This window comes from Salmo trutta, chromosome 7 (assembly GCF_901001165.1).
Source record: "Salmo trutta chromosome 7, fSalTru1.1, whole genome shotgun sequence".
NCBI lineage: Eukaryota > Metazoa > Chordata > Actinopteri > Salmoniformes > Salmonidae > Salmo > Salmo trutta.
The window spans coordinates 50145423-50289601 of NC_042963.1; the positions used below are offsets into that span (position 1 = coordinate 50145423).

The window sequence follows — 144179 nt, forward strand, 5'->3', positions numbered from 1 at the left end:
TTGTAATGTAATCTCAACTGCCATCCAGGTCATTTGGTTGCGCTATCAGATGTAGCACAGTGGTAACACATTAAGTTGCTGTATAAATACAAAACATCTGATATTGTATTCCCAGTGGGAAAGTGCTAAGCAAACAAACAAAATAGCGTCTTAAAAGTGAAAAGAAGAAGACGAAGAAACATGTCAATGTGTTGAACCCATTGACATGACCCATAAAAAACAAAAATCTGTTTGGTGGTAGCAGACACAGAGTGGACATAGACAGTTCTGACTACAGATTTCTATGTTGGAGTAATATACCACATATTTGTATTTCCCCAGCACCCCAGTCTCCCCCACTCCCCTCTACTGGCTGGGGGCCATTGTGACCGGGGGCCTTCCGACCTGGCCAGGTTCTGGGATAGGGGGAGCATTGTGTGTCATCAGCCAGGGAGGGAGAGAGAGAGTGGAGGAGTAGCATGGAATGCTCCCAGGTCCCAGGTTGTCTACCAAAGCACGCACAGAGAGCTAGATATTACCAGGCTGAAAGCCCCGAAACTGGCTGAAGATTAACGGGGAATATGCTAATGTTGGAGGTTGGAGGAGCAGCACCTCTGACCATTTTTTATGGAGTTTGGATGGATTTTGGATGGGTGTAACGCTGTGTGTTTGACTGATAGAATCTGTGAAAGTGTCTGATAACATGGGGAACTGTAGAATCTAATGTGAAAAAATGTAATATATTTTCCTAGTATTAGGAAATAGATAGTGCGGTGCTGTCAAAGGCAAATTCTCCAACCACGCCTTTCCTGCACCACATACAGTTTCTAAACATTATTTCACCATCATTTGTTCATAATTTGACTATTTTGCTCTGGCAAAGACTCCGATTCAGCCCTCTGGGTGCTCTTAGTGAGGAGCAAAGATACACTACATGACCAAAAGTATGTGGACACCTGCTTGTCGAACATCTCATTCCAAAATCATGGGCATTAATATGGAGTTGGTTCCCTCTTTGCTGCTATAACAGCCTCCACTCTTCTGGGAAGGCTTTCCACTAGATGTTGGAACATTGCTGCGGGGACTTGCTTCCATTCAGCCACAGGAGGATTAGTGAGGTCAGGCCGTGATGTTGGGTGATTAGGCCTGGTTCGCAATTGGCGTTCCAATTAATCCCGTAGGTGTTCAATGGAGTTGAGGTTAGGGCTCTGTGCAGGCCAGTCAAGTTGTTCCACACCGATCTTTACAAACCCTTTCTGTATGGACCTCGCTTTGTGCACGGGGGCATTGTCATGCTGAAACAGGAAAGGGCCTTCCCCGAATTGTTGCCACAAAGTTGTAGGTACAGAATCGTCTAGAATATTATTGTATGCTATAGTGTTAAGATTTCCCTTCACTGGAACTAAGGGGCCTAGCCCGAACCATAAAAAACAGCCCCAGACCATTATTCTTCCTCCACCAAACTGTACAGTTGGTGCTATGCATTGGGGCAGGTAGCGTTCTCCTGGCATCCACCAAACCCAGATTAGTCAGTCGGACTGCCAGATGGTGATGCGTGACTCATCACTCCAGAGAACGCGTTTCCAGTGCTCCAGAGTCCAACGGCGGCAAGCTTCACACCACTCCAGCCGAAACTTGGCATTGCTCATGGTGATCTTAGGCTTGTGTGCGGCTGTTCGGCCATGGAAACCCATTTCATGAAGCTTCCAACAAACAGTTATTGTGCTGACATTGCTTCCAGGGGCAATTTGGAACTCGGTAGTGAGTGTTGCAACCGAGGACAGACAATTTTTATGCGCTACGCGCTTCAGCACTTAGCGGTCACATTCTGTGAGCTTATATGGCATACCATTTCGTAGCTGAGCACTTGTTGCTCCTAGACATTTCCACTTCACATTAACAGCACTTACAGTTGACCCATTGAAAAGTTGTGCTTTTAGATGGTTGAAAGCATAGCGATAACATATTGAGAATTCCACAAACTTCTGGCTGTCCTTTTGAGTAGCTTAATAAACGTTGAAATGTCATTGATCAATGTCTCTCCAAATTACCCACATTTCTATGTAGAAATGACTTGGTGTGCCCAGTGGGAAAGTGCTAAACAAAGAAACAAAATAGCGTATTAAAAGTAAGAAGAAGAAGAAGAAGAAGAAGAAACATGGAAATGTGTTGAACCCATTGACATAAAAACAAATTAGCTGCAGAAGACATAGACCGTTCTGACTACAGATTTCCCTGTTGGAGTAATATACCCAGCACCCCAGTCTCCCTCGCTCCCCTCTAGTGGCCGGGGGCCATTCCGACCAGGGAACTTCCGACCTGGCCTGGGTCTGGGATAGAATGGGACCGACGTTTCCACTTCACAACAAACAGCACTTACAGTTGGTCTAGCAGGGCAGAAATTTGACAAACTGACTTGTTGGAAAGGTGTCATCCTATGACAGTACCACGTTGAATGTCACTGAGCTCCTCAGTAAGACCAGTCTTCTGCCACTGTTTGTCTATGGAGATTGAATGGCTGTGTGCTCGATTTTATACACCTGACAGCAACGGGTGTTGCTGAAATAGGCAAATCCACTAATTTGAAGGAGTGTCCACATACTTTTGTATATGTACTGTATTTAGGGAGTAGCCCAAGCACTTCCTTGTACACACATATGTACCAGTGCTTATGTTGGATCGGAAGGACCAAGAAGAATCCCCAATTTGGCTGTTGTTATTGCAGTTCATCCAAAAACCCAAGAGTCTGTTACTCTGCTGTTTTCATGGGGTTTATTTTGGAAGAATTGAGTGAAAACCAATCAATCCTTTTCTCCCATTGTATCTCCTGACACAGCATTAGTCTGTTTGTTTTAGTAATGTGATCCCATTTGTCATTCTGTGTGACAAGCTCTCCAACCCAACAACAAACCCAGTCAGTCAACTGGCTAAAAGCTGAATGCCCTGCAGGCCTTTTGTGGCTTTGGCTCAGGGCAGTGGGTTCTAATTGGTCAGACCAGTGTTTGAAGTATGGAGAGAAGCCAGGTGACTGGTGGACTGGAGAGACTGAAGACATCCAGCTGTTTGGCCCAGGCTGCCCTGCCTCAGCCTCAGCTCTGGTCACTTGTTTGTTTGTCATCCTGTGTAAACTCATGAAGCAACAGGATCCTTCTCTTTGGAAAAAGAAGCCCCTCAATTATGTTCGGATGTAGAATTGTAGTACAGATTCTGCATCCGGTGAGCACTGTACCAGAACACTTCTCACTGTAATGTCTCGGGTGTAATTGCAGATCAGCCTTCCATTTAGAGAACGTAATGTCTCAAAAAGGTTAGCTACATTCTAATTATTTCGAAACATTTCGTTAGACAAACAATGACAGAAAGAATATTCTAAATTTGCCAGTGTTTGTATTGATGTCACAAATTGGCTTGCGAGAGGAAGCGAAACCATGCCAACACCATAAAATCAATGAAGCCGACTATGTCGACGAAATGAGTTGACACAAGCACCACGGATACAGAGACAGAGTCAACATATAGCCTCCAAATCAAAGAGAGCATATGGTGAGAAGCCAGTGGTTAAAGACCATACTAACAGCCCAGCAAATAACCTCACCTAGACCCAGCAACCAGTGGCACAACCGCAATCACATTTGTAAAGTTCTCATCTACTGTCAGATAGAAGAAGAAGAAGAATAAGAAGAATGTGGACGTTCCAAACAAACCTTAACCAAATGTAAAGTCTAGGTCAAAACAACCACAATCCAAGTGTGCAGTAACAGCTCGCTCATCTGTTTATTGCTAGGGTATGCACTATGCAATATACATGTATAATATAGTTTACATCATGTCTATAAAATATGTATGCAGAGGGGGGATTCTGTGTTGCTGAATTTTTCATACCCACCAGCATTATATTATACCAGGTTGTCTACCAAAGCACGCAAAGTACCCACCGCCTCTCCTTCCAGTTCTCTGCTGCCAATGACTGGAACGAACTGCAAAAATCTCTGAAGCTGGAGACTCTTACCTCCCTCACTAGCTTTAAGCACCAGCTGTCAGAGCAGCTCACAGATCACTGCACCTGTACATAGCTCATCTGTAAATAGGCCATCCAATCTACCTCATCCCCATACTGTATTTATTTATTTATTTATTTATCTTGCTCCTTTGCACCCAATTATCTCAACTTGCACATTCATCTTCTGCACATCCTACCATTCCAGTGTTTAATTGTTATATTGTAATTACTTCGCCACCATGGCCTATTTATTGCCTTACCTCTCTTATCCTACCTCATTTGCACATGCTGTATATAGATTTTTCTACTGTATAATTGATTGTATGTTTGTTTATTCCATGTGTAACTCTGTGTTGTTGTATGTGTCGAACTGCTTTGCTTAATCTTGGCCAGATTGCAGTTGCAAATGAGAACTTGTTCTCAACTTGTCTACCGGGTTAAATAAAGGTGAAATAAAAAATAAAAATAAAAAAAGATATGGGGCCAGAATGAATCCATTGTTGAAGGCTTGACTTTAGGGCATGCTGAAGCTCAGCTATTGTCATAGCTGGACTCACACCGGAAGATTTCTCTCAATTAATAATGGAAACAGAGAGAGAGAAAGTGTAATAGCTCTTCGCTTCAAGGGAAAGTATCAAAGTCACAAAGTGCTTATTGTGGGCTTGTGTCTGAGGCACGGAGCTCAAATAGGAATATATTCTTGGGGAAAACTGTATCTTCCTACTAATTAATAATAATCATATAATTAGACCAGTTTTGCTGGAGAGAGAGAGAGAGAGAGAGAGAGAGAGAGAGAGAGAGAGAGAGAGAGAGAGAGAGAGAGAGAGAGAGAGAGAGAGAGAGAGAGAGAGAGCGATCTCTGCAGGGGGCACCCTGAGCTCCCAATCTTGTTAAAAATATTAAAGATTTAGCACAACGAAAGCATTCCCTTCTGTTCTGTCACAAAACCTGAGAAACATAACATACAGCTGCATTGGAAGGGTTTTTTCCTCAGATCAAATGATGAATCTCCAAAGTGCTATCCGCTCACTGATCAAGTAAATGACTTAGCTTGTACTCTATATGAGTGATTATCCCTCTTTTGTCAAAGTGGCTGAATGAACAAATAATTTGGGCCGTTTTCTAAGAGCTTTTCCAAAGTAGTTGTTTAGTCCAGGACAGCCGGTCCTGAATGTAGCAGTGAAGAAACTTCATCTGAACACAGTGAAACATGCTGCGCTTGCTTGGTATGCAAGCCATCCTAATGGTTCTACAGCCCAGTGATGCTGCATTGTGAGAGCCTTTTTACAACACTGTCATAAATATCACATTAGATAAGCAATAGATTAAGATAAGTGATAAGTGATAGGGAAAGAGGTTTGCTTAATAAACATTCTGCTCTAACCCACGTAGAGCATTAGGGTAGCAGTAAATCATTTGGCCTGACAGACAGATATGCTATCTGATTCAGTGTCCTTTCTCGAGACAGCATGACCAACCAACACTGACCATTAAAGGGCTCTGTGTGGCTAATTTACAACACTCATTGGTTGAACTGAACCGTTTCTTAACATCAAGATACTGTGATGTAAAAATAGTTCTGCTGTTTGTTTTGTTTACTTCCCAGCACACTCAAATACTTTGAACATGGTTGTAACTCTTAGTATGTCTCGCTATTTTACAGGGGAACAGAAATGGGAAAAAGAAACACACAAAGAAAATATATTTCAATGAAGTGCAACGCCAAAGAGAAGTAGGCTTTACATCCATCTGGTCCAGATGAAACCTGTCAGAGCAGTGCACTCCGGCCGTTGAACTCTCTCTCTCTCTCTGTGTGTGTGTGTGTGTGTGTGTGTGTGTGTGTGTGTGTGTGTGTGTGTGTGTGTGTGTGTGTGTGTGTGTGTGTGTGTGTGTGTGTGTGTGGAGATTGATTGACAGGGTTTGGCAGAACCTGGTCCCACTTATAATGCTTTCAGCGGACCATGACCTGGGTCAACCAATGACCGATCTCCTTATTCTAATGTTAGGGGTCAAAGGTCATCCAATCAGAATGAGCCATTTGTCACATTTATATTACACATGTAGCTTAAAGCTTTGATGTCCCATTTTGTAAAAGTGATGTGGTCCCAAAGACATCAATACTGACCTCATCTTTGACCTTTAGGGGGTTATTTTGGAGCCTTGTCAGACTTGCTCCAGTTGTTTTGGTCCATGCTAAGTGATAACAATCAATCATAACATATTATACCTATGCTTTTCTCTAAATGCTTCAAAAACAGTCGACCTTTTGAAGCCCTATACTGTTCAAAGACAGATTGGTTAGCTTACTAACTCTAAAACTTCAATCAACCAGAGGCATTTGACTGATCCAATAACAGAGAGTTGAGCGATGGCCCTTTTTCAGAGTGTGCATGTACAGTGCCTTCAGAAAATATTCATACCGTCAATGTAATGAAAATAAAGTCCAGAAATATCTCATTTACATAAGTATTCACACCCCTGAGTCAATATTTTGTATAAACATCTTTGGCCGCGTTTATAGTTGTGAGTATTTCTGGGTAAGACTCAAAGAGGTTTCCACTCATGGTTTGTGAGTATTTCTGGGTAAGACTCAAAGAGGTTTCCACTCCTGGTTTGTGAGTATTTCTGGGTAAGACTCAAAGAGGTTTCCACTCCTGGTTTGTGAGTATTTCTGGGTAAGACTCAAAGAGGTTTCCACTCCTGGTTTGTGCAACATTTGCCCCTTTATTCTTTTCAAAATTCTTCAAGCTCTATAAAATTGGTTGTTGATCATTGCTAGACAACCGTTTCAGGTCTTGCCATAGATTTTCAAGTAGATTTAAGTCAAAACTGTAACTCGGACACTCAGGAACATTCACTGTCTTCTTAGTAAGCAAATCTAGTGTAGATTTGGCCTTGTGTTTTAGGTTATTGTCTTGCTGAAAGGTGAATTCATCTCCCAGTGTCTGGTGGAAAGCAGACCGTACAAGATTTTCCTCTAGGATTTTGCCTGTGCTTAGCTCCATTCCATGTATTTTTTATCCTGAAAAACTCCCGTCCAACAAGCATACCCATAACATGATGCAGCCACCACTATGCTTGAAAATATGGTGTGTAGAACGGTGACAAAAAAATAGAAATCTACTCAATCTAATCAATTCAGCTGTAACACAACAAAATGTGGAAGAATTCAAGGATGTGAATACTTTCTGAAAGCACTGTTGGTTTACCTTTCATTGACTGTAAATAGGGGTACTGTTACATCACCTGTGTGCAGAAAACATTTAAAAAAGAATGTGTAGCTTATTCTTCTTTGGTGGTAAAAGGAACCAAGAGGGCTGTGAAAGTGATTGGTTTCTATCACCTGCGATAAAGCTCTTATGGTGATGGAGGAGGGAGTGTGGGTGATGTGTGTCACTAGGATGGGACTGGGGAGAATACAGAGAGAGAGAGAGAGAGAGAGAGAGAGAGAGAGAGAGAGAGAGAGAGAGAGAGAGAGAGAGAGATATTGAGATATTATTAATTGCAGGCCAATCCATGATTTTCATGAGATTTCATAAATGTTCAAAATCCATTATGTGGCTGGGCTGAGGCAATTTAACTAAAACAAAACATTTACTTTGCATCCTCTGCACAAGCTTTCGATTTTATCCAGATGTGCAGGCTATAGCTCACTCAATGACTCACTTTGTTAACATCTATGATACAGTATTAAAGACTTTCTCTGGAGCAGTCCCAGTGGAAATGGAAGCAGGAGTGAAACTCGCGGCAAAAATCGTCAACGTTCTCGAGATTACTAAGAATGTCCACCTCTCTCTCTCCCTCTCTCTCTCTCTCTCTCTCTCTCTCTCTCTCTCGGTGGGGGTTGCTTGTTTAAGCCAATAGGCAAAGAGCAATGCTAATGCCATTTCGGTGTGGCTCGAGTTGAGCCCATTATTACGAACGGGGCGCTAGTGAATTTATAAGGAGATGCTGTGACAGTCATAGATTAACTTTTACAAAGTAGTCTCCCTAGTTCACTCGTTTTGCCTACAACATGCAGTCGCCGACATTTGGACGAATCTAACCGCGCAGTTCGGGACAAGTCTGCGGGACAGCGGTGCGCTTTCTGGACATTTCATCCTATGCCAATGCGACGTAACTTGAATCGTTTCTACACATCAAGGAATATTAGTTCTGGATTCTTTGTTTACCACGACTGAACTCTTTGGGGGTAAGGATACCATTTATGTTGCGTCCTTGTATCAGCGTATCAAATATCAAATGATAGCCTGTTGCGTAATGGAAACATGTTTATATTGCAATTTCGTTTAACTTTTATGAGGCTGAATTGAGCTGCCCAGTGAAGTGTGTTTTATTTGATGAAATTATTTATCATGAGCAAGCTATATTAATAGTGAATGAGTCACTTTATTAGGCTACCATTCACAATAAGCTTTGTGCTATTTGTTTATCTAGAGAAGTACATTTTCGATCAGAGTCTCTCTCATATTTAAATGCCCTGCTGTTGACTCAGAAAACGTGTCGGCCTTTTTTTTAGCAAAGGTCTGAGAGGGGCTTTCTATGATACATATCAAATAGGCCTCCGTTATGCATGGCCTGTAAGTTATTATGAATGCTTTTCAGAAATGAAATAGCCTTGCCTACATGGGAAATTAACAAAGTCTAGCTAGCCTGACCTTCCGATAAGATCACAAATAGGCTACTTTCCTTGTCAGTTGTGGTCTTGTGAAAAATACCTAACTTCAATACTTGAAGCAATATGGTCTAAAATATAGCGGGTGTATGTGTCGAACTTCGAAGTGTGGAGGATCCCTGGGTTGCAGATGTATGGACTCAGCTGTTGCCTGTCACTTTGGTGACAACTGGTCGGCGCAGAGAACTGTGACTGGCCGCTGCTGCTGCGCTGTCTGTCAGTCTCTCCCTGCGCGGTCACATCCCCAACTCCGGGAGAGCCGCCTTGCGCTCTGCTCGACGGGTGAAGGGAGAGCCGCCTTGCGCTCTGCTCGACGGGTGAAGGGAGAGCCGCCTTGCGCTCTGCTCGACGGGTGAAGGGAGAGCCGCCTTGCGCTCTGCTCGACGGGTGAAGGGAGAGCCGCCTTACGCTCTGCTCGACGGGTGAAGGGAGAGTCGCCTTGCGCTCTGCTCGACGGGTGAAGGGAGAGCCGCCTTGCGCTCTGCTCGACGGGTGAACGGAGAGCCGCCTTACGCTCTGCTCGACGGTTGAAGGGAGAGTCGCCTTGCGCTCTGATCGACGGGTGAAGGGAGAGCCGCCTTGCGCTCTGCTCGACGGGTGAAGGGAGAGCCGCCTTGCGCTCTGCTCGACGGGTGAAGGGAGAGCCGCCTTGCGCTCTGCTCGACGGGTGAAGGGAGAGCCGCCTTGCGCTCTGCTCGACGGGTGAACGGAGAGCCGCCTTACGCTCTGCTCGACGGGTGAAGGGAGAGCCGCCTTGCGCTCTGCTCAACGGGTGAAGGGAGAGCCGCCTTGTTTACTCTCTCTCCAAAGTGTCACCTTTCACTCCTTTTCTGTCGTCTCGTGTGTTTAAGATTATTGATGGATATATTGCTAACTGACGTCTCTCAGTGAAACTAAGCACCTGTGCTTACTGCTCATACAGTTCAAACCACTGCTTCATAATCACACATCTTTTTGAAGAGATTCACACACGCACACACTCATCTCAATATTTTAGGATAGCCAAAGGCACCAACACATAGCAGTGGATGTTATATTTATTAAAGTTATCCACAAATAATATTTGCTCCCAACATGGTACTGTAATGTCTCTCTACGAGAGATGGGTGTAGGAGTCAGGCGCAGGAGAGAAGTTAATTCCAGAAACCAGAGTTTAATAAAGTCCATCAAAAAAATCATACAGGCACCGGACAAGAAATACACAGTCCAACAATGACCAAAAGAACGAAATCCCAAGGAAATAACCTGAATTAAAAAATTATGACCAAAAACAATGTTTCCCAAACATAAACAGGGAAATGAAAATAAACCCGCACAACACAAAGTGGGTAGAAAGAATATAAATACTCACACTAATCAACCCAAACAAGGAACAGGTGCACAACAAAACAGACACGACTAAACGAAAAGGAAAAAAGGATCAGTGGCAGCTAGTAGCCCGGCGACGACGACCGCCGAGCACCACCCGAACAGGGAGAGGAGCCACCTTCGGTGGAAGTCGTGACAGTACCCCGCCTGACGCGCGGCTCCCGCAGCACGCCGACACCGGCCTCGAGGACGACCCGGAGGATGAGGCGCAGAGCGAACCGGACGGTGGTTGTGGAACTCCCTCAGCAATGATGGGTCCAAGATGTCCCCCCTTCTTACCCAGCACCTTTCCTCCGGGCCGTACCCCTCCCAAACCACTAGGTACTGCAGGCCCCCCACCCAGCGCCTAGAGTCCAGGATGGACCATACAGTGTACGCCGGTGCCCCCTCGATGTCCAGGGGGGGCGGAGGGACCTCCCGCACCTCAGCGTCTTGCAGTGGACCAGCTACCACCGGCCTGAGGAGAGACACATGAAACGAGGGGTTAATACGATAGTGAGGGGGAAGTCTTAACCTATAACACACCTCGTTTATCCTCCTCAGGACTTTAAATGGCCCTACAAACCGTGGCCCCAGCTTCCGGCAGGGCAGGCGGAGGGACAGGTTTCGGGTCGAGAGCCAGACCCGGTCCCCCGGCACGAATACTGGAGCCTTACTGCGGTGGCGGTCAGCGCTCACCTTCTGCCGTTCACCAGCCCGTTTAAGAGATTCCTGGACGGCTCTCCAGGTCTCCTTCGAGCGCTGTACCCAATCCTCCACCGCAGGAACCTCGGTCTGGCCCTGATGCCATGGTACCAGGACCGGCTGATAGCCCAACACGCACTGAAACGGTGACATGTTAGTGGACGAGTGGCGGAGTGAATTCTGGGCCATCTCAGCCCATGGGACGAACCTCGCCCACTCTCCTGGCCGGTCCTGGCAATATGACCGCAAAAACCTGCCCACATCCTGATTAACTCTTTCCACCGGCCCATTACTCTCGGGGTGAAAACCAGAGGTCAGGCTGATCGAGACCCCCAGACGCTCCATAAACGCCCTCCACACCCGGGACGTAAACTGGGGACCCCGATCAGAAACTATGTCCTCAGGCACCCCATAATGCCGGAAGACGTGTGTAAACAGGGCCTCTGCGGTCTGTAGGGCCGTAGGCAGGCCGGGCAAAGGGATGAGACGGTAGGACTTAGAAAACCTATCCACAACGACCAGGATCGTAGTGTTCTCCTGCGATGGAGGAAGATCGATGAGGAAATCCACCAACAGGTGAGACCAAGGCCGCTGTGGAACGGGAAGGGGCTGTAACTCCCCTCTAGGCAGGTGTCTAGGAGCCTTACACTGAGCGCACACCGAACAGGAGGAGATGTACATCCTCACGTCCTTAGCTAAAGTGGGCCACCAGTACCTCTCTCTAAGACCCCGCACCGTCCGATCAATACCTGGAGGACCAGAGGAGGGTAGCGTGTGAGCCCATCTGATCAATCTATCACGAACACCAAGCGGAACGTACTTCCGACCAGTTGGACAACCTGGTGGAGGGGGGGATCTGATCATGATGCCTGCTTGATGTCCGTGCCAACCTCCAACACCACAAGTGCCAACCGGCAAGAGGCCGGAGGTATGGGAGTGGGATCGATTGAACGCTCCTCAGTATCATAGAGACGGGACAGTGTGTCAGCCTAGTGTTTTGAGAACCAGGTATATATGAGATGGTGAAGCGGAATCTCGTGAAAAACATCACCCACCTAGCCTGACGGGGATTCAGTCTCCTCGCCACCCGGATGTACTCCAGATTATGGTGGTCAGTCAAGATGAGAAAAGAGTGTTTGTTTATGTCCCTCAAGCCAATGTCTCCACACCTTCAGGGCTCTGACCACAGCCAGCAACTCCCGGTCCCCCACATCATAGTTTCGCTCCACCTGACTGAGCTTCCTAGAAAAGAAAGTGCAGCGGCGAAGCTTAGGGGGTGTGCCCAAGCGCTGGGAGAGCACAGCTCCAACCCCAGCCTCAGACGCATCCACCTCTACCATGAATGGCAAAGAGGGGTCCGGATGTGCCAAGATGGGAGCATCAGTGAACAGAGCCTTCATACGACCAAAAGCTTTGTCCGCCTCTGCCGACCACCTCAAACGCACCAGACCCTCCTTCAGCAGTGAGGTAATGGGAGCAGCCACCTGTCCAAAACCCCGGATAAACCTCCGGTAGTAATTGGCAAACTCTAAAAACCGCTGCACTTCTTTTACTGTGGTCGGAGTCGGCCATTCACGCACAGCCGTAATGCGGTCACATTCCATCTTCACCCCAAATGTGGAAATGCAATTCCCCAGAAAGGAGACGGATGGTTTGGAAAAAACACATTTCTCGGCCTTGACGTATAAGTCATGCTCCAACAATCGTCCAAGTACCTTGCGCACCAGGGACACATGCTCGGCGCGTGTAGCGGAATAGATCAGAATGTCATCGATGTAGACCACCACACCCTGTCCGTGCAAGTCCCTGAGAATCTTGTCTACAAAGGATTGGAAAACTGCTGGAGCATTCTTCAACCCATACGGCATGACGAAGTACTCATAATGGCCAGATGTAGTACTAAACGCGGTTTTCCACTCATCTCCATCTCGGATACGCACCAAGTTATTCTCGCTCCTGAGATCCAATTTTGTGAAGAAGCGTGCTCCGTGAAATGACTCCACCGCCGTGGCTATGAGAGGTAGTGGGTAACTGAAACCCACTGTAATAGAATTTAGACCTCGATGATCAATACACGGACGCAGACCTCCATCCTTCTTCTTCACAAAAAAGAAACTCGAGGAGACGGGTGACATGGATGGCCGACTGTATCCCTGTCTCAGAGATTCAGTGATATATGTCTCCATAGCCACTGTCTCCTCCTGTGACAAGGGATACACGTGACTCTTAGGAAGTGCAGCGTTAACCTGGAGGTCTATCGCACAATCCCCTCGTCGATGTGGTGGTAATTGGGTCGCCCTCTTTTTACTGAAAGCGATAGCCAAATCGGAATATTCGGAGGGAATGCGCACGTGGAGACTTGGTCTGGACTTTCCACCGTCGTCGCACCGATGGAAACACCTAAACACCTACCTGAGCACTCCTCTGACCACCCCTCTAGAGCCCCCTGTCTCCAGGAAATTTTTGGATTGTGATCAGCCAATCAGGGAAACCCCAGCACCACTGGAAACGCAGGAGAATTAATGAGGAAGAGACTAATCCGCTCCTCATGGCCCCCTGCGTCGCCATGTCCAGTGGAACCGTGGCCTCCCTGACCAGCCCTGACCCTAATGGTCGACTATCTAAGGCGTGCACGGAGAAGGGTTGGTCCAACTGAACCAAGGGAATCCCTAACCTATTAGCGAACCCACGATCAATAAAACTCCCTGCTGTGCCTGAGTCTACTAGCGCCTTATGCTGGGAGTCAGGGGAAAATTCAGGGAAGGAAACATACACATACATATTACCAACAGGTGAGTTTGGTGCGAACTCACCTGGGGTGTTCGAGCAGCACTCTGCCTGCCCTCTCGACTCCCTGACGAGCTCCTCCAGCACCGGTTAGCAGTGTGTCCTCTGCGACCACAACTGGTGCAGGAGAAAGCTCCTCCTCCGGTCAACCTAGCAGCAGTAATTCCCAAATCCATGGGAATCGGAGCAGGTGGGCTGGGAGGTGGAACAAGCAGGACCCGATCAGGATGCCCACGGGCAGTCAGCAAATTGTCCAGTCGAATGGACATGTCGATGAGCTGGTCCAACGTAAGGGAGGTGTCCCGACAGGCTAGCTCCCCGCGGACGTCCTCTCGTAGGCTACACCTATAATGGTCTATCAGGTCCCTCTCATTCCACCCCGCGCCTGCAGCCAGGGTCCGGAACTCCAGTGCGAAGTCCTGTGCGCACCTCGTCTCCTGCCTCAGATGAAACAGACGTTCACCCGCCGCTCTACCCTCTGGTGGATGGTCAAACACAGCCCGGAAGCGGCGGGTGAACTCTGCTGTAATCCTGCCTCACTGAGTCTGGACCTTCCCAAACTGCGTTGGACCACTCCAGGGCTCTTCCAGAAAGGCAGGAGACGAGGGCGTTAACACTCTCCTTTCCCGAAGGAATTGGCCGAACGGTCGCCAGGTAAAGTTCAAATTGAAGCATGAACCCCTTGCACCCGGCAGCCGCTCCATCGTACTCCCTCGGGAGTGCGAGTCGAACCCCGCTGGAACTGGATACCGTTGGAGAGGGTGGTGGTGCAGGCTGAAGAGTGGCGGAGGATGGTGTAGCGATACCACTCCTCTCCCGTCTCTCCAGTTTCGACAGTACCTGGTCCATAGCCGTTCCATAGATGGGGAAGGCGCGTCTGCTCCTGCTGACTCCATAATTCAGGTGCGTGTTTCTGTAATGTCTCTCTACGAGAGATGGGTGTAGGAGTCAGGCGCAGGAGAGAAGTTAATTCCAGAAACCAGAGTTTAATAAAGTCCATCAAAAAACCATACAGGCACCGGACAAAAAATACACAGTCCAACAATGACCAAAAGAACGAAATCCCAAGGACATAACCTGAATGAAAAAAATATGAACAAAAACGTTTCCAAAACATAAACAGGGAAACGAAAATAAACCCGCACGACACAAAGTGGGTAGAAAGAATATAAATACTCACACTAATCAACCCAAACAAGGAACAGGTGCACAACAAAACAGACACGACTAAACGAAAAGGAAAAAAGGATCAGTGGCAGCTAGTAGACCGGCGACGACGACGGCCGAGCACCACCTGAACAGGGACAGGAGCCACCTTCGGTGGAAGTCGTGACAGGTACAGTCAACATCAGCATAAGCATGTCTCCCATGCTCTTTCTATGGATGCTTGTATTATAGTGTGCCTCTGTGGTATGCTCTAGGCTCAATATCAGTCAGATGGAGGAAGAGCAGGACAACCCTCGCTCTCTCACACACACACACACACACACACACACACACACACACACACACACACACACACACACACACACACACACACACACACACATGCACGCCACACACATACACTTACACAGACAGGCTGGCTTGTAATCTGTCACTGTGGCCACAGCTGGGGGGCTGTATGGGGGAAAGAAAAGCATATCTCTCTCTCTCTCTCTAACTCTCTCTCTCTCCTGATCCCAGCACAGCCCTGTTTAAAGCCTGTCTTCTCAGAGAGGGGAGAACAGACTTATCCGTTCTCAGACTTCAGAGTGGTCTCCTACAGTGTCATGCATGAGAGGTTTTAACTGTCACTTGGTCAGGCAGGGATTATGTACAATACATTTGGGGGTTGAGTTAGTGTGACCCCGTTCATGTGGAAGTTATTATTGAATCTGAGAACAGAAACATTTGTGTTTGAAACACTATGGAATGCTGTGTGTGTGTGTGTGTGTGTGTGTGTGTGTGTGTGTGTGTGTGTGTGTGTGTGTGTGTGTGTGTGTGTGTGTGTGTGTGTGTGTGTGTGTGTGTGTGTGTGTGTGTGTGTGTGTGTGTGTGTGTGTACGTGTCCAAGTGTGTGTTCATCTGTGTGTGTGTGTGTTTCTTGGGAAAATAGGGAAAGGGAAAGCACTCAGAGTAGAAATCAAGGTATGGGTGTCACCTAGTGGCTAGAACAGTCACTCACTGCTTTGGTTGGCAGCTTTTTGGTCAGCTCATTAATGACATTTCATTATGACATAACTATCTGAAGTGAAATCATATCTAGGTGATTTATTGCATCTCTTCATAAGATAATGATACTTGATGATACTCCAAAAGGGATAATGTTTGTGTGCTCAATATTTTATTTATTGATTTAATAAGGCAAGTCAGTTAAGAACAAATTCTTATTTTACAATGACGGCCAACACCGGACAACACTGGGCCAATTGTGTGCCCCAACCTATGGGACTCCGAATCACAGCTGGTTGTGATACAGCCTGGATTTGAACCAGGGTGTCTGTAGTGACATGTCAAGGGCTGAGATGCAATGACTTAGACCACTGTGCCACTCAGGAGCCCCACATTGGCATAGTAATTGCAGGATCATAATAGCTGTTCTGGACCACTGTGTGATCACGCTTACCGTAGCCGATGTGAGTAAGACCTTTAAATGCGTTAACATTCACAAGGCCGCAGGGCCAGATGGATTACCAGAATGCATGACCACCATAGACCACCAAGAACACCAACGTAACCTGTCTAAATGACTATCACCCCGTAGCGCTCAACGGAAGGCCCAAAAAATTCTCGAAGACTCCAGCCACCCAAGCCACAGACTATTATCTCTGCTACCGCACGTCAAGCGGTACTGATGCACCAAGTCTGGAACCAACAGGTCTCTGAACAGCTTCTACCCCCAAGCCATAAGACTGCTAAAACAGATTGCTAAATAGCGAAATAATAGCTTCCCGGACTACCTGCAGTGACCATTTTTTTGCACTAACTCTCTTGCACTGACTCTATAAATACACATTGGAGACTCTCACATACTTACACTGACACACACACACACACACACACACATGCATACTGACGCTACACCCTCACTCACACACACACACACACTGAGAAGGGAAATAAAAGCTTTGGTTTGTTATAAATTCTCTTTGACTTCATCTTGGAAACATTGCAGATGCACCATGGCCAACTCTTGAGTTCCAGCTCAATAAATGTTAAGTATGTAGAATCGATCGTTGTTTATTATATTTTTATATGCAGCAGTGTATTGTTAAATCCTCACAGAATCAGCACTGTGTAGTTGAGAACCCTGCCTGCTTATTCTCATACGAACTCTTCAAGTTACAGTAAATTAGGCTGGTCCCAGATCTGTTTTTACGATGTAGGCCTATGGCCAACTCCTATGGTCTTTACTATTAGCCTGGTCCCAGAGCTGTTTGCTCAGTATGACTTCTAATGTCTTTGTCAATGCAAATAGGAGTTGACTATACAGCACAAACAGATCTGGAACCAGGCTACACAACTCATCCAGTGAAAGAGACCGGTTCCATAAGGTGCTGTGGTGTGCCAGTGCGTTAGTATAGCCTCAGCTAGAGGACTGATCACAGACATTCATCTAATCTTAGACATATACAGTCAGACACGTCGGCGTCTGTGTGTATGTGTGTGTGTGTGTGCACACGTGTGTGGCAGATACCCAACAGTGTGTGTGTGCAAGTTGTGTGTGTGTTTGTTAGTGAGTGTGTGCTGCAGACCCTAGCCGAGTATGAATAAGCAGAAAAGACCCGTTGCCAGTGTGTGTGTGTGTGTATGTTTCTCCTGTGTTGATTTAATACCCGTAACAGTGAAATGTACACAGAGCTGTGTTTGTGCAGGGCTGAATAAATCACCCTCGCATCCGTGTAAATCGCTCTCAAGCCAAATACTCTGGCACTGTGCTGACAGGCTTTTATCCCCAGACAGACAGACATAGTATGTGTGTGTGTGTGTGTGTGTGTGTGTGTGTGTGTGTGTGTGTGTGTGTGTGTGTGTGTGTGTGTGTGTGTGTGTGTGTGTGTGTGTGTGTGTGTGTGTGTGTGCGTGCGAGCGTGCGTGCGTGCGTGCTTGCATGCATATGTATGAGTGTGTGTGTGGCCCAGCCCAGGTCGCTGCCTACCTGCCGTAAGGGCTAAAAGCAGTATCAGACAGATCCGTGTGACAAGCATGAGAGAGAGAGAGAGAGAGAGAGAGAGAGACAGAGAGAGAGAGAGAGAGAGACAGACAGAGAGAGAGAGAGAGAGAGAGAGAGAGAGAGAGAGAGAGAGAGAGAGAGAGAGTGAAAGAGAGAGAGAGGCTGGAATAACCCTGTTTTTCATGGCCAGACTAGGGAGAGTTGGTGGTGGCAGTCAAACCATGGCAGTGACGGCAGAGCCCGTCGGTGGCCTTGACCATAAATAGTTTGTGGTCGACCCTGGTGGTCCCTACACACACCGTCACTTGCAGACTCACTCCATGTCTATTGCTGTGCTTCTTTAGTCGTGCTATAGTGTCTGGGTAATGTACAGACATTATCTTCGACATGAGAGTTGAATTATAGCTTTATGTTTGCTTTGCTTTTCTTGCGTCAAAGTTTCAACTTTCAACTCCAACATGCTAATGCTGAGGCCTGCATGTGAGGCCTGTCTGGACTGCCTTTTGGGGATGCCTGTCTGGACTGCCTGTTTGGGATGCCTGTCTGTGCTCCCTGTCTGGGCTGCTTGTCTGGGTTGCCTGTCTGGTCTGCCTGTTTGGGCGGCCTGCACCCCACATTGAATCCACATGCTAAGCACTTAGCGCTTCCAGGCACAACTTTGTTTATTAGGAGTTGTAGGAAGATGTGGGGGGAAACAGAGTTGGCACAGACGCTGGAGTTTAATGCCTTACCAGATCATCTGTGTTGCTGTAACCACACACATAACGTAATGGTGGGTAAAACATTCAGACCACCAAGATGATGAAAGTCATTACGACGGCACACACACATTTAATTATTTCCCCCATGCATACTCAAGATGACCAGCTATGAAATAATACTGTATCACAGTCATGGAACATGTGCAAAACTCCCTGATCCTTTGTGATCAGAGTTTTGCAAAGAACATGTCATTCACACTTCTATCTACACCCATTGTGGTTCTGGAAAGTTAATCTCACCCAACCTGACCCAGAACCAGATCCAAACAAACCCCATCGGAGGGTCTGTTTTCCCCCTCTCAGACCCAGATCCAGACTAGCCCCAGACTGTTTTCCCCCTCTCAGACCCAGACCCAGACTAGCCCCAGACTGTTTTCCCCCTCTCAGATCCAGATCCAGACTAGCCCCAGACTGTTTTCCCCCTCTCAGACCCAGATCCAGACTAGCCCCAGACTGTTTTCCCCCTCTCAGAACCAGACCCAGACTAGCCCCAGACTGTTTTCCCCCTCTCAGATCCAGACTAGCCCCAGACTGTTTTCCCCCTCTCAGATCCAGATCCAGACTAGCCCCAGACTGTTTTCCCCCTCTCAGACCCAGATCCAGACTAGCCCCAGACTGTTTTCCCCCTCTCAGAACCAGACCCAGACCTAGACTGTTTTTCCCCTGTCAGACCCAGATCCAGACTAGCCCCAGACTGTTTTCCCCCTCTCAGAACCAGACCCAGACCCAGACCTAGACTGTTTTTCCCCTGTCAGACCCAGATCCAGACTAGCCCCAGACTGTTTTCCCCCTCTCAGATCCAGACTAGCCCCAGACTGTTTTCCCCTTCTCAGAACCAGACCCAGACTAGCCCCAGACTGTTTTCCCCCTCTCAGACCCAGATCCAGACTAGCCCCAGACTGTTTTCTCCCTCTCAGACCCAGATCCAGACTAGCCCCAGACTGCCCCCCCTCCTCTTCACTTACAGGGATCCTAACTCTAGTAAACAGACTGTTTTCCCCCTCTCAGAACTGGACCCAGACCCAGACTGTTTTTCCCCTGTCAGACCCAGATCCAGACTAGCCCCAGACTGTTTTCCCCCTCTCAGATCCAGACTAGCCCCAGACTGTTTTCCCCCTCTCAGACCCAGACCCAGACTAGCCGCAGACTGTTTTCCCCCTCTCAGACCCAGATCCAGACTAGCCCCAGACTGTTTTCCCCCTCTCAGAACCAGACCCAGACTAGCCCCAGACTGTTTTCCCCCTCTCAGACCCAGATCCAGACTAGCCCCAGACTGTTTTCTCCCTCTCAGACCCAGATCCAGACTAGCCCCAGACTGCCCCCCCTCCTCTTCACTTACAGGGATCCTAATTCTAGTAAACAGAGCAGCAGCGTCACATGGAGAAGAGAGGATAGTAATTTTTTCAGCAGACCCTGCCACTTGTTTTGATAGTCATTAAAGAACACTACGGGGGATTCATATAGAGCCTTCCGGGCTCCTGGTTCTCTGGCCCCCTCACTTTCTGGCCCCCTGGCTTTCTGGTCCCTAGCCCCCTGGGACCCTAGCCCCCTGGCTCCCTGGCCCTCTTGGTCCCCTGGCTCCCTGGCTCTCTGGTCCCTAGCCCCCTGGGTCCCAAGCCCCCTGGCTCTCTGGCTCCCTGGGCCCCTGGCTCCCTGGCTCTCTGCCCCCCTGGACCCCTAACTCCCTGGCCTCCTGGCTCCCTGCTGTCTGGCTGTCTAGCGTTCTGTGGCCCCCTGGGTCTCTGGCCACCTAGCTCCCTGGCCCCCTGGTTGGAAGTATGCAAAATGTCCCTTCCCTGGTCCTTCCTGTGTTTCTCATTCCAGACCTGCCGCCCTGTAGCCTAGCCCCTGGTCTGTTAACACTAGGGGTCAAACAGGGAGAATTGATGATGCGGAAAAGGTCAGATATTTAAAAATAGACTTTACAGGGCGTGGGGTTTATACATCCTGCAGCAAAGGTATTTCCTGGGATTTGTCCTAAAGGCCATGGTGGACTATAATAGATTTTATCTGTAATTTGGGTGTTGGGAATTTTACTTGGAATATTGTTCTACAGGAAGTGTTACTACTATGTAACTGATTAAGTTTCCTGAATGGCTGACATGGCAACTCGTGGTGATGATCTGGTTACATGTCACCATTTAGCCTAGATGCATTATTTATGATGAGGCCAGAAATCACAAATGGATTATGATGAAGCATAGAATGGAATTGAAATGATATCCAGTGATTCTGAATGGCTCTGAAAATAAGAAGATTACAGAGATGAGTAGACTGATATAGTCCCTCCCTCTCCTGTGGAGAGATGTAATAATTAGGCCACTGCTCATCCACTCCTCCTCCATTATCTAACTCTGTTTTTCATAATGTGAGATCATCTATCTTCTGGTCCAGAGATAATTCTCTTAAAGACATGCTACGGAACTTTGGCAACTACTAAACCTTTTTTAAACCTCCCGCTTTGGGCTGGATGTGTCCATGTGTAGTTCATACATGCATAATCTATGATCAGAATTACTGTCTTTCCTCAGTGAGCCGCGAAATCACTCGTTTGAAAACAACTGTGTTTCTGGAAGCCAAGCTGCGCCATTTTCCCTACATTTTCACCTCTGTGTCACAGCCCCCTAGCAATTCGAGTTCTAGCCAATGAGCTTCAGCCCCTCACCATTTGAGTGACAGCTAGAAAGAGTCACATTATGCACACACAGCAGAGCGGGCGAGAGAACAATGACATGGTGCACATATCTGCACATGTGTGACGTAGTACGCAATTTTAGGTGACCAGTCATGGCTCATGAGCACTACTTTCAGAACTACTGGTTAAAAAGTATACAAAAGTACTGGAAAATCTCTTTAACATGATCTTCCAGTGCAGGAAAGTGCACAATACTCACTTCTACACTACAGTGAGGAGTGAATTAGATTCCAGTCTGGAGGTGTTTTTCACTGATATGTGTTGCGTGGTTAGCAGCATAAACAAACATACTCAGTAATGACCAAGCAGAGGTTCTCAATTAGGCCCTGCACGAGAGAAGAGGAACGCTACAAAGACAGAAACTGTCCCTAACTCAAGTTTCAAGTTTTAATGTCACGTGCACAAGTACAATGAAATGCCTGTCTTCCAAGCTCTAAACCCAACAATGCAATAATCAATAACAATGTAATAGTAAAAACAACATACGGTAGAACAAGAACGCACAACAAATAAAAATAAGAAATAAGAAGAACACGATAAAGTAAGTAAGATATATACAGGGTCAGTTCCAGTACCATATTTACAATGTGCAGGGAGACTGGAGTGATAGAGGTAGATATGGATAGGAGTAAAATGACTAGGCATCAGGATATATGACAAACAGAGTTGCAGCAGTGGTATAAATTAGTCAGTATAAATGTGTGTGCATGTTATGTTAGTGTTAGCAAATTAAGGGTGTGAGCATGTGTGTGTGTGTGTGTGTGTGTGTGTGTGTGTGTGTGTGTGTGTGTGTGTGTGTGTGTGTGTGTGTGTGTGTGTGTGTGTGTGTGTTGGTGTGTTGGTGTGTTGGTGTGTCAGTGTGCGTGAGTGTGTAGAGTCCTGTTAGTGTGCATAGACAAAAAAAATCCACTGCAGCCACATCGATGAGGATGGGGGCGTACTCGCCCCCATATTTAACAACTGTCTTGGTGTGTTTGGACCATGATAGTTCGTTGGTGATGTGGACACCAAGGAACTTGAAACCCTCGACCCACTCCACTTCAGCTCAGTTGATGTCAGCCTGTTCGACCCTCCTTTTCCTATAGTCCACGATCAGCTCCTTTGTCTTGCTCACATTGAGGGAGAGGTTGTTGTCTCTGACCTCTTCCCTATAGGCTGTCTCATCGTTGTCGGCGACTGTTGTGTCGTCAGCAAACTTAATGATGGTGTTGCTTGCTTGGCCACGCAGTTGTGGGTGAACAGGGAGTACAGGAGGGAACTAAGCACGTAACCTTGAGGGGCCCCAGTGTTGAGGAACAGCGTGGTAGATGTATTGTTGCCAAGAGGTGTTTAGTCCCAGGGTCCTTAGCTTAGTGATGAGCTTTGTGGGCACTATGGTGTTGAACGCTGAGCTGTATTCAATGAACAGCATTCTCACATAGGTGTTCCTTTTGTCCAGGTGGGAAAGGGCAGTGTGGAGTGCGATAGAGATTGTGTCATCTATGGATCTGTTGGGGCAGTATGTGAATTGGTTAGTGGTGGTTTACCTACTCGTTTACGAATTCTTACATGGCACCCCGCCCTCCTCCCCCTTTTCTCCGTCTTTTCTTTACGCTACTGATGGGGATTTGGTCCTTGTTTTGACAAAGCAGTATATCATTCACGTCGAACTCATTAAATACATTTTTTTTGTTCAGTTTGAGGTGAGTAATTGCTGTTCTGATGTCCAGAAGTTATTTTCGGTCATAAGAGATGGTAGCAGCAACATTATGTACAAAATGAGTTACAAACAATGCAAAAAAACTAACAAAATAGCACAGTTGGTTAGGAGCCCGTAATACGGCAGCCATCCCCTCTGGCGCAATTATTATTCTTCCCTAGCACTTTAATGGCCATGCTCACACCTCCCAATCTTACATCATGGATGCATCCCAGGTAGCTAACAGATATTTTAGTAGTCAGCACCTCACCACCTAATTCCAGTCTGATTTCAGAGGACCTACACAATTTAGGTCTGGACCCAAAAAGAATTGTCTCAGTTTTTTCAGTTTTACCTAAGTGCAGAGATTATTATCTCCAAGCCATTTGCCAATGTTAGTAAGCTCTGTGCTAAGTATACTCTCTAACATAGTTTTACTTTTGTGAGACACTTAAAGTGTTTAAAAAAGACGGCAAGAACAAGCATCTTTCATATTGTTCATATACAGTAAAAAACAGAAGAGGAACAAGCTCGCTCCCCTGTGGAACGCTGCAACTCATTGGTGTTGCCTGAGACAGTGAACCATGAACCTCTACTACTTGCTCCCTACCTGACAAATAGGACAAAAAATACCCAGCCTAGAGGGATACTGCTTAACCCCACTGCCTCCAGTTTGGAAATTAGGAGACAGGTTAACTGTATCAAAGGCCTTCTGTAGGGCCAGCAGTACCATTCCACAGAGATTTCCCTCATCAATCTCTTTCCTGATGAAGTCAGTCAAGTAAAGTAGACATGGATGAATGTAGTATGTTTTTCTAAAACCTGACTGTTTGTTGACAAATTCATACATCTGCTCAAGTACAACTCTCTCCATGATCTTTGATGTTATACTGAGAATTGATACAGGTCTATAATTTCCAGGGTCAGACTTTGTCTCTTTCTTATGCAGAGGTATAACTTTAGCTTGTTTAAAGGCCTTATTCCTTGCTTGGATAGATTCCTGAATCTCATGATTAAACCAAGGGCTAGATGTCTGCTTTACTCTGACCCATCTAATGGGAACCATCACATTCACCACATCAAGGAATCTACATTTAAAGGCTTTCCCGGCACTGTCTACCCCTACACTATCCAGCACAGGTGACCAGTCAATTTTACCCACTTGCTCTCTAAACATTTCAACACAGTATTTTTTGAGTCCTCTGATTCCAAAACAGTTTTGTGACACTTAATATATATTTTTTAAAAACATCCTTGTGCAAAATGTATTTCCTTCACCAGGGAATCTGTACAGTTTGACAACACAAGTTCGAGATCTTCATAGAATGCATTCTGATTGGATCCTTCTTGGATCCCGGCCAGAAAGAGAGGGAAAAGTTGAACCGGGTAAACAGCAGGGCCCATCTCGCTTGCCTGAAGTTGAGGCGCTTGGCGCTGTGGAGATGCTCCAGGTTTTTGTGGTTAGTCCACACAATGAACGGATGTTCCGCCCCTTCCAGCCAGTGCCTCCTTTCGTCCAACGCCATCTTCACTGCGAGAAGCTCCCGATTCCCTACATCGTAGTTCCTCTCCGTGGCGTTGAGGCGGTGGGAGAAAAAGGCGCAGGGATGCAGCTTAAGGTCCAGGGAAGAACGTTGGAACAGGACAGCCTCCACTCTGACATCCGAAGAATTGGCCTCCACCACGAACTGAAAAGAAGGGTCAGGATGAACCAAGATAGGAGCAGTGGTGAAGCGGTGTTTGAGGTCTCGGAACGCCCGGTTAGCGGCAGAGAACCACGTGAACGGAACCTTGGTAGAGGTGAGTGCAGACAAGGGGGAAGCCAGGGTGCTGTAACCCCGGGTAAAGCGGTGATAAAAGTTGGCAAACCCCAGGAAACGTTGCAGCTGCACCCAGGATGTAGGCTGAGGCCATCCCACCACCGCTCTCACTTTCCCAGAATCCATCTGGACACTCCCAGCAGAGATGATGTAACCCATAAAGAGGATGGTGGAGCGATGGAACTCACACTTCTCCGCCTTCACAAACAGCTGATTCTCCAAAAGGCATTGAAGAACCTGCCGGATGTGGAGCATGTGTTCTTGGGGGGAGCAGGAGAAGACGAGGATGTCATCAATGCAGACGAAGATGAACTGGTTCAACATGTCACGGAGAACATCATTTACCAGAGCCTGGAACACATCAGGGGCATTGTTGAGGCCAAAAGGCATGACCAGATATTCGTAAAGGGGGTCTTCCACTCGTCCCCCTCTCGTATCCGCACCAGGTGGTAGGCGTTCCGTAGATCCAGCTTGGAAAACACAGTGGCCCCCTGGAGCGGCTCGAAGGCCGAGGAAATGAGTGGTAGCGGGTAACAGTTTCTTAACAGTAATGTCATTGAGTCCCGGGTAGTCAATGCACGGGTGCAGGCTTTTGTCCTGCGGGGATGGTACTCTGCGGGGATGGTGGGGAGGTCCGGGGCACCATCCGTGCCCCCAGGAAGACATCCCAGGGCAGGTTGCACTGACTTCAGACAATGGCGTGGCAGAACAGACTTCAGGCCATGATGGCACCAGACCCAGTTGATGAGAGAATTGTGTCACTCGAGCCAGGAGAATCTCAAAACCACGGGAATCTGAGGAGACTTGATGAGCAGAAATTGAATAGTCTCGCTGTGATTCCCTGACACCCGTAGGTTGATGGGAGTGGTATTATGAGTGACCCGGCCTATAGAGCGCCCGTCCAGTGCTCTAACATCTATGGGAATGGAGAGCGGCTAAGTTGGGATGTTCAGCTCGGAAGCCAGGGTAGCGTCCAAAATGCACTCATCGGCCCCAGAGTCAATGAGGAACCGGAGAGATTTAGACTGGTTTCCACACAGCAGAATGGCATGAAAAGGGGGTGCGAGCAAGGGAAGCAGAAAAGTTCTCCCTATGGCCCACCAGAGTACTCGCTCCTACCGGTGAGCCTTGTCTTTTAATTAACCTGTTTGGGATAGGGGGCAGTATTTTCACGGCCGGATAAAAAACGTACCCGATTTAATCTGGTTACTACTCCTGCCCAGAAACTAGAATATGCATATAATTAGTAGATTTGGATAGAAAACACTCTAAAGTTTCTAAAACTGTTTTAATGGTGTCTGTGAGTATAACAGAACTCATATGGCAGGCCAAAACCTGAGAAGATTCCATACAGGACGTGCCCTGTCTGACAATTTATTGTCCTTCTGTAGCCTCTCTATCGAAAATACAGCATCTGTGCTGTAACGTGACATTTTCTAAGGCTTCCATTGGCTCTCAGAAGGTGCCAGAAAGTGGAATGAGATGTCTGCAGTCTCTGGGCTAAGTACAGCAGCTCTGTTTGTTACTGGCCTGCCTGGGGACAGTGACACTGGGGACAGTGACACTGGAGATGCGCGTCCACGAGACTACTCCATTTTTTTCTTTCAGTCTTTGAATGAATACAATGTCGCCCGGTTGGAATATTATTGCTATTTTACGAGAAAAATAGCATAAAAATGTATTTTAAACAGCGTTTGACATGCTTCGAAGTACGGTAATGGAATATTTTGACATTTTTTTCACGAAATGCGCTCGCGCGTCACCCTTCGGATAGTGACCTCAACACACGAACAAAACAGAGCTATGTCAATATAACAATGGATTATTTCGAACCAAAACAACATTTGTTGTTGAAGTAGAAGTCCTGGGAGTGCATTCTGACGAAGAACAGCAAATGTAATCCAATTTTTCTTATAGTAATTCTGAGTTTAGTGAGCACCAAACTTGGTGGGTGTCAAATTAGCTAGCCTGTGATGGCCGAGCTATCTACTCAGAATATTGCTAAATGTGCTTTCGCCGAAAAACTATTTTAAAATCTGACACCCCGATTGCATAAAGGAGTTCTGTATCTATAATTCTTAAAATAATTGTTATGTTTTTTGTGAACGTTTATCGTGAGTAATTTAGTAAATTCACCGGAAGTTTGCGGTGGGTATGCTAGTTCTGAACATCACATGCTAATGTAAAAAGCGGGTTTTTGATATAAATATGAACTTGATTGAACAAAACATGCATGTATTGTATAACAACCTAGGAGTGTCATCTGATGAAGATCATCAAAGGTAAGTGCTGCATTTAGCTGTGGTTTTGGTTTTTGTGACATATATGCTTGCTTTGAAAATGGCTGTGATTATTTTTGGCAGGGTACTCTGCTGACATTATCTAATGTTTTGCTTTCGCTGTAAAGCCTTTTTGAAATTGGACAATGTGGTTAGATTAACGAGAGTCTTGTCTTTAAAATGGTGTAAATGTTTGAGAAATTGAAGTTATAGCATTTAAGGTATTTGTATTTCGCGCCACGCTCTACCATTGGATATTGGTGAGGCGTTCCGCTAGCGGAACGTCTGTCCCTAAAAGGTTTAAAGGACAAGAAAACACAAAATGACCAAGAGTCCCACAATGCAGACAACTCTTCGTGTTGATCCTGTATTGCCGTTCCGCTGGTGACAGCCCAGCTCTGCCTAGTTGCATAGGCTCGGGAAGCGGTGACTCGGCCTTCTTCGGCGACTCTTGGGGGAAGTCGGGAAGCCTCGGATTTTCTTGGCAACGGGACCGTCGGAGACATTAGGGATGACTCGGAGGCAAGGTGGAATCCCGGGACATGCAAGCGAAATCGAATTTCCTCAACCTCCGTCATTCCCGTAATCGCCCATCGATACGGATGGTCAACACAATGAGGGAATCGAGATCCGTAGGTAACTCCCGAGCTGCATTCTCGTCTTTGACTTCCTCCGAGACGCCGTGCAGGAACATATCGAACAGTACTTCCTGGTTCCAAGCACTCTCCGCTGCCAACGTGCGGAAATCCACCGCGTAGTCTGCCACACTGCGGGAGTCCTGCCGAAGCTGGATTCGCTTCCAGGCAGCTTCTCTCCCGGAGAACAGGGCATCAAAAACCATCTTCACCTGTCCCAGGAACTCCTCCAGACTAGCGCATATGGCCGGCTGGTGTTCCCACACAGCAGTAGCTCAGGTGAGAGCCCTCCAGGACATCAGCGTGATGAGGTAGGCTATCTTGGAGCGATCTGAGGGGAAAGAGGAGGGCTGAAGCTTGAAGATGAGGGCACACTGAGCTAGAAACGCCCGACAGCTGCTCGGCTCTCCATTGAAGCGTTCCGGGGGATGTAAGTGGGGCTCCAGAGAAGTTGGCGTGAACGATGAGACGGCACTGCTAACCATTGAGTTACTGAGGGGCTGTGGGGTTACCACCATGGTAGGCTGCCTCCCAGACAACCCATGGAATTGCTCCAGCAAAATGTCCAACGCCCGGTCATGGCGTTCAGCCAACGTTTGGACTCCCTCCATAAGACCACTAAGCAATTCCTCGTGCCTACCAATGGAGGCTCCTTGCGCAGCTGGCCCGGGTCTGCTGGGTCAGTCATGGCCAGTTTGTACTATCACGTTTTCAGGGAAGACCCAGATGCAGACAACATTGAAGTAACAACAGGTTATTCATCCAACAGGGGCAGGCAAAAGACAGGTCAAGGGCAGGCAGGATTCAGTTATCCAGACAGGTGGGGCAAAGGTACAGGATGGCAGGCAGGCTCAGGGTCTGGGTAGGCAGAGGTCAGTAATCCAGATAGGTGGGCAAAGGTACAGGACGGCAGGCAGGCTCAGGGTTAGGGCAGGTAGAATGGTCAACACCGGGAAAACTAGAAAACAGGAACAATCGAGAGACAGGAACAGAGGGAAAACCGCTGGTAGGCTTGACGAAACAAAACGAACTGGCAACAGACAAACAGAGAACACAGGTATAAATACACAGGGGATAATGGGCAAGATGGGTGACACCTGGAGGGGGGTGGAGACAATCACAAAGACAGGTGAAACAGATCAGGGTGTGACAGAAAGGTTGGAATATAACATTCCTTCCAAGTGCTGGATGCCATCAAAAGTGTTGGCATGACTGAGAAGTTGCTGAGAATTTACAGTTACTTCATCTAGATCTAGATTGCAGATGTAATTATTTCCAGTGATATTGAAAACAAACACATAAAGTAAAAGTGATGCAACCATGCCGAAGTTGCCGGTCGCCATTTTGTTGAGGGTGTCATCTGATCCGGGAGAGAGACGGTATAGTCTGTTCCCTCTCTGCCTTCCCACTCAAACTAGTTCGACAGACAGTGAGATGCCGGTGTAGGATCTCTCGCTCTGTGAATTCTCTGTGAATTCTTTAACATCTGGTGTGGAGCAAAAGTCTTGCCTTTCAGTTGATCATTTATGTAGGAAATTAATCATCTAATTGAAGATGTGCATCTTCTTTTGGGTGCTAGAGGTTGTGGTTATTCACATGTTGTAAATATATGTCCTATCCTATCCTGTTCTATCCTATTCTATCCTAGCCTATCCTGTTCTATTCTATCATATTCTATCCTATTCTATCCTATCCTATCCTATTCTATCCTATTCTATCATATACTATACTATTCTATCCTATTCTATTATATCCTATTCTATCCTATCCTATCCTATTCTATCCTATCCTATTCTATTCATCCTATCCTATTCTATTCTATCCTATCCTATCCTATCCTATCCTATTCTATCCTATCCTATTCTATTCTATCCTATCCTATCCTATCCTATTCTATTCATCCTATCCTATTCTATTCTATCCTATCCTATCCTATCCTATCCTATCCTATCCTATCCTATCCTATCCTATCCTATCCTATCCTATCCTATTCTATTCTATTCTATACTATCCTATCCTATTCTATTCATCCTATTCTATTCTATTCTATCCTATCCTATTCTATTCATCCTATTCTATCCTATCCTATCATATTCTATCCTTTTCTATGCTGTTCTATTATATCCTATTCTATACTATCCTATTCTATTGCACATCTCTTCTTTTGGGAGCTAGCTAGTGTTTATCCCCATGTTGTGAGTAGACCTATCTGTTGTCATCTGGTGGAAGTGACTATACGTCACAGTTGAAGTTGGCTTGAGGCTAACGTAGCTAACCTACAGTTGGGTCAATATTGATGCTAGGCTAACTGAAGAGGCCATACCTAGCAAACCTCAGGGCCACAATAGCCCCAGCGTGCCCAAGGCTGCCAGATGACATAGAGACGTTTGTTTGCCCTGCTACGAGCTCCATGGCAGCTCCTAAAGAGAAGAAGAGAGAGAGGAGTTCAATGAGCCGAGGTTTTGTTTGGTGTGCTTACACTGTCTTCCTGTTCTGACTGTTCTGTTAGGGCCTGGGCTTGAAAAGAAAACAGTGGAGTGGAGGGAGGGAGGGAAGGGCGAGAGGGAGCAAGGGAGGGAATGGAGGAAAGGAGGCAGGGAGGGAGAGAGGGAATGGAGGGAGAGAGTGGAGGGAGGCAGTGAGGGAATGGAGGGAGGGAGGCAGGGAGGGAGGGAGGCAGTGAGGGAGGGGGAGAGGGAGAGGGAATAAAGGGAAGCAGGGAGGGAGGGGGGGAGGCAGGGAGGGAGGGAGAGAGGGAATGGAGGGAGGCAGTGAGGGAGGGAGGGAGGGAGGCAGTGAGGGAGGGAGGGAGGCAGTGAGGGAGGGACAGAATGGAGGGAGGGACTAGCGTTAGCCCCAAATTTAGAGGTAGCATGTGTGTGTGTGTGTGTGTGTGTGTGTGTGTGTGTGTGTGTGTGTGTGTGTGTGTGTGTGTGTGTGTGTGTGTGTGTGTGTGTGTGTGTGTGTGTGTGTGTGTGTGTGTGTGTGTGTGTGTGTGTGTTTCTGCTCAACAGATGACTCTATGATGTTAACAACATGATAAAAAAAACTCCCAGATGGAGTCAAAAGAAAAACAATTTGCTTCTAAAAGAATTGCCATTAAAATGTTGCGAAATTCTTCTGCAAGTTTCCACATTCAAACATAGTAGGCCATGTCAGTCCATAAAGTTGATTGAAATCATTTAGATGTCATTAGTAACCTCAGTAGTAACATTTCCAATAATAACATAAGCTGAAAGAACAGGACAGACAGTTTACATCCCAAATGGCACCCTATTCCCTACATAGTGCACTACTTTGACCAAAGCCCTATGGACCCTGGTCAAAAGTAGGGTACTATATAGGGAATATGGTGCCATTTGTGATGTAGATATAGTACAGGCCTGTTGTAGGTCTTGTGTCTAACAATAAGCCGTGTGGCATGCCAGGGGGAAAGGCATCTGTAATCTGTGAGGTGATAAGCTCCCGAGTGATGTAGCGGTCTAAGGCACTGCATCTCAGTGCTCGATGTGTCACTACAGACCCTGGTTCAATCCTGGGCTGTATCACAACTTGCCGTGATCGGGAGTCCTATAGAGGCTGGTGTCCTGTTTTCCATATCTCACATAGCCTGGACACTGTTAAAGCTGTGCATTTAGCTCCCAGTCCCAGGACACTTAATGGTTATAGTACAATGTTCTGCGATCTCACAACCCACGACCAAATCTCGCTACTCAATTTGAGATTTACATTTACATTTAAGTCATTTAGCAGACGCTCTTATCCAGAGCGACTTACAAATTGGTGCATTCACCTTATGATATCCAGTGGATGCATTTATGTTGACATTTAAGTTATGTTAAAATTTAACCTAAAAGTCTTTTATGAGAGACTAGTCAGGTTGCTTTCAAACATTTACACTAAGCACTGTGAATGTCTCTCTCTCGCTCAGCTATGATGGCCTCTGACCTTTCCTGTTGTTCACAATACGACCCCAAGCTACAGACAGGCCTGGGCACTGGTCCCCCCCAGCCCACGTCCACGGTCAACCGGTGCAAACTGTCGGGTGAGGGTGGACATCTCATACTTCACCCCTGGCCCCTGGACAGAAGTCTAATAATGGGGTCTGGGACGTCTATGTCCCCTAACCCTTAACCTTAGCCCTCTCTATAGGCTAACTGTGAGTGCTAGCTAGCTAGCTAGCTGTAGCTCCACATGAAGGGGTGAAGAGGTCAACTTCAGAGTTAGGGAGGAGTCTTATGGGGCTATAAAATGAGGGGTATAATTCAGCCTCTTTTCTACCTCTCTTGTTCTTTCTGGTCTGTTTTTTACTACCACCTTAATGACTTAAATTGTGTCCAATTAAGCTAAGGGCTATGATTGAAGCATCTCTACTGACTGTAGTCTGTAGCATGTGTTTAATTAGCCAGTTATAAAAGACTGGAGCTAACGGAGTGTTCCTGCAGGAATGTTAATGATTGGTGGGATGATGAGATCCCTCACTGTGCTGAGAGAAGACGCGCTTGACTGTTTCATTCAGTATTGTTGAATGCAATGGTTTGCCGTTTGAATCCCTGTGGGTCGTCTGAAAAATGCTTCCATGTGTGAGAAGAAGGGAATTCTTTTTTCTTTTATGGCCTCCTTCTTACGACTACCCTCGGAGCGGTCACATCCGGGCGGCTTCGACAAATCGGTCCGGATCATGTGCCAGTTTAGCTTTGAGCAAGAAACAAACAGGAAATGGTTTCCCTCCTCGCTGTGTGTGTGTCCCTTGCCATGCGTGGGGATAAAGTGTTTAACTCTGAGGAGAGCTGGATGAGGAGCTGTAAGTTCCAGATGTGTTTAGTTGCAGTTGTTTTAGTCTTTTTGTGTGTCAAATGTGTCCTTCTGATGCTGAGGTCACATAGAAGTCTGTTGGTGTGTCAGAGGTCAGAGGTTACGGGCCATTCTCAGAGAGTAGGGGTCACCTCATGAACCTGGACATTGACTGGGTGCTGGTCCAACAGGGACACCACTTCAAGCACTAAAACATGTTCTGTAACTCGTAAAGACTGCAGGTATAATGCTGACATAAAGCATGAAAACTCAAAGCCATCTCTCAAATTGGTAAGAAATAACCAAAAGAAAGGCATTTGGATTGAACAAAGTTTCAAGGTTATTTGCTATATGTAATACATTGGGAATCTTACTCACCAGAGCTCTCAGTTTAACCTACATTTATTTGTCGAACTGTCATTTTAGTGAAGAGCAGGACCACATGACAGCCTTTGCTCCTTTGCTGAGGCAGCAGCTTTTGTCAGTGTAAGTGTGTAGAGTATGACCTTTCCCTTCAGCCTGTCTCCACTGTGAGTGGAATACGACCTTTCCATTCAGCCTGTCTCCACTGTGTGTAGAGTATGACCCTTCCATTCCGCCTGTCTCCACTGTGTGTATAATATGGCCTTCCCATTCCGCCTGTCTCCACTGTGTGTGGAATATGACCTTTCCATTCAGCCTGTCTCCACTGTGTGTAGAATAGGACCTTTCCATTCAGCCTGTCTCCACTGTGTGTAGAATATGACCTTTCCCTTCAGCCTGTCTCCACTGTGTGTAGAATATGACCTTCCCATTCAGCCTGTCTCCACTGTGTGTAGAATATGACCTTTCCATTCAGCCTGTCTCCACTGTGTGTAGAATATGACCTTTCCCTTCAGCCTGTCTCCACTGTGTGTGGAATATGACCTTTCCCTTCAGCCTGTCTCCACTGTGTGTGGAATATGACCTTTCCCTTCAGCCTGTCTCCACTGTGTGTGGAATACGACCTTCCCATTCCGCCTGTCTCCACTGTGTGCAGAATACAACCTTCCCATTCCGCCTGTCTCCACTGTGTGTAGAATAGGACCTTCCCATTCCGCCTGTCTCCACTGTGTGTAGACTGCCACAGTCCTTTATTGAGTTGTTTCCTCAATTAAAGGCTCCTCCCCCTTCAACATCCCTGAGGAGCTGTGTCTTTCTACTTCCCTTTGTAGCCAATGAGCTCCCCACTTTACAACTGGCTGAGAGGGTGTCAAATCGAGGGTGAACTACGATGACCAACCTATCCCTGACTATAGTAGGCTACGTCCCAAATTACACCCTATTCCCTATTTAGATAACTGCTTTTGACCAGGGCCCGAAGGGTTTTGGTCATAAGTAGTGCGCTATATGGGGAATAAGTTGCTATTTAGAACACAGCCCTAGATTGTCACTGTAGCAGTGTTGGCGATGCAGTTAGACAGGAGTGTTGCTGTTATAAAGTGTAGGACACATATGTCTGTACCGTCTCAGGGCGTTTTGACAGGCTACTCACAGATGTGTTATGTAGGTATTGGTCTTGCAATGCAATATACCATAAAATGAAAGCATAGAGGAGTTGGGATTGGAACACTAGTCTATTCTCTCTAGTTACATCTGAATAGAATAGCATTGTACGTTCCATTCCATTTCATGCTTTCACATTAAATTGTTAAATACTCCCCCACACTGTCTGACATCATATACTGGAAACCTTATTTTGCTTGTATAACTTAATACTGTTATGGTCCATAATAACAGTCTGGGTTAGGGGAGGGTTTGGCCGGGGTTAGGGGAGGGTTTGGCCGGGATTAGGGGAGGGTTTGACCAGGGTTAGGGAAGGGTTTGGCCGGGGTTAGGGGAGGGTTTGGCCGGGGTTAGGGGAGAGTTTGACCGGGGTTAGGGAAGGGTTTGACCAGGGTTAGGGGAGGGTTTGGCCGGGGTTAGGGGAGAGTTTGACCGGGGTTAGGGGAGGTTTTGGCCGGGGTTAGGGGAGAGTTTGACCAGGGTTAGGGAAGGGTTTGACCAGGGTTAGGGGAGGGTTTGGCCGGGGTTAGGGGAGGGTTTGACCGGGGTTAGGGAAGGGTTTGACCAGGGTTAGGGGAGGGTTTGGCCGGGATTAGGGGAGGGTTTGACCAGGGTTAGGGAAGGGTTTGGCCGGGGTTAGGGGAGGGTTTGGCCGGGGTTAGGGGAGAGTTTGACCGGGGTTAGGGAAGGGTTTGACCAGGGTTAGGGGAGGGTTTGGCCGGGGTTAGGGGAGAGTTTGACCGGGGTTAGGGGAGGTTTTGGCCGGGGTTAGGGGAGAGTTTGACCAGGGTTAGGGAAGGGTTTGACCAGGGTTAGGGGAGGGTTTGGCCGGGGTTAGGGGAGAGTTTGACCGGGGTTAGGGAAGGGTTTGACCAGGGTTAGGGGAGGGTTTGGCCGGGGTTAGGGGAGGTTTTGGCCGGGGTTAGGGGAGGGTTTGGCCGGGGTTAGAGGAGAGTTTGGCCGAGGTTAGGGGAGGGTTTGGCCGAGGTTAGGGGAGGGTTTGGCCGGGGTTAGGGGAGGGTTTGGCCGGGGTTAGGGGAGGGTTTGGCCGGGGTTAGGGGAGGGTTTGGCCGGGGTTTGGCAGGGGTTTGGGGAGGGTTTGGCCGGGGTTTGGCAAGGGTTTGGGGAGGGTTTGGCCAGGGTAGGCCGTCATTGTAAAATAAGAATTTGATCTTAACTGACTTGCCTAGTTAAATAAAGGTTAAATAAAAAATAAAATAATCCAATCTTTAAGTGTGGATAATTTGATGTTTGCACTCATGTTAACCTCTAATTATATGTAAAAGTAATGAGAAAAAAAAGCCACAATATTCTGTCATGTGATTTCTTTATCTTTTTTAATAAACAGATTTGCAGTCTGTTTAAACATGTAGATGCAGCTATATTACAAAATAAAAATAGAGAATTTCAATGTGATTGATGACGCTTGCTCGAGTTCTGAATCAAATTCATAACTATCATGTATTAAAAACCAAATACCCAATCAATATGTTGACATTAAAATGGCTGCTAACTGCTCTCACAGCTCTGTTTTCAACTGTCCTGGCCAGGCGCCTGCCTAGCTGTGTGAAAACTGCTAGAAAAGGGGTTATCTGAGGGTTATACGGCTAACAAGCCACCAAGGTCCGTCCCACTACAGTCTGACCTGGGTTTGTCAGTGCCAATATAGCTAAGTCACTATCAACGCTGCTCCGCCTCTGATTGTTAGCTCCACTACGACCACCAGTTCAGCTTTCTCTCCTCTCTTTCTTCCCTATTTTATCCCCCCTTTTTTTCATGGCGTAAAAGGATTGTTATTACAGTAGAGTGATAGGAGTTTATGAGGTCGTTATGACTCAGGGCTTTGTGTTAGGCTCTTCTCCTGGTGATAGTCCCCTGTATTGGCAGGTCACTGAAAGCCAGGAGAATGACACAGTCAGGCCTATAGCTTTTATGATATAAGGTAACTCACACATCATCACTGGGTGCTAATCTCAACAATGGGCTCTGAATGCTGTCATGTAAACTGCAAATGAACCCTTAACTGTTAAGGTGTACTATACCGGGCTGTGCACTGCTGGGGCGAGGAGTCCCATGGCCGAGACTGTCGTGACCTTCTCATTGCCCCTACATGGTTCTGCTATACAGCCTCTGTCATGGGGTAGAGTTAAGGAAATAGAATTAAGCAATAAGGCACGAGAGGGTGTGGTATATGGCCAATATACCACGGCTAAGGGCTGTTCTTAGGCATGACGCAAGCAGTGCACATTTTTAGTATGTGATCCCTGCCGGAATTGAACACACAACTTGACCAAATTGAGCCACACATGACCACTAGTGTGATGATTAGGTGAATTGCGATTTATAGGTCATGGACACATACTACTACAGTTTTTAATGAGCATCTTACAACCTTGTGGGATTCGGCATGTTCAAGAGTGAGACCAGTTTGACCACTGAAGAATGTGTTGTTTTATTATCGTGGGGTGTTGGTCATGCCTCTTGACTCTTGACGCTGGTCCTGTCCTGTCATTGAGGCATGCCTTAGTTAGACTCTAACTCTGGAGGGCAACCACTCAACGAGATGAGCCGGCAGGGTGGAGCCGGCGGGGTGGAGCGGGGTGGAGCCGGCGGGGTGGAGCCGGCGGGGTGGAGCCGGCGGAGTGGAGCGAGTGGTAGAAGGTGCTATGGACCAGAGACCAGGCGTGAGGTGCTGCATGGTCAGGTTTTCTGTTGTGTGTGTGTGTGTGTGTGTGTGTGTGTGTGTGTGTGTGTGCCTGTGTGTCTGTGTGTCTGTGTGTGTGTGTGTGTGTGTGTGTGTGTGTGTGTGTGTGTGTGTGTGTGTGTGTGTGTGTGTGTGTGTGTGTGTGTGTGTGTGTGTGTGTGTAGTGTCTCTGACAGGGGAATGGGGCTGTAAAGCCCCCTGGGGGTAGATATTTATGGGTGAGCCTTAAAGGTCACGTCAGAGGTTTGGAGCTCGTCTCGTGTGCACACACACACACACACACACACACACACACACACACGTATGCACGCACGTATGCATGCAGACACACACACACACACAAAGAGGTCAGGGATGTGGGGCTTGTCTTGCGGAGACATATCCGATGTTGAACCTTGAACTGTGAAATTGTTAGAGAGCCCTTTCTCTTTACAGTGTTGTGGTGCAGCCAGCGAGCATTGAAATGCAAGACTATGAGCAGAGCAGATGCAAGCCATCGCTTTTCTAATGTCTTTCTGATGTACTGTATGTGGTGTGGAGAAGGGTAAGAAACACTTCACATCGGTTTACATCGTTTTGCCATTGGCTTTAAAACTACACTGAACAAAAAGATAAACGCAACATGTAAAGTGTTGGTCCCATGTTTCATGAGCTGAAATAAAAGATACCAGAAATGTCTCTCAGATGTTGTGCACAAATTTGTTTACATCCCTGTTTGTGAGCATATCTCTTTTGCCAAGATAATCCTTCCACCTGACAGGTGCGGCATATCAAGAAGCTGATTAAACAGCATGATCACCAGAGCTGTTGCAAGATAATTGAATTTTAATTTCTCTACCATAAGCCGTCTCCAATGTAATTTTAGAGGATTTGACAGTACGTCCAACCAGCCTCACAAACGCAGACCACATGTATGGAGTCGTGTGGGCGAGTGGTTTGCTGATGAACAGAGTGCCCTATGGTGGCGTTATGGTATGGGCGGGCATTAGCTACGGACAATGTTGCGTTTATATTCTTGTTCAGTATGCGTGTTGATAGATTCAGTCATAAAACTTAAAAAGAGTTGTATAATTGATGAAAGCTTGGGGATGTATGGTGCAAGATTGAATTGAATGTATATGGACTCAGTCAAGTTTCAGTGCGGCATTGAAGTGACTTGCAATCCACAGGTGCCACTGCAATAGTCTTCCATGTGAATTGGCCCTTTGAACTTCTTCAACCATTTACATTTGAGTAATTTAGGCGAAGCTCTTATCCAGAGCGGCTTACAGTAGTGAGTGCATACATTTTCATACTTTTTCTTACTGGTCCCCCGTGGGAACAGAATCCACAACCCTGGCGTTGCAAGCACCGTGCTAAGCGCCATGCTCTACCACATGGGACCAGTTAGTGAACTTTCTTCCACTCAACTAACTTTCAAGATGAGAAGCAAGTCTGACAATTTCAACATAGCCACATAACCAACATGCAGTCAGATTTACATAGTTTGTAGATATTTCATCCCTTTAGTGACTTTCTGTTAAAATCATTTCATGACTTGTATCTTTTTTTTTACCAGTATTTTATAGAAGTTCTGTAACTGATGTGTTTCCAACTCAGTCTTGGCATGATTGGCCTGGGGGGAGGATGCAGAGTTCTCCCTGCCCTTTAAGACTTGCTAATGGGATGGAGCTGAAGTTCTTTGGGGGTTGGGCACAAAGGTCTGTGGCCTGTACTGGGACCTGCTGAGTGGTGTGTCAATGGGCCACCCTGGCTTCCCTGGCCCTGGCTGCAACAATGGCTTTGTCCACACACGCACGTGTTGCAACAAAGACCAGGGAGTGCGTGCGTGTATGGACAAAGCCATTGTGCAGTCAAGTTTCAGTTCAGCGCACACACACGCACGCACGCAGGCACTCATGCAGGCACACAAAAGCATGCACACATGCTTATTCACATAAAATCCACAAGCATCCATATTAGGGTAAAGCATGATGTTTCCTTAAAGCTGAGGTGACTAGGCCAGTGTTAGCCCCGCTAAATGATGTCCCCAGGGAAGTTAGGAACTCTATTTAGAGATGGACAGGGTTCCTTCCGGCAGACCTCCAGCCATCACAGAGGAAGCTCAGGGTGACGGTCTCCCACCACCTCAGCCGGATCCAAACTAAACTAACTTTGTTTTCTGAGGCAACAGGAAGAGTTTCTTCACCTTTTCACATTCCTTTCCTCAGGGGGGAAGGAGATGGAGGGGTCAACTGTCCTGCGGGGATGGGGTCAAATCCATTTCCAGCCAAGTCAGGGAGTTTGGAATTTCAGTTTATTTCCTGAATTGACTGAATTAAAATGGAATTTCCCTACTGTCCTGCTTGTGGGAAATTCCAGTCGTTCCATAGCCAAAGGCAACTGACCAAAGAGGCAAAACACAACATATACGACAGTTACTGTCCCAATAGTTACAACAGTTACAACAGTTCAACTGTCACAACAGTTACAACAGTTCAACTGTCACAATAGTTACAACAGTTCAACTGTCACAATAGTTATAACAGTTCAACTGTCACAATAGTTACAACAGTTCAACTGTCACAATAGTTACAACAGTTACGACAGTTCAACTGTCACAATAGTTACAACAGTTACAACAGTTACAAAAGTAACAACAGTTACAACAGTTAAAACATTTACAACGGTCACAATAGTTACAACAGTTACAACAGTTCAACTGTCACAATAGTTACAACAGTTACGACAGTTCAACTGTCACAATAGTTACACCAGTTACAACAGTTACAAAAGTAACAACAGTTACAACAGTTACAAAAGTAACAACAGTTACAACAGTTAAAACATTTACAACAGTTACAACAGTTCAACGGTCACAATAGTTACAACAGTTACAACTGTCACAATAGTTACAACAGTTATAATAGTTCAACTGTCACAATAGTTACAACAGTTCAACAGTTACAATAGTCACAACAGTTTGACTGTCACAATAGTTACAACAGTTCAACAGTTACAATAGTCATAAAAGTTAAACAGTTACAATAGTCACAACAGTTGCAATAGTTACAACAGTTCAACAGTCACAATAGTCATAACAGTTCAACAGTTACAATAGTCACAACAGTTACAATAGTTACAATAGTCACAACAGTTACAATAGTTACAACAGTTCAACAGTTACAACAGTCATAACAGTTCAACAGTTACAATAGTCACAACAGTTACAACAGTTACAATAGTCACAACAGTTACAATAGTTACAGTAGTCACAACAGTTACAATAGTTACAATAGTCACAACAGTTACAATAGTTTCAATAGTCACAACAGTTCAACAGTTACAACAGTATAACAGTTACAACAGTTACAATAGTTGCAATCAATCAAATTTCAATCAAATGTATTTATAAAGCCCTTCTTATATCAGCTGATGTCACAAAGTGCTGTACAGAAACCCAGCCTAAAACCCCAAACAGTAAGCAATGCAGATGTAGAAGCACAGTGGCTAGGAAAAACTCCCTAGAAAGGCCAGAACCTAGGAAGAAACCTAGAGAGGAACCAGGCTATGAGGGGTGGCCAGTCCTCTTCTGGCTGGTCAAGATGTTCAAATGTTCATAGATGACCAGCAGTTTTAAAATAATAATAATCACAGTGGTTGTCGAGGGTGCAACAGGTCAGCACCTCAGGAGTAAATGTCAGTTGTCTTTTCATAGCCGATCATTGAGTATCTCTACCGCTCCTGCTGTCTCTAGAGAGTTGAAAACAGCAGGTCTGGGACAGGTAGCACGTCCGGTGAACAGGTCAGGGTTCCATAGCTGCAGGCAGAACAGTTGAAACTGGAGCAGCAGCACGGCCAGGTGGACTGGGGACAGCAAGGAGTCATCATGCCAGGTAGTCCTGAGGCATGGTCCTAGGGCTCAGGTCCTCAGAGAGAGGGGAAGAAAGAAAGAAAAAAGAAAGAAAGAAAGTTAAAGAGAGCATACTTAAATTCACACAGGACACCGGATAAGACAGGAGAAATACTCCAGATATAACAGACTACCCTAGCCCCCCGACACATAAACTACTGCAGCATAAATACTGGAGACTGAAACAGGAGGGGGAGACACTGTGGCCCCGTGTGACGATACAACAGTTCAACAGTTACAATAGTTAGAACAGATCAACAGATCAACAGATCAACGGTTACAACAGATCAACAGATCAACAGTTACAACAGTTACAATAATTACAACAGTTACAACAGATCAACAGTTACAACAGTTACAACAAATCAACAGTTACAATAGTCACAATAGTTACAATAGTTCAACAGTTGAACAGTTACAATAGTCAAAATAGTTACAACAGTACAATAGTTACAACAGTTGAATAGTTACAATAGTTACAACAGTTGAATAGTTTCAACATTTACAATAGTTACAACAGTTCAACAAGTTACAATAGTTACAACAGTTCAACAGTTACAATAGTTACAACAGTTGAATAGTCACAATAGTCACAACAGTTGAATAGTTACAATAGTCACAACAGTTGAATAGTTACAACAATTCAACAATTACAACAGTTGAATAGTCACAATAGTCACAACAGTTGAATAGTTACAATAGTCACAACAGTTGAATAGTTACAATAGTCACAACAGTTGAATAGTTACAACAATTCAACAATTACAACAGTTGAATAGTCACAACAGTTGAATAGTTACAATAGTCACAACAGTTGAATAGTCACAATAGTCACAACAGTTGAATAGTTACAATAGTTACAATAGTTGAATAGTTACAATAGTCACAACAGTTCAACAGTTACAACAGTTCAACAAGTTACAATAGTTACATTAGTTACAGCAGTTCAACAGTTAACAGTTACTGCAGTTACAATAAATAGTTCAACAGTTTCAACATAACAACAGTTTCGACATAACAACAGTTACAGCAGTTTCAACAGAACAACAGTTCAGCAGTTACAAGAGTTCAACAGTTACAACAGTTCAACAGTTCAACAGAACAACAATTACAAATCAAATCAAATCAAATGTATTTATAAAGCACTTCTTACATCAGCTGATATATCAAAGTGCTGTACAGAAACCCAGCCTAATACCCCAAACAGCAAGCAATGCTGGTGTAGAAGCACGGTTCAACAGTTCAACAGTTACAACTGTTACAACAGTTCAACAGTTCAACAGTTCAACAGAACAACAATTACAACAGAAAAACAGAAAAACAATTCAACAGTTCAACAGAACAACAATTACAACAGTTCAACAGATCAACAGTTATAACAGAAAAACAGTTCAACAGTTCAACAGTTCAACAGTTACAACAGTTCAACAGTTACAACAGAAAAACAGTTCAACAGTTACAACAGAAAAACAGTTCAACAGTTCAACAGTTCAACAGTCCAACAGATCAACAGTTACAACAGAAAAACTGAAAAACAGTTACAACAGAAAAACAGTTCAACAGTTACAACAGAAAAACAGTTCAACAGTTCAACAGTTCAACAGTTACAACAGTTCAACAGATCAACAGTTACAACAGAAAAAAAGTTCAACAGTTCAACAGTTACAACAGAAAAACAGTTCAACAGTTACAACAGTTACAACAGTTCAACAGTTCAACAGTTACAACAGTTCAACAGATCAACAGTTACAACAGAAAAACAGTTACAACAGTTACAACAGAAAAACAGTTCAACAGTTACAACAGTTACAACAGAAAAACAGTTCAACAGTTCAACAGTTACAACAGAAAAACAGTTCAACAGTTACAACAGTTACAACAGTTCAACAGTTCAACAGTTCAACAGTTACAACAGTTCAACAGTTACAACAGTTACAACAGAAAAACAGTTCAACAGTTCAACAGTTACAACAGTTCAACAGTTCAACAGTTACAACAGAAAAACAGTTCAACAGTTCAACAGTTCAACAGTTACAACAGTTCAACAGATCAACAGTTACAACAGAAAAACAGTTCAACAGTTCAACAGTTACAACAGAAAAACAGTTCAACAGTTACAACAGTTCAACAGTTCAACAGTTCAACAGTTACAACAGTTCAACAGAAAAACAGTTACAACAGTTCAACAGTTCAACAGTTCAACAGTTACAACAGTTCAACAGATCAACAGTTACAACAGAAAAACTGAAAAACAGTTACAACAGAAAAACAGTTACAACAGTTACAACAGAAAAACAGTTCAACAGTTACAACAGAAAAACAGTTCAACAGTTCAACAGTTACAACAGTTCAACAGTTCAACAGTTACAACAGAAAAACAGTTCAACAGTTACAACAGTTACAACAGAAAAACAGTTCAACAGTTACAACAGAAAAACAGTTCAACAGTTCAACAGTTACAACAGAAAAACAGTTCAACAGTTACAACAGTTACAACAGAAAAACAGTTCAACAGTTCAACAGTTACAACAGAAAAACAGTTAAACAGTTAAAACAGTTACAACAGAAAAACAGTTCAACAGTTACAACAGAAAAACAGTTCAACAGTTCAATAGTTACAACAGAAAAACAGTTCAACAGTTACAACAGTTACAACAGAAAAACAGTTCAACAGTTCAACAGTTACAACAGTTCAACAGTTACAACAGTTACAACAGAAAAACAGTTCAACAGTTACAACAGTTCAACAGTTCAACAGTTACAACAGAAAAACAGTTCAACAGTTCAACAGTTACAACAGTTCAACAGATCAACAGTTACAACAGAAAAAAGTTCAACAGTTCAACAGTTACAACAGAAAAACAGTTCAACAGTTACAACAGTTACAACAGTTCAACAGTTCAACAGTTACAACAGTTCAACAGATCAACAGTTACAACAGAAAAACAGTTACAACAGTTACAACAGAAAAACAGTTCAACAGTTACAACAGTTACAACAGAAAAACAGTTCAACAGTTCAACAGTTACAACAGAAAAACAGTTCAACAGTTACAACAGTTACAACAGTTCAACAGTTACAACAGTTCAACAGTTACAACAGTTCAACAGTTACAACAGTTACAACAGAAAAACAGTTCAACAGTTCAACAGTTACAACAGTTCAACAGTTCAACAGTTACAACAGAAAAACAGTTCAACAGTTCAACAGTTCAACAGTTACAACAGTTCAACAGATCAACAGTTACAACAGAAAAACAGTTCAACAGTTACAACAGTTCAACAGTTCAACAGTTCAACAGTTACAACAGTTCAACAGATCAACAGTTACAACAGTTACAACAGAAAAACAGTTCAACAGTTACAACAGAAAAACAGTTCAACAGTTACAACAGTTACAACAGAAAAACAGTTCAACAGTTCAACAGTTACAACAGAAAAACAGTTAAACAGTTACAACAGTTACAACAGAAAAACAGTTCAACAGTTCAACAGTTACAACAGAAAAACAGTTCACCAGTTACAACAGAAAAACAGTTCAACAGTTCAACAGTTACAACAGTTCAACAGTTACAACAGTTACAACAGAAAAACAGTTCAACAGTTACAACAGTTCAACAGTTCAACAGTTCAACAGTTACAACAGAAAAACAGTTCAACAGTTACAACAGAAAAACAGTTCAACAGTTCAACAGTTCAACAGTTACAACAGAAAAACAGTTCAACAGTTACAACAGAAAAACAGTTCAACAGTTCAACAGTTACAACAGAAAAACAGTTCAACAGTTACAACAGTTCAACAGTTCAACAGTTACAACAGTTCAACAGATCAACAGTTACAACAGAAAAACTGAAAAACAGTTACAACAGAAAAACAGTTCAACAGTTCAACAGTTACAACAGAAAAACAGTTCAACAGTTACAACAGTTACAACAGAAAAACAGTTCAACAGTTACAACAGAAAAACAGTTCAACAGTTACAACAGTTACAACAGTTACAACAGAAAAACAGTTCAACAGTTACAACAGTTACAACAGTTACAACAGAAAAACAGTTCAACAGTTCAACAGTTACAACAGAAAAACAGTTCAACAGTTACAACAGAAAAACAGTTCAACAGTTCAACAGTTACAACAGTTCAACAGTTCAACAGTTCAACAGTTCAACAGTTACAACAGTTCAACAGTTACAACAGTTACAACAGAAAAACAGTTCAACAGTTACAACAGAAAAACAGTTCAACAGTTACAACAGAAAGACAGTTCAACTGTTCAACAGTTCAACAGATCAACAGTTACAACAGAAAAACAGTTCAACAGTTACAACAGTTCAACAGTTCAACAGTTACAACAGTTCAACAGATCAACAGTTCAACAGTTACAACAGAAAAACTGAAAAACAGTTACAACAGAAAAACAGTTACAACAGAAAAACAGTTCAACAGTTACAACAGAAAAACAGTTCAACAGTTCAACAGTTACAACAGTTCAACAGTTCAACAGTTACAACAGAAAAACAGTTCAACAGTTACAACAGAAAAACAGTTCAACAGTTCAACAGTTACAACAGTTCAACAGTTCAACAGTTACAACAGAAAAACAGTTCAACAGTTACAACAGTTACAACAGAAAAACAGTTCAACAGTTCAACAGTTACAACAGAAAAACAGTTCAACAGTTACAACAGTTACAACAGAAAAACAGTTCAACAGTTCAACAGTTACAACAGAAAAACAGTTCAACAGTTACAACAGTTACAACAGAAAAACAGTTCAACAGTTCAACAGTTACAACAGTTACAACAAATCAACAGTTACAATAGTCACAATAGTTACAATAGTTCAACAGTTGAACAGTTACAATAGTCAAAATAGTTACAACAGTACAATAGTTACAACAGTTGAATAGTTACAATAGTTACAACAGTTGAATAGTTTCAACAGTTACAATAGTTACAACAGTTCAACAACTTACAATAGTTACAACAGTTCAACAGTTACAATAGTTACAACAGTTGAATAGTCACAATAGTCACAACAGTTGAATAGTTACAATAGTCACAACAGTTGAATAGTTACAACAATTCAACAATTACAACAGTTGAATAGTCACAATAGTCACAACAGTTGAATAGTTACAATAGTCACAACAGTTGAATAGTTACAATAGTCACAACAGTTGAATAGTTACAACAATTCAACAATTACAACAGTTGAATAGTCACAACAGTTGAATAGTTACAATAGTCACAACAGTTGAATAGTCACAATAGTCACAACAGTTGAATAGTTACAATAGTTACAATAGTTGAATAGTTACAATAGTCACAACAGTTCAACAGTTACAACAGTTCAACAAGTTACAATAGTTACATTAGTTACAGCAGTTCAACAGTTAACAGTTACTGCAGTTACAATAAATAGTTCAACAGTTTCAACATAACAACAGTTTTGACATAACAACAGTTACAGCAGTTTCAACAGAACAACAGTTCAGCAGTTACAAGAGTTCAACAGTTACAACAGTTCAACAGTTCAACAGAACAACAATTACAAATCAAATCAAATCAAATGTATTTATAAAGCACTTCTTACATCAGCTGATATATCAAAGTGCTGTACAGAAACCCAGCCTAATACCCCAAACAGCAAGCAATGCTGGTGTAGAAGCACGGTTCAACAGTTCAACAGTTACAACTGTTACAACAGTTCAACAGTTCAACGGTTCAACAGAACAACAATTACAACAGAAAAACAGAAAAACAATTCAACAGTTCAACAGTTCAACAGAACAACAATTACAACAGTTCAACAGATCAACAGTTACAACAGAAAAACAGTTCAACAGTTCAACAGTTCAACAGTTACAACAGTTCAACAGTTACAACAGTTCAACAGTTCAACAGTTCAACAGTTACAACAGAAAAACAGTTCAACAGTTACAACAGTTCAACAGTTCAACAGTTCAACAGTTACAACAGTTCAACAGATCAACAGTTACAACAGTTCAACAGTTCAACAGATCAACAGTTACAACAGAAAAACAGTTCAACAGTTCAACAGTTCAACAGTTCAACAGTTACAACAGTTCAACAGATCAACAGTTACAACAGAAAAACAGTTCAACAGTTCAACAGTTACAACAGAAAAACAGTTCAACAGTTACAACAGTTCAACAGTTCAACAGTTACAACAGTTCAACAGATCAACAGTTACAACAGAAAAACTGAAAAACAGTTACAACAGAAAAACAGTTCAACAGTTACAACAGAAAAACAGTTCAACAGTTCAACAGTTACAACAGAAAAACAGTTCAACAGTTACAACAGTTACAACAGAAAAACAGTTCAACAGTTCAATAGTTACAACAGAAAAACAGTTCAACAGTTACAACAGTTACAACAGAAAAACAGTTCAACAGTTACAACAGAAAAACAGTTCAACAGTTCAACAGTTACAACAGTTACAACAGAAAAACAGTTCAACAGTTACAACAGTTCAACAGTTCAACAGTTACAACAGAAAAACAGTTCAACAGTTCAACAGTTACAACAGAAAAACAGTTCAACAGTTACAACAGTTACAACAGAAAAACAGTTCAACAGTTACAACAGTTCAACAGTTCAACAGTTCAACAGTTACAACAGTTCAACAGATCAACAGTTACAACAGAAAAACAGTTACAACAGTTACAACAGAAAAACAGTTCAACAGTTCAACAGTTACAACAGAAAAACAGTTCAACAGTTCAACAGTTACAACAGAAAAACAGTTCAACAGTTACAACAGTTACAACAGAAAAACAGTTCAACAGTTCAATAGTTACAACAGAAAAACAGTTCAACAGTTACAACAGTTACAACAGAAAATCAGTTCAACAGTTACAACAGAAAAACAGTTCAACAGTTCAACAGTTACAACAGTTCAACAGTTCAACAGTTACAACAGAAAAACAGTTCAACAGTTCAACAGTTCAACAGTTACAACAGAAAAACAGTTCAACAGTTCAATAGTTCAACAATTACAACAGTTCAACAGAACAATAGTTCAACAGTTCAATAGTTCAACAGTTCAATAGTTCAACAATTACAACAGTTCAACAGAACAACAGTTCAACAGTTCAACAGTTCAACAGAACAACAGTTACAAATCAAATCAAATGTATTTATGAAGCCCTTCGTACATCAGCTGATATATCAAAGTGCTGTACAGAAAGAAATAAGAAAATAGAAAAGTAACAAGTAATTAAAGAGCAGCAGTAAAATAACAGTAGAGAGGCTATATACAGGGGGTACCGGTACAGAGTCAATGTGCGGGGGCAACGATTAGTCGAGGTAATTGAGGTAATATGTACATGTAGGTAGAGGTAAAGTGACTATGCATAGATAATAACCAGAGAGGGGAGGGGTCAATGTAAATAGTCCGGGTAGACATTTGATTAGCTGTTCAGGAGTCTTATGGCTTGGGGGTAGAACCTGTAAAGAAGCCTTTTATGTAAAAAGGCCCCTGTGGATTGAAACCGGTGTTACATTATTCTGTCTGTGTGGTGGGGTCTTGCTGACTGGGACAATAAGGGAGATGCAGCGGGTAGTAATTCAGTATCTAGGGAAATGGGAAAGAGGAATACCTAGTCAGTTGTACAACTGTCTTCCGCATTTAACCCAGCCCCTCTGAATCAGAGGTACAGGGGGCTGCCACAATCAACATCCACGGCGCCCGGGGTACAGTGGGTTAACTGCCTTGCTCAGGGGCAGAACAACAGATTTTTACCTTGTCAGCTCGGGGATTCAATCCAGCAACCTTTCGTTTACTGGCCCAAAGCTCTAACCACTAGACTACTAGCTTAGGGGACAGGGAGAAGTGGTCAATGGGTATGTGATGGAAAACAGAGTCTGCATGTGACATATAAATTGTATATTTACAAAACTACTCTCAGTAACAATTAAGCATGAATCACATTATATCACGTCAGACACTACAAGACATTTGAGGTTAAGATGAAAGAAGATAAACAAAACCCGGAAAAAACACTGACCACTTTTCTCAGTTGCTGTGACGGTTTCATAGTGAAAGGAGAGATTGTCTTGTGAGAGCCATTGGACCTGTGGGCTTGGTTTGACCACCATCATTCTGGTGGTAACCCAAGCTGTGGCATCGGTCGCTGATGTGATGTGGTGTAATGTGCTCGTCAGGGAAAGAGTTCTTGTGGGGAAGGCTCACTGGTGGTTCTCATTTGATGTGTGTTTGAAGTGTGAGAGGACGCTCACCAAAGTGCGGAGACACCCTGAGCCTGCCCTTCCCCTGAGTGTCTGGGTTAGGGTTTGGCAGGGGATCGGGGTTGGGGTGAGGGGGGTTGGGGAGGTGGGAGAGCACACTGCCCACATAATGAGGTGGAAACTGAGCTGTACTTCCTAACCTCCTGCCAAATGTATAACCGTATTAGAGATACATATTTCCCTCAGATTACACAGACCCACAAAGAATTTGAAAAGAAACCCCATTTAGCTAAACTCTCATATCTATTGGGTGAAATACCACAGTGTGGCAGTCACAGCAGCAAGATGTCACCTGTTGCCACAACAAAAGGGCAACCAGTGAAGAACAACCACCATTGTAAATACAACCTATAAATACAACCTATTTATGTTTATTTATTTTTCCTTTTGTACTTTAACTATTTGCACTATCACTATCATTGCAAGACTGTATATAGACATAATATGATATTTGAAATGTCTTTATTCTTTTGGAAATTTTGTGAGTGTAATGTTTACTGTTCATTTTGTATTGCTTATTTCACTTTTGTTTATTATCTACTTCACTTGCTTTGGCAATGTTAGCGTATGTTTCCCATGCAAATAAAGCCCCTTGAATTGAATTGAATTGAGTGACTGAGTGAGTAGTAGTGGGAGTGCCATCTGGCTGAACTGCCAGCCTCCACACACATATTCACACACCCTTAAACAGTCGCTTCACACACACACACACACACACACACACACACACACACACACACACACACACACACACACACACACACACACACACACACACACACACACACACACACACACACAGAACACACACGTCTCTGGTTCTACTGTCTTTGCTTTGATGTGTGCTGTGGCTGTGCTGACCGCTCTCTGGGAGGGAAGGCTGTGCTGACCGCTCTCTGGGAGGGAAGGCTGTGCTGACCGCTCTCTGGGAGGGAAGGCTGTGCTGACCGCTCTCTGGGAGGGAAGGCTGTGTGCAGGGCAGAGGAGGGGGAGCCAGGCAGCTGTGAGCCTGTGACTGTCCTGGATTCAGTAGAGCTACAGAAAGAGAGAAGGAGGCTGAGCCCGCAGAGAGAGAAACTGAAAGAGGAGAGGTTGCTGTCCTGGATTTTTTTAGCTGCAATAGAAGGAGATTGAAAGAGGAGGGGCTGAGCCAAGAGCCATGTAGCCCAGAGCCAGTGAAGAATAACAGACAGGCTTGAGTCTTGATAAAAGCCTGCTTAAGAGAGCTTTCTGCACAGAGGTAAGACCACTGAGGCCTCTGCCAAAGGAATTTGATAGCAGTGGATAAGAAGAAATAGCTATCCTAGATGTACCTGTACGGCAGAAAAAATACATTTGACATTTGAAATGGGATATTTTGCCTTAAATGTCTCAGCCTTAGCAGTGATTTCTAAGTTTAAACTGGATTTAAAGAGTGATTTTAATACTGTTTTATTGGTAAGATGTTTAAACTGTATTTAAAGAGTGATTTTAACACTGTTTTATTGGTAAGATGTTTAAACTGTATTTAAAGAGTGATTTTAACACTGTTTTATTGGTAAGATGGTTGCATTTATTTATTTTTTACTCAGTCTTCCTTTTTACGATTTTTGTTTGTTTGAATATGCATAGATTCTACTGTAAGTGGGATACTAGTATGGGCATTGGTCATTGAAACGGTGTCTGAGCCATTGGGTCTAATGCTATCTGAACAGGATCAGTAGTGTGATTGATGTTCAGCGAGCTGTGTGACAGCAGCATGTGTGTTGGGGACCGGTGCAGGCCAGGCGGACATATGCAGGTGGTCCCTCTCACAGCGCAGGGTAGGCAGGGTTAGAAGTTCCCTCTCTCATACCCATTTGGTGTTGAAATAACACCCCCTGGGATGGCGGGAGACACAAGGGTTAGCTAGCACTACTTTGAGTTGACATGGGATAGACAGAGCTATGAGAAACTATTATTTTAAAGTTGATGTCAATGGTATTTGCGTGGTATTTTCAACATTACTAGTTCAGCTCATTGTTTCGGTACATTGAATAGTTGGATAATTTAGGTATTGGTTAACGATTTTCTATTTAACACAGTTGATTCAAATGATTTAAAATGTTAAATACTTCTCAGCTTTGAGAATGATTTGTGTGTAGGTCAGTGTTTCTTTAAGTGCCAGTGATGTTACAAGGGGCTGGTTTTATGAAGTGCCAGCAGGTGACTCAGTCCTCATCTGAGTATCTGTGTTCTTTGGATTGTTTCAAGTTCCAACTTTTATTTGTCGTACGGGATACGCATGGTGTACATTGTCCAACGAAATGCTTACTTGCTTGTTTATTGGATTTGAAATAATCTGTTCCGCCGATCTTGACTAGAGAAACATCTTGTTTGACGTGCAGAGAAAAAACAGACTTGTCTCAATATGAACTGGAGAACCTGAGTCTTTTGAACTGAAAATCTTGTTTTCTCTCCAAGTAGACCTAGTGTACAACCCAAATATAAAATGCACTACTTTTGACCAGAACCCTATGGGGCCCTGGTCAAAGTAGTGCACTAAATAGGGAATAAGGTGTAATTTGGGACGCTACCCTAGACCCTATCCAGAGTGAGTATGTGGGTGACACTGTGCCAAATCAAACATGTACAGTCCAGACATGCTGACAGAGAACCGTGTGTTGGGGCTGTGGGCTTGTCCATCATTCGTCTCCTTGAGGATGTGAGACAGTAATTCAGACCAGCCGCTGGTTACTTTCCCTATTCTTTTAACAAGGGTTGTTCATCTACTGTACTAGATGGATTTACTGTGTACATCTACACTATATTTGGAGGACATCTTTCAATCAATGAGTTGAGATGAGACATACACTATAAAATGTTTTATTGTACTGCGAAGTATGACTCCTGGTTTATTTAGTCTTGTGGGACTGTGTCATTATCCTTCAATAAATCTGCCGAGAACATGAAGCAGATGTCAGGACACTTGTGGTATCCCATCTATATGTTGGCTGTATGGAAGCACAGATCCTGTTGTTTCCCTCATTCCATGACTGAAGTGTCCTCTACATTGTAATTCATTACGCATTTAGCATTTCCATAGGAGTCAATAGTCATTGGTTACCCCAGCATGGTTTATCTCTATCCATACCCCCCCGGACTCCACCAACCCACTACCCTGTCCCCCTCACCCTGCTCTGTGGGGAGATACCCTACCACTCACTCCCCGCCCGGCTGGGGGTACAAGGTCTCTTGTGGAGAGATCAGATATACATCTGAGGCTCCCAAGGTAAAGCCATGTTAACAAGCACCTTTACAAAAGGCTGTTAAACATTTAAGACTGCAGGGGTCCGGGCCGCATCAGCCGGAGGGAGGGGAACACAGGAACTAGCTTACTGTGAGCTAACATTGTAAGAGCTAACTTTTCAACTCTTGAGCTTTGAGAGTTTGTCAGAGAGTTTGTGTGTGTGTACCGGGTAAGATGGTTTGGTATAGAGGTCGACCGATTAGGATTTTTCAGCGCCGATACCGATTATTGGAGGGCCGAACAAAGCCGATACCGATTAATCGGTCGATTTTTATTTTATTTATTTATTTGTAATAATGACAATTACAACAATACTGAATGAACACTTATTTTAACTTAATATAATACATCAATAAAATCAATTTAGCCTCAAATAAATAATGAAACATGTTCAATTTGGTTTAAATAATGCAAAAACAAAGTGCTGGAGAAGAAAGTAAAAGTGCAATATGTGCCATGTAAAAAAGCTAATGTTTAAGTTCCTTGCTCAGAACATATGAAAGCTGGTGGTTCCTTTTAACATGAGTCTTCAATATTCCCAGGTAAGATGTTTTAGGTTGTAGTTATTATAGGACTATTTCTCTCTATACGATTTGTATTTCATATACCTTTGACTATTGGATGTTATTATAGGCACTTTAGTATTGCCAGTGTAGCAATATAGCTTCCGTCCCTCTCCTCGCTCCTACCTGGGCTCGAACCAGGAACACATCGACAACAGCCACCCTCAAAGCAGCGTTACCCATGTAGAGGAAGGGAAAAAACTACTCCAAGTCTCAGAGCGAGTGACGTTTGAAACGCTATTAGCGCGCACCCCGCTAACTAGCTAGCCATTTCATATCGGTTACACCAGCCTAATCTTGGGAGTTGACAGGCTTGAAGTCATAAACAGCGCAATGCATTGCGAAGGGCTGCTGGCAAAATGCACGAAAGTGCTATTTTGAATGAACGCTTACGAGCCTGCTGGTGCCTACCATCGCTCAGTCAGACTGCTCTATCAAATCATAGACTTAATTATAACATAATAACACACAGAAAGACAAGCCTTAGGTCATTAATATGGTCAAATCCGGAAACTATCATCTCGAAAACAAAACGTTATTCCTGTTACATTGCACAACCTTCAGTGTTATGTCATAATTATGTAAAATTCTGGCAAATTAGTTCGCAACGAGCCAGGCGGCCCAAACTGTTGCATATACCCTGACTGCGTGCAATGAACGCAAAATGACACAATTTCACCTGGTCAATATTGCCTGCTAACCTGGATTTATTTTAGCTAAATATGCAGGTTTAAAAATATATACTTCTGTGTATTGATTTTAAGAAAGGCATTGATGTTTATGGTTAGGTACAGTCGTGCAACGATTGTGCTTTTTTCGCAAATGCGCTTTTGTTAAATCATCCCCCGTTTGGCGAAGTCGGCTGTCTTTGTTAGGAAGAAATAGTCTTCACAGTTCGCAACGAGCCAGGCGGCCCAAACTGCTGCATATACCCTGACTTTGTTTGCAAGAGAAGTGACACATTTTCCCTAGTTAAAAGAAATTCATGTTAGCAGGCAATATTAACTAAATATGCAGGTTTAAAAATATATACTTGTGTATTGATTTTAAGAAAGGCATTGATGTTTATGGTTGGAGCAACGTGTACCTAAGCGATTATATGCAACGCAGGACAGGCTAGATAAACTAGTAATATCATCAACCATGTGTAGTTAACTAGTGATTATGATTGATTGATTGTTTTTTATAAGATAAGTTTAATGCTAGCTAGCAACTTACCTTAGCTTTTTACTGCATTTGCGTAACCTCGTGGAGTGCAATGTAAAGCAGGTGGTTAGAGCGTTGGACTAGTTAACCGTAAGGTTGCAAGATTGAATCCCTGAGCTGACCAGGTAAAAATCTGTCGTTCTGCCCCTGAACAAGGCAGTTAACCCACCGTTCCTAGGCCATCATTGAAAATAAGAATGTGTTCTTAACTGACTTGCCTAGTTAAATAAAGGTCAAAATATATATATATATTTTTTAATTCGGCCAAATCAGCATCCAAAAATACCGATTTCCGATTGTTATGAAAGCTTGAAATCGGCCCTAATTAATCGGCCATTCCGATTAATCGGTCGACCTCTAGTTTGGTAGTCAGTCAGTAGGTTGAGGAAATTAAATCACTGACATCTGAGGTGAGAATTAGCATACTTGCAGATGATGTTCAGGGAAATGCATTGAGCTATTGTCTCTGATGGGTAATAAATGTGTTTTTATTTAACTAGGAGTTTAACTAAGTTAGTTAAAAACAATGTCTTATTTTACAATGACAGCCTACCCCGGTCAAACCCTCCCCTAATCCGGACGATGCTGTGCCAATTGTGCGCCGCCCAATGGGACTCCCAATCACGGCTCGTTGTGATACAGCCCGGGATTGAACCAGGGTCTGTAGTGACGCCTCTAGCACTGAGATGCAGTGCCTTAGACCGCTGCGCCACTCAGGAACTATGGTCTGTGATGGGTAGCCAGTGAAGTCTGATCTGGCTGTATCTCAGACTTCACATTCTTCTGAGGCAGGTTCTGAAGGGGAAGAAGAAGCTTCTTATCTGCTGTGAAAACAAACATCTTCTCTCTCTCCCCCCTCTCTCTCTATCTTCTATCTCTCTCCCCCTCTCTTTCTCCCTCTCTCCCTCTCTCTTTCTCCCTCTCTCTCCCCCCTCTCTCCCTCTCTCTCTCCCCCCTCTCTATCTTCTCTCTCCCTCTCCCTCTCTCTTTCTCGCTCTCTCTCTCCCCCCTCTCTTTATCTTCTCTCTCCCCCCTCTTTCTCTCTAATGAATGTCATATGTATCCCCCTCTGTGACATAGCATGGCCCATGCTGCTAAAGTCATGTTCTCTCTCTACTCTACTCTGGCTGAACTTTCTCTATAGCCTTCATCTCCCCTGAGGTATACAATTCAATTCAATTCAATTCAATTCGCTTTATTGGCATGACGTAACAATGTACATATTGCCAAAGCTTACTTTGGATATTTACAGTATAAAAATAAATAAAAATGAGAATCAAAAATTGTCAACGGGACAACAGTAACAACAATAACCAACGGTCAATATAACCATACATTCAACAATAACAATAATCATACAGTTGAGGACATGTGCAGGTTTATTGGTCTGTCAGACACTGTCCCTCATCTTATGGCAGGCAGCAATGTAGTAAGCTGCCAACCCACAGCTCTCTGCGTCCTCCCCCAACAGGATGGGTAGCCTATCCTCATCAGAGAGGTCTTTGAAACCTTGAATAAGGGTTTCAAATTTGGGGAAATGACACTCTCTAATTGTTTTATATTTTTGACATTTTGTCAGGAAATGCAGCTCCGTCTCAGGTTCTGCTGTTGTGCAGTGGTTGCACAGCCTTTCCTCTACAGGGAGCCAGGTTTTCCTGTGTCTACCCTTCTCAATGGCAAGGCTGTGCTCACTGAGCCTGTACTTTGTCAAGGTTTTTCTAAGGTTTTGATCAGTAACCATGGTCAAATATTTAGCCATAGTGTACTGTCGATTTAGGGCCAGATAGCACTGCATTTTGCTTTGTGTTTGTGCTTGTGTTTCCCAATAAGCAATGTAGTTTTGTTTTGACTGTGTTGTAATTTGGTTTATTCTGATTGATTGGATGTTCTGGTCCTGGGGCTTCAGTGTGTTAGTAGAACAGGTTTGTGAACTCAGCCCCAGGACCAGCTGGATGAGGGGACTCTTTTCTTTGCTCAGCTCTTGGCATTGCAGGGCTTGGTAATGATATGAGAGAGGGTCACTGTATTTTAGATGTTTCCAAAACTTAATTGCTCTTTTTTGAGTTTTTATTATTAGTGGATATTGGCCTAATTCTGCCCTGCATGCATTGTTTGTAGTTTTCCTCTGGACACGTAGGAGAATCTTACAGAACTCTGCATGTAGGGTTTCAATGGGGTGTTTGTCCCATTTGATGAAATCTTGTTTTGCAAGTGGACCCCACACCTCGCTGCCATAAAGTGCAATTGGTTCAATGACATATTCAATTAGTTTTAGCCAAATTTTAATAGGTATTTCAATTTGAATTTGCTTTTTAATGGCGTAGAATGCCCTGCGTGCTTTCTCTCTCAGTTCATTCACTGCCTCATTAAGGTGTCCAGTTGAGCTTATTTTTAAACCTAAGTAATTGTAGTGTGTACAGTACTCTATATATTTTGTACCAATTGAGAACTTTGGTCTAATTCCCTGAGATCTGGATCCTCTCTGGAAAATCATTATTTTAGTCTTTTTGGGGTTTACTGCCAGGGCCCAGGTCTGGCAGTACTGCTCTAGCAGGTCCAGGCTCTGCTGTAGGCCAGGTGCTGTGGGTGACAGCACGCATAGGTCATCTGCGAAGAGTAGGCATTTCACTTCTGAATTGTGGAGACTAACACCAGGGGCTGAGGATTTTTCTAGAATAGTGGCCAATTCGTTAATGTAAATATTGAAGAGTGCAGGGCTCAGATTGCAACCCTGACGAAGGCCCCGCCCCTGGTTAAAGAATTCTGTTCTTTTCTTACCAATTTTAATGCTGCACGTATTGCCAGTATACATTGATTTAATTATGTCATATGTTTTACCCCCTACACCACTTTCAATAGCTTTGTAGAACAGTCCTGTATGCCAAATAGAATCAAATGCTTTTTGGAAGTCGATAAAGCAAGTGTATATTTTGGTATTATTTTGGTGGACATGTTTATCTATCAGGGTGTGTAAGGTGTAAATATGATCAGTTGTGCGATGTTTTGGTATAAATCCAATTTGGCTTTTACTCAAGACATTGTGCTTATTAAGGAAGTTTAGAACGCTTACATTGATGATACTACAGAAAACCTTCCCCAGGTTACTGTTCACACAAATGCCTCTGTAATTGTTAGGGTCAAATTTGTCTCCATTCTTAATGATTGGGGTTATGAGTCCTTGATTCCAGATGTCAGGGAAATAACCTACACTCAGGATCAAATTAAACAGTTTTAATATAGCCAATTGAAATTTTGCACTAGTGAGTTTGAGCATCTCATTTAGGATGCCATCAGGTCCGCAGGCTTTTTTAAATTTGAGAGCCTGAAGTTTCTTATAGAGCTCCTGGTCAGTAATTGGGGAGTCCAATGGGTTTTGATTGTCCTTTATAGCTTTTTCTAATCCATTCAACTTCTCATGGATTTGGCGTTGTTCTGCGTTTGTGTCAATTTGAACGGTGTTGTAGAGTGTTTTGAAATGGGTTGTCCATATGTCACCATTTTGTATCGCTAATTCCTCTTGTTTAGATTTTTTTAGTTTTTTCCAATTTTGCCAAAAGTTGTTTGTGTTTATGGACTCCTCAATTAGTGTCAGCTGCTTGCTGTTGTACTGTGCTTTTTTGGTTCTGAGTGTACGTTTACAGAGTTTTAAAGTCTCACAGTAATGAAGGCGTAATTCACCATTATTTGGGTCTCTGTGCTTTTGGTTGGAAAGTGTTCTAAGTTTTTTCCTTATAATTTTACAATCTGCATCAAACCAGTTGTCATCTGTGATTTTTTTAGTTTTGTTTTTTATCAATTTCAATTGTGCTTCTTTTGCCGTTTGCCTGAATATATAGTTGATGTTTCGTACTGCTAGATTGATGCCTTCTTTACTGTGAGTGAATGTGGTATCCAGAAAGTTATCTAAGAGTGTTTGGATATTTTGGTTCCAGGTTGCTTTCTGGTATTCTTCTGTGCTGTTTTGGGCCCATCTGTATGAATTTCTGATGTTGTACAGCTTACTGGGCTGTGAATGTGTGGTTGTTTCCAGGTCTGTTCTTTTGAGGAACAACGTAATTTGGCTGTGATCAGACAGAGGTGTTAGTGGCTTGACAGTGAATGAGCTGAGAGAGAAAGGGTCCATGCCTGTGATCATATAGTCTACTGTACTGTGGCCAAGAGGGGAGCAATAGGTGAATCTCCCCAAAGAGTCCCCCGTAACCTACCATTGACAAAGTACAGACCCAGGCTTCTACAGAGCTGCAAAAAGATCCCTTCCGTTTTTGTTGACGGTGCTGTCACTGTTGTTTCTATGGGGGAGATTAAGATAGTTAGAAACAGTATGGCCTGTAATAAAGCTGTCCCCTCGTGTGCTCGTTAGATCAGGTAGTGTTCCAGTGCGCGCATTTGTGTCCCCACAGATGAGCACATTTCCCTGGGCCCACATTTCTCTGGGCCACTACGCTCTATATAGTTAGCCTTAATCTACCCTGAGATACATAACCCACTACTCTCTATATACAGTAGTTAACCTTAATCTACCCTGAGATATACAACCCACTACGCTCTCTCAAACAAGGCCACATTGTTTGGGGTTATTTCAATAGATGTAGATACAACAAGAAGTGTCTTATTTTGCACCCTTTTGATTGAGGACAGGTTCTCTTGGTTTGAGGGTGTCTAATCATCATGAATGCAGCAGATAGCAGCTCGTCTTCGGGAGAGAGAGAGGGGGGCAGAGAGAAAGACAGACATTGTGGGTCAGATTACACAGCCCCACAAATAATTCCAAAACAAATCCAATTTTGATAAACTTCCATATCTATTAGGTGAAATTATTACAGTGTGCCATCACAGCAGCAAGATTAGTGACCTGTGTCCACTGTAATGAATACTCAGGGAGAAAAATGTGTAGATTCACACGCAGAGCGCGGCAGGTGTTGATTTCGCCTTCACAGAAGGCAGGAATCGTGGTCACAGGCAGGCAATGGTCATACACAGTTAGGCAAACAGGCAGGTGAATCAAAACTAGGACTGAAGGCTATAACTGGTTCTCACAAACGAGCTAGGAAAAGGCTTAGTAGAGTCGAAACGAACAATACCTCACAAAGGCACAAACAGAATGAACAGAACTAAATAAGGAGCTGATGAGACCAGGTGAGTAACTACGTTCAAGAACACAAAGAAACAGAACACAAGGTTGACTAAGAAAATAAATACAGAAACTTACAGCCACAAGAAAAGGTCAACAAGTTATGAACAAACACCACTGTAAATACAACCTATATTTATGTTGATTTATTTACCTTTTTGTACTTATTACAACACTGTACATAGACATCATTTTTAACATTCTATTATTTTGTAACTTTTGTGAGTGTAATATTTACTGTTAGTTTCTGATTGTTTATTTCACTTTTATTCATTATCTATTTCACTTGCTTAGGTAATGTTAACATATGTTTCCCATGCCAATAAAGCCAGAAAGTCCCCACAATAATAGTTAACGAGCAACTGGGGACATTTTGTTAGTCCCCACAAGGAAAAGGGTTATTTCTTGGGGATTTAGGGTTAAGGTTAGAATTAGGGTTACGGTTTAAAAGTTAGGTTTAGGGTTAGGAGTTAGAGTTATGTTATGTTGATCAAATCAAATCAAAGTTTATTTGTCACGTGCGCCGAATACAACAGGTGTAGACCTTACAGTGAAATGCTTACTAACCAATAATGCAAAAAAGGTATTAGGTGAACAATAGGTAAGTAAAGAAATAAATACAACAGTAAAAAGACAGTGAAAAACAGTAGCGAGGCTATAAAAGTAGCGAGGCTACATACAGGCACCGGTTAGTCAGGCTGATTGAGGTAGTATGTACATGTAGATAGAGTTAAAGTGACTGTGCCTATATGATAAACAGAGAGTAGCAGCAGCGTAAAAGAGGGGTTTGGGGGGGGCACACAATGCAAATAGTCCGGGTAGCCATTTGATTACCTGTTCAGGAGTCTTATGGCTTGGGGGTAAAAACTGTTGAGAAGCCTTTTTGTCCTAGACTTGGCACTCTGGTACCGCTTACCTTGCGGTAGTAGAGACAACAGTCTATGACTGGGGTGGCTGGGGTCTTTGACAATTTTTAGGGCCTTCCTCTGACACCACCTGGTGTCGAGGTCCTGGATGGCAGGCAGCTTAGCCCCAGTGATGTACTGGGCCGTACGCACTACCCTCTGTAGTGCCTTGCGGTCGGAGGCCGAGCAATTGCCATACCAGGGAGTGATGCAACCAGTCAGGATGCTCTCGATGTTGCAGCTGTAGAACTTGTTGAGGATCTCAGGACCCATGCCAAATCTTTTTAGTTTCCTGAGGGGGAATAGGCTTTGTCGTGCCCTCTTCACGACTGTCTTGGTGTGTTTAGACCATTCTAGTTAGTTGGTGATGTGGACACCAAGGAACTTGAAGCTCTCAACCTGCTCCACTACAGCCCCGTCAATGAGAATGGGGGCGTACTCGGTCATCCTTTTCCTGTAGTCCACAATCATCTCCTTAGTCTTGGTTAAGTTGAGGGATAGGTTGTTATTCTGGCACCACCTGGCCAGGTCTCTGACCTCCTCCCTATAGGCTGTCTCGTCGTTGTCGGTGATCAGGCCTACCACTGTTGTGTCGTCTGCAAACTTAATGATGGTGTTTGGGTTATGCCTGGCCATGCAGTCGTGGGTGAACAGGGAGTACAGGAGGGGACTGAGCACGCACCCCTGGGGGGCTCCAGTGTTGAGGATCAGCGTGGCAGATGTGTTGCTACCTACCCTCACCACCTGGGGGCGGCCCGTCAGGAAGTCCAGAATCCAGTTGCAGAGGGAGGTGTTTAGTCCCAGGATCCTTAGTGTAGTGATGAGCTTTGAGGGTACTATGGTGTTGAACACTGAGCTGTAGTCAATGAATAGCATTCTCACATAAGTGTTCCTTTTGTCCAGGTGGGAAAGGGCAGTGTGGAGTGCAATAGAGATTGCATCATCTGTGGATCTGTTTGGGCGGTATGCAAATTGGAGTGGGTCTAGGGTTTCTGGGATAATGGTGTTGATGTGAGCCATTACCAGCCTTTCAAAGCACTTCATGGCTACAGATGTGAGTGCTACGGGTCTGTAGTCATTTAGGCAGGTTGCCTTTGTGTTTTTGGGCACAGGGACTATGGTGGTCTGCTTGAAACATGTTGGTATTACAGACTCAATCAGGGGCATGTTGAAAATGTCAGTGAAGACACCTGCCAGTTGGTCAGTACATGCCCGGAGCACACGTCCTGGTAATCCGTCTGGCCCCACAGCCTTGTGTATGTTGACCTGTTTAAAGGTCTTACTCATGTCGGCTACGGAGAGCATGATCACACAGTTGTCCAGAACAGCTGATGCTCTCATGCATGCCTCAGTGTTGCTTACCTCGAAGCGAGCATAGAAGTGATTTAGCTCGTCTGGTACGCTCGTGTCACTGGGCAGCTCGCGGCTTTGCTTCCCTTTGTAGTCTGTAATAGTTTGCAAGCCCTGCCACATAAGACGAGCGTCGGAGCCGGTGTAGTATGATTCAATGTTAGCCCTGTATTGACGCTTTGCCTGTTTGATGGTTCGTCGCAGGGCATAGCAGGATTTCTTGTAAGCTTTCGGGTTAGAGTCCCGCACCTTGAAAGCGGCAGCTCTACCCTTTAGCTTAGTGAGAATGTTGCCTGTAATCCATGTCTTCTGGTTGGGGTATGTACGAACAGTAACTGTGGGGACAACGTCCTCGATGCACTTATTGATGAAGCCAACGACAGATGTGGTGTACTCCTCAATGCCATCGGAAGAATCCCAGAACATATTCCAGTCTGTGATAGCAAAACAGTCCTGTCGTTTAGCATCTGCTTCATCTGACCACTGGTGCTTCCTGCTTTAATTTTTGCTTGTAAGCAGGAATCAGGAGGATAGATTTGTGGTCGGATTTACCAAATGGAGGGCGAGGGAGAGCTTTGGGTTAGGGTTAGAAGTTAGGGTTAGGTTTAGTACTAGGGTCAGGTTTAGGGTTAGGAGTTAGGGTTAGGTTTAGTACTAGGGTCAGGTTTAGGGTTAGGAGTTAGGGTTAGGTTTAGTACTAGGGTCAGGTTTAGGGTTAGACGTTAGGGTTAGGTTTAGTACTAGGGTCAGGTTTAGGGTTTGGAGTTAGGTTTAGTACTAGGGTCAGGTTTAGGGTTAGAGTTAGGTTTAGTACTAGGGTCGGGTTTAGGGTTAGGAGTTAGGGTTAGGTTTAGTACTAGGGTCAGGTTTAGGAGTTAGAGTTAGGTTTAGTACTAGGGTCGGGTTTAGGGTTAGGAGTTAGGGTTAGGTTTAAGGAAAATATAATTTTGAAAGGGAATCAATTGTGTCCCCCCACAAGGTTAGTTGAACAAATCGGTGTGTATGCACTGTATGTGTGTGTGTGTGTGTGTGTGTGTGTGTGTGTGTGTGTGTGTGTGTGTGTGTGTGTGTCATTATGTGTGTGTGTTTGTCTGTGTGTGTGTGTCTGTGTGTGTATGTGTGTGTTGTAGGCATGTGGATTGTGCTGCCCTACGGGTGTGTGTGTGTGTTGCTGTCGAGGTCGAGGCCAGGCATGCAGACCGTGCTTCTCCTGCTGCTATCTCACAGAGACTCGTTACTAAAGAGAACAGGATGCAGAGCATACAGCTGACTTAAACAGTTTGGCCTCTGTTAGTGCAGAGGTGTGTGCGTACCTGTCTGCTTGCATTTCTGTCTGTGTTCTGACCCTCTACTATCACAGTGTTCTGGTCCTCTACTATCACAGTGTTCTGACCCTCTACTATCACAGTGTTCTGACCCTCTACTATCACAGTGTTCTGGTCCTCTACTATCACAGTGTTCTGACCCTCTACTATCACAGTGTTCTGACACTCTACTATCACAGTGTTCTGGTCCACTACTATCACAGTGTTCTGGTCCACTACTATCACAGTGTTCTGACCCTCTACTATCACAGTGTTCTGGTCCACTACTATCACAGTGTTCTGGCCCTCTACTATCACAGTGTTCTGGTCCTCTACTATCACAGTGTTCTGACACTCTACTATCACAGTGTTCTGGTCCTCTACTATCACAGTGTTCTGACCCTCTACTATCACAGTGTTCTGACCCTCTACTATCACAGTGTTCTGGTCCTCTACTATCACAGTGTTCTGACCCTCTACTATCACAGTGTTCTGACACTCTACTATCACAGTGTTCTGGTCCACTACTATCACAGTGTTCTGGTCCACTACTATCACAGTGTTCTGACCCTCTACTATCACAGTGTTCTGGTCCATTACTATCACAGTGTTCTGACCCTCTACTATCACAGTGTTCTGACCCTCTACTATCACAGTGTTCTGGTCCACTACTATCACAGTGTTCTGACCCTCTACTATCACAGTGTTCTGGCCCTCTACTATCACAGTGTTCTGGCCCTCTACTATCACAGTGTTCTGACACTCTACTATCACAGTGTTCTGGTCCACTACTATCACAGTGTTCTGGCCCTCTACTATCACAGTGTTCTGGCCCTCTACTATCACAGTGTTCTGGTCCACTACTATCACAGTGTTCTGACACTCTACTATCACAGTGTTCTGGTCCTCTACTATCACAGTGTTCTGACCCTCTACTATCACAGTGTTCTGACCCTCTACTATCACAGTGTTCTGGTCCACTACTATCACAGTGTTCTGACCCTCTACTATCACAGTGTTCTGACCCTCTACTATCACAGTGTTCTGGCCCTCTACTATCACAGTGTTCTGACCCTCTACTATCACAGTGTTCTGACCCTCTACTATCACAGTGTTCTGGTCCACTACTATCACAGTGTTCTGACCCTCTACTATCACAGTGTTCTGACCCTCTACTATCACAGTGTTCTGACCCTCTACTATCACAGTGTTCTGACCCTCTACTATCACAGTGTTCTGGTCCACTACTATCACAGTGTTCTGGCCCTCTACTATCACAGTGTTCTGACCCTCTACTATCACAGTGTTCTTTCTGGTCTACTGTCACGCCTGACGTCTTCGAAGGCACCAGTCAAGTGTGGCGGCTTTTTTCAGCTGTGTTCCCACCAGCCCCCCTAGCCCCGGGTGCCCTGCCCAGCCACGGGGGGTGGAAGCTGGGGTACGAGGTGGGTGGAGGGGGGCACTGACCACCTACTGGGCTCCATTGAAGTCTCACAGTCAGAGCTGTAGAGCTGTGGCCTTTTCTTTTGAGAAATGACCACAACTGCCCATTATTTTCCCCCATGTCTTTTTGTCCTACATGGCCGTTCAGCGTGGCTAGTACAGCTCAGAGTAGCATTCAGATGGTACGTTACTTACTACTTACTACTAAGTAGTAATAGTGGTAGTAGGAAATCACATTTATCTGGCTTACAAAATAGTAGTAATACTGTGGTAGTACAGTAGTAGTACAGTAGTATCACAGTAGTAGTACAGTGGTAGTAGTACAGTAGTAGTACAGTAGTATTACAGTAGTAGTACAGTGGTAGTAGTACAGTAGTAGTAGCACGGTATTAGCACGGTAGTAGTACAGTAGCAGTAGTACAGTAGTAGTACAGTAGTAGTAGTACAGTGGTAGTAGTACAGGAGTACAGTAGTAGTAGCACCAGTAGTAGTAGCACCAGTAGTAGTATTACAGTAGTAGTAGTACAGTAGTAGTACAGTAGTAGTTGTAGTACAGTAGTAGCACAGTAGTAGTACTGTAGTAGTAGTACAGTAATAGTACAGTAGTAGTAGTACAGTAGTAGCACCAGTAGGAGTACAGTAGTAGTACAGTAGTAGTAGTACAGTAGTAGTAGTACAGTATTATCCCCAGTATTATCCCCAGTAGTATCCCCAGTGGTATCCCCAGTAGTAGCCCCAGTATTAGCCCCAGTAGTGGCCCCAATAGTAGTACAGTAGTATCCCCAGTAGTATCCCCAGTAGTATCCCCAGTAGTAGCCCCAGTTTTAGCCCCAGTAGTAGTACAGTAGTATCCCCAGTAGTATCCCCAGTAGTATCCCCAGTATTAGCCCCAGTAGTAGCCCCAGTAGTAGCCCCAGTATTAGCAACAGTAGTAGCCCCAGTATTAGCCCCAGTATTAGCAACAGTAGTAGCCCCAGTATTAGCCCCAGTATTAGCAACAGTATTAGCCCCAGTATTAGCCCCAGTAGTAGCCCCAGTATTAGCCCCAGTATTAGCAACAGTAGTATCCCCAGTAGTAGCCCCAGTAGTATCTTCAGTAGTTGCCCCAGTAGTAGCCCCAGAAGTATCCCCAGTATTAGCCCCAGAAGTAGTACAGTAGTATCCCCAGTAGAAGCCCCAGTAGAAGCCCCAGTATTAGCCCCAGTAGTAGCCCCAGTAGAAGCCCCAGTATTAGCCCCAGTAGTAGCCCCAGTAGTAGCCCCAGTAGTAGCCCCAGTATTAGCAACATTAGTATCCCCAGTAGTAGCCCCAGTATTAGCCCCAGTAGTAGCCCCAGTATTAGCCCCAGTAGTTGTAGTGGTAGAATATACTACTAGAAAGGTTTTTAAGCCCGTTTTAAAGAAGCCCAGAGTCTGTGGTGCCTTCAGGTGGTCTGGGAGGGAATTCCAGAGGCTGGTGGAGGTTGAGCTGAAAGCCCGATCCCCAAAAGAGCGGAGCTTGATCCTGGGGGCGTGGAGGAGCAGGTTATTGCTTGACCTAAGGGTGCGGGTCGGGTTTTGGAGGGAGAGCAGTTCTTTGAGATAATTGCCATGAATACACTAGAAAGTCAGCAGGATGCTCAATACCTTCCATCCTTAGAAAACAAATCTGTTCTGTATGTCAAAGCAGTTGTCATTCCTCTGCTGAAATGTAGACTATTCTCAGTTAGAGCAGGTCCACCGTGCCCATGGCCCAGTGAAACACCAGCGCCCTGTGGTGGTAATGGAAACAGGAATCTATCTCCCATCCCTCTCTCTCTCACCTGACAGACAGACAGCGCCCTGAACTCCTCTGATTCACCTCTGTCTCTTCCCTCTATCCATTCCAAAGATGAAAGGATTGTCAGAGAGACAGACAGACGTCCTCTTCCCTCCCTCTCTGTGGCAGGTTGAAAAACAAACAGCCCTGAGGAGAAGAAGAGGGGCGGAGAGATAAACGAGAGAGACGGGTAAAGAGCAGGGGCTTTGGACATTCCCCACATGGCACTGTGATCCACAGGGAGTTGTGTATCCTATGGCCAGGGTTACTGTTGTTATACAGACCTCCAGCTAGAGAGAGAGAGAGAGAGAGAGAGAGAGAGAGAGATGACAATGACTCACTCATCTTATCCCCCTACTATAATTATCTGTATTTCTCAGCAGAGGAACCAAAGTGTTGGAGAGATCCCCTCAGAGCCTTTCGGGGAAGATAACCCACATGAACGTAGTGCTGGTGGTGACTCAGTCAGTGCTAAGCTGTGCAACATGTCTGAGACTGACTGGGTGAATGATGCTTGGGTCACTTTCATTAGGAACCAAACTGAAGAAAAACTGACTGAATCAGGGAGGGACAAAGGAAAGGACTAAGAAATGCTCATTTTAAGTTGTGAAACGTTTTAAGGTTTTCCATTTCCCTAATGAACCCTGGACCATGTGTACTACTGTATGTGGATGATGTATCTATCACTCTGTCTTGAGTAAAATGCCTCTCTCTCTCTCTCTCCCCCTCCCTCCCTCCCTCCCTCCCTCGCCCTCTGCAGTAGAAGGCGTGGTGTGTGATGAACCTAGATAGTGCGTGTGGTTACCAGGTCGGGGCGCGGGGCCCGCGGGAAGTGATGGAGCAGAAAGTCCAAGGTCAGCTGAACTTTGACTTCCAAAGGAGTTCTACGTCAGACGACGACTCTGGCTGTGCCCTGGAGGAGTACGCCTGGGTACCGCCTGGCCTCAGACCCGAACTGGTGAGACACCCCCAAATATACAACACAACAGGGTCCCGTGTAGCTCAGTTGGTAGAGCATGGCGCTTGCAATGCCAGAGTTGTAGGTTCGATTTCCATGGGGGACCAGTACGGGGAAAAAGTACAAAAATGTATCTACTCAAGCCGCTCTGGATAAGAGCATCTGCTAAATGACAAGAAAGTACAAATGTAAAAACACCCTCTGTTCTAATATACTGTACAATATGCCCCTTAAATTCAAAACTATATGCCACTTAAACTGAACTAAAATATAAACGCAACATGTAAAGTGTTGGTCCCATGTTTACATGAGCTGAAATAAAAGATCCCAGAAATGTTACATAAGCACAAAAGCTTGTTTCTCTCAATTTTTTTGCACATATTTGTTAACATCCTTGTTAGTGAGCATTTCTCCTTTACCAAGATAATCCATATATCTGGCAGTTGGGGCATATCAAGAAGCTGATTAAACAGCATGATCATTACAGAGGTGCACCTTGTGCTGGGGACAATAAAAGGCCACTCTAAAATGTACGGTTTTGTCACACAACACAATGCCACAGATGTCTCAAGTTGAGGGAGTGTGCAATTGGCATGCTGACTGCAGGAATGTCCACCAGAGCTGTTGCCAAAGAATTTAATGTTATTTTCTCTACCATGAGCCACCTCCAACGTCGTTTTAGAGAATTTGGCAGTGCGCCCAACCGGCCTCACAACCGCAGACCATGCGTAACCACGCCAGCTTAGGACCTTCACATCCGGCTTTTTCACCTGCAGGATCGTCTGAGACCAGCCACCCGGACAGCTGATGAAACTGAAGAGTATTTCTGTCTGTAATAAAGCCCTTGTGTGGGGAAAAGCTCATTCTGACTGTCTGGGCCTGGCCCCCAAGTGGGTGGGCCCATGCCCACCCAGGCTGCACCCCTGCCAATTCATGTAAAATCCATAGATTAGGGCCTAATATATTTATTTTAAGTGACTGATTTCGTTATATGAACTGTAACTCAGAAATTTTTTTGAAATTGTTGCGTTTATATTTTTATTCAGTATATACAGCATATGTCACGTACATGTACTGTTGAAGTCAGAAGTTTACATACACTTAGGTTGGAGTCATTAAAACTCGTTTTTCAACAACTCCACAAATTTCTTGTTAATTAACAAACTATAGTTTTGGCAAGTTGGTTAGGACATCTTCTTTATGCATGACACAAGTCATTTTTAGACAGATTATTTCACTTATAATTCACTGTATCACAATTCCAGTGGGTCAGAAGTTTACATACACTAAGTTCACCTTGCCTTTAAACAGCTTGGAAAATTCCAGAAAATGATGTCATGGCTTTAGAAGCTTCTGACTAATTGACCTCATTTGAGTCAATTGGAGGTGTACCTGTAGATGTATTTCAAGGCCTACCTTCAAACTCAGCACCTCTTTGCTTGACATCATGGGAAAATCAAAAGAAATCAGCCAAGACCTCAGAAACAAATTGTAGACCTCCACAAGTCTGGTTCATCCTTGGGAGCAATTTCCAAATGCCTGAAGGTACCACGTTCATCTGTACAAACAATAGTATGCACGTATAGACACCATGGGACCACGCAGCCTTCATACAGCTCAGGAAGGAGGCACGTTCTGTCTCCTAGAGATGAATGTACTTTGGTGCGAAAAATCCAAATCAATCCCAGAACAACAGCAAAGGACCTTGTGAAGATACTGGAGGAAACAGGTACAAAAGTATCTATATCCACAGTAAAATGAGTCCTATATCGACATAACCTGAAAGGCCGCTCAGCAAGGAAGAAGCCACTGCTCCAAAACCGCCATAAAAAAGCTAGACTACAGTTTGCAACTGCACATGGGGACAATGATCGTAGTTTTTGGAGAAATGTCCTCTGGTCTGATGAAACAAAAATAGAACTGTTTGGCCATAATGACCATCGTCATGTTTGGAGGAAAAAGGGGGAGGCTTGCAAGCCGAATAACACCATCCCAACCGTGAAGCAGCATCATGTTGTGGGGGTACTTTGCTGCAGGAGGGACTGGTGCACCTCACAAAATAGATGGCATCATGAGGGAGGAAAATTATGTGGATATATTGGCGCAACATCTCAAGACATCAGTCAGGAAGTTAAAGCTTTGTCGCAAATGGGTCTTCCAAATGGACAATGACCCCAAGCATACTTCCAAAGTTGTGGCAAAATGGCTTAAGGACAACAAAGTCAAGGTATTGGAGTGGCCATCACAAAGCCCTGACCGCATTCCTATAGAAAATTTGTGGGCAAAACTGAAAAAGCATATGCGAGCAAAGAGGCCTACAAACCTGAATCAGTTACACCAGCTCTATCAGGAGGAATGGGCCAAAATTCACCCAACTTATTGTGGGAAGCTTGTGGAAGGCTACCTGAAACGTTTGACCGAAGTTAAACAATTTAAAGGCAATACTACCAAATACTCATTGAGTGTATGTAAATTCTGACCCACAGACATTTCACATTCTTAAAATAAAGTGGTGATCCTAACTGGCCTAAGACAGGAATTTTTTACTAGGATTAAATGTCAGGAATTATGAAAAACTGAGTTTAAATGTACTTGGCTAAGGTGTATGTAAACTTCTGTCTTCAACTGTATATGCAATATAACCCACGACCTTGCCGTGTCTAGTGTCATGCTCTTACCAACTGAGCCACATTAGCCCATATAGAAGGACACATAAACACATTTGGCTCGTTTAGATAGGAGCTGAGAAACAATACAGTAGCTTCTCTGTCATTATTTTCCTCATCATAACTCCATTAGGCATATTGCTAGGCCTCCTCAAGTTATTGGGGTGGTGAGCAGTGCAGAGGGAGGGTTTGTTGTATGCTTGTCACCCTGAAACAGGACAAAGCTGCTTGTCTCTAACTGTCGCCGTAGCACTTTGACCCTTAGGGCCACTGGCCTGGCTACTACATTGCCCCTTGGGGCAGTTGACCGCAACTGAAGGCTACATTAGGAGGGAGGGTCATGACTGCTACCAGATAAAAAGGTGGGATGTTCTTGTCTCCTGTTTAGAGGGGGCTTCCTGCTGCTCGGCCCATCTCTGGGAATTGCAATTGACCCCCACAATCCTCAGTGTTGGGCTGTTGTAAATAATGCACATTTCATGCTGCTATTAATCCTACATCCACCTCCCTCGGTCAGGGCTAAAGAGCAGTAAGCTGACTGACCTCCTACCTCCAGGGCTGTGTGTTTCTCCACTGTAATGTGCACAACAGGGCCGTTCAACAGAATAGTGGCTGTAAAGGCATTACAGTTGACCCAGGCATTTACACACAAAAGGGGGCTGTTTATTTGGATGCTTTAGAGCCTGGGTCTCTTGTTGCTTCAGCCCCCCCCACCACCGATCACCCTTCATTGCTTCCATGTGTGCTGTTTAAAGGGAGGTAGAGGGGGATAGAGAGTGAGGGGAGTAAGGGAAGAAAGGGAGAGAGACAGAGGGAGAGAAGGAAGGGAAGGTAAGAGAGGAGGGGCTCCCCGGTAGTTGGGAGAGTGCCACATAACACAAGTGGACCCTGTTTGTGAACGAGCCTGTAAAAGGCAGCTGTGGCGAGGTCCCCTCCAAGCCAAACCTAGTGTTGCCAGCAACCAGCGGGACGGGGGACTGATCCACATCTAAAGGCCTCCTCCTGCATCTGATCTGTCAGATCTCTACTAATCACCAGCAGACTTTTCCATGCCAGAGTTTGTAAAAAAAATAAATATATATATATATATATATCCTGTCTCAGTGTCTTTGGGGTGGTGCTTGACAAGTCTGCCTGTCTTACACAAAGGAGCCTCCGCTATGCTCACTTTTCAGGTAGGGGCACACGCACGCAGCCCATTATCCGGGGACAGGCTTAGTTGGTATTATCATTTCTAATGTGCTGAATAATATTTATCTGGGCCAGTGAAATAGATTAAGAGAAATCTGGGAAGTTGCTCTTCCGTTCGACAGGGAGCTAGGATCCGGTCAGGACTGGTTTTATATTCTCCATTAAGAACATTTGACTTTCATGTTGCTTCACAGTATAAACAACAGTTCAGGTTCATTTTACGTGTCGTAGGTGTAAGCATGGTGCTACCAAAGGATAAAATACACAATGTGTGTGTGTGTGTGTCTACCATCTGTCTTCTGCTCTGTGTGCTCCAGGTCCAGCTGTATTTCTCCTGTCTGCCTGAGGACAAGGTTCCTTACGTTAACAGTCCTGGAGAGAAGTTCAGAATAAAACAACTCCTCTATCAGCTGCCTCCACATGACAACGAGGTGAGGAAAAGGCCCCAAAAGAGTGTGGTTGTACGTGCATGGGGGTGTGTAGTTCATATAAACTGTTTGTGTATGTTTGTGTGTACGCTTTGTGTGTGTACGCGTGTGCGTGTGTGTTTGTATGCCTGTGTGTGTACACTCTGTGTGTGTGTGTGTGTGTGTGTGTGTGTGTGTGTGTGTGTGTGTGTGTGTGTGTGTCATAAAATGCATCCCAGCAGGCCCTCTCATTAAAGGCGTCTTAACAGGAAAGGTCTCACAGCAGGACAGCACCCATTTTCCCACCATCCATCCAATCCATCCATCCATCCCATCCAATCCATCCAATCCATCCATCCATCCCATCCATCCATCCATCCAATCCATCCATCCATCCCATCCCATCCATCCATCCAATCCATCCAATCCATCCAATCCATCCCATCCAATCCATCCAATCCATCCATCCAATCCATCCAATCCATCCAATCCATCCATCTATCCATCCATCTATCCATCCATCCATCCCATCCATCCCATCCATCCCATCCCATCCATCCCATCCATCCATCTATCCATCCCATCCATCTATCCATCCATCTATCCATCCATCCATCCATCCCATCCCATCCATCCCATCCATCCATCCATCCATCCCATCCATCCCATCCCATCCATCCATCTATCCATCCCATCCATCTATCCATCCATCCATCCATCCATCCATCCCATCCATCCCATCCCATCCATCCCATCCATCCATCTATCCATCCCATCCATCTATCCATCCATCCATCCCATCCCCTTTCCGAGACTCAATGTTGTTTGAAGATGTGTCCGACCCTTGTCCTTCCCTGTAGTAAACCTCTGTTTAAGACCACCTTACCACCTACCAGGGTTGGGGTCAATTCCATTCCAATTCAGACTGGAAATAAATGGAAAGTCCAATCCTCTAAGCAATGACATTTCATTTGACTTCCATTTTACTGAATTGAAATGGGATTGACCCCCCCCCCCCCCCCCCCCAGCTCCATGCCATTCAGACTTGGCATTCACGTTACCACCATCACAGTCTTTAGTCCCTTGATCCCACACTGGGTCATAGACTGTCATGCCCTGGGTACAATAAGCCTTTTGACTATGATTTGATGATGTTTGCTGACAGCCCCCACCAGCAGGATTCCTGTCATAGCGGTAGTCTTTCTGGGGACAGACGAGTGGGATAGGCGACGCTGCTGAAAGACGTCCTTTATATGTGCCACCACCGCAGTGACATCACAGCCTGAGCCAGAGCTGCTTCTCTTTGTGGTTCTTCCCCTCGTGATTCCACTCTAAACACAACCCCTGTAAAACGTCTGCTTTCCCTTGGTAACGGTTTGGGAGGGAGACATAAAAAAAATGGTTGTCACTCTTTGCTTTGTGTTGTACAATTAAAGTCCACTTTGGACGATGTTTAACGAAGGCCTGTCTTTCTCCTTTCACTCCCTCCAGGGCCGCTACTGTCAGTCTCTCAGTGAGGAGGAGAAGAAGGAGCTCCACATGTTCAGTGTCCAGAGGAAGAAGGAGGCGCTGGGGAGGGGCTCTCTCAAACTCCTGCCCCGGGACCTGCTACACAGCGTCTGTGAACATGTATGTCTCCTCTCGCACATCGCCACTCACCTCAGTTCCTAACAGGAACATTGTCACACCGCCACTCACCTCAGTTCCTAACAGGAACATTGTCACACCGCCACTCACCTCAGTTCCTAACAGGAACATTGTCACACCGCCACTCACCTCAGTTCCTAACAGGAACATTGTCACACCGCCACTCACCTCAGTTCCTAACAGGAACATTGTGACACCGCCACTCACCTCAGTTCCTAACAGGAACATTGTGACACCGCCACTCACCTCAGTTCCTAACAGGAACATTGTCACACCGCCACTCACCTCAGTTCCTAACAGGAACATTGTCACACCGCCACTCACCTCAGTTCCTAACAGGAACATTGTCACACCGCCACTCACCTCAGTTCCTAACAGGAACATTGTCACACCGCCACTCACCTCAGTTCCTAACAGGAACATTGTCACATCAGACACATAAACCAACGGGTAGATGGGGAATGTTTAAGGTAACATACACTACCGGTCAAAAGTTTTACAACACCTACTCATTCAAGGGTTATTCTTTATTTTTACTATTTTCTACATTGTAGAATAATAGTGAAGACATCAAAACTATGAAATAATACATATGGAATCATGTAGTAACCAAAAAAGTGTTTAACAAATCAAAATATATTTTATTCTTTAGTAGTACACATGATTCTTTAAAAAGCCACCCTTTACCTTGATGCCAGCTTTCCACACTCTTGGCATTCTCTCAACCAGCTTCACCTGGAAGATGTACAATGTAGAAAATAGTAAAAAATAAAGAAAAACCCTTGAATGAGTAGATGTTCCAAAACGTTTGACCGGTAATGTACGTAACAGTTTGTGAAGTTATAGATAACCCAAGTAAATGACTATTGAGAAGCGAAAAGCAGAACTATCTGTAGCCTGTGTGTGTGCAGACTCTAGAGGAGTCTGTTTCTCTTAGAACATCCTCTTCCTCTGTGTTGTATGTCAACCATGCTATGTAAGAGATCCCTAAACATACGGTGGTTTTGCAGCCATGCAGACAGTCTGAAATCTAAAAAGCCTCGGAGTTGTTTGGAGTGTAGCTCCAGTGGGTTGACTGACTCTGTGCTCTGCTCGATCCTCAGTGTTTTATTTAGTCTACTTACAAATGGGTCCTGAGCAGCCCGGGGGATGACCATTAAGATTGGTCAAAACACAGCTCTACTCTGCTCTGTAGTGTCTCTCCCTCTGCTCTGTAGTGTCTCTCCCTCTGCTCTGCTCTGTAGTGGCTCTCCCTCTACTCTGCTCTGTAGTGTCTCTACTCTGCTCTGTAGTGGCTCTCCCTCTGCTCTACTCTGTAGTGTCTCTCCCTCTGCTCTGTAGTGTCTCTCCCTCTACTCTGCTCTGTAGTGTCTCTCCCTCTACTCTGCTCTGTAGTGGCTCTCCCTCTGCTCTACTCTGTAGTGTCTCTCCCTCTGCTCTGCTCTGTAGTGTCTCTCCCTCTACTCTGCTCTGTAGTGGCTCTCCCTCTGCTCTACTCTGTAGTGTCTCTCCCTCTGCTCTGCTCTGTAGTGTCTCTCCCTCTGCTCTGCTCTGTAGTGTCTCTCCCTCTACTCTGCTCTGTAGTGGCTCTCCCTCTGCTCTACTCTGTAGTGTCTCTCCCTCTGCTCTGCTCTGTAGTGGCTCTCCCTCTACTCTGCTCTGTAGTGTCTCTACTCTGCTCTGTAGTGGCTCTCCCTCTACTCTGTAGTGGCTCTCCCTCTACTCTGTAGTGGCTCTCCCTCTACTCTGCTCTGTAGTGTCTCTCCCTCTACTCTGCTCTGTAGTGGCTCTCCCTCTGCTCTGCTCTGTCGTGTCTCTCCCTCTGCTCTGCTCTGTAGTGTCTCTCCCTCTACTCTGCTCTGTAGTATCTCTCCCTCTACTCTGCTCTGTAGTGGCTCTCCCTCTGCTCTGTAGTGTCTCTCCCTCTGCTCTGTAGTGTATCTCCCTCTGCTCTGCTCTGTAGTGTCTCTCCCTCTGCTCTGTAGTGTCTCTCCCTCTGCTCTGCTCTGTAGTGTCTCTCCCTCTGCTCTGTAGTGGCTCTCCCTCTGCTCTACTCTGTAGTGGCTCTCCCTCTACTCTGCTCTGTAGTGGCTCTCCCTCTGCTCTGCTCTGTAGTGGCTCTCCCTCTGCTCTGCTCTGTAGTGGCTCTCCCTCTGCTCTGCTCTGTAGTGGCTCTCCCTCTGCTCTGCTCTGTAGTGGCTCTCCCTCTACTCTGCTCTGTAGTGTCTCTCCCTCTGCTCTGCTCTGTAGTGTCTCTCCCTCTGCTCTGCTCTGTAATGTCTCTCCCTCTGCTCTGCTCTGTAATGTCTCTCCCTCTGCTCTGCTCTGTAGTTTCTCTCCCTCTGCTCTGTAGTGTCTCTCCCTCTGCTCTGCTCTGTAGTGTCTCTCCCTCTGCTCTGCTCTGTAGTGTCTCTCCCTCTGCTCTGTAGTGTCTCTCCCTCTGCTCTGTAGTGTCTCTCCCTCTGCTCTGTAGTGTCTCTCCCTCTGCTCTGCTCTGTAGTGTCTCTCCCTCTACTCTGCTCTGTAGTGTCTCTCCCTCTACTCTGCTCTGTAGTCTCCCTCTGCTCTGCTCTGTCGTGTCTCTCCCTCTGCTCTGCTCTGTAGTGTCTCTCCCTCTGCTCTGCTCTGTAGTGTCTCTCCCTCTGCTCTGCAGTGTCTCTCCCTCTGCTCTGTGGTGTCTCTCCCTCTGCTCTGTGGTGTGTCTCCCTCTACTCTGCTCTGTAGTCTCCCTCTGCTCTGCTCTGTCGTGTCTCTCCCTCTGCTCTTCTCTGTAGTGTCTCTCCCTCTACTCTGCTCTGTAGTGGCTCTCCCTCTACTCTGCTCTGTAGTGGCTCTCCCTCTGCTCTGCTCTGTAGTGTCTCTCCCTCTGCTCTGTAGTGTCTCTCCCTCTGCTCTGTAGTGTCTCTCCCTCTGCTCTGTAGTGGCTCTCCCTCTGCTCTGCTCTGTAGTGTCTCTCCCTCTGCTCTGTAGTGTCTCTCGCTCTGCTCTGTAGTGTCTCTCCCTCTGCTCTGTAGTGTCTCTCCCTCTGCTCTGCTCTGTAGTGTCTCTCCCTCTGCTCTGCTCTGTAGTGTCTCTCCCTCTGCTCTGTAGTGTCTCTCCCTCTGCTCTGTAGTGTCTCTCCCTCTGCTCTGTAGTGGCTCTCCCTCTGCTCTGTAGTGTCTCTCCCTCTGCTCTGTAGTGTCTCTCCCTGCTGTAAACTGTGAATGTGATGTTGTTTGTGGGCCCAGCGTTAAAGCACGGCCTGTGTCCTCACATGACACACACAGAGAAACATAGAGGAACAACCCGACTGCAGAGGGACCGTAGTCGACCACAGTTAGCCCCACGGTCAGAATTCCAATAATAACACCAGATGCCATGTTCTGAACTGTGCTGATGCGGTCCCTCACAGATGGAAGGGAGTTGGTCACATATCGCAACGCTCCTCCTCTCTCCAGAAGGGAATGGGGACAGGGGGACTTAGTGGCCATATGATACCCTAGTTAGTATCCAGGGCCGAGGCCATGCTGTAGGATTAGATAGGATAGCCACACACTCCAGACTGGAAGTTACATAACTAGGGCATTTGGCCATAATTGTTGACATGTTATCACTGAGCAGTCAACCACACATTTAACTAGTTATGGAATTCATGTTTTTTTTAAAGTCACAGTTAACATTTTAAAATTAAAATATGCCATTTTTACTGGTCATTTCAATTAAATGTATATACCCATTGATTCTTGAAGAACAATTACTTGCCTAATGAGCTTAATACAATAATACAGTATAAAATATCTAGTTTTAGAGTGAAACTGTGTTCTTTATGGATGTCCCTTGTGTGGATTTCATCACAGTGTGGGGAGAGCATCAACGGAGGGGAGATGACGGTTTTTGCCTCCAGAGCGGGTTCTGGGCTAGCCTGGCACCCAGCATGCTTTACGTGCTCCACGTGTAGTGAGCTGCTGGTTGACCTCATCTACTTCTACCAGGATGGGAAGATCCACTGTGGCCGACACCACGCAGAGCTGCTCAAGCCACGCTGCTCAGCCTGCGACGAGGTGAGTGTGAGTGTGTGTGTGGAGATGCACTGTGGCCGACGCCAGAGCGGAGTTGAGCGGTTGGAAATCACGCTCATTCCAATCGCTTCGCTAAAAACCATCCTGTGCTCACAGGAATAAAAAAAACTGGCGCTACAAATTCGCTACATTCATTAAAATCACAATTTAACAGGAGTGGAAAAAGATCCTAATTATCTTACTTGAGTAAAAGTACAGAAACCTTAACAAAAATGACTCAAGTAAAAGTCACCCAGTAAAATACTTCTTGAGTAAAAGTCAAAGTATTTGGTTTTAAATATACTTAAATATAAAAAGTAAATGCAATTGCAAAAATATACTTAACTATCAAAAGTAAAAGATAGAAATCATTTCAAATTCCTTATACAGTGAGGGAAAAAAGTATTTGATCCCCTGGTGATTTTGTACCTTTGCCCACTAACAAAGAAATGATCAGTCTATAATTTTAATGGTAGGTTTATTTGAACAGTGAGAGACAGAATAACAACAAAGAAATCCAGAAAAAAGCATGTCAAAAATGTTATAAAATGATTTGCATTTTAATGAGGGAAATAAGTATTTGACCCCTCTGCAAAACATGACTTAGTACTTGGTGGCAAAACCCTTGTTGGCAATCACAGAGGTCAGACGTTTCTTGTAGTTGGCCACCAGGTTTGCACACATCTCAGGAGGGATTTTGTCCCACTCCTCTTTGCAGATCTTCTCCAAGTCATTAAGGTTTCGAGGCTGACGTTTGGCAACTCGATCCTTCAGCTCCCTGCACAGATTTTCTATGGGATTAAGGTCTGGAGACTGGCTAGGCCACTCCAGGACCTTAATGTGCTTCTTCTTGAGCCACTCCTTAGTTGCCTTGGCCGTGTGTTTTGGGTCATTGTCATGCTGGAATACCCATCCACGACCCATTTCAATGCCCTGGCTGAGGGAAGGAGGTTTTCACCCAAGATTTGACGGTACATGGTCACGTCCATCGTCCCTTTGATGCGGTGAAGTTGTCCTGTCCCCTTAGCAGAAAAACACCCCCAAAGCATAATGTTTCCACCTCCATGTTTGACGGTGGGGATGGCGTTCTTGGGGTCATAGGCAGCATTCCTCCTCCTCCAAACACGGCGAGTTGAATTGATGCCAGAGAGCTCCATTTTGGTCTTATCTGACCACAACACTTTCACCCAGTTGTCCTCTGAATCATTCAGATGTTCATTGGCAAACTTCAGACGGGCATGTATATGTGCTTTCTTGAGCAAGGGGACCTTGCGGGCGCTGCAGGATTTCAGTCCTTCACGGCGTAGTGTGTTACCAAATGTTTTCTTGGTGACTATGGTCCCAGCTGCCTTGAGATCATTGACAAGATCTTCCCGTGTAGTTCTGGGCTGATTCCTCACCGTTCTCATGATCATTGCAACTCCACGAGGTGAGGTCTTGCATGGAGCCCCAGGCCGAGGGAGATTGACAGTTCTTTTGTGTTTCTTCCATTTGCGAATAATCGCACCAACTGTTGTCACCTTCTCACCAAGCTGCTTGGCGATGGTCTTGTAGCCCATTCCAGCCTTGTGTAGGTCTACAATCTTGTCCCTGACATCCTTGGAGAGCTCTTTGGTCTTGGCCATGGTGGAGAGTTTGGAATCTGAATGATTGATTGCTTCTGTGGACAGGTGTCTTTTATACAGTTAACAAGCTGAGATTAGGAGCACTCCCTTTAAGAGTGTGCTCCTAATCTCAGCTCGTTACCTGTATAAAAGACACCTGGGAACCAGAAATCTTTCTGATTGAGAGGGGGTCAAATACTTATTTCCCCCATTAAAATGCAAATCAATTTATAACGTTTTTGACATGCGTTTTTCTGGATTTTTTTGTTGTTATTCTGTCTCTCACTGTTCAAATAAACCTACCATTAAAATTATAGACTGGTCATTTCTTTGTCAGTGGGCAAACGTACAAAATCAGCAGGGGATCAAATACTTTTTTCCCTCACTGTACAAACACTAAATAGGTCAGAAGCCAGACAGGGAGCCTAAGAAGGAACGGAAATGAATTATTTAGGCTATATTATTTCAATTATTTCAAGGCTATAGCCTACAAAGAAATGCATTCTGAAGCATTTGCGTGTGCGACACTAGGCTGGTAGGGACATAAAGCGCTCAGCATTTAAACATTTCTTTCTGTTAAATTATTATAGTCTATAAATTGCGCATATAGGCTGTGATTTACTTAGAACGAAATACAAATTAAACAAAAAATTCCTTATTTGGCTCAGTCTAATTCTAATTCATTTTTAGAAACACAAGTTTGTCCAGAGTCTGTGGCTTCAGGCTCATGCGATGGTGCCTGGAGAGCCGGCCAGCAGTGGAGAATATTCTCTCCAGACTTGCAGAGCCACTGGGGATGCTAAACACGCTTCGGCAAAATAACCCAATCAAAACAGAAAGCTTCTTGAAAGTTGGAATATACCAGGCCTATTGGGCCAAAATCAACAATGGCCTATTATATAGATAAAAGTTCTGTTCATTTTTGTTCTGTTAAGAGATCTGATTTTTAGTTTAGAATGACTTTGCTAAAATGACACTTAGTTATCTATCCACCTCATTCCTTTCTTTTAGCATGTGCACATAGTAAGTACACCATCATGCTTTCGGGAATATGTGTATTTTCAGATTACACTATGATTCTTTAGTTGTAGACACTAAATCACTGCTCTCCCTCTCTTGGTCCTCATCTTTGTAAATCACCTTGATTTTGCACCTGTGTGTATTATCAGTTTCTTTATGAAAATATATAGTGAACTTCATGACAGTAGCTAAAGCAAGGGGCTATAGCAGCACACAAGTAGACTAGAAATGCATGCTGGGGCGGGCTGGCCTGAGCTCAAGTGGGCACTACTGGATCGAAATTGGAGCGAGCGAGAAAGCCGATGCTCCAGCCTTCGGGAATCTCGCTCCACAGTCCAGTCAAACTGGCCACAACTCCGCTCACATACACTGGCCGACACATAAAACCATGCTGAGTCCGATTCAAACTCACCAACACAGGCATATGTTCTCTGGAGGCACCAGCAATAATCACTAGAGCAAACCAAGTCACACACTTCTCATCTAACTCTTAATGTTTCCATCTTCAGGTGATCTTTTCTGACGAGTGTACGGAGGCAGAGGGGCGTCACTGGCACATGAAGCACTTCTCCTGTTTCGAATGTGAGATGGTGCTGGGGGGACAACGTTATATCATGAAGGATGGTCGGCCATATTGCTGCGGCTGCTTTGAGTCTCTCTATGCCGAGTACTGCAAGGCCTGCGGGGAACACATTGGTAAGCCCTGACGATACGCATACAGACCACTGCTTCTGCCATTGTGAAAGAAATGGCAGAAACTAAAACAGACAGACATAACCTAACAATTTACTATCAATGTTTTTTAGGCAGTGAGTGTGTTAGCAGGGCTCTTTACAGTGACATTAACATTCCTTTACATTTTACTCACATATGTACCTAAATATTCTGCTGTGCAATCTGGATTTCTTTAATTTAGGAGATACAGTACACATTGCTTTAATACCTTAAAACGTTTTTTATTGTTTGATTTACCTAAATGTCTTTGCGTGTGCCTATATCTCTCTCACCTTAGGCACACGTGCACCTTGTAAAAAAGGTCAGCGTAGCCCTGGTTAGTAATCCAATGCAGAATATCAAAACAAAATGTACCATGTCAATATTTCCAGCCAGTATGAATGTTATATGACACATGCCTATGAGGAACTTGACAATGATTCAGAGAATCACACCACAAAAGTGTTTCTCAAAATACAAACAAATATTTCCTCACATCTGTGCTAACCAAAGTCTTTCTCCTTTCCCGTAGGTGTGGACCATGCCCAGATGACGTACGACGGTCTCCACTGGCACGCCACCAAGGGTTGTTTCTGCTGTGCCCAGTGTAAGAGCTCTCTGCTGGGCTGTCCCTTTCTGCCCAAGCAGGGCCGGATCTACTGCTCCAAGGCCTGCAGTCTGGGAGAGGACGTCCACGCCTCAGACTCCTCCGACTCCGCCTTCCAGTCGACACGCTCCCGTGAGTCTCGCCGCAGCGTACGCATGGGCAAGAGCAGCCGCTCGGCTGACCAGTGCCGCCAGTCGCTCCTCTTCTCACCCTCCGTCAACTACAAGTTCCCCGGGTTTACCGGTAACCCAGACACCGACACGCTCACCAACAAGCTAGCCCACCTGGGTTTAACCAACGAGGAGTGCTTCTGGAGGGGGAGGGAGGACACCGAGGGCCCCGAGGAACGGGACGAGGAGGAGTGGGCTGAGCACGAGGACTACATGACCCAGCTGCTGCTCAAGTTCGGGGAGCACGGAGTCTTCAAGCAAGGTGAGGTGGTCGACTCCAGACCTCCAACAAATCTGTGGATGACTGAGGCTGAGGTCAAGATGAAACCGTGTGAGCCTCAGGGCTCTAGGGCTGAGACTGGAGGAGGAGGATGTGGAGGAGGGTCAGGCAGCCAGAGCCTGGCCAGTAAGAAGTACCAGACAGATATGTACTGGGCCCAGTCCCAGGACGGGCTGGGGGATTCGGCCTACGGGAGCCACCCTGGCCCGGCCAGCAGTAGGAAGCTCCAGGAGCTGGAGCATGGCGCTGGGAGCATCGGGGGTACCAGCTTCCAGAGGGAGGAGAAGCAGTGGTATGACAACTCTCTGGAGTGCATCACAGACAAGGTGAAACAGACAGATCAGAGTGTCAGGGACTCCATGGACTCACTGGCACTGTCCAACATCACGGGTAAGACATGTTACATCTCTATTAAAATAGCCTTTTAGTCCAGTACTAGGCTTGATCTGTCCCGGAAACCAGCCCTGAGAAATGTCCAGGTCTTGATCTGATTTGCATGTTCAATGTTCTGTGATGGCAGAATGTTCTTTGAAACAGCACTGTGGTGAAAAGACAACTTGTACAAATACACGTCATCATCTCTCTCTCTCTCTCCCGCTCTTCTTCCAGGTGCCTCTGTAGATGGCGACAGTAAAGAGAGATCTCTGGTCTACTCCTTACAGAACTTCCAGGAACTCGAGGCTGAGAGAGACTGTGAGAACACAAGCAACATGGGAACTCTCAACTCCTCCATGTTACACCGCAGTGCCAATTCCCTGAAGAGCCTTACGTCTGAGCTGGAGCAGGAGGAGAGCGTACCAGAGGAAGAGGAGAAGGCCCCTCTTCCCTCTCCCCCCAAGCCTCCTCATGTCCCGGCGTTGAGACGGACTCGATCCCAGTCTCGACCCCAACAGGTGAAGTTCTCCCCAGACGTCGTGGACAACAGTCGCTATGGTGACCTGCAGGTGCGCCAGCCCCCGATGAGCGAGCGGACGCGGCGGCGAGCATACCACTTCGAGGAGCAGGACCAGGAGCTTGGTGACTCGGGCTCCGGCCGCTATCACCACCACCACAGGAGACGCCGCAGCCGCAAGTCACGCTCCGACAACGCTCTCCACCTGGTGCCCAAGGAGAGGGCCAATCGCATATACTTCAGAGAGGACCACAGAGGCCATGGGGGACATGGCTTCAGCTCAAAGGGGCCCCAGCAGCTGGCTTTCCTGCCCAACCAGCAGGGGTATGGCCAGACCCAGCATCCCCACCGCCATCCCTGCCAAGCCACCTCAGACTACAGACTCCAGCAAGGCCCAGCCATGGAGAGGTTCATGGGGTTGTGTGGGGACAGGGACGAGGATGACTGGTGCTCCACCTGCTCCTCTTCTTCCTCCGAGTCTGAGGAGGAAGGCTTCTTCCTGGGCCAGCCCATCCCCCAGACACACAGACACTACTATGATGGCCTGCCCAGCCCCAGCCACGTGGCAGGCCTGCCCTCCCTGCCGTACGGAGCAGTCCCACGGACTATGTCCAAAAAGAAGAAGGGGCACAAGGGGAAGAACTGTATCATTTCATAAGACTGGATGTTTTACGGTCCCCTGTTGGTCTACTTTTAAATGATACTCTGTCTGCAACCCCCTTCTGAATCTCTTGTTGTTGCCACTATTGTGAATACAGAAATGGCCTGCTTGTTAAAACTGTCTTGTCAACTGGATGTAGTACATGTTAACATGGCTCTGATCCTATTATTGAAATGCATTACAAAAAAAACAGACAGAGTTGAACACATTTCAAAGCTGTCATCATAATTGCATTAGAAAAACAATTATGCAAATAACTCTGAACAAATATATTTATAAAAACACCATTTAGAGACTAACGGAAATTACTATTTAACAGATATCAATGTATATATTGTAAAGTGTATTTTTTTTATAACCCTGAGTCAAATGTTTTTGTAGTGGAATGGCATTGAAAGACAAAACTGATAACAGTTACCAAAGAACTTCTCTTTTCTTAACCAGGGTTTGAATGAAATATATGATATGCTGCCAGCAAAGGTATTCAGAGTGCAGTTTGACCCTGGGCCTGGTTTCCCAAAAGCTATTTCCTGGTTGCTAAAATTCAAATAGTTCCCCTAATTTCAGTTTGTGTGACAAAACAAGCAAGTATAGTACCATTTGGGGGGGCAGGTAGCCTAGTGGTTAGAGTGTTGGGCCAGTAACCAAAAGGTTGCTGGATCAAAACCCTGAGCTGACAAGGTAAAAATCTGCCGTTCTGCCCCCTGAACAAGTCAGTTAACCCACTGTTACCCAGTAGGCCATCATTGTAAATAAGAATTTGTTCTTAACTGACATGCCTACTTAAATAAAGGATAAATAAAAAAACATCTAAACCGCTGTTAAATATATTTTCCATAACCCAACATTTTATATTTTCAGCTGTACTAAACAAAGACACAAAAACTAAAATCAAGAATGGGAAGCATAGAAATAGCTCACATAGAACAGATCTCCACCTCTTAGACTTGCTTTCAATGAGAATCACAGATCTATAACTCACATTTCTGTGAATTTGGTCGGGTCACCCAAAATAAGTGACATATTCCAGCTTTAAGGCCCAGTTCACCGTTAGAACCTTCGTAGGAGCATCGTTAAATCTCCAAGATGTTTCTCAAAACCATCTTTAACGTTGCACTTGAAAACGCTCTTAAGCTAACATGCTGACCACACCGCTCGCGTCGCAAAATAAAATGTAAACATACATGTTATTCAATCATTGAATCTGCATTGCCAAGCGCTAAAATAGAAGTCAGTTCTATTTGTGACGCTGAACACAGTGCAAGTCCTGCCTCTCCCATCTCCTCATTGGTTTATAGAAGCATATACCCACGTGCCAACTCCTCATTGGTTATATCCACGTGGGTGATTGAAAGATGAACCGAGGTCAGTCGGGCGTGGTAATACACCTTATTATGAAAGTTATTATGAAAGTTAATTGTCGGAGCAGAGGACCTTGTGCATTTCAGGTAAAATAACCAAATGTTTATATCCCAGGACAAATTAGCTAGCAACAGCAAACTAGCCATAAATGTTCATGCTTTTCAACCTGTCCCCAAATGTATATAATTGGTTCAGCTTGTTTTGATATTTCAACCTGCGTGTCGTGATCGCGTTTGGTGTGGTGGGGACAAAATACATTTTCGCACGATGGCGTGCGCGAGCCCGGTTTGGGGATGGCGAGCGCGGTTTGGGTACGGTGTTATGCCTGCTTCAGACCACTTGTAGAACAGCTAAGTGCATCAGCTGCTTTTTTGCCCTCCCGCGTCGTCACTTTATACACAGAAGATAAACATAAACCACCGATAACATCAGATCAAAGTTGACTACAAATACAATGTTGCCTAAGGTCTTTCCAATTGATACAATTGACATATAAAAACATTCCAAAAAAAACCAGGATGACTGCATTAAAATATAAACAGTAGGCTATAGGCATTTTTCAATCATATTTAAATACATTTCATGTTCGGTCAATTGAGTTCCAATTTGCTACTTGTACGCTAGTCTAATTTGTCTCAATATATTTCATGATGTCAAATCAAATGTGTAGCCTAACATGGTGTGCCAAATCGGTGATTTAATGCATTTCTATTGGGTAAGCACCACATCAACATTTGCAGCCATAGGTGGTCATCACACTCTAGGAGCTGATCCGTCGTAAGTATTGTGAAATAATTCTAATGTTAAAGGTAAGATTTGAATATAGAGAGCTGATCCGAGAGCAGCGTTCCTTTCTTTCGATCCCATCAGTATCAACACATACTCCCATCGTTGCACTAAGTGACCGTTCTCTCTGCGTGGCGTTTTGGGAAACGCATGTTACATCTTCAACCGTTGTAGGAAAGATGCACTGTTAAAAAAAAACTTGTAAACCTAAATGTCATCGCTATCGGGAGACCGGGCCCAGGATATTTCCACATGTGCTTTTTAATGCAGTTACAGCCCTGACAGGGCTATCACATGTACTATATAGGGCCTGGTTGGGTTGAATATTTTATTTATGGGTCATATTGCGTTGTAAACAGATCAGTCATCTGTATAAATGTAAAAACTGGAATATAAAGGCTAAGATGCTAATAATAATTGTAATAAAAAATATATTATAAACATAATGAGAATGTAATTTTATTCCATCCCAAAAAGCTGGTACAGAACTAGTACTGTATAAAGAAGGATTATAGTGTAGAGCACCAGTTGTTATATCAATTTTATTACCAAATAGAAAATAACTTCAGAACATATGACAGTAAATACACAAAAATATGCAAACTCTATGATTAGGTTGTTTACTGCTTGGTCAGAAAGCCAGTAGTAGTGGATGACAGAGTAAAGAAATGACAGCTGGGCATTTAGAGTAACGACAGCGGAATTGTCTTTCCAAGTCTGAAATCTAGAACAGCATTGAAACAAGTCAATAAAATTAGAATGCGTCGTTTTTTTTTTTTTTTACATATTTTCTTCTATGACCTCCCCAAAGCAGTGGCGACCAACTGGTCTATCTCAAAAGCATTTCTTGTCAATCCCAAACATTTATGTAAAAAAAAAAAGATGAAAAAAAAAAAAAAAAAAAAAAAGAAATCCTTGCGTTTGTATAATTTTTTTGTCTTGCGCTGTTGTCGGTAGGTGCACTTGATTCAGCTGCCCTGCATGCCGGGAAGGCGAAGTGTTCCGATTTTGAACCATTTCATTTGTCTGAAGGTACCAACTCTGCCTTCCCGGCGGGCCTACAGAGCAAATGAAGTGCACTAAAGGCCTACCACTGGCCGATTGGATGGCTCAGATTACCGTGTCCGCAGTAACGTAGCAGGCATGAAGGAAAGCTACAGATACTGTGAGATTTCAAAACCATTAGGAGAGAGACTGAGAATGATGCGAGTCGAGATCCACCATCAACTGGATGACAGTGTCCTTTTTGGTCAGTGTCAGCGGAGGAAAGGGAGAGTAGAGGGATGTGGAGAGGCGGACTGCTGAGACTGACCATCAGATACAGGCACCATCAGCCCAGTAAAATTAAAAGCAAATTATTTAAATATGCTCACTTAGCTTCGACTCACAAGTAATACAACAACTGATCTATTACTGTGTGATCATATAGCTTACCTCAAATTTTGAAATATATATTTTTTAAATGGTCCAAACAACAATGCATTGGCAGGGAAATTAAAGCAAAGCCAATATGCAGTGATAATGTATTGGGCCTATAGCTTACTGTACAAACCTCATTGCTACAGAACTGTTTTTAATAGGTTAATGTAGCACAGGTTAAGGTTTTTTAAGTCATATTTAGTAAACGTCTGAGTGGTAGATCTGGACTTGCATTTTGACTCAGAAAAGGTTGGTGAAAATAAAACACTTATTCTCAATTAAGCATGACTTCAATAAAATCAAGTAACTTCTTTTGTGACCAATTATTTTTAGGTAAAAATGTTAGTTGAATGTGAATGTTTCTCTCTTATTGACACAGTATTGAGAGAATATCACACAGGGCTGCCTCCTCTCACAATGTCTATACCACCGGCCAAACCTCTGGTCCATCAATCCTGGCATGTAGTAAGGGATTTGGCGTTCCCCCTCATGTTGATGGTTGGGGCTTTATGACCTGGTCCAGCTCTATGATGAAGTGTCGGAGGTCGTCAAGGCAACGCTCCCTGATCTCAATCAGGTTGTCCTTCAGAGGGTTCTGAAGCATCTTCTCCAGACTGGGCTCCTTGATAACCAGCATCTTCACCACCGTGCCAAATGTCTCGCAGTCCTGCTTGTACCGCTGCGCGCACACACACACACACACACACACACAAATCCCTACATTAGAAATGTAGCCTATACAAACCATAGTCTGCTGTTCTAAAACACCTCACAGTCCTACATTAGCAATGTATACAAACCCTTCAGTGTGCACTGTTTTGAAACATAGTAGAAAAACATTATCCTAATAGGGAAATTGATTAATCACCATAGAATTAATAACATAAAGTACAAAGACAGTCATTGATTGCATAACAAACATACCACATTTATAAAGAAATATATACATTTAACCTTAAATTAACTAGGCAAGTCAGTCACATGAACCAGGAATAAAGCACATTCAGAAGCAGGAGAAGCTAGCGTCACATTCATATAACTGAACAATGAAGTTGTACAATGTGCACTGACACCTTTGCTTCAAAGTGTGTTTAATAGCTGTAACACAAGTAGAGAACACTCAGGTTCAGACCTACTCCTCGTTCCAACACTTTACTGTGAACTTAATGAACCCACATTTTCTGGCAAGTAGGTGTATTCAACGAAACAGGTGTGTGCAAGCATGTGTCCAACCTTCCATTGGAACAAAATGGAGTGAAGGTGTTATATTAGCAGTCTGTTAGCGGTTCAGTTCCTCCACATGGTAACTAACAGACTCATGTCCAGCAGGCAGCTCTGGTTTTACAGCCTGCCACACTAGAAAGGGCTGATAACCTCTCTATTAAGCCAGGGCTAGAGTCCCAACCAGATGCTAGCCCACTGGGCAGTAGGTCTGTATCACCTGGGGGGGTGTGTGTGTGTGTGTGTGTGTGTGTGTGTGTGTGTGTGTGTGTTTGATCCCTCCTGGAGGTCAGCACTCTAGCTAGGTCTGGAACGAGTGGTTTTCACACCAAATTGCCTTTTGAAGTGCCCTCAAAGAGAGGGAGCAGTCTGGGACAAGGGTTCAGCTCTAGAGTTCAACTCCTATTGCCAAGCCTCCTCTGAAGTCCCATAATAAGTGTCCCATGAAGTTCCCTATAAAAGTGTCCTATGAAGGAGGGCATCGAGAGCAGTCTGGGACAAGGATTCAGCTAATATAATCCTGCCAAGCCCCCTATGCTCACCCCACCTTAGTGGGACTTCAGAGCGAAACAAAAACCCTCCATGAAAGTTGGCTGGAGCTTGCTGGCGGCAGGCTAAGCTTTACTGTTGCTTTTAAAACCAATGAAACCTTCAGCCCACACTGTGTGAGCTTTTAACGCCAATGAAACCTTCAGCCCACACTGTGTGAGCTTTTAACGCCAATGAAACCTTCAGCCCACACTGTGTGAGCTTTTAAAACCAATGAAAACTTCAGCCCACACTGTGTGAGCTTTTAAAACCAATGAAACCTTCAGCCCACACTGTGAGCTTTGAACGACGTCATCGTTGGCAATTGACTCCCTGAAAGAATTACAATAACTAAAACACTGGCTTAATTCAACATTATGGATATAGAAGTATTTCTAAGTCACTAAAGAAGTTACTGTATGTGCGGTAGTTCCCCCCCAAGAAATGTATTAGTGGCAACTGTTCTTTCCAGTGGTAAAATATGTTTTATTGCAGGAATAATAGACTATAATGGCTTTGTCAGACAGTCTCATTCTCTGCGTCAATTTCACAAAACAGCAAGAGAGTCCTTTGACCTATTTCTCTCCAGTAGTGATCTAATTAAGTCCCAGGAAGCTTCATTAAGAGGTAGGACTGTGTCATGTCATGTTCCATTTTGGAAACCTGGGCTGTAGTAGTCTTTTCTACTTTAGAATAGTTTAAGCAAAGAAAATGCTTAATTTTAAAATGTGTCATCTTCTGACTGTGCAGGACAAAATATACTGCTCAAAAAAATAAAGGGAACACTTAAACAACACAATGTAACTCCAAGTCAATCACACTGCTGTGAAATCAAACTGTCCACTTAGGAAGCAACACTGATTGACAATAAATTTCACATGCTGTTGTGCAAATGGAATAGACAACAGGTGGAAATTATAGGCAATAAGCAAGACACCCCCAATAAAGGAGTGGTTCAGCAGGTGGTGACCACAGACCACTTCTCAGTTCCTATGCTTCCTGGCTGATGTTTTGGTCACTTTTGAATGCTGGCGGTGATTTCACTCTAGTGGTAGCATGAGACGGAGTCTACAACCCACACAAGTGGCTCAGTAGTGCAGCTCATCCAGGATGGCACATCAATGCGAGCTGTGGCAAGAAGGTTTGCTGTGTCTGTCAGCGTAGTGTCCAGAGCATGGAGGCACTACCAGGAGACAGGCCAGTACATCAGGAGATGTGGAGGAGGCCGTAGGAGGGCAACAACCCAGCAGCAGGACCGCTACCTCCGCCTTTGTGCAAGGAGGAGCAGGAGGAGCACTGCCAGAGCCCTGCAAAATGACCTCCAGCAGGCCACAAATGTGCATGTGTCTGCTCAAACGGTCAGAAACAGACTCCATGAGGGTGGTATGAGGGCCCGACGTCCACAGGTGGGGGTTGTGCTTACAGCCCAACACCGTGCAGGACGTTTGGCATTTGCCAGAGAACACCAAGATTGGCAAATTCGCCACTGGCGCCCTGTGCTCTTCACAGATGAAAGCAGGTTCACACTGAGCACGTGACAGACGTGACAGAGTCTGGAGACGCCGTGGAGAACGTTCTGCTGCCTGCAACATCCTCCAGCATGACCGGTCTGGCGGTGGGTCAGTCATGGTGTAGGGTGGCATTTCTTTGGGGGGCCGCACAGCCCTCCATGTGCTCGCCAGAGGTAGCCTGACTGCCATTAGGTACCGAGATGAGATCCTCAGACCCCTTGTGAGACCATATGCTGGTGCGGTTGGCCCTGGGTTCCTCCTAATGCAAGACAATGCTAGAACTCATGTGGCTGGAGTGTGTCAGCAGTTCCTGCAAGAGGAAGGCATTGATGCTATGGACTTGCCCGCCCGTTCCCCAGACCTGAATCCAATTGAGCACATCTGGGACATCATGTCTCGCTCCATCCACCAACGCCACGTTGCACCACAGACTGTCCAGGAGTTGGCGGATGCTTTAGTCCAGGTCTGGGAGGAGATCCCTCAGGAGACCATCCGCCACCTCATCAGGAGCATGCCCAGGCGTTGTAGGGAGGTCATACAGGCACGTGAAGGCCACACACACTACTGAGCCTCATTTTGACTTGTTTTAAGGACATTACATCAAAGTTGGATCAGACCTCCATGGGTTGATAAATTGGATTTCCATTGATTATTTTTGTGTGATTTTGTTGTCAGCACATTCAACTATGTAAAGAAAAAAGTATTTAATAAGATTATTTCTTTCATTCAGATCTAGGATGTGTTGTTTAAGTGTTCCCTTTATTTTTTTGAGCAGTGTATATCAAGTGAGTTGAAAGCCATAAAGAAGAGTTGTAGAGTGCAGAGAGGTCTAAGGACAGCTGCCTGTCAGGTAATCTGGGTTGAGGAGGAAGAGGGTTTGACCCTAGTATAAATCAGGCCTTGTTGCAGGACACCTTCGGCTACGAGACCGTCCGCTACGAGCAAAGGGCATGTGTACATGTACGTGTGTTCAAGCCAAACCAGCGTATAGAGATTTACATAGATAACCTCCTAAAGCCAGTATTTATTTCAGGCTGTGATGGAAGTCTGCGTGACCTGGCTGTACGGTACAAATAAAGAAGAGGAGGATGTGATGTTTATGGTGCTGCTGTATCTCACAGGTTCAGAACAGAACCGCACCACTAGAACCACTAAACTATGGGCACATCGGCACAGGGCTGAGGGCTCTTAAGATGAGGGAGGACCATTGTTTTATGAGCACGGCCTTATTTCTATTACAGCATATTGGATGAGTGTCATTCATATTCCATTCACCCAGCTCAATGTAACGTCGATAGGTTTAGGCTAGCTACTATATCATACTCAAATTTTACCTATACCCATCATGGAGGTTGCTACAACCTAGTCAATGAATGAAAGTTTGACACATTCAATACCTCATTGCACAACCTTGCCTGCATCTAGGTGACCTAGAGTGTAATCATTAGTCCAACAGTTGCAAACAAGAGTTTCGATTGGACAAATTCAGGTATGTTCAGAAATGCTTTCAAACAAAATCGCTGGAATGAATACACCCTTGATCACACGCAAACACAGTCACTTTCATAGCAGCCAGATAGTTGTAGAATTCCTTCTGGCATCTACGTGCTCTCCTCCTTCTCACCTTTCCCCCTCGCTTGTGGACTTCAGTGCACAACACATCCGTGACCCGACGGAAAAATCTAACCGCTACACACAGCCTACATCATTGTCACCATATTAGCTAACATCAAGTCAACAACATAGCTACTAGAACTACCGTGTTAGTAAACCCGCTACAATCATGTAGTACAGTGTACAGTTAGCAAGCAGTTTAGCAGTTCCACCGGGGGCCCGCCGGTGTCAATAAATTAATCAAACCAAAAGCTAACCTTGACTTGGAAGTGTTTGAGTATTGGATAGCCATAGTCAGCTAGGTAACATAGCATCCCTCTTTGTTTGAGCCGGGTGTTTGAGTAAGCTAAACTAACTAGCTGCATTTGCTAGAAAAGTGAAAAAATATTAAATATAGCTAGCTCTCTCTCGCTTCTCTAGTTTTGAAGAAATGTAATTTGTTCAAAACTGTTCAACTACGGTATTTTTCTCGATTCAACTTCTCGCCACATTTTATGCACTGCAGTGCTAGCTAGCTGTAGATTATGCTTTCCGAACTAGATTAATTCTCTGATTACTTTGATTGGGTGGACAAGTCAGTTCATGCTTCAAGAGCTCTGATAGGTTGGAGGACGTCCTCCGGAAGTTGACATAATTACTGTAAGTCTATGGAAGGGGGTGAGAATGACGAGCCACCAAGATTTTGTATTGAAGTCAATGTACCCAGAGGAGGATGGACACTAGCTATCCTCCGGCTACACCATGGTGTTACCTTACAGAGTGCTGCTGAGGCTACTGGTAGACCTTCATTGCAAAACTGTGTTTTAATCAATTATTTTGTGACGTGAATATATTTAGTATCGTTTTATCTAAAAAGGTTCAGTAAGGCCAAATTCAATAGATCAAATATTTGTTTTCTTTCTTATCCATCTCAAGGGGTCCTAAAATTCAAAAAATAGAAACATCTAATAGCTAAATGATCGTTGGTATGACCATCTTAAAACAATTCCATATGTTAGCTTAGTAGAACAGGACAGAAGGTAGAAGGTTAATAGTAGGTTCTTAACACTACAACATGGCCACTAGCACAGGGCTAAGGGCTCAATGGCCAACATTAGGAGAGACTTCAGTTGGGTGGGCCAAGTCAAGGAGAGCCACAGTACTTTCAAAGGTCAGGGGAATAATAGTATGTTAACCTGAAACAATGAGGATGAAAATAGGCCAAGACGCATGGGAAAGTTCACCCTATTATATAAAATAAAACAAATAGCCTAGCACACCAAGCGCATTTCAGATACACAGGGTGTATCCTAAGCACATATGCTAAGGTTTTGCTCATTAACTCAGTAGTCTAAACTGGTCTTGTAGACTAGGACTTATATGGTATCGGTGATGCCACATTCAACTGGGAATTCCTACATAAGACCTGTCACACCTGCTACCACCTATTTGAAGGGTCAAATGGGGCAAGCAAGGTAAGGATGGTTAAGTGAAATTACACACACTCCACCATACTCTCCTGAAAGAGACTAAATGAGGAGTCTCTTCTCTGCTGTATCTAGCTGCTAATTAAGAGTAAATTCAAATAAGTGCAGTTTGTGCCTCCAGCCTCAAAATGTCTCAAGGTCTCGCACGTTCTCTCTCTCCCTCCCCACCTTTCAGTCCATCCCATCGTTTTAGCTCTCTCACTCAGTCTCTCCATTGCCCTGAAAATACCCTCTCAGCTCAGCCAGCTGCAGCATGCCGAGGCAGTTAACACAGCCAGTTATCTGCTCATTCCCGCATCCCTAACCCACATTGTGCAGGCCTGTAGGCTGCTCTCCGAACTAGAGCAGAACTGCAATGACCTGCAGAGGTGTGTTGCTGATGTAAGATTATAGAACACATACGAGGGTTAGATTCTAGAGAGTCAATTCTACAAGATTCCAGAGTAAATCGGCACTCAAATTGAAAACGTTTACCCAAGAAAGGCATTAAACAAAGTGCTGCAGTATAGAGCCAAAACAACAACAAAATGGTCACTGTTCCAATATTTTTGGGGCTCACTAAGTGGTCTTATTTGTAAAACTAATCAAACACATGCTCAGGACAAAGTACAACAAAACAAACAAATACTGTAAAAATGTCAGAAATATGACACTGCCAGAAATACCCTGAATGTGGGAGATGTTAGCCTTCGAGACTGATGCTTCAGAGGCTCGGCACACTGCATGCAAACGGGTGACTCGGGGCACACGCAGTATATGAACATCGTTTTGTCACAAAATGGGAGGCGCTTTGTAGTACATAGTCCTGCAGTTGTTGCTTTCGACAAGAGTTTTGTTCCACTCAAACACTGTGACGGAGCAAACAATTCATTGCCCAGCGGCAGGGGCGCTATACCACACTCGCTTGGTTCAAATGGAAGCAGGAAAATTTGTTTTTCTCCTTATTCTCTTCTGGCACAAAGTTGTTTCACAAAATAATTATGTTGTGGTTACCAATCAACTTCAAAAATCACAACTTCAAGATTGCTCCAGCTTAGTTTAGCTTGGCATTAGACGGCTGCATCAAATAAGCTGACTATTTTTTGCATTGATAACAAAATATAAATCTTTGTGACTGACAATAAACCAAACATAAGTGCAGGCTTAGAATTCCCCCCAAAATTGTATTATTTATAGAAATAATAACTACGTGATTCTAGGCTATTTTGAAAAGGTAAAAACAGATGTAGCCATGTGCTTTTTTCTCAGAGGAAAAATAGCATTCTATTTTCAGCTGATATGGAAGTGAATACATTCAAGAAGCACATTAAACTTCAATAATTTTGAAGGTTTCACTGGCAAGTAAAATGATATTTGCCAGGGCATATTATTTAATTATTAAGCTCGCTAGCAAGAGAAGAGAACAAGAACATGATTCTTCTTTGCTTTCACCACAAATGCGAAGACAACAAGACAACCTCTGATATCGTCCCCTTGTGAATGTTGCTATTTGGGATTCTAGCAATGCATGGAACGGCATGGTATCATGTGACCAAAAGGTCTGACTCTGCCCAGGCTCACTCCCACACATAACATGACCTATGTGATCTCAGGATCAGCCTTTAATGTCTGTAGGCTGTGTAGCCCATCATGTCACCCATAGCCACCAGGTCACATAATGACAGTGTTGGACTGACACCAACCACAGGGAACAGAGACAAAACTACACGTGGCCAACTTCCTCTTTAAACAACTTTCGTCTCCTGGTCAGAAGGAACCTTTTTACTTTATTCAGTTTCTACTTTATTCTGAAACAGTTTGATCAAATAGGGAAACAATGAATACAGGCTGAATTTAGGATACATTTGATCACCACACCGTGCTAGAAGAGTCACTTGTTAATTTACTTTCAGAGAGGGTAAGCTTATTTGTGAAGGAGAGAAAATTGTGTTCCAGGTTTGAAGATGCATAAAGAAACAAGTAACATGAACATGACAAAAGGAATGTTGTCACATCTCACAGTACCCACCAGCTAGGTAAGGGTGCTGTCGAGCGGCTAGATGTTCTTTACCATTAGATTTGCCACCAATGCTCCTTATAGGACAACATCACTGCACTCTATACTCCTCTGTAAACTGGTCATCTCTGTATACCCGTCGCAAGACCCACTGGTGGATACTTATTTATAAAACCCTCTTAGGCCTCACTCTATCTGAGATATCTACTGCAGCCCTCATCCTCCACATACAACACCCATTCTGCCAGTCACATTCTGTTAAAGGTCCCCAAAGCACACACATCACTGGGTCGCTCCTCTTTTCAGTTCGTTGCAGCAAGCAACTGTAACGAGCTGCAACAATCACTCAAACTGGACAGTTTTATCTCCATCTCTTCATTCAAAAGACTCAATCATGAACACTCTTACTGACAGTTGTGGCTGCTTCGCGTGATGCATTGTTGCCTCTACCTTCTTGCCCTTTGTGCTGTGGTCTGTGCCCAATAATGTTTTGTGCTGCTACTATGTTGTGCTGCTGCCATGCTGTGTTGCTGCCTTGCTATGTTGTTGTCTTTTGGTCTCTATGTAGTGTTGTGGTGTCATTTGTCATGAAGTGTGTTTTGTTGTATATTTGTATTATTTCTTTTAATCCCAGCCCCCGTCCCCGCAGGAGCCCTTTTGGTAGGCCGTCATTGTAAATAAGAATTTGTTCTTAACTGACTTGCCTGTTTAAATAAAGGTTCAATAAATCAAATTAAAACTGTTAACACCAGTCTGATTAAAAAAGGTTTTTCCCCAAACTACAGTGTGTGTTGACACTGATTACATTTTCACTTCATTAGGTTCCTATATACAACCTTCTAATCTACACGCTTTGAAGCTTCAAATAAGTATGCGTGAGAATGAGTAAAAAAAGGCCTTGTGATGAACAATTAACTCAAAATGAATGATTTCCCTTGACATTACTGCAGCTTCAAAAAAACATTCTTAATTCTGTATGTGTGTGAGGAAGAGCGTCATGGCGTATTAATAACAATACAGAGTACTTAGGGAGTAGCGTTTCCTCAAACTTTACTCTGAACACAGAACAGAAGCGGTCTCTTGTTACTTCACAAAACAGGAAGTTTTAACCTGCACCTGTGTGTGTGTCTTTCCTCCCTACCTCCCAGCGGTGGGAGCCAGGAGCCGATCTCCAGACCTGATACTGGAGGTAGGGCCACACAGGATGGGTTCAGAAGCCAGGGCTGAGGGCTTCTGAGTGGAGAAGTAAGGAGGTGAAGGGGGACGTTTGGAGCAGACGTGGAGGTCTGGATTATAGGGGTGTGTGTGTTTGCTTGCTTGTGTGTCTGTATGTATGCATGTACAGTGCCTTCGGAAAGTATTCAAACCCCTTTACTTGCTCCACATTTTGTTACGTTACAGACTTATTCTAAAATGGATTTAAAAAATCCTCAGCAATTTACACAAAATAAATAAAGACAAAGTGAAAAACAGGTTTTGTTTTGCAAATGTATAAACAACTACTTACAGAAGTATTCAGACCCTTTGCTATGAGACTCGAAATTGAGCTCAGGTGCATCCTGTTTCCATTGATAATCCTTGAGATGTTTCTACAACTTGATTGGAGTCCACCTGTGGTAAATTCAATAGATTGGACATGATTTGGAAAGGCACACACCTGTCTATATAAGGTCCCACAGTTGACAGTGCATGTCAGGGCAAAAAAACAATCATGAGGTCGAAGGAACTGTCCGAGACAGGATTGTATCGAGGCACAGATCTGGGGAAGGGTACCAAAATAATTCTGCAGCATTGAAGGTCCCCAAGAACACAGTGGCCACTGTCATTCTTAAGTGGAAGGAGTTAGAAACCACCAAGACTCTTCCTAGAGCTGGCCACCTGCCAAACTGAGCAATCGGGGGAGAAGGGTCTTGGTCAGGGAGGTGACCAAGAGCCTGATGGTGCCTCTGACAGAGCTCTAGAGTTCCTCTGTGGAGATGGGAGAACCTTCCAGAAGGACAACCATCATTGCAGCACTCCACTTATCAGGCCTTTATGGTAGAGTGGCCAGACGGAAGCCACTCCTCAGTAGAAGGCACATGACAGCCCGCTTGGAGTTTGCCTTAAGGCATATAAAAACTCTCAGACCATGAGAAACAATTTTCTCTGGTCTGATGAAACCAAGATTGAACTCTTTGGCCTGAATGCCAAGCGTCACGTCTGGAGGAAACCTGGCACCACCCCTATGGTGAAGCATGATGGTGGCAGCATCATGCTGTGGGGATGTTTTTCAGCGGCAGGGACTGGGAGACACGATGGTCAGGATTGAGGCAGGATGGTCAGGATCGAGGCAAAGATGAACGGAGCAAAGTACAGAGAGATCCTTGAGGAAAACCTGATCCAGAACACTCAGGACCTCAAACTGGGGCAAAGGTTCACCTTCCAACAGGACAACAACCCTAAGCACACAGCCAAGAAAACACAGGAGTGGCTTCAGGAAAAGTCTAATTGTCATTGAGTGGCCCAGCCAGAGCCTGGACTTGAACCTGATCGAACATCTCTAGAAAGACTTGAAGATAGCTGTGCAGCATCGCTCCCCATCCAACCTGACAGAGCTTGAGGCGATCTGCAGAGAAGAATGGGAGAAACTACCCAAATACATGTGTGCCAAGCTTGTATTGTCATACCCAAGAAGACTCGAGGCTGTAATCGCTGCCAAAGTTACTTCAATAAAGGACTGAGTAAAGGGTTTGAATACTTACATAAATGTAATTCGTTATTTTATGTCTAAATGTCTAAAAAAATGTTTTTCCTTTGTTATTATGGGGTATTGTGTGTAGATTGATGAGGGGAAAAAAACGATTTAATCAATTTTAGAATACGGCTGTGACGTAACAAAATGTGAAAAAAGTCAAAGGGCCTGAATACTTTCTGAAGGCACTGTATGCACGTAAGCGTAACGGATACAGACTTGGGGGTTTTGTCTGTAGAGGCAGGCTGGCAGAGAGGCAGGCTGGCAGAGAGGCAGGCCGGCAGAGAGGCAGGCCGGCAGAGAGGCAGGCCGGCAGAGAGGCAGGCCGGCAGAGAGGCAGGCCGGCAGAGAGGCAGGCCGGCAGAGAGGCAGGCCGGCAGAGAGGCAGGCCGGCAGGCCGGCAGGCCGGCAGAGAGGCAGGCCGGCAGAGAGGCAGGCTGGCAGAGAGAGGTCCTGAGTTAATAAGGGAAGTGGAGTAATGAGGAAGTGGAGTAATGAGGAAGTGGAGTAATGAGGAAGTGGAGTAATGAGGAAGTGGAGTAATGAGGAAGTGGAGTAATGAGGAAGTGGAGTAATGAGGAAGTGAATTAATGAGTGGATGTAATGACTGGGGGGCCTGATACACAGAGGACATTATTAAAACAGCCACGTAATCAGCCTGGGCTGACTGCAGACCAGACTGGAGCAGCATAAAGGGAATAAGGCTCCATTTGGGACAGCCTCCATCTCAGGGACTAATAGGGGAGAAATGTATATGTTTAGGTTACAGTGATAGAAATTATGAATGGAGGGTCTCTTCAGAAAAGAACTGCCAGCCACTTTGGTTTTGATATTCAAATTCAGCTGAATAGTTTCTCTGATACTTCATCTAGTTTCTCTAACCAAAAAGTTAATAGTAGTTGTAAAAACATGCTTAAAAAAAAATCTGTGGAAAATATGTAAGCTAAAGCTTAAAAGTGTAGTACCATCAATTAAATATAGGCTTATGAGATCAAGGATTGTCAACTGCTAGGTTGAGACCTGACTGATTTGATTGTATTTTTTAATTTCTGCTAATGTAACACAGGAGCATTTCAAGAGAAAGTTACTGGATCTTAGCATAAATAAATGTGTTGGTTTTCTCATTTGCTTTCCTAGCCCGTAATCAGCCACATATTACGTAAGTCAGTACCCTGCTTTAGCCTATAAGAACATCGACCCGACTGACCCCACTGAGAATACAAATCATACGGAGTCTATTTCTAGTCCTCATCCCTCACTGCAAATGTGCTCATTCAACAGCCTCCTCTGAAGCTCAGGACAGGATACAGGGATGAGTGCTCGTGGCTCAGGGCTGGTAAGAGGGGTGGTAGGAGGTAAATAAACATCTATGGACTGGAGCCATCACACTAAATCAGTGTAGGTCTGAATCTCATGCCAGCTCCAACCCCATCCTAAGTCAAAGCACCAGCCACGACTCCATTCCAAACCCTATCCCCAGCCTCAGCTCCAGTCACATCTCTATCCCCAGCCTCAGCTCCAGTCACATCTCTATCCCCAGCCTCAGCTCCAGTCACATCTCTATCCCCAGCCTCAGCCCCAGTCACATCTCTATCCCCAGCCTCAGCCCCAGTCACATCTCTATCCCCAGCCTCAGCCCCAGTCACATCTCTATCCCCAGCCTCAGCCCCAGTCACATCTCTATCCCCAGCCTCAGCCCCAGTCACATCTCTATCCCCAGCCTCAGCCCCAGTCACATCTCTATCCCCAGCCTCAGCCCCAGTCACATCTCTATCCCCAGCCTCAGCCCCAGTCACATCTCTATCCCCAGCCTCAGCCCCAGTCACATCTCTATCCCCAGCCTCAGCTCCAGTCACATCTCTATCCCCAGCCTTAGCCCCAGTCACATCTCTATCCCCAGCCTTAGCCCCAGTCACATCTCTATCCTCAGCCCCAGTCACATCTCTATCCCCAGCCTCAGCCCCAGTCACATCTCTATCCCCAGCCTTAGCCCCAGTCACATCTCTATCCCCAGCCTTAGCCCTATACTCCAGCCCTTTCCCCAGCCTCACCCATCCCTGTTAGGTCTGGTGAGTATGGCTTGGTGTTCCACAAAGATGTTACAAGCCGGTGCCTCTAACCACAACTGCTGCTGTGACCTGGTTGAGAAAGGGCAGGGTAAGCATTTGTGTGTTATCTGTGCGTAAGAGTGTGTGCATGTGTGTGTTCACATAATACCAAAAGAAGTACCCACACCGTGGGTGGCCTGCCTGAACACTGCAGGGCCATTCCTGCCCTGGTTTAACAGGAACAGATAAGTGGTAGTGTAATGCAGTGTGTCTGTGAATAGAGGGAGGCCTGGGCAGGCACACTGAGAAGTCCTTTCTGCCAACTCATCCTCCTCCCTCTCTCGCTCAAATGAAAACGTCATGTTCCTGAGACACCATATACATGCAATAGGGTTTCAGAGAGCCATTAATCCAAATGGAGGAAAGGTTTAGGACTAGAGATAGTGACACTACCACACAGCTAGCAGAGTATTAGCTAGCAGAGTAGCAGAGTATTATCTGGCAGAGTAGCAGAGTATTAGCTAGCAGCGTATTAGCTAGCAGAGTATTAGCTAGCAGAGTATTAGCTAGCAGAGTATTAGCTAGCAGAGTAGCAAAGTATTAGATGGCAAAGTATTAGCTGGCAGAGTAGCAGAGTATTATCTGGCAGAATAGCAGAGTATTATCTGGCAGAGTAGCATAGTATTAGCTAGCAGAGTATTAGCTGGCAGAGTATTAGCTAGCAGAGTAGCAGATTATTAACTAGCAGATTATTAGCTAGCAGAGTATTAGCTAGCAGAGTAGCAGAGTATTAGCTAGCAGAGTATTAGCTAGCAGAGTATTAGCTAGCAGAGTAACAGAGTATTAGCTGGCAGAGTGGCAGAGTATTAGCTGGCAGAGTAGCATAGTAGTATCTGGCAGAGAAGCAGAGTATTATCTGGCAGAGTAGCAGAGTATTATCTGGCAGAGTATTAGCTAGCAGCGTATTAGCTAGCAGCGTATTAGCTAGCAGAGTAGCAAAGTATTAGATGGCAAAGTATTAGCTGGCAGAGTAGCAGAGTATTATCTGGCAGAGTAGCAGAGTATTAGCTAGCAGAGTATTAGCTGGCAGAGTATTAGCTAGCAGAGTAGCAGATTATTAGCTAGCAGAGTATTAGCTAGCAGAGTATTAGCTAGCAGAGTATTAGCTAGCAGAGTATTAGCTAGCAGAGTAGCAGAGTATTAGCTAGCAGAGTATTAGCTAGCAGAGTATTAGCTAGCAGAGTATTAGCTAGCAGAGTAGCAGATTATTAGCTAGCAGAGTATTAGCTAGCAGAGTATTAGCTAGCATAGTAGTAGAGTATTAGCTAGCAGAGTATTAGCTAGCAGAGTAGCAGAGTATTAGCTAGCAGAGTATTAGCTAGCAGAGTATTAGCCAGCAGAGTATTAGCTAGCAGAGTATTAGCTAGCAGAGTATTAGCTAGCAGAGTATTAGCAAGCAGAGTATTAGCAAGCAGAGTATTAGCAAGCAGAGTAGCAGAGTATTAGCTAGCAGAGTATTAGCTAGCAGAGTATTAGCTAGCACAGTAGCAGAGTATTAGCTAGCAGAGTATTAGCTAGCATAGTAGCAGAGTATTAGCTAGCAGAGTATTAGCTAGCAGAGTATTAGCTAGCAGAGTAGCAGAGTATTAGCTAGCAGAGTAGCAGAGTATTAGCTAGCAGTTGGGAGTCATTAGATAGTGGGACCTCTTACCTTCTCGATTTCCAGCGCTTTAGCTGCGATGGCTTGAGAGCGTCGTGTCTTAAAGTCGTCCTGCGTCTGCTCCGTCTCCTCCTTGGCCGAGACCGTCTCCTTCGGCCCCGCTAGCAGGGCTGGTGTGGGGACACTCTCCTCCTGGGAGGGCAAATGTTAAAGTTTTAGAGTACCAGGCAGGACACAGCAGGCTTAACAGATTCTGGTTTTAAATTCAAAGCGTGTGAGGGCATCACTGATTAGTCAACATGGTTGTTGCTGTAGTTTTTTTGTTGTTCAGCACAAAAAAAACACTTATGCATGCAGCATCTCAACAGTAATCTAGAACGTTAAGACCTCTACAACTTTGATCAAAGACTGTCGACAGCCAAAGATGAAGGCCCAAGCCTACAGACGTCAACCAATCATATTGCATCATTTAGCGTTAAAAGGGAAAAGAGAAACAAAACAATTTGAGCGAAAGGAAGCCTTTTGTTACCATTGAAAACCAACAACTTGTGAAACACCCATGACTTTCAGTTTACAGAACCCAGAAAGCTTTCATCCATGGCAAGGAAATGGGTCATGCATGGTGAACAGTCTATCGTGACCTGGTCAGACTACAAGGAAGAGACAGGCCATATAATGTACATCAATTGTCCCTCTGACGTGACTTAGAATAACCTACACAGGGATCTGTAACATATCCCATCCTCCATGACAAGGCCATGTTAATAAATTGTGTTTCCAAAGAAAGGTACTAAAACATGTTGAAAAGACAGATGACAAATTGATTGTCTGTCCGGTAACGGCCTCTAACTAGGTATCGTCTGTACGGTAACGGCCTGTAACTAGGTATCGTCTGTACGGTAACGGCCTCTAACTAGGTATCGTCTGTACGGTAACGGCCTCTAACTAGGTATCGTCTGTACGGTAACGGCCTGTAACTAGGTATCGTCTGTACGGTAACGGCCTGTAACTAGGTATCGTCTGTACGGTAACGGCCTGTAACTAGGTATCGTCTGTACGGTAACGGCCTGTAACTAGGTATCGTCTGTACGGTAACGGCCTGTAACTAGGTATCGTCTGTACGGTAACGGCCTGTAACTAGGTATCGTCTGTACGGTAACGGCCTGTAACTAGGTATCGTCTGTACGGTAACAGCCTGTAACTAGGTATCGTCTGTACGGTAACAGCCTGTAACTAGGTATCGTCTGTACGGTAACGGCCTGTAACTAGGTATCGTCTGTACGGTAACGGCCTCTAACTAGGTATCGTCTGTACGGTAACGGCCTCTAACTAGGTATCGTCTGTACGGTAACGGCCTGTAACTAGGTATCGTCTGTACGGTAACGGCCTGTAACTAGGTATCGTCTGTACGGTAACGGCCTGTAACTAGGTATCGTCTGTACGGTAACGGCCTGTAACTAGGTATCGTCTGTACGGTAACGGCCTGTAACTAGGTATCGTCTGTACGGTAACGGCCTGTAACTAGGTATCGTCTGTACGGTAACGGCCTGTAACTAGGTATCGTCTGTACGGTAACAGCCTGTAACTAGGTATCGTCTGTACGGTAACAGCCTGTAACTAGGTATCGTCTGTACGGTAACAGCCTGTAACTAGGTATCGTCTGTACGGTAACAGCCTGTAACTAGGTATCGTCTGTACGGTAACAGCCTGTAACTAGGTATCGTCTGTACGGTAACAGCCTGTAACTAGGTATCGTCTGTACGGTAACAGCCTGTAACTAGGTATTGCCTGTACGGTAACAGCCTGTAACTACGTATTGCCTGTACGGTAACGGCCTGTAACTACGTATTGAGGCTCACGAATTGCCATTTTACAATCCGGTGCTGGCAAAACATTGTGGTTATCGGAGATTGTTCTAGCTTTCAGGAATAGTGTAACGCTACTATGCTAAATGGTATGTTCTACAGGTATAGTAGATACAAACACTGATCGTATCAAGTGGATGTGAGGGGGGTTAATTGAATTAAGAGCAACTGTAGTCATGTAGTTACATAGTCATGCAGCCCCACCTTGATTGCCACATAGCTTTTCGCTGATCCGTCTAGGGAGGTACTTCTGGTGTGGCTTAGCAACCTGGGCTTATCTGTGGAGAAGAGGAAAACAGACAGTAAAACTAAGAAGCATTTAAACAGAAGCAATGTGAAAGATAAAAGGACAGCGGTAAACCAAATAAAATCAGGACCACCGACCGCAGTACAACTCCATTTAAATCCTCTCAATATTTAAAAACATATTGTGGAACTACCACTTATTCTCTGATCGTTGCACCAGTACAGTTAACAACAGATAAGACGAGATGCTATGGGACTGTGGATAAGCACAGCACGGACAAATCGTTGGTTATTTTACATTCGCTCGTTGGAATAGCTCACACAACAGCGGTTGACAAGTTCAGCTGTGACTAAATTGAAAATATTGTGCTCCGCCGGCTCCAATAAGTCTATAAACAACAAATATGGACGGGCTGGTGGGTTTGTTTTTATTTAAGGAATCTCCCATGGCGATGAGACTGAGCCAAAGTGAAATTAAAAACTCTTCCTTCCAGGATGTTTGATTCCTGTTTTCCCCAGCTAAACAGCAGAGATCTCAGGTTGTGAGAATAACTGAGACACCAAGCAACACATGTGGTTCCTTAGTTCAAACTGCAGCAAAATTAGAAGTCAATATTTTAAAATGTTGGATTTCCTCTGATACTATTAACAGATGCTTCTTTGAACGAGAGATCATGTATATTTAGGCAAATGTAGGCTATTTGCCGTGTTAGATTTGTAGCACCGACCTAAGATAGAACTCTCTCTCTAGGACAGACCATGTGTGTGCGTTGTGAAGAGAACCTGGTAACGTGGTATTACAGTCACTCACCAGACACACTGAACTAGCGGACAAGAGGCAGCCGCGCAACAAATTATTAGTGACCGATGGATCAGCAGATAACAGATAATGACGAACTGCAAATCCAGAAGAGGAGCATCCAGGAGTGGTTGTGTTTGGTGTGCCGTTGTATGTGCCTAGTCGTGCTCTGACATTTATTCGTTTGCTAGCCAGCTAACTAGCGATTAGCGGCTAACAAGATTTAGGCCCAACTTGCTAAGAGAAGACAAACTAGCTGTTTTCAGATGTAAGAAACACACCAAAAAGTGTAATTAGAAACGCTAGTGGATTTATGTTAAGAAGCAAAGTGAAAACATCATTGTTGTTATCAACCTCATTTGCACACACTGTATATAGACTTTTTCTATTGTGTTATTGACTGTACGTTTGTTTATTCCATATGTAACTGTTGTTGTTGTTTGTGTCGCAGTGCTTTGCTTTATCTTGGCCAGGTCGCAGTTGTAAATGAGAACTTGTTCTCAACAAGCCTACCTGGTTAAATAAATGTGATTTTTCATTTATAATAATTGACCATGCAGACCGAACGCAAGTGTCTCGTGGTCAAGCAACAATAAATGTGCTCCTTGAGTGACAGGGGGCGGGGCTAGGTCTGTGTGGAAAGCAGCAGACAGACTCAAGTAGCCTAGTAAACTACAAAAATGGACGTTACACACGGCGTATCACATTTAACAGACCCAATGTATTAGAGCAGGTCTAAGAGGGTATCTGTCAGCTTAAATTTGTGAATTGTTGTGAGCGTTATCAATTCTTCAGACTGAAGACTTCCAATGTGCTCCGTCTCCTCCACAGTAGCATGTATGAGTAAAAGAGGGTATTTAAAAACCTCTGCAGTGATGATGAGAAAGGACTGTTCAATAAAAACTAAAAAAAAGTGTGAAATGGTTGCATTGGACATGGGGGTATGTAAGGACACTGTTACTGTCCCTACTCTCCTCCAACCCCAATATTCTCCTTAATCCCAAAATCACCCAATACTCCCACACTGATATGCAAATCGATGTTATCGATGTTATATCCACCGGGGGGCGGGGGGAAATCATCCTAGTCTTTTTATTCTATTCAGTGATGGAATTATTTTGGAGCACAAAAGAGAGTTACTAAGTAATGGTATGCATGCCCCACTCCACTCACATGGGAAGGTAATGTGAGTGGGTGGGTGTTTTGGTTTGATCTTGAAGACATCTGCTAGCTCAGTGTGCACGCTACTCCCACACCAGCCAAAAGGTCAGACCTTGAATCAAAAGCCTTCGAGAATAGTGTGTATGTATAATTAAAATGGTTAACATGTTCCAGCACCTCTCTTTAAATACACACCTCCACTGAAAACAGATGCTCCTCTCAGAGAGAGGTGCTCAATTTGAGCTTTTACATCACTTCAAACCAAGGTGCCAAATTGTTATTTTATGGATAGGCTTACATGTAGAAAAACCCAATTTGAGGGGTATGCTGGATCCAGGGATGCAAACTGGTGAGGGACCCAAAAAAATGACACTTTTTTGTTGTTGCACTGAAACATGCAAAAAAATCCCTGCTAGGAGGAAATGCAGGTTTTAACTTATTAAAGAAAGAAAAATGATCTACATGATCACCCTGTGTGTAAAATAAAAAAAAGTGGTTAATGTGAACCAAACGCACAGCTAAAAAATATAAAGAAAGCAATCCAATGTTATTTGTTGCCTAGACTTTACTGCAAATGACATTCAAGTCTTGAGAAAAAAAACAATACACTAATATTGCAGTTAGCCATGACAGCCTTTATAATAGAACGCTTGTGACCACACACACACATCTAAATATTGCACTTGGGGAAAAAACATCTTAAAGTAGAAATAGAATGAAACAAACAGGCATTCTATTTTTGCTCTATTATAGTGGCCACCATAGTAGATGTCGATCAAGTGCACAAGGCTACATGTGTGCAAAAATAATCTGATTAAAGAACCCCCCCCACTCACACGTTACTGTCAAGTTCAACACAACAAAAGCAATATCTTTGGGCTACACATTATTACATTGTACACGTTCTGCCTGTGGACATATGTTCAACAATGTGCCTGCAGAGCATGATACCCTTTGTTGGCATAATTGATCTCATTCAGGCAGAGTACACCTGACATACCCCTTTTTATCCACTGTAGTGAAAAAGTGAGAAAGAGGGAACGTGTGGCTTCTGGTGACATCCATCTTAAACCAGGCCCAGCTCCAGCTAGTCCCTGAATCCACTGGCCTAACAAGCAACGCCTCATTTTCACCTAATTATCTCATTCTGAAAGTTAACCACATAACGTTACTTCAGAGGGAAAACATCAGTTCACAGTTAGTTCGTTAGCTAGTTAACATTTCACAGTTTGCCAGGGTCCACTAAGTAACTAACGCGTCGCGTTATAACTTGAGGAATGGCAAGGAGTCATATACCAGTTAATACTATAGCGAATTGGTTAGGTTACTAACGTTAGCTGTCTGACTTTATTAGCCAGCTAATTTTCACACAATAAACTCAATTACTTGATCAGTTAAGTTGGATAATGTTGCTCAACATTTCTTGTCTAGCTAACGGACAATTCGATCCAGCTAGCAAGATACTTAACAATGCTAACAATACTTGTTCCACCACAGTTTCTCCGTCACCTCAAACTTTCCAAATGCCAGTTGTTTTTCGCTTACAGTTCATGAAGTATGCTTCATCACCTTCTCACCCCGGTCTCCGTGGTCAGGCTTCTTCACCGACCTCTCAGTTACCGTTCAGGGGACGCGCAAACTGCCTTCCCACTCTCCCGCTGTCTTTCCAGGGCGCGCGCTGATGCTGTAACTAAGCAACTTGATTCTCTTCTCTCTTCAGCCGCGTGCTGCATTCTGTTGTTACTGAACGATTGGCTGAGCCTCGGATGCAGCCAGTAGTGATCCAAACACGCATCACTTGTTCGCATGCAGCCAGTAGTGATCCAAAGCACCCCCCCCCAATCTTTTCTCATCAGAGCTACACGAATCACTTAGGTCACCTATTTTGGATTCAGAACGGCACATTTCGCCGAAAGGTGACTAGTTTGCATCCCTGTGGATCATTGCATCGGCTTGACTGTGTAATCTAGACTTACCAGGTTCTCTGTTCTGGCTGTGAGGCTCTTCGTTATACCCTGGAGGGGCGAGAGAGAAAAAGGTCCCAAAAATGACTGGCAGCAAACGTACCACAAAGGATGAATGTCCAATGCATTGCTTCATGTCAAGTGGTATGCTAGTATGGACACTGGTACAGAGCCAGACTGAAGTGATAGACTTAAAACTGATATTGTTAATCATTGACAGCTGAACTAAAGCGCTGTGTTCTCTGTAGTTAAACCAAAGGAAACTCCCATCCCCTATGCGCCCTTGTCAAATTAAGTGCACTTTATAGGAAATAATAAGGAACAATTTGGGATGCAGACTTACTCTTCTGCTGGCTCTGCTGGTAGGAGAAGCTCTTCTGGTCCCTGTCTGGGGAGTAGCTCCTTTTGCTGGTGTTAGACCCAGAGCGCATGATAACAGGGCCTGGTGGGATATCCATCCTGATGGGAGAGCGATCCCGTACTGTTTTGTAAGTGTCCCCGGCTGGGCCTGCAGGGTAGGGGCCCAGGCCCCTTCGCCTAAGACCCTCAGGGTCCTCTCTGACAAGACAATGAGAGAGAGAGAGATAAGGGGATTCAAGGGCCCATCCATTGAGGTCCATTCAACTTTAGAACTAAAGGCAATGTCTCTACCCATGATAAGTGCTTGGATTCTAAAACCCTCTAAGTCTAGAGTGAAAAAACTACACACTAAAGTTGCTGGACAAAATAAATTGTGGTTTGTGTCTTGAAAAACAGTAAAACTGAAAGCCAACAACACCTGAAGTTGCTGGGTCTAACAAGTGGTTTTAGCACTTGGTCCATTAACTAAGTGCACTGGAAGGGATAGGCCTACCCTCGGTCCAAGTACATGATGGCCTGCATCAGATTGGGGTCCACTCTATTGGGGTTAGCTGCCGAAGACACGGTCCTCGACAGAGGAGCTATTCCTTTAACTCTGCTGCTGAGGTGGGAGCCCGCTCTGCTGCTTATCCTAAAAATGACAAGAAAATACCTCAAAGTAAATACCTCACCATATACTATATCTGAAGAAAATACTGTCCTGTCTTTAAAACCAACTAGTTCTAGTCTGAAGATTAGCCTAGATCAGTGGTTTTATAGTCCCGTACCCCTTCAAACATTCAACCTCCAGCAGCCTCTAGCACCAGGGTCAGCGCACTCTCAAATGTTGTTTTTTGCCATCATTGTACGCCTGCCACACACACACACACTATACGATACATTTATTCAAACATAAGAACGAGTGAGTTGTCGTCACAACCCGGCTTGTGGGAAGTGACATAAAGAGCTCTTAAAGGACAAGGGCACAAATAATAATATAATAATAAATCAATAATTTTGCTCTTTATTTAACCCTCTTACATATAAAACCTTATTTGTTCATAAAAAAATGTGAATAACTCACCACTGGTTAATGAGAAGGGTGTGCACATAACCCTGCAATGTTGAGTTGTATTGGAGAGTCTCAGTCTTAAATCATTTCACCCAGACTATTTACATTGACACCCCCCCCCCCCTTTTTTTTTTTTTTTTTTTTTTACACTGCTGCAACTCGTTGTTTATTGTTTATGAACAGTCACTTTAAAAATGACCTTGCCTAACCTGTACCCCCACACATTGACTCGGTACCAGTACTCCCTGTATAAATCCTCGTTATTGTTATTTTGTGTAACTTTTTTTCCTTCTTAACTATATTTCTTGAACTGCATTGTTGGTTAAGGGTTTGTGAGTAAGCATTTCAAGGTACAGTCTACACCTGTTGTATTTGCGCATGTGACAAATACAATTTGATTTGCATACTATGGCACCCTGATGGTTCTCACCAGGCCTGGGAGAGGGTGCTGATGCAGATACAGGCTGAGGGGATACGAGGCCAAGCCTGGGAGAGGGTGCTGATGCAGATACAGGCTGAGGGAGAGGGGATACGAGGCCAAGCCTGGGAGAGGGTGCTGATGCAGATACAGGCTGAGGGAGAGGGGATAGGAGGCCAAGCCTGGGAGAGGGTGCTGATGCAGATACAGGCTGAGGGAGAGGGGATACGAGGCCAAGCCTGGGAGAGGGTGCTGATGCAGATAAAGGCTGAGGGAGAGGGGATACGAGGCCAAGCCTGGGAGAGGGTGCTGATGCAGATACAGGCTGAGGGAGAGGGGATACGAGGCCAAGCCTGGGAGAGGGTGCTGATGCAGATAAAGGCTGAGGGAGAGGGGATACGAGGCCAAGCCTGGGAGAGGGTGCTGATGCAGATACAGGCTGAGGGGATACGAGGCCAAGCCTGGGAGAGGGTGCTGATGCAGATACAGGCTGAGGGGATACGAGGCCAAGCCTGGGAGAGGGTGCTGATGCAGATACAGGCTGAGGGGATACGAGGCCAAGCCTGGGAGAGGGTGCTGATGCAGATACAGGCTGAGGGAGAGGGGATACGAGGCCAAGCCTGGGAGAGGGTGCTGATGCAGATACAGGCTGAGGGAGAGGGGATACGAGGCCAAGCCTGGGACAGGGTGCTGATGTAGATACAGGCTGAGGGAGAGGGTGCTGATGTAGATACAGGCTGATGGGATACGAGGCCAAGCCTGGGAGAGGGTGCTGATGCAGATACAGGCTGAGGGAGAGGGGATACGAGGCCGAGCCTGGGAGAGGGTGCTGATGTAGATACAGGCTGAGGGAGAGGGGATACGATGCCAAGCCTGGGAGAGGGTGCTGATGCAGATACAGGCTGAGGGGATACGAGGCCAAGCCTGGAGAATGCCACTCATCTCAGTGAACGCATCGATATAAGGCCACAATGAGCGCACTCCATGCATGACTGAGGGTACAGGGCAGGTTGCGCATGCTCCTGACCCAGGCAGGTTAGGCAGATCTTATGGCCGTCAGATTCAGGTATAAAGCAGCCACACTGCTGAGGTATAACTAGACGAAATCTAAGACGTCAAATAAATGATATCCAGCTCAAGACTCCAGCTACGTATTTGGTTTGCTAACATGCTAGCTAAGTGTCAAGATGTCAAGATCAAGCTTCTTGGTTACAGCAGAGACATTCAATCCCTTCCTTGATCATGATCCCTGTTGCCTAAATAGTTTTGTGCATAACCCAAAGAAAGATCTACTTGGAGAAAAACATTTGTAGATTATTTTGGGGAAACAGCACCCCTTGTGTTCACTTGTGGTAAAACCATATACCCCAGGTAGGGTACAGAAACGGTATGAACATCTGGATACCGCCCAACCCTAGAGGTATATATAAATTAACCATCCAATGGCACCTGGTTTTCATGACCCCTGCCTGAACTTACAGGGCCACGTCCCAAACAAAGTGCAAGCCTAACATGTCGTCCAGCTTTTACGACCCCCAGACCGGTTTGAAGTAGCCAAGGCTCAGACTGCCATTTACCAAATAAAGTTAATTACCACCATTGCAGTGAGCGATTCCCCTAACCTCACCTCTCTTTCCATAACAAACCTATGAAAAAGTAATTCTGTAGACGGTATACTTGGAGAATTTATTTGGGGCTTTTGAAGAAAATTCCTTTAAAGTGATTTAAAATCTCTATATTTTTATACTATATCTATAACAGCATCTTCAAAGCAGTTCTTCCAATTTAGAAAGATGCTCTCTAAACACGTTACATCTCTGTGGACCAGGGAGAATAAAACATGCTGATCTGAACCAAATAGACATCAGAGCAACTGGGTGGCACAGCCCCACCTGCAATAAGAGTTCCAATATCTCTTTCAGGATCCAAAAAGAGCAAACTGCCTAATCCCAGGGTGGGAAAAGGAGGCCCTGGCTGTCTGAGCTAGGATGTAGAAGATCTGAGAGAGGTTTGCGTTCCAAAATGGCACCCTATTCCCCATATAGTGTACAACTTTTGACAAAGTATTGAACTATATAGGGAATAGGGTGCAATCTGAGACTCCACTTCCCTTTATTGAAAAGGTCATGCTAGTAAAGCCACCATGCATTACGCCCAAATCATCAGACAAACAAATAAAACATTTACGACCTCATTTTGAAAACTAATATATAAACCCAATACCAATTTAAATTGGCTTCTTTAGTCAAACGGCAGCCGACCCCTGCCATCTCTTTCATCATCTTACTGAATGCAATCAGCCACACGCACAAATATAACATGACTGCAATTATGGGTTGAGGTCTAATTACAAAGACAGGTTTACAAAAAACCCATTAGACCAGCATGCAGCGAGGTTTGGCTGAGGTGACTTTGAAAGTTCAAAGGGAGAGTTGACTCCTAACCAGTTGCACTTCACAAGGCTCCTTATTTTCCCTCATTATCTGTTATTCATCACGAGGTCAAGAGCTCCACAAAGGAGCAGATTGACTAATGCCTGCCTCAGTTGCCAAGGCCCCCCCGCAGTGTTCACAACACACACGCCCTCTGCATGTAAGTGGGGGACCCTGTGACTGAGGACCATGAAGCAGCCCCCTAGGCCCAGAACCCGGTCCTTAGTTGTGTTAGGGAGAGGTAGTGGGGTGGTGGTGTGGCCTTGCTGTTCATCTTCTGTCTGGCCACCTCAGTCTCCACATGGCCGGTCGATGAGACACCTCCGGCCAGGAGCGAGACCCTCCAAAGACTTCCTGGACGCTGCTTCCTGTGTGCTGCACTGCAGAGGTGAGGCCTCCCGTCAACCTCCTGACCAGACAATAGTGGAAAACCAGACCCAGATGCCTGCCTGCTGCCCTGTCAACACCACACCAGGAGTCTGCTATAGCCTCCACTGCCTACAAGTCTCCTACAAGCCAAGGAAGCAGTTATGACTATTGGCATTATTCTAATGTGAACCAAAAAGGCAGAACTTGGAGAATTGAATTGTAAACAAAACTTCTGGGATTTACAAGCTCTAAATACGATTTTTAGCCAATTATCTTGTGCATTTCTGCAACACCGACAGGCCGTGGCACGCTCCAGGACTGACACGACCACACATTTTTAGCATGTATTTCAACAACATGCTTATTATCGTGGTTCCAAACGTTGAATAGATTAACATCTCTGGGGTGAACCATTAATCATTCATTCAAAAGATTACGTTTGGAACCACCTTGCCTTACAACAACTGTGATATATGAAAGCAAAAAAAGTCAAGGGTAGACTGTGTACATACAGGAGTTATGAGGTAAACAAACTACTCATCCCACACAGCATTGCGGTCTGTGTCGTCCAGTCAAAGAGCAGATGCAAGTCACGTGATCTGTTGGCGAGCACATAATGCTGCTCAACAGCTGCTATATCGTCCAATCACGGCGGAGATGCAAGTGACTTGCTCTGTTGACGAACACCCATTCGCTTGTGGAGCACGTGACTTGTACCTGCTCTATTATTGGACGATATAGACAGGAAGGCTCATGGTTAGTGTAGTTCTTTTTTGGAGGGGGGGGGGGTAGACTCGTTACACCAGAAATTGATGGTAAAAACAACTTCTCAACACAGAGGTTCAAACATTCATAACCGATGGGCTCTACAACAACATATGAATTGTCTTGCCATCTTGGAAGAAAATAGAATGTCTACGTTGCACAGTAATATCACTATCGTTAATATTTATTATCACAACGGGTGACTGCATTGAGAATTAATTTTCTGGAACCTCTCGTCAGGGCCCTATACAGAGGTTGGATGGTCATATAATGGTTGCTAACGGAATTGGAATCTGGTCCAATAAGAGCTTGCTCTCCCTCTCTCTCCCCCCAGGAAAGCAGAGAGCGCATGTATGCTGTGCATTGATTCTGGAGAGAGCCAAGAGCATGGTGGTGGTTGTTTAGCTGGAGAGGGAGTGACCGGCTGCCCAGCTGGTTCTCCGGGAGGGGGGGGGGGGGTAGCCTTGTTGGCTCAGTGAGTCGTGCCCTTTGTCCTCGTCTGGAGCCTGGTGTAACTCCACTTGTGGAGGAATGAAGGGGAGGGGTTGGTCTTGGCCTGTGAACTGTTGCCACTCTGTTTTGGGCCACTGCTACACGGATGTCTTGGCAGCACTGGGACAGAGCAGAGCCACTGGCTTTAGCTGTGCTGTGCCGTGTGTGTGGGGTGGAGCTCCAAGCCCCTCAAGGACAGGAGTGTGGTGGTCAATAAGTGGAATACGTTATGAAACGAGAGCCACCAGCCTCCTCTCGGTCTTTCCCTCGCAATGGCTCAGAGATAAGTTGGCAAATTCCCTTCAGTCCCTCTTCAATGTGATTGTGTGATAAGTCAAGTGTGATATATCTCGAGTGGGGATTTCAGTCTAAGCTTTTCCTGAGATGGGTACTAATTCCTACTGAGCCGTAAGAATTAAAAGTACAGAATACAAGGTTTTGATCCATCCCGTATGTTATATAATCAAAGTGATTGATTACACAAATAGACATACAGTACCAGTCAACAGTTTGGACAACTACTAATTCAAGGGTTTTTCTTTATTTTTAATATTTTCTACTTTGTAGAATAATAGTGAAGACATCAAAACTATGAAATAACACATATGGAATCATGTAGTAAACAAAAAAAGTGTTAAACAAATCAAAATATATAACAGATCCTTCAAGGTAGCCATCCGTTGCCTTGACGACAGCTTTGCACATTCGGCATTCTCTCAACCAGCTTAAAGAGGAATGCTTTTCCAACAGTCTTGAAGGAGTTCCTACATATGCTGAGCACTTGTTGGCTGCTTTTCCTTCACACTGCAGTCCAACTCATCCCAAACCATCTGAATTGGGTTGAGGTCGAGTGATTGTGGAGGCCAGGTCATCTGATGCAGCACTCCATCACTCTCCTTGGTCAAATAGCCCTTACACAGCCTGGAGGTGTGTTGGGTCATAGTCCCACTAAGCGCAAACTAGATGCGTATTTCTGTAGAATGCTGTGGTAGCCATGCTGGTTAAGTGTGCCTTGAATTCTAAATAAATCACTGACAGTGTCACCAGAAAAGCACCCCCACACCTCCTCCTCCATGCTTCACTGTGGGAACCACACATACGGAGATCATCCATTCACCTACTCTGCGTCTCACAAAGAAACAGTGGTTGGAACCAAAAATCTCAAATGTGGACTCATCAGACCAAAGGACAGATTTCCACCAGTCTAATGTCCATTGCTCGTGTTTCTTGGCCCAAGCAAGTATCTTCTTCTTATTGGTGTCCTTTAGCAGTGGTTTCTTTGCAGCAATTCTACCATGAAGGCCTGATTCACACGGTCTGCTCTGAACAGTTGATGTTGAGATGTGTCTGTTACTTAAACTCTGTGAAGCATTTATTTGGGCTGCAATTTCTGAGACTGGTAACTCTGATGAACTTATCCTCTGCAGCAGAGGTAACTCTGGGTCTTCCTTTCCTGTGGCGGACCTCATGAGAGCCAGCTTCATCATAGTGCTTGATGGATTTGCGACTGCACTTGAAGAAACTTTCAAAGTTCTTGAAATGTCCCACATTGTCTGACCTTCGTGTCTTAAAGTAATGGACTGTCGTTTCTCTTTGCTTATTTGAGCTGTTCTTTCCATAATATGGACTTGGTCTGTTACCAAATAGGGCCATCTTCTGTATACCTCCATACCTTGTCACAACACAACTGATTGGCTCAAACACATTAAGAAGTAAAGAAATTCCACAAAAGTCACACCAGGTGACTACCCAATGAAGCTGGTTGAGAGAATGCCAAAAGTGTTCAAAGCTGTCATCAAGACAAAGGGGAGCTACTTTGAAGGGGGGGGCTCAGTGAGTCGTGCCCTTTGTCCTCGTCTGGAGCCTGGTGTGACTCCACGTGTGGAGCTACTTTGAAGAGTCTCAAATATATTTTGATTTGTTGTACACTTTCTTGGTTACTACATGATTCCATGTGTTATTCCATAGTTTTGATGTCTTCACTATTATTCTACAAAGTAGAAAATATAAAAAGGAAAAACCCTGGAATGAGTAGGTGTCCAAACTTTTGACTGGTACAGTACATAACTTGAAAAATGCTCCTCAGAAACCTCAAATCAACACAAAACCTCAAACCATTCATAAAGGGGCTTGAGAAAGGCAAGACTCTGCTGCCACCTGGTGGTTCATAGAATATGAACAAAAATAAACGCCATTTAGCAGACGCTTTTATAGAAAGCGACTTACAGTCACATGACATCACAACCCTGTTTTATACAAGCTCATATAAAGCATCCGTACCCCATACGTAAGGAGCAATACAAGACACTGGTCTCGATCACACATGTTCATAAAAACACAGCAGGCTTACTACCGTACCATCATGAACAAAAAAGCTTCATAGACTTAGGCCTAACAAGTAACAGAAGGGGACCCCTGGGTTACCTCATCTCTCCTTGACGCCCCATCAGAGAATCATCTCTGGAGCCCCTGTAGTAGGAATCTCTGTAATCCTCCTGCACAGAAAAAACACAATGAAGAAGTCATCCTATATTAGAGACAGAAAATAGTAGACATTTTACATTTAAGTCATTTAGCAGACGCTCTTATCCAAAGCGACTTACAAATTGGTGCATTCACCTTATGATATCCAGTGGAACAACCACTTGGGGGGGGTTAGAAGGATTACTTTATCCTATCCTAGGTATTCCTTAAAGAGGTGGGGTTTCAGGTATTGACTTGGTAAAATACCTAGCACTATTTAGCTAAAACCTTTCGCGTCACTACTCAGTTTTCTTCTGACACCAAAATGTGCAAAATGACAAGTATTTGGGCCTAAATCTTAGATTGACCATAATAAAGCTTCACCCACTTGTCGGGGAGGTGGGGAATTCCTCACTCGTATGCTTCCTATGGGTGTACTGTCACCATGGTATCCTCGATCACTTCCTGTGTGAATCCTGTCGCTACGGTATCCTCTGTGGTCATCGTCATGGTAACTTCGAATGCCGCTATACTGATTGGTTTCATATTCATATTCCCTGTCATAGTCTTGCTCCGGTATTGGCCCGGCCGTCCTCCTCTCCACAGCATTCACAATTCTTGGGTATGTTACCTAAAAACATAAGCATTACGACATGGATTAGTTCAATCAAAAAAACAAGAGTGCAGGGCGGTATCCAGATTTTCATACCGTTTCTGTACCATACCTGGGTATACCGTATTACAGAATGTACACACAAGGGGCGCTATTTCAACAATCCAGGAAGGGATTGAATGTCTCTGCTGTAGCCAAGAAGCTTGATCTTGACATCTTGACACTTAGCTGGCAAGTTAGCAAACCAAATGCATAGCTGGAGTCTTGAGCTGGATATCATTTATTTGACACATCGATTTGTTATACTTCACTTCTAGATATAAGTAGTGGTGTAGCACAGAACCCACAGCACCCTCGAGGTGGGGGTACCCCCCAAAGAAAAAATATATTTCTATTTTAAACGGTATTGAAAATCATACCGTCTGATTTTTGAAATACCCTGGTATATGGTATAAACGGCTATGCAAGAAATAACCTAGAAAAGTTGAAAATCTCTGAAAACTCACTTAAGGATGGTCTAAGGCCTAATAGCTCTCAAGACAATACATACGCCAAAAGTACTTTGTACAGTCACTTACCGCGCTCTCTGAAAAGTGCTCGTCATAGGCCTCTCGGATTCTACTTTTCCTTCGCCTGGGCACTGCAAGGGACAACAAGCATCCAATCACAATAATTACCCCAAAGGGTCACAGACTCAAATAAGTTCATTATCCACTGCTTGTATGTATACAAGTAGCTGTCGTTTCACACAAGTGTGTTGTACATTAACGGGGCGTTCACATGATGTTGGGAGTTCTTGAAAGTTCAGCATCCCGAGTTATGACGTTTCACCACTGACCTTTCACCTTTTCAACCAAAAGATAGACCTTAAAAGGGCCAGCACGCATTTGAAACAATAACGGCCACCCCACCACTGTTTTGGTGAAAAGCTGGGAAATGTAACCACTCTGAAAATGATAGTTAACCATGTTTCAAGGCTATACAAACAGGGTTTGGAAAGGTGACACTTTGAAAGTCACTGAGTTCTTTATTAAAGACCATTCTACTGCCAATGTTTGTCTATGGAGATTACATGGCTGTGTGTTCCATTTTATACACCTGTCAGCAACAGGTGAGGCTGAAATAGCCAAATCCACTAATTTGAAGGTGTGTCCACATACACTATATGTACAAAATTATCTAATCAATGGAAGATTAAATCAAAATGACAGAATTAAAATGACAATTACAAGTTAAATGATAGGTTACAGTACAACGATCAACAGCCAACGGGTAAGGCTGCTACTTAATATTTTGAATGGAGTCGTTTGTAACTGTTGAGGACGAGAAAGGGCATACTTTGATTAGCCTAGCTAGCTAGCCTAACTTCCTTCTCCCGGTTTGACGCAGTCAAGACAGGTACTATGTAATCATATTGGATGATAAATAACCTAGCTAATGCAGCAATTACATTTTTATTTACAATCACAGTAGCCTGCACTCACAGTAGCCTTATTCTAAAATTGATTAAATAAAATTAAAATCCTCAATGTACACAACATTACCATAGTGACAAAGCAAAAACAAGTATTCAGACCCTTTGGTATGAGACTCAAAATTGAGCTCATGTGCAACCTCTTTCCATTGATCATCCCTGAGTAGTTTCTACAACTTGATTGGAGTCCACCTGCCAAATTAAATTGAATAGACATGATTTGAAAAGGCACACAGCTGTCTATATAAGGTCCCACAGTTGACAGTGTGTCAGAGCAAAAACCAAGCCATGAGGTTGAAGGAATTGTCTGTAGAGCTCCGGGATAGGATTGTGTCGAGGCACAGGGTACCAAAACATTTTTGCCGTATTCAAGGTCCCCAAGAACACAGTGGCCTCCATCATTCTTAATGGAGGAAGTTTAGAACCACCAAGACTCTTCCTAGAGCTGGCCGCTAGGCCAAAGTGAGCAATCGGGGGAGAAGGTCAGAGAGGTGACCAAGAACCCGATGGTCACACTGACATGGCTCCAGAGTTCCTCTGTGGAGATGTGAGAACCTTACAGAAAGACAACCATTTCTGCAGCACTCGACCAATCAGGCCTTTATGGTAGAGTGGCCAGACTGAAGCCACTCCTCAGTAAAAGGCACATGACAGCCTGCTTGGAGTTTGCCAAAAGGCACTTAAAGGACTCTCAGACCATGAGAAACAAGATTCTCTGGTCTGATGAAACCAAGATTGAACTCCTTGGCCTGAATGCCAACCTTCACGTCTGGAGGAAACCTGGAACCATCCCTATGGTGAAGCATGATGGTGGCAGCATCATGCTGTGGGGATGTTTTTCAATGGCAGGGACTGGGAGACTAGTCAGCATCGAGGGAAAGATGAACAGAGCAAAGTAGAGAGATCCTTGATGAAGTCCTGAGTACTCTGGAGCAGGTTGTCAGACTGGGGTGAAGGTTCACATTCCAACAGGACAATGACCCTAAGCACACAGCCAAGACAATGCAAGAGTGACTTCGGGACAAGTCTCGGAATGTCCTTGAGTGGCCCAGCCAGAGCCTGGACTGTCTGGAACCCGATCGACATCTCTGGAGAAACCTGATGTCCAACCTGACAGAGCTTGAGAGGATCTGCAGAGAAGAACGAAATACAGGTGTGCCAAGCTTATAGCGTTATACCCAAGAAGACTCGAGGCTGTAATCGCTGCCAAAGGTGCTTCAACAAAGTACTGAGTAAAGGGTCTGAATACCTTCCAAATGCACTGTACAGTTTATTAGGTACACCACCCAAATCACTTTTTTTGCTCCTACAGACAGTGAGTCACGTGTCCGTGGCTTGTTATATTAAGCATTACTGAGTAAAGGGTCTGAATACTTACGTTAATGTGATATTTCAGGTTATTTTTTACAAATTGCAGAAAAAAAAAATGTTGCTTTGTCATTATGAGGTACTGTGTGTGGATTGATGAGGTTAAATACAATAATACATGTCAGAATTGGGCTGTAACATAAGATGTAGGAAAAGTCAAGGGGGTCTGAATACTTTCCAAATTCACTGTACACTCAGTGGTCAGTTTATTAGGTATGCCACCTCGTTCACAAAAATGTTTTGCCCCTACAGCAGGCAAACAGGCATGGAGGCATTCAGTTAGTTACTGTTCGAAAGAACGTTGGAATGGTCAAAATAGGTGATCTAAGTGACTTTGACCGTGGTATGTTGGTCCTGCCTGGTGACAACAGTACAGGCTGGTCGTGGTGGTGTAATGGTGCGGGGGAATGTTTTCTTGGCACACGTTAGGTCTCTTGATACCAATTGAGCAAAGTGCCCTGAAGAATTCAGGCTGTTCTGGAGGCAAAGGGAGGTCCGTCCCAATACTTTATATCATTAATTTATACATCCAAAAATGTATGTAGCAACTGCAGATTAACCCTTTAAAAAAACCCTGGCTAAGAGCTTCAAGGTCCTTGTTGTCCACATCACTAACAAACTATCATGGTCTAAACACACCAAGACAGTGGTGAAGAAGGCACAACAAAGCCTATTCCTCCTCAAAATGGCTACCCGGACTATTTGCATTGCCCCCCTTTTTGCTGCTACTACTCGATGTTTATCATCTATGCAGTCACTTTACCCCTACCTACATGTACATATTACCTCAATATTACCTCGACTAACCTGTACCCCCACACATTGAGACTTGGTACCGGTACCACATGTATATAGCCTAGTTATTGTTTTACTTTTTTAAGTGTTCTTTTTTCACAAATATTGCAAGGTGCAAGGTGGCTTGCAAGTAAGCATTAAATACAATTTGATTTGATGCTTTACTTGCCGGTAGCTATAAGCTAGCTGACATTAGCCGTGAGGAGTTTAGCTAAGATTTTTTATAACTAACCCAAGATAGACCACAGCCTGTCATTTCCAATGGGAGCAAATGATGCATGGTGGGCAGAACAAGCAAAGAGGCACAGGGTCTGACACTAACGATGGCCCGCTGTCCCGAGGCCAGTAAAAACATGTTAGAGCAGTGGATCTCGTTAGTCACTGGCCAGACCGGGCCAGTAACTTCCCAGCGCATTTTGACGTTCCAGTTTGACATTTACCTGCTCTGTCGCAGTCTATCATTGTAAGCTATTTAAGATTACACACGGAAAAGTAATCTATTTGTGTTTGAGCAATAGGATTGGCCATTCAACCACTCTCTCAGGAACTCACTATATAACCTTGACAAGTTAGCTAGTCTGGTAAACTAGCTTTGCAGCGCAAGCTAGCCTGGTTTCGAAGTCTCGTTGGACCACATCCCCATGGTGTGACTGGTCTAATTAGAAGCACAAAGCAACCAAATTCTTGGGTTCCTAAATATGAGAGCTATCAGTGCGTGGATGGCGATGGGATAACTGTCGGTAGGAGACTTGGAAAAAGTCAAACTAAAATCTACTAAATGCAAAAAAAAAAAAAAACATTTAAGAATTTACCGTGATGAAAAATATTCAACACTTGTGTGTGACAAGAAGCTGTAATCCTACATCTGGCAATGAAATCCTTGACGCTTCACCTGTGAACTCTTGACTTAACTTTTTTCACTACTGTTATTTTCATGTTTTTATTTCTTTACTTATCTATTGTTTACCTAATACCATTTTTTTTTTACTTAAATTGCACTGTTTGTTTGGGCTTGTAAGTAAGCATTTCACTGTAAGGTCTACTACACCTGTTGTATTCGGCGCAAGTGACAAATAAACTTCGATTAGATTTTTTGGGCAACTTGACCAAATTCACATAGATATGTGAGTTATAGTTCTGTCATTCTCATTGAAAGCATGTCTAAGAAGTGGTAGATATGTTCTATGTGCGCTATTTCTACGCTTCCTGTTGTCAGTTTTGCCATCTTTTACTTACGGTTTTGTACACCAGCTTCAAACAGCTGAAAATACAAAGTTTTTGGTTATGGTAAAGATATTTCACAGCGGTTAAGATGGTACAATGATTATCTACACAATGACTGCTCGTTTCGTCATAAACGGAAACTAGGCAAACTATTATAATTTTATCAACCAGGAAATTGCAGAGTGACTTCTGCATATTTCACCTTTAAGTACGAGACTGAGGTCATGCTGAGATATTATCAAGCCAGCTAAAATCTGGTTGAAGAATTGGTCCGACTTCGAAGGCACAAACATAAACACAATCTTGTCAGACTTACGACTTCCCAGTTTCCCACGAGCACATGAATGCCCCATTAGACAGTAACTTTGTGCGGTTAGTACAGGCAGTGTGTGAACTAAGGAAACATCCCTTTTTATACTCTGCCAAAAAAGACAGATATGGCAAATCAAACCATGAAAGTATGTGTTCATTATAACTGTCCCTTCATATTGTACACACCGATTGTCCAGTTACTTCGGTGGAGTTGTTGCTAGCGAACTTACTTATTGTTGATGATGATGATGATGATGATGAAGGGCTCCTCAGGGGGATGTGGTGTGGGATGGTGTAAAACCTGCAAATATGTAGCAATTGAATTGTCTATGCAGTATTGCTACAAATGTGATTGATATTCAAAAACTGACGATTCATAATGCTGATGCATGAACATCGCAAATCAATTGCAATGATAATGTCGCTTCAAACAATGTTGTATATCTAGCATAGTAGCTAAGTTAGCCTAGCAAACTTACTAGTCAACGTTAGCTAACAAACAGATGCTCGCTTGCACTGAAGCTGTTGATATGAAAAACGAACTTACCGGCTGAACGTGCTCTGTGTATTAAAGGTAGTCTTGCATTTTTTTTCGGGGGGGGGGCAATAAAATAGAAAATATTGTTTAACCTTTCTGCACTTGCAACTTTCGACAACAAACGCCACCAAACCCTAAATCCGTAGCTCTTCGTTGTTGATTGGTGAAGTGCAATATGCTACTATGAGTATCCCGCCACCTACCGTTCCGGAATGGTGACGCTCGGACCTTTGACGACACTATATGATGCCACGCAAAACCATTATGTAATCAGCTATCACACACACATCCATAAGTATTCATATATTCTCAAATATAAGTATTAATATAGTCTAAAAAATGCAATCAAATATATTGAGGAAAGGCAAAAGGGGGAATTCTGCCTCGCTTTTCCATGAGAATGTATATGTACCCGCATTATGTGCAAATTTCCTGCATCTAGAGGTAAAATGCAGAATGTGGAACAGTATTATGACATTGTGTGTGTGTGAGAGTGTGAGTGTGTCTGAGTGTGCGTGTGTGTGACTGTGAGATTGTGTGCGTGTGTTTGAGTGTGACTGTGTGTGTGCCTATGTGAGTGTGCGTGGCTGTGTGCGTGTGTGAGTGAGTGTGTGTGACTGTGTGTGTGGCTGTGTGTGTGGCTGTGTGCGTGTGTGGCTGTGTGAGTGAGTGTGAGTGTGACTGTGTGTGTGTCTGTGTGACTGTGTGTGTGCCTGTGTGAGTGTGTCTGGCTGTGTGCGTGTGTGAGTGTGTGTGACTGTGTGTGTGGCTGTGTGCGTGTGTGTGCGTGTGTGGCTGTGTGAGTGAGTGTGAGTGTGACTGTGTGTGTGTCTGTGTGAGTGTGTGTGTGTGACTGTGAGATTGTGTGCGTGTGTTTGAGTGTGAGTGTGACTGTGTGTGGCTGTGTGCGTGTGTGGCTGTGTGTGTGGCTGTGTGCGTGTGTGTGTGGCTGTGTGCGTGTGGCTGTGTGAGTGAGTGTGACTGTGTGTGTGTGAGTGTGTGTGTGTGTGTGTATATGCCTGTCTGCCTTCAGAATGATTGGATAGGCTTTACCACGTGATCACCATCCCTCGACTCGACTGGAGTTTTCACGACAACTGAGAGAGCGGCTTTGGTCATTTGCCCGTCAAATTAACCAATATTGAGCTCAAACAAATATAGGTTTTATACGATGGGAGACAAGAAGAGCCCCACAAGGTAAAAATACTTATATATTTATAAATATATTTATATTGAAAAATGGCCTAAATATGTGATGAACACTTGTAAACAGAGTGCGCGACCAATGGATGTGTAGCGCCGCTAGCTAGCTAGCTACATTGTATCTTCATGGCGGCGGATTGGCTCTTTTATGGGACGAATCTGATCATTCCACTCAAATAAGAGTCGTTTGTATCGTTGTGTTTTTTTTATATATATATATATATATTTTTTTTTTATACACACATTCATTAATATATTAGCTTAAATGTCTATGTTGACAGTGTTGGGCCCCATCTCTGTGTGCGTGTTTTCTTTGAAGGCCGAAGCGGCAACCGAAGCCCTGTTCGGACGATGGATACTGGGACTGTAGCGTCTGTACGTTCAGGAACACCGCCGAGGCGTTCAAGTGCATGATGTGCGATGTCAGAAAGGGAACGTCAACACGGTAAGAAAACCAAATAAATTATGTCCTGGTAGTTTCAGATTATAGATACAGTTAGTGATTACTATTAACTGTAACTGTATCAATCAGGCTGCTAAAGCTACAACAGAGGACTCATCAATCATTGTCATGTCATAGCTCAAATTCAAGTGGTTAGTCTGAATGAGACACTTCTAATTTGGGGACATTATTTGCCAGATTCTATGGGCCATTTAGTGTGGCAGATTGTCAATTGTGTGTGTGTGTGTATATGTATGTATGTATGTATGTATGTATGTATGTATGTATGTATGTATTCAATAAAGGGATAAAACTAACATTTCGATTTGGGATGCAAAATTGATCAGGAACATTTTCCAGGGAAAGTAGTCAGTTGTCAACACTAAGATGTTGTCCCTGTGCAGTATTTGTCTATGTGCAGTGTGTTTCCTCATGGTAGTCCACTTTACCATACAATGCATACAGTTGTAAATGAGAACGAGTTCTCAACTGGCCTACCTGGTTAAATAAAGAAATAAAATGCATCATACAATAGGACTCTAGCTAAACAGGACCCCAGTATATTTCCAGTGTTCATAAATATGCAGTGCATAATTCTGTTAATGGCTTAATATTCAAATAAAATAGATTTTGTCTCACACGCTGAATACAACAGATGTAGACTTTACCAATAAATACTTGTTTATAAGCCCTTTCCAATAATGCAGTTAAAAATAAGAAAAATACAAATAGTAACACAGAATAAAATACACAAGAATAAAGCTATATACAGGGAGTACCAGTACCAGATCACTGTGCAGGGTAGCCAGCAGATTCCCTTACGCTTGTTTACACTGAGCTGCACTGGGGTTGGAATGCAATCACGGTTACATTAAGATACCGTGGAGCCGGCGTGATACGTTGAAGAAATACTGCTAGTTTTCTTGGAAAACTGACCTTTTTGTCCTCATGTTAGCTAGCAGTAGCCACAGCAGCCATTATGGATTGACGTGTAGTGTTGAACAACAAAAGAGCTGATTGGCTGACACTACCATTGCTGCGGTGTAAACGGTATGGTTGGAATCTGCTGGCTATGTGCAGGGGTACAAGGTAGATGTGTACATAAAGGCAGGGTAAACAATAATAGTCACACTTGTTTCTGTTTTTTTAGGAAGCCTCGCCCTGTCTCCCAACTTGTCGCCCAGCAAGTCACTCCACAGTTTGCTTCACCCACGCAACCCAAAAAAGAGAAGAAGGAGAAATCGGAGAAAGATAAGAGTGAAAAGGAACCAACACTGAAAAAGAACAGCCACAAGAAGATGAGGTAAGGAGGAACCTATGTTTGAACAACATATTTGCAAAGATACTATGAATGTTGAAGAAGATTTGAATCATCTTATATTAGTGCAATGATTTACATGATTATTACATTTCATCAAAATCATTCACAGGTTTCAATTGACCCCTCCCTGTTAGTACTCTAACCAGTCATACTATTGACCCCTCCCCTTAGTACCCTAACCAGTCATACTATTGACCCCTCCCTGTTAGTACCCGAACCAGTCATACTATTGACCCCTCCCTGTTAGTACCCTAACCAGTCATACTATTGACCCCTCCCCTTAGTACTCTAACCAAGTCATACTATTGTCCCCTCCTTGTTAGTACCCTAACTAATATAATATTGACCCCTCCTGCTCTTAGTATCCTTACTAGCCATACTATTGTCCCCTCCCTGTTAGTATCCTCCCTAGCCATACTATTGACCCCTCCCTGTTAGTATCCTGACTAGCCATACTATTGACCCCTCCTGCTCTTAGTATCCTCCCTAGCCATACTATTGACCCCTCCCTGTTAGTATCCTGACTAGCCATACTATTGACCCCTCCCTGTTAGTATCCTCCCTAGCCATACTATTGACCCCTCCCTGTTAGTATCCTCCCTAGCCATACTATTGACCCCTCCCTGTTAGTATCCTCCCTAGCCATACTATTGACCCCTCCCTGTTAGTATCCTGACTAGCCATACTATTGACCCCTCCCTGTTAGTATCCTAACTAGCCATACTATTGACCCCTCCCTGTTTTTCAAATGACCATTTATATCCATCTATACCACTCTGTCTCTGTTCCCCTCCCAGGCCCAGGTTAAAAAACGTGGACCGGAGCAGTGCCCAGCACCTGGAGGTTACGGTGGGTGACCTGACGGTCATAATCACAGACTTTAAGGAGAAAACCAAGCCCGCCTCCACTCCTTCCAGTGCCGCCTCGGCAGACCAGCACAGCCAGAGTGACAACACCGGTTCTGACAACACTGAAAGGGGGGTGTCACGGTCGTCCTCACCTCGGGGGGAGGGCTCGTTGGTTAACGGAGAGACTCACTAACCCTACTCCCTCCCCCATTTCCTCCCTACTCACCCAACTTAGTCTCATGGAACAAGACAAGTGTGTCTCTGAATATTGCATACAATTCTAGCATGCAAGATTACACCCAATGCAACAACCCCATGTCTGGTACTCCTCACCCCAACATGCCTAAATACCACCACCAGTTCCAATTGGGTTGGATACTACACTGCTTTCCCGTGATGAGCAAGTATAATGACTGGGCTTTTGGTGCTGGGATAACGCTGTGTATCATCAACGCATTGGTTTCAGCCAAGATCTGGGTTGTGTTCAGTAGGCACCAAACAGAAGAAAAATGGACTGAAGCTAGAAAGAGGGGGGGGAGATACCTGGACCTGTCCAATAAGAAACACTCATTTGTTTTCTGTTGCACAACATTTTAAAACGTTTTATGTTGTGCCCTGATGAAAACAACCTTGGTCTGAGTGAACTGAACTGAAGCCGTAACGGTATTGATGGTGTTGGTCCTCTGTAGCTCAGTTGGTAGAGCATGGCACTTGCTACGTCAGGATAGTGGGGTTGATTCCCGGGACCACCCAATACGTAAAAATGTATGCACGCATGACTGTAAGTCGCTTTGGATAAAAGCGTCTGTTAAATGGCATATATTATATATATTATATATTAGTGTTGAATGAACCCTGGATGCACAACTGAATAATGCCATGTGATGTACTTACAGCACCTCGGTGTTAATAGTGTCATCACTCATCAGTGGTCGGCTTCTATCTCTCTTAACAATGTGGACTATTACAGAGTAAACAAGTGTTTTAACTACAGAGGAATACGAATGTGCATTATGAGTAGGGTTGCAAATTTCCGGTAACTTACCCAAAGTCTGTACGTTTTCCACTAATCAAGGTTGTGACATTCCCGGGAAATCAAGAGGGAATAAGTAGGACATTCAGTATTACTCCAACTGAGATTTCAGGAAAACTGGGAATTTTGGGAATTTGACCAGAATTTAGCAACAACTCTTAATTATGAGGTGAAATATGAAGCAAGTGGACTACCTCTTGATTGTAAAAGATGATTTTTGTTAGCAGCAGATAGTTTGCACCTGCTGGTATACCGTGTACATTGATTAATGAGAAGATATTGGTCCACTTTCCCAGACACAGATTAAGTCTAGTCTTGGACTAAAAATCACTTTTGATGGAGAATCTTCATTGAACATGCTTCTTCTTAGTCCAGGACTAAACTTAATCTGTGTCCCAGAAACTGTCTCATTGTTTTATGAAGCATTATTTTGTAGTTCAGCTAACATTTTACTGCACATGTTACTGAATCATATCACTGTTTTATGTTACTGGTTATAGCCAGCCATGTTGTATGTACGTCAATGAGAATCTCGATTATTGTGTTACAGTCTAATAATTTTTGAGTAAAAATTATGAAACAGTATTGTTAGTTTCTCTTCCAGAATTTTCTAGTCAAGCATGTTATCATCAACAGTTTATATTGTGAAATAAAATCTAATTGATCGATTTATCAGTCACACTGAGTATCCTCAATTCTTGTTCATAGTGTGTGGCAGATGTAGCCTCGCAAGCCGCCTGATCTCACAACCTTAGATGAATGGTTAGCTACCACACAAGGACAGCGCAGGCGATAATCCGTCTGCTAATTACGAGGCTATGGCAGATGGGTACACACCATATTTTCTTTTCCTACGCTCCTCACACAAGAGACTGTCATTTGGAAAATGCATTGACAGCTGTTAGGTTATACAAAAAGGATCTGCATGTAATGTTTACATAATACCCTAGATGCAGTGGCACCACTAAACCCCCGCCCGCCCCCCGCCCAAAAAATATTACCTTTTCTAATGGCGTCAGACCAAGGCTTTGCATCTGTCCTCGTGCTCCTAGACCTTAGTGCCTCTTACGATACCATCAATAAGGATACTTGCTCTTTCCATGACATAGACTGACCAGGTCTACGATCCCTTTTTGATGTCACTTGTTAAATCCACTTCAATGAGTTTAGATGAAGAGGAGGAGACCGGTTAATAAATATGTTTAAGCCTTGAGACATGGATTGTGGGTGTGACATTCAGAGGGTGAATGGGCAAGACAGAAGATTGAAGTGCCTTTGAATGGGGTATAGTAGTAAGTGCCAGGCGGACTGGTCTGAGTCAAAACCTGCAACGCTGCTGGGTTTCCAAAGGACATCCAGCCAATTTGACACAACTGTGGGAAGCATTGGAGTCAACATGGGCCAGCATCCCTGTGGAACGATTTCAACACCTTGTAGAGTCCATGCCACGACAAATTAAGACTGTTTTGAAGGGGATCCTAATGTTTGATATGCAACCTCTTGGTGATGTCATTTGGAAACACAATATCAACTTTCACTGCTATGCAGACAACACACAGCTGTACATTTTGATGAAACATGGCAAAGCCCCAAAATTGCCTACCCAGAAGCCTGTGTTTCTGACAAAAGGAAATGGATGGCGGCAAATGTTTTACTTTTAAACTTGGGACAAAACAGAGATGCTAGTTCTAGGTCCCAAGAAACAAAGAAATCTGCTCTCAGATCAAATAAAAAAATGTCATGGGTGTCCCGGTCACGGCTGGCTGCCACACAGCTCGGGATCGAACCCAGATCTGTAGTGCCTTAGACTGCTGCGCCACTCGGGAGGCCCCTGATCTCTCTTTTGACAAACATAAAAAATGGGGGGCTAGGGTCAGTCTGTCCTATCTTGTGTAAATCTCCTGTCTTATCTGGTTTCCTGTGTGATCTTAGGTATGCTTCCTCTAATTTTCCCATCTCTCTCTCTCCCCTTCTGGAGGACCTGAGCCCGAGCACCACGCCTCAGGACTACCTGGCCCGACGACTCTTGGTTGTTCCCGTCCCCAGTCTACCTGGTCGTGCTGCTGATCCATTTTCTGCTGTTCTGCCTGCGGCTGTGGAACCTTCACCGGTCGTGCTACCTGCGGTTTCAACCCTCCCTTTCCCTCTCTCCCGCACCTGCTGTCTTGACCTCTGAAGGCTCGGCTATGAAAAGCCAACTGACATTTACTCCTAAGGTGCTGAGCTGCTGCACCCTCTATAACTAATGTGGTTATTATTTGACCCTGCTGGTCATCTATGAACATTTGAACATCTTGAAGAACGATCTGGCCTTAATGACCACGTACTCTTATAATCTCCACCCGGCACAGCCCTCAGTGCCTGGTTCCTCTCTAGGTTTATTCCCAGGTTCCTGCCTTTCTAGGGAGTTTTTCCTAGCCACCATGTTTCTATGTCTGCATTGCTTGCTGTTTGGGGTTTTAGGCTGGGTTTCTGAACAGCACTTAGTGACAACTGATTATGTACAGAGGGTTTTATAAATACATTTGATTTATTGATTGATTGAACAAGTATCGAGTCTGGATAACTTGACATGCTTGTTAATTTTAAACAGTATGTCTTTATTTTAGTTAATGTATGTCAGAAGCATACATGTAGGCCTACACAGACATACATGAGGCGGCATTGCAGACGTTAGTACGGCTAATATTTCCTGACGTCTTTCCTTCATAACTAATTACTAAGGTATTTAGTAGGAAACTATTTTATCGTAGTGGAAATTGTCCCGCAAACCAAAGACATCCAGACACACGTACCCAAATCTTTCTGTCATCGTTCTTCTTTCTTTGGTTTCTTGACACAAGGTGAGGCGCAAGGTTGATGTAAACCAATGATGTAAACACAGGTAGCTAGCATGCTAACTAGCCAGCCAATGTTATCTTCATGCAGTTCTGCTGCTTATGGTTTTCAAAGTCTTTTCAGTGTCAACAACCGGTAGCTTCGCCTTTGGAGTCGCAAGCCTCCAAAGGCCTTCATTTAACAAGGCAAGTCAGTTAAGAACAAATTCTTACATACAATGACGGCCTACCACAAGGCAAAAGGCCTCCTGCATGGCCAGGGGCTTGTAAATAAGAATTTGTTCTGAACTGACTGTTCTCTGATGCCAAATAATTTCATGTTAATTTCTCTACCTTAAGCTGCCTCCAACATCGTTTTAAAGAATTTGGTAGTACGTCCAACCGGTCTCACAACCTCAGACCACGTGTATGGCGTTGTGTGGGTGAGCGGTTTGCTGATGTCAACGTTGTGAACAGTGACCCGTGGTGGTGGTGAGAGAATGGTATGGACAGGCATAAGCTACGGACAACGAGCACAATGCATTCAATTGATGGCAAGTTGAATGCACAAAAATACCGTGACAATATCTTGAAGCCCATTGTGAGACCCATTTTTTTTTAAGGTATCTGTGACCAACAGATGCATATCTGTATTCCCAGTCATGTGAAATCCATAGATTAGGGCCTAATGAATGTATTTAAATTGACTGATTTCCTCATATGAACTGTATTTGTGCTGTTAGGGGAATAACCTATGTGTAAATGTAACAATCTGCTGCTGTATTTTTTGTGTTATCTGTGATTGTTTTGTTTGTCTTGTGTAGTTTCTTAATCATTTTACCTAAACTGTATGTGTAAACATGTATATGCAGGGCCCAGCTGTAAAAGAGACCTTGGTCTCAGTCTGTGTTCCTTGTTGAAATAATATGTTTAACTAGTTATCTAAACCTGTGTGTCAAAGCAAACCTGAACTTGGCTATGCATATGAAGGACTGTTTAGTGTCCACCTTGCTGAGAACTGGGGCGGCAGGTAGCCTAGACGTAATAGAGGCTGCTGTATGTGGATGAAGACATCCTGTCTCTCACTGTCTCCGTCCCTCCTCTCTAGCTGATCCTAAAGGACATAAAGTCCCTGGTGGACGAAGACTCCCTAACCTCTCACTGTCTCCGTCCCTCCTCTCTAGCTGATCCTAAAGGACATAAAGTCCCTGCTGTACGTGGATGAAGACATCCTTTCCCTAACCTCTCTCTGTCCCTGCTCTCTAGCTGATCCTAAATGAGGTGGAATCTCTGCTGCAAGTGGACAAAGAGATCCTGACTCTGACCTTAAACCTCTCACCTCAGTCCCTCCTCTTTAGCTGATCCTAAAGGACGTGATATCTCTGCTGCAAGTGGACAAAGACATCCTATTCCTTCAGCCTCTAGAGGAGATCTGGTCCATTCTGAGTCTCTTCAACTCTACCCAGCTAGCAGCCATGGCCCTGGAGCACGAAGACCCGCGCATGGCCTGGTACAACCGTTTTGCCCGGCACCCATACTATAGCAGGACGGGGGGTGAACTCTGGGGTCATGAACATGACGAGGATGAGAGATAAATACTCTAAGGTAAGTTTGTGTGTGTGTGTGTCAGTGCTTGATGGGAGGTGGGAAATGAAAGGTGAAAAGAATGTTCTATTATTTTATTAGGGAAAGAGGGAACTGTCAAGATCTCTTGAAGCTTCTCAGCTTGTTTTTAGCACCTTCTGTTAGGTTCTCAATTAGTCATGTTGGCAAAGACATTTTCTGTAAGTGTCTTGCACCACCAGCTTCGACCAGAGGAGTTCACTGTTGCCATTCTTTTGCATGACTCACCAGCAATGTTCCCTCAAAAAATGTCTGCACTTAGCACATTTCAGGTCTGCTAAGCGCAAACTTGAACAATGTGAAAATTCTGTGCAACTTCCGGCACACGTTTACTGTGAACACTAAGGCAGTACCCACTTTAAGATACAGTTCTATTAGATCAAAATGTAGGCCTACCAGAGTGGTCTACCATCCAAAACAATGGAGAAAATGCATCTCATAACATTTTAACATGGACATTTTATTTATTTAACTAGGAAAGTCAGTTAAGAACAAATTCTTATTTACAATGACAGCTTACAAAAGGCCTCCTGCGTGGACGGGGATGGGATTAAAATATAGGTAAGAACACACATCAGGACAAGAGACAAACCACAAAACTACGTAAAGAGACCTAAAACAACAACATAGCATGGCAGCAACACCAGATGACAACAACATAGTAGCAACACAACATGGCAGCAGCACAAAACATGGTGCAAACATTATTGGGCACAGACAACAGCACAAAGGCAAGAAGGTAGAGACAACAATACGTCACGCAACGCAGCCACAATTGTCAGGAAGTGTCCATGATTGAGTCTTTGAATTAAGAAATGGAGATAAAACTGTCCAGTTTTAATGTTTTTTGTAGCTCGTTCCAGTCGCTACTTGCAGCGAACTGAAAAGAGGAGCGACCCAGTGATGTGTGTGCTTTGGGGACCTTTAACAGAATGTGACTAGCAGAACGGGTGTTGTGTGTGGAGGATGAGGGCTGCAGTAGAATAGCTGTTCTATCCTTCAGTAGCAGCCAATGTGTGGTGTTCAATGTAGGTCTACATTCCATGAGACGTTTGAAAAAACACATACAGGGCTTGACATCAATCTGTTTATCCACTTGCCCTTCAGACAAGGAGGTGACTGAAAATGTTGTGCTTGATGCAAGAAACCACTTTACAAAATAAAACACATTATTATCATCCCTATTCCATTATTACAGAGAATCAGACAAATTATGCTCTGCCTAATGGTTACTTACTTAGCTTATTCAAGCCAGTCTCAAAATACAACACTTCCCCTTTAAGACAGAAAAAAAGCTCTTTACCTGACTTGCTTTTCAAAGATGTCTAGAAATGCACACGTTTTGTGCTCTTGTAGGAAGCAACCCCCCCATTGCTGACTAGAAATTATCTATAACCTGGATAATATCTCTCTTACTAGCAAAATGTGCACACGTGGCTACATGCAGGTCTCGCTTTGATCTCAAAACAGACACATCTACTCACGACCACGTGCATTAAACACAGTCCAGTTAAAAGTGAATGGCACAGATCCACATATGGCAATGGTCTATTTGCATATAGGCCTACTACGGCTCTGATTGGTTATGGCGCACCGGTATGTATAGAGTACAGGTCTAAATCATGCTGTCGATGCAATAGAATCCTACTCAATGTGTTCTGCCTACAACAAAATCTATTGCATAGTTAGTTATGCATACTAAGTCTTGCAGAGTTTGTTTTGTTTCGGTATGTTGCATTGAAATTCGCTAATATTGCTTTGATTCGATCACACTTCCCACAGCAAAAGGAAACGTTGATAGTGTCAACTAACGGGGGAAACTCTAGAAAGTTGAGTTACGTTCAATCTCGTGCTTCTCTGAGCGCGCTGATATTTCTTCTGCACGGTGCACGCAGTGGAGGGAACATTGCTCACCAGCTGTGTGCTGCGCAATGGACATATTGGCATGTTTCAAACACAGAAAGGATTAAACAATGTGTTGACTGTTTGGTGTCAGTCAGGAGTTTGATGTCAATAGTTTTCCATCTATATTGTGTCACATCCGTCATGTAAGAATGAAAGTGGTGCACACTGTCACTGAACATTTTGTTTCTGTCGCTACTATGACTTATTGTTACAGAATGACATGACGTCAGTCCCCCTCCAATGGGAAGAGCTGCTGATGTCTCTGCTGCAGAAGTATAAACTCAACATCACATGGGGAGACCAGGACCTGCTCAACATCATCTTCCATTATAACCCAGGTGAGACTCGCCCTCATTAGGTCACACCGTTTTTAAAGGTTCCACACAGTCATCCTATTTCCCGACTAAAAATAGCCCTTGAGTGAGCAAAACATCACCCATAATATTTGTACGCTATTGAAATGCTCACAATTTAAGAAATTGTACCTTTTCTCTCATGCTAACTATCAGGAAGTCTGACAGAACAGGCTTAGTGGGCGGGGAGCTTATATTCATGAGCTCACCTTGACTGACAGCTCTTTGAAACACCCTTGTGATCATTGCCAGGTAATAAGGTAAACAATTGGCTACATGTCCTTCTGCTCTGCATGTGCTCACTGCCCATTGTTTGTCTGTATTGTAATTGTTTTTAAAAACCTGTCCCGTATCGTAGTTGCCGCTGTGTCATTGCCAGGCACAGTTCAGTGGGAACGGCAACTGTCACTCTGTGGAAACACACACACAATGGGTTTTATGGACTTATAGCTGGACTATATTTGTATGTACTATAGTGCAGACCAACATTTAACAGAGCAGGATATCTACACTGAACAAAAATATAAATGCAACATGCAGCAATTTCAAAGATTTTACTGAGTTACAGATACCTTTAAAAAAAAGGAGGGGCGTGGATCAGAAAACCAGTCAGTATCTGGTGGGACCACCATTTGCCTCATGCAGCGCGACACATCTCCTTCGCATAGAGTTGATCAGGCTGTTGATTGTGGCCTGTGGAATGTTGTCCCACTCCGTTTCAAAGTTGCTGGATATTGGCGGGAACTGGGACACGCTGTCGTACACATCGATCCAGAGCATCCCAAACATGCTCAACGGGTGACATACAGCTGAAGTCAGAAGTTTACATACACCTTAGCCAAATACATTTAAACTCAGTTTTTCACAATTCCTGACATTTAATCCTAGTACAAATTCCCTGTTTTAGGTCAGTTAGGTTCACCACTTTATTGTAAGAATGTGAAATGTCAGAATAATAGTAGAGAGAATGATTAATTTCAGCTTGTATTTCTTTCATCACATTCCCAGTGGGTCAGAAGTTTATATTCACTCAATTAGTATTTGATACCATTGCCTTTAAATTGCTTAACTTGGGTCAAACATTTCGGGTAACCTTCCACAAAAAAAACATAACTGATCCAAATGTTTTCACAATCAGGCAACCTAGATGCACTTATTTTGAAATGAATATGCATTCAAACTGCCAGGCTTCTGAGCGTTATTCAAATTACATAGGCTATTCACTGCAGTTTACAGCCTAGTTTTCTACTTGACAACAATAATAACATTCTTCATTACATTGGGTTGTTGTAGCCAAGGTAGGATACATTTCTTGCCCCTAAAACTTAAATTATAAGCTAGCTTTTCGAACTGCTTACCTGGTGACCAGAGAATGTGAGTGGTTGGAAATCCTGCTCATCACTCATGGAGCAGAGCTTGTGCACCGATCCAGTTGTTTATAAAAAGTTAGAGAATGTGGATGCGGTTACTTTAACAGCTGTAACGTTTGATCGGTATCAGAAAATTCTGTTCAGATTTCCAATTTGAAAAACAGAGAAGTAGAGGAAGATTTCATACGCTCTTAAATTTTTGTTTAAGTTGTTGGCAAAGTGGTCAAAGTAGCTGATTTGTGTCAAAAGTTGCATTATTGCATTTACAGTGAATGGAGTGTTGGAAGTGATGATGTCACAAATGGGACCTTTAGAATGTTGAGGAAGTCCCACGGAAGTGTATTACGGCTGTCCCAGACAACAACAAAAAATCTTCCTAGACCGAAAGTCATCTTTTCTTTCGATCAAAAGATTGGTCGAAAGACGTACGCTTTGTGTTTTAATAAAATCAACTATACAGAGCATTAGGAAAGTTTTCATTCCCCTTGACTTTTTCCACATTTTGTTACGTTACAGCCTCATTCTAAAATGTATTAAATAAATGAAAATCCTCATCAATCTACACACAGTACCCCAGAATGACAAAACGAAAACAGGTTTTTAGATATGGAAATTTGCAAAAAATGACTGCCCGCTTGGAGTTTGCCAAAAGGCACCTAAAGACTCTCAGACCATGAGAAACAATATTCTCTGGTCTGATGAAACCAAGATTGAACTCTTTGGCCTGAATGACAAGCATCACATCTGGAGGAAACCTGGCACCGTCCCTACGGTGAAGCATGGTGGTGGCAGCATCATGTGTTTTCTACCGATCTGCATGCCAGTTATAATTTTCATATGCACATTTTTGTTAAACAGTTTCATTTAATTTATAATAGTCTTATACAAATCTAAAAGTAACATTTATTGCCATTGCCAGCTATGTAAAAATAGCCTACTAAAATAGTAATAATATAATAATAATAAATAAACTAATAAAAACATTGCGGCCTGCAGGTAGAAAATATCCTGCTAAAATTAAATATCCTATAAATCACATTGGCTGTGCATGGCCTGCCTGCAACGAACTTGAAACATTGTACCATTATCAATTCTGTTGGCAGGAAACTCACACTAGCAAACGTGTAACATTGTATAAAATATTCTCTTTCCTCAGAGTTTCCTGCTGTAGGCTATTTGTGCAATGGATAAGAAGTAACCAGCTATTTTATGACGTTTCCACTGGATCAGAGCATCACATTTTTCCCTTTCTTGCCAAGTGGTTATCGAAATGGAAAGAGCTGGAAATATTTTTCAAATACTTTGAGGAATTATTGTCATTCTTAATTGATTCTAAAAAACAGACTCTGTTTACTTGTTGTTTGAGCTGAAGCAAAAATTACTTTGAGAAGTTCCACAGCTCGTTATTGGTGGTGAGTTAAGACAATCAGAAATACTAATCATGGCGCAGGCCATGTAGACTAGTCCTTCTTCTATATGTGTAATCAGGTGCGTGTCCTTACTCAACATTGGCAGGAGCGTTTCAAACAGACGATGAATAACTTCGTGAATGGAATGAAATAAACAAAAACTTGTTTCTCACAAGTGTAGCATAGGTTGTGAGTTCTGCAAACAATGTGTCCACTCTGACAATGAGAACGGTAAACGACTGTAATAATAATAATATATTTTATGCATTAACAGAAATTACCGTAACCAAACAAACATTGCAGATTATAAATTATGTGAATTAACGGTAAATGTAGGCTACTACTGGTGATATATGTAATGGGAAATTGATAAACACAACAAATAATGCACACAATGAAGTTATGAAACAATGAATATGCACAAAATGGCGGGAGAGAGCACATTCTGTAGAGACGTGCCTTGTGCAGCTGAGCCACACTCCCCTTCTTCTTGGACCGTGGCATCCCCGCAGCCTCCTCAATGGATTAGTCCACTGAGACAGGTATTCCATGAAAAAATACATATATTTGCCACCGCTCGACTAAAAGAAATATTGCTCGACCAACAGCCTATCGACCAGTCGACTAAATGGAGTCAGCCCTAAAGTGGAAGAAGATGGTTATTACTAAAAGCTTAATAATTTTAAAAAAGTATAAAAGATATCAAAATTGTGTATACAAACACATTGGTCCTGACCCCTCTGCATGTTTTACAGTCTGAATGATGTTTCTATGGTAAACAGTGTAAGAGGAGTAGCATTTCAAAGAATAAGAAGTATTAAAGTTGAGAGTCTTGCCTTACAAGCCCCATTTAATAACAGTATGAGATTCTTGAAGAGGAGATCCAGGAGCCTGTCTATGTAGCCTGTAATGTTTTTGAAAAGGCAAATGTTTATTAAATGGATTATTTTATTACTGTTCTGAGTTATTATGCTATAAATTTGTTGATGTAGTGATCTACTCATTCTACAATGTCTTTTCTGGTGATTTTGAAGTTCTCAATTTGAAATATGCAATATTTGGTTGTGCACTTTTTTGTAAAACCTTTCAATGTTTGTATTTGGAATTTTTGTGTGTCTGAAATGCTAAATTGATGCAGATTTGAAATGAATAACTATGACTTACAGTATGTTGGGTATGTCTTCACAGGCTTCGCAGCATATCTCCTCTTCTTTGCCTCGGGGAAGCTGATTTTGTATTGCAGACAGTAGATGTTGAATTTTCTAAAATGTCTATCATTACAGCTTGATGATAGTGGCAAGACGAAATGAGGTGGAATAATAATACACAGCTCCAACCCACACAATGGAAATTACAAATATTTTGCACACCACAACTCTTTTGTGGACAACATTCCTTCATGCCAGCTGGGTGCTGCCAGTTCTCAGACTCAGTGTAGTTGGCTTAGGGATGGAAGAACAAAACACATAGTGATTATCAGATTTGTTACAGAAAATATACTGTTCACAAGTCAAAGCAGCCACAGTGACATTATCTAACATTAGTGCCCCGATCCCGCCCCCAAAATGTTGGCTACTGTGTCAGACTCCTCAAACTCTGATATTTACATTATGGTCAGCGCTTGCAAGATCCACTGAGCCACTGTCAATGGTAGTACAGCATCCGTCTTCAGGATTACCTTCCAGGTCAGACCGATAGAATGTTCTCCCCAAATGATAAAACAACTTCGCTCTAAATGTGCACTGCACACAATCTTTGGTGCAGCCTGTCCACCCGAAATAAAAAGCAGCCACTGCTGTCAGATGTCTTCATTCTTCAGAAGGTAGTGTAACCTTAAATTTACACTGGCGTCCAGTCACAACAGTAACTTTATGACCAAACTTTATCAATGTAAAAGCAATAGTAATTTTTCATACTTGGGTCATACTACTTTGAACTGGTTTCATCCTAATATCACCCAAGTTGATGAAAAACATGATTATCACTGCTCGTTTGGGACCTTTAAAAGGTTATGCAACTGCCCAAAAAATGTGTGTTTCAAGTTCAGACAGTACCTCTCCATTTCTATTTTTATTTTGTTTTATTCCAAGTGAACATGACCCAGACACACATTGCTTTATAGTTGACACTATTTCCTTAGCTTCTTTGTCTAGTTGGATATGTGTTTTCTGTAAGTATACAACTTCCCAATGGTTAAACAGACACCATCAGCTAACTCTCCATATGCACTCCTGCAGAGAGCCTGTATGTGTTTTCGTGCCAATGGAACTACTGTCCAGACCACTGTATATACGGCAGCAACTGTCTCACAGCCAAACGAGAGGGTGTCTTCATTCTCCACGGCAACAGAGGTGTTTAACATGATGACAAGCAGCCAGCGTTCCGGGCCGTCTATGAAGCCATCCAGAAGGTAATGTCATCCTCAACTATCCCTGACACCTGTGAATTCAGGCCAAATGGGGGAGAGGTATGGGTATAGAAGTGGAGCACATCAGAATTGAGAGGATGTGCATCCTGGATGTGCCCCTGTACTCAGCAGCACTACTTTCTTAAGTCTACACTCCATGTAAATAAGCTAATTAAATAAACAAATCAAACGTGAAATGGTGTGTTAAATATCTGTGTGGAGGGAGGGAGCATCAGTCGGTCACATTCAGGTGAACGCCTCACCACAGTGCAACTGATCTCTGTAGCTAGCCGTCGGTGCGCCGTAAAGCTCACCGCATGTCATCAATAACCCAAAGTAGCCTTGTAGTACTCCAGAGCATCTGCACCTCTCTTTGCTCAACCTCACATTCAAATCAAAACATCCAGCTAGCCAGCTACTAGCTAGCTAAACCAACCATCCAACTGACTTGTTTGAGAGTTTTGAAATGCAGTGGTGGTTTGAAACAATTTGTAATTATACACTGAAGAAAAATATAAACGCAACTTGGAAAGTGTTGGTCCCATGTTTCATGAGCTGAATTAAATGACCCCAGAAAATGTCCATATGCACAAAAAGCTTATTTCTCACATTTTTTGCACAAATTTGTTTACATCCCTGTTAGTGAGCATTTCTCCTTTGCCAAGATAATCCATCTATCTGACAAGTAGCTGATTAAACAGCATTATCATTACACAGGTGCACCTTGTGCTGGGGACAATAAAAGGCCACTCTAAAAAGTGCAGTTTTGTCACACAACACAATGCCACAGATTTCTGAAGTTTTGAGGGAGTGTGCAATTGGCATGCTGACTCCAGGAATGTCCACCAGAGCTGTTGCCAGATAATTAAATGTTCATTTCTCTACCATAAGCCATCTCCAATGTTGATTTAGAGAATTTGGCAGCACGTCCAACCGACCTCACAACCTCAGACCACGTGTATGGCGTTGTGTGGGTGAGCAGTTTGCTGATGTCAGCGTTGTGAACAGAGTGCCCCATGGTGGCGGTGAGGTTATGGTATGTGCAGGCATAAGCTAGAGACAATGAACACAATTGCATTTTAACGATGGCAACTTCAATTCACAAACATCCTGTGCCGAGATCCTGGTGCCCATTGTGAGGCCCAATGTTTTTACGTATCTGTGACCAACAGATGCATATCTGTATCCCCAGTCATGTGAAATCCATAGTTTATGGCCTAATTTATTTATTTCCATTGACTGATTTCCTCATATGAACTGTAACTCAGTAAAATCAATGATATTTTTGCATGTTGCGTTTATATTTTTGTTCAGTGTGTGTATATGTACTGATAATTATTAAAACAAAACACTTGTTCTGGGACATTGTACAGTCCATGGAGAATAAGAGCACCTCCTCCCTGCTGCCCACTGCACTGAGGATAGGAAACTCTGTCACCACCGATAAATCCACTATAATTGAGAATTTCAATAAGCATTTTATTACGGCTGGCCATGCTTTCCACCTGGCCACCCCTACCCCGGTCAACAGCACTGCACCCCCCACAGCAACTCGCCCAAGCCTTCCCCATTTCTCCTTCTCCCAAATCCAGTCAGCTGATGTTTTGAAAGAGGTGCAAAATCTGGACCCCCACAAATCAGCCGGGCTAGACAATCTGGACCCTTTCTTTCTAAAATTATCTGCCGAAATTGTTGCAACCCCTATTACTAGCCTGTTCAACCTCTCTTTCGTGTCATCTGAGATTCCCAAAGATTGGAAAGCAGCTGCGGTCATCCCCCTCTTCAAAGGGGGGATGCTCTTGACCCAAACTGCTACAGACCTATATCTATCCTACCCTGCCTTTCTAAGGTCTTCGAAAGCCAAGTTAACAAACAGATCACTGACCATTTCGAATCCCACCGTACCTTCTCCGCTATGCAATCTGGTTTCAGAGCTGGTCATGGGTGCACCTCAGCCACGCTCAAGGTTCTAAATGATATCTTAACCGCCATCGATAAGAAACAGTACTGTGCAGTGGTATTCATTGACCTGGCCAAGGCTTTCGACTCTGTCAATCACCACATCCTCATCGGCAGACTCAACAGCCATGGTTTCTCAAATGATTGCCTCGACTGGTTCACCAACTACTTCTCCGACAGAGTTCAGTGTGTCAAATCTGAGGGCCTGTTGTCCTGGCCTCTGGCAGTCTCTATGGGGGTGCCACAGGGTTCAATTCTTGGGCCAACTCTCTTCTCTGTATATATCAATGATGTCGCTCTTGCTGCTGGTGAGTCTCTGATCCACCTCTACGCAGACGACACCATTCTGCATACTTCTGGCCCATCTTTGGATACTGTCTTAACAACCCTCCAGACGAGCTTCAATGCCATACAACTCTCCTTCCGTGGCCTACAACTGCTCTTAAATACAAGTAAAACTAAATGCATGCTCTTCAGCCGATCGCTGCCTGCACCTGACTGCCCGTCCAGCATCACTACTCTGGACGGTTCTGACTTAGAATATGTAGGTGTCTGGTTAGACTGTAAACTCTCCTTCCAGACTCACATCAAACATCTCCAATCTAAAGTTAAATCTAGAATTGGCTTCCTATTTCGCAACAAAGCATCCGTCACACATGCTTCCAAACATACCCTGGTAAAACTGACCATCTTACCGATCCTCGACTTTGGCGATGTCATTTACAAAATAGCCTCCAGCACCCTACTCAACAAATTGGATGCAGTCTATCACAGTGCCATCCGTTTTGTCACCAAAGCCCCATATACTACCCACCACTGCGACCTGTACGCTCTCGTTGCTTGGCCCTCGCTTCATACTCGTCGCCAAACCCACTGGCTCCAGGTCATGTACAAGACCCTGCTAGGTAAAGTCCCACCTTATCTCAGCTCACTGGTCACCATAGCTGCACCCACCCGTAGCACGCATTCCAGCAGGTATATCTCACCCCCAAAGCCAATTCCTCCTTTGGCCGCCTCTCCTTCCAGTTCTCTGCTGCCAATGACTGGAACAAACTACAAAAATCTCTGAAACTGGAAACACTTATCTCCCTCACTAGCTTTAAGCACCAGCTGTCAGAGCAGCTCACAGATTACTGCACCTGTACATAGCCCATCTATAAATAGCTCAAACAACTACCTCTTCCCTTACTGTATTTATTTATTTATTTATTTTGCTCCTTTGCACCCCAGTATTTCTACTTTGCACACTCATCTACTGTCAAATCTACCATTCCAGTGTTTTAATTGCTATATTGTATTTACTTCGCCACCATGGCCTATTTATTGCCTTTACCTCCCTTATCTCACCTCATTTGCTCACATCGTATATAGACTTATTTTTCTACTGTATTATTGACTGTATGTTTGTTTTACTCCATGTGTAACTCTGTGTTGTTATATGTGTCGAACTGCTTTGCTTTATCTTGGCCAGGTCGCAGTTGTAAATGAGAACTTGTTCTCAACTTGCCTACCTTGTTAAATAAAGCAGAAATAAAAATAAAAATAAATAAATAAAAAATATTTTTGTTCAGTGTGTATATGTACTGTTAATTATTAAAACAAAACACATTAAAAAAAATGCAATCAAAAACAATTAGCTAAAAATGACTAATATTTACAAAAAATGTACAGGAGCAATTTGTGATGCTTCCTTTACAGTCCCATGGCAACCCAAATAAACATCAGGCTTTGGTTGTGGTAAGGAAATGTGTTCTACCTGGTTTATAAACTGATACAAGTTTTATAAATCATCTGGAATCCATCAGACCATTCCCCAAAATAGAAGTGAGAGAGTTAGCACTTCCTCTCCTGTCTTTTTCTCCTCTAATACCTGTTGTTTTAATAAAACAACCTATCTGGCTAACATTTGTTCAATTACTTCATCAGGGCACTTCGGGCCATTGGTTTTCTATTAGGACTTCCTTCCATACAGCTGAGTCATGCTAAATCAATAGTCCCTTTCATTTCTCAGTCATTCTACTACCTACCGCTCGGACCATCGTCCAGCGCACACACCGATCACTCCTAATGACGTGATCTTTACTGCTGTACCATCCTTCTCCTGCCTCTCCTTGTCCTCCTCCTCTTATCTGTCAACGGAGGGGTAACCTGTCACTTAGGGAGCGCCCTCTTCCCCCCACTCGCGGCTGTAGCCTTCGATCAGCTCCTGTTGGTTTCAACAGGCGGTTGGGAGGGGGGAGGGAGGGGGGGGGTCAATGAGGCAAGGAGGGAGATATGGATGGAGAGAGAATGGGGGAGGAGAGAATGAGGGACTGAGAAAGGGAGAGGGTTGAGGGAGAGAGAGAGGGAACATAGAGATGGACAGAGAGATGGAGAGTGGACATAGAGATGGATGGAGAGAGTTAGAGGAGACATAGAGATGGATGGAGAGAGAGAGAGAGGGAGAGAGGGGACATAGAGATGGATGGAGAGAGAGAGAGAGGGGACATAGAAATGGACGGAGAGAGAGAGGCAGGGGAGCTTCATTAGCTGATGTCCGTCCATGACCTCTGTGACCCCAGACCACTATCAGTGTGGCCAATGTTCTCAGCCATTAACTAAACAAGCAGGTTTCATTATGGACCCAGCACTCGGCCCCACGTCAACACCAGTCTCTCAGACAGTTTTCACTCTCTCTCTCACATGCGCACACACAGACCACCGTAGCACATCTAAACGCTGCTCATTCCATAGTCCACTCTCAAGCTGGTCAAAACAGAGTTGGAAATATTTTAGTTGTGGAGAAATGTCCCTTGTGTATGCAATAACCTCTATAGGTATAGGTTTTAGTTTTAGAGCATTGTTGTAACATGTTCTTATAGTGAAGCTGGTCTTTTGATGGCTGAAATAAAATCATCAGCCATTTTTATTCTAGTATGTTTGTTTTAGCTTTAGACAGCTTGTGTGCCTTCTGTTGAACATTTGGAAGAAGCTCTTACCAGCCCTCGCTTTGCTGCTGTTTTTTCAGTCTCTTCCTTCACTGCTCTTTAATTTCCCATCCTTCTCCACTCCCTCCTAGTCCTTTGAGGACAGCAGGCCTGAAGCCCATAACAGGCATTTCTGAAAAACCCTCTCATTCTCAGCACACAAAGAATTCTTCAGTCAGTTCTTCTCCCTGGACGACCTAACCCATCTTGCACTGAGGTTGCATGCCAATAAACTGGGCCCACCATTACTGATATGAGCCAAGCCCACAGAAGAGTTGTAAAATGTTTAGTGCTGATGATGTTACTTTGAGACACAATGATGGACAATGAACACACACACACACACCAATTCCACCCCGAGCACCACCCAACATCATCCACATTAAAATCGATAGGAGACAGTTAATGGTGCATTATGGGCTGCTGTTGTGTATGAAAGACAATAAAGCAAGTGTTTTCTTCCTTTAAGTGACCTAATGCTTGGCCAAACTGGGTTCCAATGAGCCCTCGTAAAAATGTAATTTCCTCTTATTTACAGTGCAGGCTGTAAAAGTGAGGCGCACCCACAGAATGTAGAAAAGACTCATACTTTATTTATGAATATGACTGAAGAGACTGTGTCTGCAGAGAGAGAGAGACATATGTTGACTGATTTGAAATGTTTACCCCTTCCACGGACACTGTGGCATTTACATTTACAAAAGCATACAAAATGCCAAGTCGTATTGTTTTGTAGTCTGCTGATAGGATGGTAAGAAGGTGTGATGACGTCGATACATCTAGTGGTTGATGAGCCTTCCAGAAGCAGGAATGGAACCCTAGTGTGGTGCAGAATTGGTAGCAGTTGACGTGTCTCTGTTCTTCACAGTATCCGTTCGGAGACAAGCTCGTTCAGACTCTCCTGGCTACAGGAGACCAAACACACCTAGTTTGGAAGAGCATCAGCGTA

General features: G+C 44.2%; 4 protein-coding genes and 1 pseudogene across 10 annotated transcripts; 3 read left to right on the forward strand and 2 right to left on the reverse strand.

Annotated features, from left to right (window-relative positions):
• Window positions 1-7882: 7882 nt before the first annotated feature.
• Window positions 7883-82811, forward strand: LOC115197607 (prickle-like protein 1). Of its 2 annotated transcripts, none has more exons than XM_029759284.1 (8): window positions 7883-8171; window positions 66431-66628; window positions 70803-70916; window positions 72384-72521; window positions 76376-76579; window positions 79710-79896; window positions 80447-81361; window positions 81581-82811. In XM_029759284.1, exons 2-8 carry the CDS (start codon window positions 66449-66451, stop codon window positions 82519-82521), a joined length of 2679 nt encoding a protein of 892 aa, XP_029615144.1. In that variant the 5' UTR covers window positions 7883-8171; window positions 66431-66448; the 3' UTR covers window positions 82522-82811. The 2 variants fall into 2 exon arrangements, with proteins under 2 accessions (XP_029615144.1, XP_029615145.1); XM_029759285.1 differs by lacking the exon at window positions 7883-8171 and adding an exon at window positions 49545-49943.
• A 2388-nt stretch (window positions 82812-85199) lies between these two features.
• On the reverse strand, window positions 85200-120756 carry LOC115197609 (periphilin-1). The gene is made up of 10 exons (XM_029759293.1): window positions 120738-120756; window positions 116443-116504; window positions 115640-115882; window positions 115213-115283; window positions 107755-107892; window positions 107245-107459; window positions 106914-106952; window positions 102936-103009; window positions 100918-101058; window positions 85200-86770 (listed from the first exon to the last, which is right to left on the reverse strand). Exons 4-10 carry the CDS (start codon window positions 115233-115235, stop codon window positions 86579-86581), a joined length of 822 nt encoding a protein of 273 aa, XP_029615153.1. The 5' UTR covers window positions 115236-115283; window positions 115640-115882; window positions 116443-116504; window positions 120738-120756; the 3' UTR covers window positions 85200-86578.
• On the reverse strand, window positions 108618-109993 carry LOC115197608 (SH3 domain-containing protein C23A1.17). 6 transcript variants are annotated; one of them, XM_029759292.1, is made up of 3 exons: window positions 109508-109991; window positions 109294-109425; window positions 108618-109140 (listed from the first exon to the last, which is right to left on the reverse strand). In XM_029759292.1, exons 1-3 carry the CDS (start codon window positions 109718-109720, stop codon window positions 108739-108741), a joined length of 747 nt encoding a protein of 248 aa, XP_029615152.1. In that variant the 5' UTR covers window positions 109721-109991; the 3' UTR covers window positions 108618-108738. The 6 variants fall into 6 exon arrangements, with proteins under 6 accessions (XP_029615152.1, XP_029615150.1, XP_029615151.1 ...); XM_029759290.1 differs by having other exon boundaries at window positions 109243-109425; window positions 109508-109987; XM_029759291.1 differs by having other exon boundaries at window positions 108618-109083; window positions 109294-109993.
• Window positions 120757-122621: 1865 nt separating the features above from the next.
• Window positions 122622-127101, forward strand: LOC115197610 (YY1-associated factor 2). The gene is made up of 4 exons (XM_029759294.1): window positions 122622-122772; window positions 123098-123223; window positions 124371-124523; window positions 125339-127101. Exons 1-4 carry the CDS (start codon window positions 122747-122749, stop codon window positions 125580-125582), a joined length of 549 nt encoding a protein of 182 aa, XP_029615154.1. The 5' UTR covers window positions 122622-122746; the 3' UTR covers window positions 125583-127101.
• Window positions 127102-130216: 3115 nt separating this feature from the next.
• Window positions 130217-144179, forward strand: part of LOC115196627 (glucoside xylosyltransferase 1-like) — a 13993-nt pseudogene continuing 30 nt past the window's right edge.

What these genes read in the sequence shown, in the direction of transcription:
- LOC115197607 (XM_029759284.1), top strand. Translation starts at nt 66,449, where the DNA reads ATGAACCTAGATAGTGCGTGTGGTTACCAGGTCGGGGCGCGGGGCCCG. An exon ending in TACACAGCGTCTGTGAACAT is followed by an intron (nt 72,522 to 76,375) that starts GTATGTCTCCTC and finishes ATTTCATCACAG; the next exon opens with TGTGGGGAGAGCATCAACGG. An exon ending in GCTGCTCAGCCTGCGACGAG is followed by an intron (nt 76,580 to 79,709) that starts GTGAGTGTGAGT and finishes TTCCATCTTCAG; the next exon opens with GTGATCTTTTCTGACGAGTG.
- LOC115197608 (XM_029759288.1), bottom strand. Translation starts at nt 109,720, where the DNA reads ATGCATGGAGTGCGCTCATTGTGGCCTTATATCGATGCGTTCACTGAG. An exon ending in GCATCAGCACCCTCTCCCAG is followed by an intron (nt 109,141 to 109,242) that starts GCTTGGCCTCGT and finishes ACCCTCTCCCAG; the next exon opens with GCTTGGCCTCGTATCCCCTC.
- LOC115197609 (XM_029759293.1), bottom strand. Translation starts at nt 115,235, where the DNA reads ATGGGGCGTCAAGGAGAGATGAG. An exon ending in CCAGCAGAGCCAGCAGAAGA is followed by an intron (nt 106,953 to 107,244) that starts GTAAGTCTGCAT and finishes TCGCCCCTCCAG; the next exon opens with GGTATAACGAAGAGCCTCAC. An exon ending in AAAGCTATGTGGCAATCAAG is followed by an intron (nt 101,059 to 102,935) that starts GTGGGGCTGCAT and finishes TTGCCCTCCCAG; the next exon opens with GAGGAGAGTGTCCCCACACC.
- LOC115197610 (XM_029759294.1), top strand. Translation starts at nt 122,747, where the DNA reads ATGGGAGACAAGAAGAGCCCCACAAG. An exon ending in AGAAAGGGAACGTCAACACG is followed by an intron (nt 123,224 to 124,370) that starts GTAAGAAAACCA and finishes CTGTTTTTTTAG; the next exon opens with GAAGCCTCGCCCTGTCTCCC. An exon ending in AACAGCCACAAGAAGATGAG is followed by an intron (nt 124,524 to 125,338) that starts GTAAGGAGGAAC and finishes TTCCCCTCCCAG; the next exon opens with GCCCAGGTTAAAAAACGTGG.